This window comes from Lolium rigidum, chromosome 2 (genome assembly GCF_022539505.1).
Source record: "Lolium rigidum isolate FL_2022 chromosome 2, APGP_CSIRO_Lrig_0.1, whole genome shotgun sequence".
Classification (NCBI taxonomy): domain Eukaryota; kingdom Viridiplantae; phylum Streptophyta; class Magnoliopsida; order Poales; family Poaceae; genus Lolium; species Lolium rigidum.
The window spans coordinates 28,229,753-28,371,075 of NC_061509.1; the positions used below are offsets into that span (position 1 = coordinate 28,229,753).

A 141,323-nucleotide genomic window follows, 5' to 3' on the forward strand; every position below is an offset into this window, starting at 1 on the left:
GGGGACACAAGAGACTTCTTGTATCGTGATTGCAGGGTTGCTTGAGAGGGATATCTTTGACCTCTTCCTCCCTGAGTTCGATAAACCTTGGGTGATCCACTTAAGGGAAACTTGCTGCTGTTCTACAAACCTCTGCTCTTGGAGGCCCAACACTGTCTACATGAATAGAAGCGTGCGTAGACATCAAGCACCTCCCAACAATGGACCATATGGAAGCCCTTCTTGTGCGTCGCCCTGAACTTCTGCAAGGCGCGGGATACCTGCAATCATAGCCGCCAATGATGTACAATGACGCAAATTGACGCGATGACGCAAATTGTCTAAAATCATGATGGTTCTATCGTCTTTACCACTGTCATGACGCTAGTGCCGCTTACGGGGTTGTTAATAGCATGTTCGACCGCCGAGCGTAACTTGGCGGCCTCTTGTTTGATGTAGTTCCATCTTTTCCGGAGGGACTCTTCCGTCTCGAGGGCTCGTGATATGGTAGGGCGGGTGCATCCTGGTCTCGTTGTACCTGCTGCAAGACCTTGGCCCAATAGACCTTGCCCTTTTGCCGGGCGCCATTGATACAATCTTGGGTCGTTGCCAGCCACGCTTCACACAAACACTTGTCCTCGTCGTCGACGAAGCCTTGTGTTCTCGCGGCTCTCCCCTTCTTCTTGGTGGCAATGTCCGTGGGGATAGGCTGTGTTGGCGCGTCGTCGAAGTCGTCCACGCACACGGGTGTTGGCTGCGTCTCGCTGGGTGCCGAACAGCCGTGCGGTCTCGATGTCCTCCGCATCTTGCGTTGGTGGCCGGTCATCATGCGCGCCTGTCCCGGCCCGATCATCGCGAACGAAGCCGCCGCCGTAGATAATTTCCTGGATGTCCGAATCATGGCGGTCCTTCCAATAGTCCTACGAACGACCGGACATCAGACGCATGATACAGGGCACTCGCACACATTGACAGAGTTCACGTACCGGGTCGTCCATCGTCGGGGCAGGCGGCGCCATTTCGTCGAACAGGATGCGGGGCTGCGGCATGCTCTCCTCCGGCACCTGGCGCGTCTTCTGTGTCGCGCCCGGGCAGGAGTCGTCGCTTCTAGGCGTCCGGTTGAGGTCGGGAACCACCGCCCCGGTCAACTTCACCGGCGGCAGGCCGGAGGCGAACCGCGTGGCCCTGCAAGGGAGCGGGAGTTCCAGGGCGCAGCTGGGAACTTACCGAGCTGACCGAAGAGGCCGGAGGAGCGACGCCGGCGATCCTCTCTCTCTTGACGATCATGTAGCCCTCCGCTAAGGTCGGATGGAGGGCAACTTGCGCGACGCCGGCTTTGATCTACATCTGCCAGGCCTGCTGGTTGGCGGCCGCGGCAGTCTTCATCTTCAGGTTCTTGCGCCGCCCGCGACGCTTCGCGGCCTCCAGGACTTTCTCCTCCGCGGAGAGCACCTTCTTTGCCGCCTTCGGCTTTGCCTCCCGGCCGCCGCCGTCGGCGGCCCGCTTTGCTTCCGCCGGAGTTGCAGTCTCCATTCTGGCTATGGTCGTGGCTACGGGGGAGTGTGGGGCGGTGGCGGGTGCGAGGGTTTGCTCCGCATCCATGGCGGTAGCTGCGGCGGCGAGGGCGTCCATCGCTTCTGGGCTGCTCGCGCCGGTCTAGTTTCTAATTTGGCGCGGGGGAATGGCCAGTGGCGGGAATAATATCGCCCTCCAGCCACTGACGCGCGGGTCCTACGTCTTTTTCGGTGGACACTCGGAGCAACGCAAACCTGGCGCATATTTGGGTCAGGTTTGCGTCTCCGCGGATGGCCCGGTCACTTTGCGTCGCCCGCTGGAACAGGTCCCAGATGCATTTCCGGTCACGGCGGACATAAACGGTCGCTCATCGCGCCGCTGGAGATGCCCTGAGGACACCTATAGATGCAAACGGACGCACTCGGTCAGTTTTCGACCATGGTGCTGTGTGCCCGGTTGCATGCTGCCCCGTGCTTGGCAAGAATTTCCGAATCCGGACGGTGCGTTTGGTCTTGGGACCGGGCCGGGGGTGCTGCAAATGCAAGCGGTGCGGTGCGGTGCGTACGTAGGGAGCGCATAGATCTGGCGCGCGCGTGACTGCTATGATTGTGTGTGCGCGATGGATTGATTTTGCGGGCGGTGTCGTGCGTGAGGACAGACACAAGCTGCCTGCAGTGGACTTGACTCGGTGGTAGCATCACTCTCCCTCATCCTCCTGCTCTACTAATTTAATGGCCTGAGGGCATCTCCAACCGGGCGACCCATCCCGCGCCCGCGCGTCCGGATGGGTCGAAACGGACAAAAACGCGGCCCAGCGCGCGGACCCATCCCTAAAACGGATGGCCGCGGCGTCCGGGACGACCCAAACCCGGCCCAAATCTTGGCCGGGTTTGCGTGGCCGCGGACGCGAAAGGCTGGTCGCTCGCGTCCTCCCCTTGTCCGCCCGGCCCGCCCGTCTCGCCACCCAAAACACAAGGCCGCCGCACACATCTCCCCACCCGCTCCGCCGCCACCCACGGACCGGCGATTTCGGAGCGCGTGCCGACGCCGGCCATCGTCGTCGAGACGCCGGCAAGCGGGCGGAAGCATAGGTCGAGGTCCCGCGCTGCTTTCGCCGCGTCGTAGCGGAGTCGGAGGACGCCGGCGCCGGCGTTGTTGTCCTCTCACCGTCGCGACACCTCCCGCCGTTCGCAGCCGCGCCGTTTCCGCCGGAGGTGAGCCCTCCGCACCGTGTTTCCGGACCGCAAGTCGGCTGAGATGGCCATGGCCGCAGGTCCCTAGAGAAGCATTTGGATCGCCTCCGCTCGCGAGGTGTTCGTTCAAAAGCTCGAACTAATATGTGTCCCTTTTCGGATCATGGTGGACAGCGACGACGAGTACTACTTCAAGAACTTCATCGACACGTCGTCAGAAGAGGAGTCCGACGACGAATTTTTCACGGATGCTGCGGTGCTCATCCACGAGCACATTGTCTCGCAGATCCCCGTGTTCCGGGGTCCTTGCCGAGGCGCGCGGCCGCCTTGGACCGCAAAAGAGAACGCGGCCACGACCAGCTCTACAACGACTACTTCCAACCCAATCCATTGTTCGTGCCGCACTTGTTTCGCCGTCGTTTTCGGATGAACAGCCGCTGTTCCGCCGGATAATGGATGGCGTCAAGATCTACGACGACTACTTACGTGCGAAAGTGGATGCACTTGGCAAGGTAGGCCTCTCTTCGTACCGTAAATGCACGGCAGCGATTAGGATGCTCGCATATGGCGTTGCCGGTGATTTCGTAGATGAGTACACGCGCATGAGTGAGTCAACCGGCCTGGAATCGATGTACAGGTTTTGCGGAGCGGTGATCGGTTCGTTCGGAGAACAAGTACTCTCCGGCAACCAAATGCGAGAGGACACGGCTCGTCTCGTTGTCGATCAACGCTTCCAGGGGTTTCTGGGATGCTTGGCAGCATAGACCGCATGCATTGGGAGTGGAAGAACTGCCCCTTTGGTTGGCAGGGGTCATACAGCGGCCATTCGAGGGGTGCACAGTCATTCTTGAAGCTGTTGCTTCCCATGACACATGGATTTGGCACTCATTCTTCGGAATGGCTGGCTCGCACAATGACATCAATGTCGCTGCAGCGCTCTCCGGTGTTTGATAGGCTAGCGTACGGTCAGTCCCCCGATGTGGATTTTGAGATCAATGGCCACCACTACACCAAGGGGTACTACCTTGCTGATGGTATCTATCCACCTTGGGCTACACTCGTGAAGACAATCCGAAACCCCGGCTCGGAGCGAGGAGGCAAGGTTTGCCAAAGAGCAGGAGGCAGCCCGGAAAGATGTCGAGCGAGCGTTTGGCATCCTCCAAGCTCGTTGGGCTATCGTCGGACACCCCGCGCAGCCCGGGATGTGCAAACTCGTGGGAGGTGATGACCGCTTGTGTAATCATGCATAACATGATTGTTGAGGTAGAGCGGGATGATTCACTCTTTGATAATGACTGGGACGGCCAAGGAGAGTTGGTTACTCCTCAACGTGCTCCGGCATCATTCCAGGACATTCTTCATGCGCACCATGAAATTCGAGATCTAGCTGTACACAACCAGCTTCAGGCTGATTTGGTCGAGCACATGTGGCGGCATGTAGGCAACAATGCTGCAAACAACAATGATGAAGGAGATCCTTAAGCCTAGAGCATTTTGTATCGTTTCTTCATTTTATTTGAATAATACTTTATCCTTGATTACATGGACTATGTAATGTGTAATACATTTAGAGCATTTCAACTATTTTATATATTTTTTCTATAATTTATTTTGCGTTTTTCTAGTGAATTTACAAGAAAAACATACCATGGGGCGCCGCGACCCAAATCTGGCGCGTTGGGCGCAGCGCGCGACCCAAACGGACGCGCGGACGCGGGGCACCGTCCGCGCGTCCGCTCGGGCACGCAAACGACCCAAAACGGACGGCCCAGCGCGTCCGTTTGGGTCGCCCGGTTGGAGATGCCCTGACCTCACCAACGGGCTCCGCTCCTCGTCGTCTGTCTACAGTGCCATTCACTCACCTCGCTCCAAACCCAAACGGAGAACGCTCCTTCCCAATCTCAGCCCCTCTCCCTCTCCGGACGAACGCGGGCGGGACATGGCCGGAGCTGGGAATGGAGAAGGAGGAGCTCCATGGAAGAAGCTGAGCTGAACCGTTGAGAGGTATCTTCCTCTTCTCAACTCTAGCTATTTCCTTGTGCCGATTGCAATGGCTGCTGCTCTCCTCAATGTTTGGTTCATGCTCCTCGATTTTCTTCCCTCGTCGGATGCCGTCATTGCCTGCCTGTCGTTGCCCGTTCGTCCGCCGCCGCCCGCTTCGCCCCCAATCACCTCCGCCCTGCTGCCTTACTTGCGAATTTCAAAATGTACAAGCTGAATTCCCGTTTCTTGATTTGGTCAGTCTGAATTCGGGCAAGAAGATCGCCGCACTACCCCTCTCCGTTTCCGCTCGCATTATAGACTTCAAAACAAAAGGGGCCGGTTAAGGTCCCAACATGCCAACATGGGAGCCTGACTCTGACGGGAAGATGCCATCTTCTGAATCAAGTGGTGGTAGTAGTACTGTCCAAGCTACCTTGGCCTCCTCCCTCCTCCCCGCCCACACTGCGCATTGCAGAATGATTCCTCCTCCCTCGCCGCCCACTTGTTTTCTCCCTTCGAGGAAGAAAAGACGGTGGTGGTAGTAGCTTTTTCTTCTTCGTCTTGACCTTCCTGGACAGCCCACCTACCTGGGGAACGGTAAATTACCTCCTCCAAGGTGGCCTGCCCACATTTCCCTTTACCAATTTCTTGGTTGGGTCGATTGGCGAATTCTCCGCCTCCGATGCAATCCAGCTCCCATTGTCAATGGAATCGACCACATGGACCCAAGGTGCTGCAGAGAAACATAGGATTCTTCTGACAGTTTCCACCTTTGCTCGTGCTATCCGTTATTACAGTATTACCTGCTGTCAGGAGCACCACTAGTTTAATAGTCACTCTAGCCACCGATAACAGTCGCTCTAGACATCATTAGTCTATCACAGTAGTTACAGAAAGAGGAGAAAGAAGGGAAACGAGATGCATTGCACCCAAATTCACCCGAGGATCCCATGCCGGCCAGTCGGCGATCGGCGCGCCGTTGGTAGATGGCTTCATAGGGCTAGTTCTGGTCTGCGTGCGGTAGCCGGCCTGGAAACTCTTGAGAGCAAGTACAATAAGTTCTAGTTAGCTGGCTACAAGAATTAAAATAATATATTGTTGCCTAGTTGGAGGAGAGAGAGAAGGAGAGAGAAGAGGAGTGGGCTCTAATGCAAGAGCCAGCTCTAGCACGTGCTCCTAGTCACTTTGTGAGAGTGAATGGTGGGACATACGTTGATAAAGTAGTACAATTATATAGCTCACTATTGTACATGTTAGCTCTAGATTGACTATAGGTGACATGGCACTTGGCTTATAGCCAACAGTTGGCTCTACTATTAAACTTGCTCTGAAGGTGCCTGGCCTGAAACCCAGTGATGCCTATCAGGTAGCAGTAGTACTGACCAGCCGCTCTTTAAATCCTTTTCCTTCCTTTTCTTTTCAGCATTCTCCACCTTGGCCTACCCAGCTTAGCCGTCACGGATGCAATCATCGATTTGATTTTCATTTTTTGTTTTCTCGCGGGACCGCGTCAAGAAACATTTCAACAGCTATGTGGATCTGTTTATCTGAAGAACCGGCCCACACCGCTGATTGGTGTAGTACACCTTGTTTTCTCAGTGGTTCTCAAAGGGGAAAGATAAACCTGGCTCTCGATTGCTGGTCAACACCTAACATACTCAACAAAACGTTATTAATTAGCTTAATCCATTACAAATCTTACTGTTATTATTTATACAGTATAGAATCTACGTACAATGCCGCCGATGTGTATATCACAACCATTTTGGCAACGTAATCATTAGTATTTGGATGGAGCACACGGAACCACCAAATGAAATTTTAAAAACGCAAGCAAAGCTGCTGCCCACTACTACCAACATGGATGGAATAGTTTAAGCAGTGGTGGTTGCAGAAGGCACGTCCTTGAGCATGCAGCTAGAGTTGAGGTGTAACCATCAGAGTAAGCAATACATTGAACTGAAAATAAAAGTTTTGGCCTCTTCAAGAAGTTCCTGTATCATCCTTTGCCGACAGAATCCGATGGCCAAAATTGTGTTCATTACAAAAGTAGTGCCACTCGTTATAACTTTGAGAATTGCGGTGCTAAGTTGCTATTGATATCAGAGAAACATGTTCTGCTGTGATCAATTTCCTGTAAAAACTTGGTACGAATGAAGGCCCTGATTTTCTCTTCTTCAGCGGATACTTGAGAACATTGTGTTTCATAGTAGAACATTGTGGATTCTAGAAGCCTTGCCAAGCCTGAAATCTGCGACCACCGCCAAACTAAGCGTCCGTAACATCCCTTGTCTCAGGTCAGTTGTCCTTTCAACTCCTAAAATCTCCATCCAACATCACACCTAACTAAGCACATGCAATCCAGTCCCTTTGTAATTGGAAACAGGTGGCTCCTGGTCTAGTCGTTTTAGGCTTATTTACTTGCCTTTCCTACTGCAGTAGTGCTGTAGGTTGAGATGTCCCTTATCTTCTTTGTGCTGGTCCTGAAGTGAGTTTATGATTACAGTGATGGATGTGCAGTGCATTTAGATGACTTCTTGTTTTTGTTGTTGTTGCTGAAGTTGATAGCTTCCTGTCCCTTCATTGCTCGGGTTTTCTTCCCTGCATATAAGCTGACACCTTTGTTAATCAGTATTTAGAAGTTAGAACACTAGCTCTGTTTGGTTCTACTCTCAGATAAGGATACTGCATGAAGCAGTTCATTAGTTAGTCCTTCTATAGTCTTGTTGCTCTTTTGGCGGATTTCTACCTGCAAACTCTAAGAGAGATCATGTCAGTGTCATTCGTTCAGCAAGCTTCTTAGATCTATATAACAATTAATTAGCTGTAAGTATAATTTCTGTGGTGCCCATTTCTCCTCCTAGTTTATACTTGTTCATGATGAACTGAATGTGTGTGTGGTTATCTGTACTTGACTTTTTTGTTTTCTCTATTCTCCTTGGTATATATAGGCCTAATTTGATAGTACTAATAGATAGTCAACAATGTACTGTCTAGCAATATCAAAAGTGTACTTGTTCATAGTGCTACTCATGTATCGAATTGATGTTTTTTCCTCCCATTTTGGTCAATAAGCGGTGGTGATTTCAAACATCCGTTGTAATTTTACTGTCATATTTTCAGAGATTGCAGCTGGATGGGGCCTGTTTGATATTTTTTCCACTCTCTACCTGCACATTAGCTGATGATGGATCTTCACGTGAAGCTTCTCCTTGCCTCCTTCAGCTGTCTACTTCTGATTCAAAGAGCATCATCTGGTAAGTACTGCACACTCATTATTTGTTACGGAACGGCCGACGGAACGGAGTTTAACATCTGATCTTCACATTGACATACAGATAATACCACAGTGGGGCCCGGAGCAACAAACTGGACTTGCGTATGCGCCGCTCATCCACTAGGTGAACCAAACTCAAATAGCAGTGTGTCATCCAATTGCTCTTCCTCGTGCCATTGCCTACAAGGTACGAGCAATTAATCACAATTCATCCTTATTAGCAGTTATCAAGTCATTAGACAACAAGATACCTGAACTGGGGTCTTTGCCGTTGCAGATGACAACGGCGGAACAGGGTCATGGAACTGCTCGTGCCAGTCTGACAAGGCCCTTCAAAAACAAGAACATGTTGTGTTACACGACACGAGCTGCTTCACTTCCTGTAACTGCACATCCGGTATATGATATTCTTTTCTATTGATTCAGACATGCATGATATAAGCTTTGGATACAAAACGCTGAGATGGAAATCTGTATTGTGGTTACTGGTGATTAACTGAAGTTGCCTACTTCAACTCTCCAGGAAATTCTGAAGAAGGAAGGAAGCATTTCTCTAGCAAAACAGTTATCGCTACACTCCTAGTATGTGTGATACTCACCACTGTTGCTTTTGTCGTCACCACGGCGTACTACTTCCGCCGCAAGGACGCTCTCTCTCCGCATTCCCGGATGCACTCTGTTGATAAGTACGCAAGCTGGAGCAGCAGATCGAACCTCGTCAGCAACCGATCTTCTCCTCTTCCCCAAATGAAACCGAAACCGGGGTTCAGTGTCATCAAAGGTATGGTCGAACACTTACAAGACTGAATTGCTTCAAAATTTTATTCAGGACACAGTAGAGACAGACCCTGGTTCTTGCAGGGTTTCAGGACATAGTAGAGACTCATTTTACTATCACCTGCAGGGCTTTTGTGTAGCTGCCCACAAATTTTCCGGACCGAAGAAGGTCCGTTCCCTGGCGTTGTTCTCCGGTTCTCCTATGTGGAGTTGGAGCAAGCAACTGGAAATTTTTCCGACGAACATCTCATCGGTGTTGGTGGGACAAGCAAGGTGTACCGAGGCCAGCTCAGAGATGGCAAAGTCGTAGCCGTGAAGAAGCTTCGGCCCCTAGGAGGCGCGGATGAAGACTATGAGTTCCTGTCCGAGGTACGCAAATGCAAATTATGCTCTGTTACCACCATGATCGGACACCTAGCTTTCTCTGAACGCTGAAGAAGTACGCATCCATGACCATTTGCATCTTCTTCCTCCATGAACAAGCAGATCGAGCTGCTGTCACGGCTGAACCACTGCCACGTGGTGCCACTGCTGGGGTACTGCTCGGAGCGGCAGGGCCGGCAGCTGGAGAGGCTGCTTGTGTTCGAGTGCATGCCCAACGGCAACCTGAGGGAGTGCCTGGACCTCAAGAGCCAAGGGAGGAAGCCCATGGACTGGCCGACGCGTGTTGGCGTGGCGCTCGGCGCGGCGAGGGGCCTAGAGTACCTCCACGAGGCGGCGGCGCCGCGCATCCTCCACCGCGACATCAAATCCACCAACATCCTCCTCGACGACAAGTTCAGAGCCAAGGTCTGGTTTGGTTCGATTATCATTCTTAACTTGTCAGCGAAATTTCTGTTCAAGGTTCTGGAGAGATGATTGATACTTGATATATTTTGGTGCGTGCAGATCACTGATCTCGGCATGGCCAAGTGCCTGATGAACGACGGCGTGACGAGCTGCTCGAGCTCGCCAGCGCGGATGCTGGGCACATTCGGGTACTTCGCGCCGGAGTACGCGATCGTGGGCAAGGCGTCGCTCAAGTCAGACGTGTTCAGCTTCGGCGTGGTGGTGCTGGAGCTGATCACCGGCCGGCAGCCGGTGCACAGGAGGGGCGCAGGCGGTGACGAGAGCCTGGTGATGTGGGCGACGTCGCGGCTGCGTGACAGCAGGCTGGTGGTGGCGGAGCTGCCGGACCCGGCGCTGAAGGAGGGCGGGTTCCCACCGGAGGAGATGCAGATCATGGCGCACCTGGCCAGGGAGTGCCTGCAGTGGGACCCGGAGGCCAGACCCACCATGACCGAGGTCGTCCAGATCCTCTCCACCATCGCGCCCCACGCTGCAGACAAGCGCCGCCGCCACCACCTGCCCGCCGCAGGCTTCCATGCCGAGAGGCCGCGGGAATGCTCAGTGTCGCTAGAACGGTGGCAGGACGGTGACCGCGATCACTTGCACAGAGGGAACGGTAACGTTGCCGTGTCGGGGGAGGTTGCGGTTAACGTCGGCATGCCCGCGACGACGATAGGTCGGAGCTGGCGGTCCCCCGAACCGGAGGAGGTGGATCTGACAGAGCCGCGGCTGGAGACGTTCACGCAGCCGACGACGACGACGACCCTCTTCAGGTGAACGAATGAAGATGGATCAAACGTACTGTACGTCGGAGAATAGATAGGTAGACTACACTAGTCCGTTAGCAAGATTTTGTACAGAAAAGTAATTTTCAAAAAATGAATTTATTTGAGATATTTCTGTCTCATGGTATAAGAAAGAAGGAATGTAATCCGAGGCGAACTTTTGGCACATGGGTGCATAGCCCCCATAAACCCCAATATTCGTAGCAGGGCCGAGCCGGCAATATCCGGGGCCATATGCGAAATAGGCCCCTATTTCAATTAAAAAATTACATTAATAAACATAATGTGTTATAATATCTTATGTGTCAACGAAATACAATAATTACAGTACCTATTTTCTCCCAGTTTCATAATGTTCATTTGAAACAGTCAAAGATGAATACTGCTTGTTTTCTAGTAGTGATTAAGAATCGCTTAAGAATCATGCCTATGGAAAAGTCCAATACGAAGAATCTAAGCTAAAGGTAGATTTTTTTTAATATAAAAAAGGATGATCTGATTTTTTCTAGTATCCATATTAAGTTTGCGGTCATTACAGGTTGGTCTATGTTGATCCAGTTAAATTGAAACAGAATCAGCATAACCTAAGTAAGTATACTAGGAGCCCGACCTAGTTTTTGTAGACCAAGTCAGTCATTATTAAGTCTATGATTAAAAACTAATCTTACAGACAAGACTAGCCTACATCATAAGCAAGTTAAACTGAACCGACATCAGGATAACCTAATAGTATTAGTTCCCAGAAGAGAAGAGATCAACAGATGCAAAGTACAAAATTAGAGCAAATCATTTGTTGATCGATTGATTAAGCAGTTGTTTGCTCTAGTAGTACTACTGAACTTCATTCAAGACTTGATAAGGGAAACTGTGGGGGAAAGTAGAGACGGAGCAGCCTCGTCACAATTGAGGGCTCTGAAGTAGACAGAAGGAGCACGCACCTGAAAGCGAGCAGGCGGCGCTGTCGAAGATGATCTTGGGGCTACAGCAGTTCCCCAAGGGCCGGATCGACCAAACCCCCATCCCTCGAATCAAGTCGCGGGAGCTCAAGAACTGCGATACAGCAACCTAAATCAACCAAATCTTGGAGCAGTTTCTTAGGTATGATCGAGCCGAGGGGAGAGCTGACGTGGGGTGATATACACCGACCGCAGACCCTCGCCACCCTGTGGGCCAGCCCAGCAAATTTTATTTTTCATTTTTGGTGTTTCTTTTTTTCCTTTTCCTTTTTTTTCTTTTTATGTTTTTAAAATTGGATTTTTTTAATCTGAAACATTTTAAAATTTATTTTAAATATATTTTAAAATATGAACATTTTTCGAATATGAATACATTTCATATTTGAACAATTTTTTAAAAAATTCAAAAAATAAAATATGAACATTTTTTTAAATTTGAACATTTTCAAGATTAAATATTTTAAATATTTTCGAATTTGAACATTTTTAAATTTTGGGGAAATTTTCGCAAAATTTTAACATTTTGTAGTATGAAATTTTTCTGAATTTGAACAATTTTCAAGTTTGAACATTTTTAAAATTTAAACATTTTTTAAGATTGAACATTTTTTGAGATTTGAACGTTTTGAAAATTTGATTTTTTTTCTATATATTTTGTAAAAATGAACATCTATCTAATATGAACACTTTTCAAAATCTCAACAATTTTGAAATTGAACTATTTTTAGAAAATATTATAATTTTCGAATTTGAAAAAATAAATATAAACAGAAAAACAGAAAATAGAAAAGAAAACATAAAGAAAAAGGAAAAGGAAAGAGAAAATAAAAAAAAACTCAGAAAATTTTGCGTAGACCATTCTTTGTTTTGAGACCATTCTTTGAACATTTGTCCTTAGTTATTAAATCCGGAAGATGACATCAAGTGGAAGATTGCGCTAGAATGAAGGATGTACCTCTCTTACGATGTTGGGCACAGAGTGAACGGCCTATTGCCACCAATCCACGACCCTATAAACACAAGCGTGAGCTCTAATGTTATTTTAGTTCAATGTTTTACAAATATAATTCTAAGGGTTGGATTCCTTGAAACACAAGTGGTTCAGATCCATGAAAAGAGTCTCATGCTTCTAGGCCCCTCTATAAACACAAGTGTGAGCTCTAATGTTATTTTAGTTCAATGTTTTATAAATGTAATTCTAAGGGTTAGATTCCTTTAAAGGAAACGATTTTATTCCTTCTATATATACCACATTGGCATTTTTCACAAAAAAAAAGTTTAAATGTGATTTTCTTCTGAGTGCACTTGTTTTCAAAATGGCCTTGTGTGTTAACTGTGAAAGCTGGTCGAATCTTCACCTAGTGTTAAATATTGTAACGTTCCAGATAATACTTTCTTCTGCCTTTTGGAATCTCATCTCATTACCTTTTATTGCCTTCTCTATATGTTTGTTTAATTTTTTTATCTTGCACATGACAAATGGAAGAATTTGTCTACTTCATAACCTAGCGAGAACTTACATATACAAATATTGTTTTGTTTGTATAACAAAGCTGAGAACACAACTAACATGAAACCGTATGCATAATCTTATATTGCATACTGTCGACAAAGAAGAGAAAAGCACATCTCCAGGTCTCGACTGTAAAGAGCATCCCAAACCATAGCCAGAAACCAAACAAAATCCCAGCAACTACATAATAGTACATCCAATGGTCCTCCTCTTCACCATTTCTGTCATCGGGTGCAAGCAAAGTAGTTTTACACGGAATGTCAAGAGGAAACCCACAAAGCCCGGAATTGTTGGAGTAAATCGATGGGTCTATGAGGGTCTGAATCTGACTCCCGACAGGTATCTTTCCAGACAAAAGATTATTTGAGACATTCAATGTGCTGAGCCCCGATAAGCTGGAGATGCTCAGAGGAATGGCTCCTGAAAGTCCATTAGATGATAGATCTAGGGCCTCGAGAACACTCAAACTGCCAATGTCTTCAGGAATGCTGCATGATAGATAGTTTCTTGAAAGGTTCAGAAACCGGAGGCCTTGAAGGTTGGTTAACTCTTGAGGGATGCACCGAGACAGTAAGTTGCCGGACAAATCGATGCCAGTTAGTAACCAGATTGTTCTCTGGAAAATCAGCTCTTGGCCCTTCCAGATTACATCAATTCTATCCTCGTATAGGACGGACGGATCTGGAATCCACTGATTTATTGGAAGCATCATGGAGGTCAAGTTGCTGAAGTCAAAGGGGATTGAGCCGATCAAGCTATTGTTTGCCATGTCGAGTAGCTGAAGTTGCGAAAGTTGTGACAACTCCGGTGGAATTTCCCCAGTGAAATTGTTTGATTTGATGCTAAGTATTTTCAGCGATGGGAGACGACTCCCAATCCATGCAGGAATCTCACCGAAGAACCTGTTGTTTCCTCTGGTTAAAATAGCCGGCTATAGCCGATAGCCGCGAATTTTTTTGAAGCTATGAAAGGCTATAGCCGGGCTATAGCGGGCTATAACCATAGAGCCGATTTGCTAAATAATGAAAAAAATTAGGCAGCATATAGTCATATATATATATATATATATATATCAATAATTCACAAATTAATAACATAATAACATCTTCACATACGAGATACACATAATAGTTCACACGTACTTAAATATAGTTTTATCCAAATATTACAACATCATTACATAGTTTAGGACATAGTTATGCTTGCCACTCGGCTTGGTGACTATTTCGCCAAGCAAATGGGCCGGTCGACTGAAATTTTGGGTCCAAAATTTTGGATCCATTTAGCGGGAAGTTAGCGGCTATGCGGCTAAATTAAGGCTAAATAGCCTTAGCCGGGCTATTAGCGGCTATTTTTGTTTTAGCCTCTAAAGGCTCTAGCTATAGCCGCAGGCCTGGCGAAAGGCTATAGCCGGGCTATAGCCCAGCTATAGCCGGCTATTTTAAACAGAGGTTGTTTCCAATGTCCAGGGTCGCCAGGAAGTTGCAGCCCCTTAGGACCGTGGGGAAAGGACCGACAAAGCCATTTTTAGCAAGATAAAGCGACCTAAGAGAGCAATTTCGACGTGCCTTAGCCATGGGGACTTTACCTGAGAAGAAGTTGTTGGAGAGATCCATGAACATGAGAACCTGCATGTTCCACCAGCTATCTGGGAGCTTCCCAGTGAGCTGGTTGTTGGACAGGTCCATGAACAACACAGAAGAGAGGTTGCCCAAGCAGTGTGGGAGCTTTCCAGAGAGCATGTTGTTCGAGAGGTCCATGTACATCAGGGATCTGAGGTTGCACAAGCAGGCAGGGAGCTCCCCGGTGAACCGGTTGTTTGACAGGTCCATGTATAACACAAACTTGAGATCGCATAAGCAGGCTGGGAGCCTCCCGGTGAGCCAATTGTTTGATAAGTCAAACCTCTCGGTGGAGACAATCCTGCAGAGCTGGTGCGGGATGTCTCCGACAAGGCTGTTGTTGCGGAGATCGACTTTAACCAGGCTGTGCATGTCACCCAGCTGCGGCGGGATGGAGCTGTTGAAACTGTTGTTGCTGAGGTCAAGTGATTCGAGGGAATGCAGCCGCGAGATGTTTGCCGGGATGGCGCCTCCAAGGTTGTTCCCGCTGAGTTGCAGAATGGTGAGCCACTGGAGCGCCCCGGGGTCGAGCGTGCTGAGCCCCCCGGAGAGACCACGCTCCCCGAGCGCTAGCATCCAGAGTCCAGACATGGTTGGCGCCGGAGTGCGGATTTTCTGGCGGAACCGGTTCCTACCGGTCACCATCCGACCGGTAGGGTGCCTCGTGATTCGTGCTAATTTTTCTTCAATTTCTTACCTATTTTTTCATGATATGGTATATATCCGATATTTTTTAGATATAAATAAAAATGTAACAAAAAATTATTATTTTAACCATATTATACATAAATTACACACATATTTGAATCATTATAGTTAATTTTCATCTACAGTATTCTAAAACCTGGTTTATATGAAAAAATTACGAGATTTTACAAAAATTTCTTTTAGATTTCAGAGAAGTATCATATGGATATGATATACACTAGATATAGGAAAGGAACCTAGCACGAATCACGAAGTACTGAACGATGGATGTGTGTCCGGTAGGTACCGGTTGCGTTAGAAAAGACTTTCCCGTTGGCGCCGCAGAACACACCGACCCATTTGCAGAAGGTTCCGCCTTCTTTGTCCCAGTTGGACAACGAGGCTGCGCCGGTGAGGCTCTCCTTCCATGCCAGAAGCGCATCGGCATCGTACGAGACCAATGGACCAACCAAATTCGCTTGGATGGTGGCCGCCAGAAGGAAGAGCGTGGCAGTGCCGGCGAGCTGCGCGTGGGCTTGCCTCCTCATGTCCAGGACACCGGACGTGAGCGATAGCTGATACGAGTAGGGGAAAACTCCAGTCGGCATAACATCGCAAACTCGATCGCACAACATATATATGGACGGATCGGATTGGCAGCAAACGTCGGTTCTATCGCAAAAAAAAAAAAAAAACGTCGGTTTCGTCGTGTTTAGTATATGCAACTATGCATACGGCAGCGCACGTCAACAGGGTGACCAATGGCAGCATCAAACAGCACCAGTCGAGGACAAGTCAGGAAGATTCGTAATCGTTCCCGGCTCTAACTAACCAAGATGCCTGTCCATTCAAATGCGGCTTGGAAGCGTTGGCCCTAGGAAAAATCGCACACTCGCACATAGTACGCCGTTCGTGTGGAACTCGACATTTGGATGCATGGGCGACATGGCACCGAAATACAGGGAAGAAGAAAACGCCGAGTACTGGCCAAGTCCTCATCTGTGGCTGATGTGAACGTTCTACACTTTTGGCAGTGGATTAGAGAAGCAGGTTGGCTGGTTCAGTTTTGGTGAAATTGAATTGCTAGCTTGCTCTCGCAGAGTATTTTTTTGTCCTTTTGTCAGAATCCTGCTGCAAATTAAATGTTAGCAGTTTTTCTCTCCGTTGATAGAAGAAGAACTAACTTTAGATCAAAAGAGATCTTAATAGCATTGCTTATGACTGTGCACAACAGATGATCAGACAAGATCCGTCTTCGTCTATTTTCAGTTGTAACAATTGAGCTCACTTACAATTAGAAACATGTACAATTCCTCTCTTCAAAATTTCAATCCTTGGACATTGTACTCTATGATGTAAACTGTCTATGAGCTGAATAAATTTGGCACCCCCGGCACCTCCATTTGTGAAAAAAAAACCAACTTTAGATGCTACTAGAAAGTGCACGTCCGTGGTAACTACTTTGGAGTGTGTTTCTTGATGCACCGGCGACTAGTGCGTGTGAGGAGTAATTCTTGAGGTGTTTGGTACAACAGATTGAGAGTAAAAATTGATCTATGTGGGCAATATGCATTTGCCACTACAGGAATGGGCCGATATGCCGAGGGCCGGGAACCCTTGGCGTAGCCTGTTTTGGCCGTCGACGTAAGCTACGCCGAGGGCAGCTCTCGGCATAGCTCCTCAGCGACTACCTTCCTCGGCGTAGCCACTATTGCTGTCGGCGTAGCCCGACCCTCGACGTAGCACGCTACGGTAAAAGCGTTGGCATAAAAATTTTAAAAATTCAAATTTCATTTTTCCAAAAAAAATTCAGAAAAAACCATTATTTTGATATGCCGAGGGCTTTGAGTTTTAAACTTTTTCAAATTTTAATTTTTTTACACCTTTTTTATATTTTTTTACTTGTTTATCTTTCACCCAATGCACTTTTAACTCTAAGTACACTTAATCTTAGGTCAAATTACAATCATGGTTAAACTTCCCGGTCACCCATCCTCACACTACTCTAGACTCAGCACGTTTAACTTTTTTGGTTCCATTCGGATGAGCTTCCATTAAAGAATTGACACATTGCTTATAATAATAGCATATCAACCCTATTAACCCTTGGACCGTGATGTCACACCTCTTTATTTTTGAATTCCAAACAATTACTTAAGTAAACAACAATGAATATATGAGTAATAATAATATTGAATTCAAATAACAATGAAATGATTTTATTTTTTGGTCTTTTTCTATTTAATATGGAATAATTAATATGTTTAAATTGGAAAATCAAAATTCCACAAATAATATGTCTAAATCGATCAGAAAAATGAGAGGAATCTAAATATAATATCCATATCATAATTTGAACCTAAAAATTAGAGGAATCCAAATATGACGTCCAGTTTGTCATCTGGGCAAAACGGCCCCCTCGGGGGATACGAAATGGCCGTACCGGACACGCTGGTGCACCGTTCGCCAACACGCTAAATGGACAAAAATTAGCACATAAAGTGATGTGTTATAGACCTAAAATTATTTTTCGTGGAATTTATTGAGCAACGTCAAGTATATCCCTAGTTTAAATCCGATCAGTTTCTAGCGGATTCGGCGGGACACCGCAGGAAGCCGCAGGAATTTCCAAATAGCAAGCGCGCACATATGGCATATGATATGTGGTGCGGAAGCGGTGTCCTACCACTACATGGAGGTCTTGTGCAATACTAAAATGCGCCCCATGTAGCTGCTTCACACAAAAAAACCCGTTTTGCCACCACGAAAATGAAAAAACCATCGTACATGGGTCTGATTGGAAATCCGCTCCCGGGGACTTGCTTCCCATCCCAGGGACCACGCACGTGCCAAATATGGCCTCGTTCCGACAAACTATGCGGTGTCACGGACCGTTTCCTACTCATTTGCCCTAAAAGTCATTGAACTCCGAACGTGATAGCCCTGTTTGTGAAGGGTTTCAAAAATAATTGACGTATCCTAATTTCGACTTTTGGAGTGGTTACTATGACACATAAAATGACGGCATGCGGCTCCGCGGGATTTTCTGACTTCGTTTAAATTGTCATCTTGCCAAAACGGGCCCCCACAGAGATGCGGTATGGCCGTATCGGGCGTGCTGGTGCACCCATTCACCATTGCGCTGAACGGAAAATATTTAGCACATAAAGTGATGTGTCGTAGACATAAAAACATTTTTCCCAGAATTTATTGAGCGACAGAAAGTGTACCTCTAGTTCAAATCTGGTCATTTTGCAGCGGATTCGGCGGGATACCGTAGGAAGCCACATGGATTCCAAGATAGCTAGCGCGCACATATGACATGTGATATGTGGTGCGAAGGCGGTGTCCTACCACTACGCGGAGGTCTCGCACAATACTAAAATGCGCCCCATGTAGCTGCTTCACAAAAAAAAACCGTTTTGGCACCCCGAAAATGAAAAAACCATCACCCATGGGTCGGATTGGAAATTCGCTCCTGGGGCCTTGCTTCCCACCCAGGGACCACACACGTGTCAAATCTGGCCTCGGTCCGACAAACTATGCAGTGTCACAGACCGTTTCCTACTCATTTGCCCTAAAAGCCATAGAACTCCGGACGTGATAGCTCTGTTTGCGAAGGGTTTTCCAAAATAATTGTCGTATCCTAATTCCGACTTTTGGAGTGGTTACTAGTACACATAAAATGACGCCATGCGGCTCCACGAGATTTTCTGAGTTCGTTTAAATAGCCATCTGGCCAAAACGGGCCCCCACGAAGATGGGGTATGGCCGTACCGGGTGCGCTGGTACACCCGTTCACCATCGCGCTAAACGGAAAAAAATAGCAGATAAAGTGATGTGTCGTAGACCTAAATTTTTTTTTCCGGAATTTATTGAGCGACGGAAAGTGTAGCCCTTGTTCAAATCCGGCCACTTTCCAGCGGATTCGGTGGGACACCGCAGGAAGCCGCATGGATTCTTAGATAGCTAGCGCGCACATATGGCATGTGATATGTGGTGCGAAGACGGTGTCTTACCACTACGCGGAGGTCTCGGGGCAATACTAAAATGCGCCCCATGTAGCTGCTTCACAAAAAAAAACCTGTTTTGGCACCCCGAAAATGAAAAACCATCGCCCATGGGTCGGATTGGAAATCCGCTCCCGGGGCATTGCTTCCCATCCCAGGGACCATGCACGTGCCAAATATGGCCTCGTTCCGACAAACTATGCGGTGTCACGGGCCGTTTCCTACTCATTTCTCCTAAAAGCCATAGAACTCCGGATGTGATAGCCCTATTCGTGAAAGGTTTTCCAAAATAATTGCCGTATCCCAATTCCGTATTTGGAGTGGTTACTAGGACACATAAAATGATGTCATGCGGATCCGCGGGATTTTCTGACTTTGTTTAAATTGCCATCTGACTAAAACGGGAACCCGAGGACATATAAGAAAGTGTTTGAATTGTTACTATGTTAACATGGTACTATACATGATTCAAATATGCATGATTTTGACATAAACGGATAGAGGATGTATTTCTGAATATTTTGATACCTTATACGCATTTTTATAACATCATATGAATTAGTTATGATTTTTACAAATTTAGAAAAAAATTGAAAAATGGCCTACGCCGAGGGTGGCCGTCGGCGTAGCCCTGTCTACGCCTAGGGCCAAAGATATGCCGAGGGCTGCCCTCGGCGTAGACCTCGCTACGCCGACGGCAATGCTAAGCCAAGGGTCGGACGGGCAAGCCGGCCTGGCCGGGCCATACGCCGACGGCCCCGACTTTTGTCCGTCGGCGTATAAAAAGTCCTCGGCGTATCGCGCCATTCCTATAGTGTGTGGCCCACCTTTGTTCACTAAAAGTCGACCTAAGCACACAATAAAGAGAAAACAATGAGAGAATTATAGCGGTGCCATATTTATTTACACCGGAATATACATATGCAACAATTAGAGAAAAGGTTGTGAGTAGATAAAGTTGTTTAGAGAAAAAAAAACCAACAAAAAAATAAAAAAGCCACTTATGTAGGCTCAGTAGTCTCGCATGTTGGCCCAGCAATGGATATATTCGGCTAGTTTGTCCATGGGACTGGGTAAATGGGGAGCTCCTATTCCCCGCTTTAAGCGGCGCGAGCTGGAATCGCCGCTGAACGGTTCGCTTTGATGGGCCGGCCCAATAATTCGCTCGCTTCTCACGCGACGATCGTGTGACGTTTTCTCTTTACTTTTTCTACTATCGTGCATGACCTAATCAAATGTTGCGCACTCCAAAAACCAATCGATGGATCAGCTCATATACAATACGTGTGACAGTACATGTCTATGAGTTCAAGAAAAACACGTGACTTCAAGGAAAAGTAAAACAACCATGCCTAGCATTTTTTTTTATGTTGAGTTCCCCTAGTAGAGTGTGTGTAGATGCTACATTATTAATTTCATTTTTTTAGTTTGTATATTTTCGGTACCATGAATATGTTTTGAGCCCATACATAATTTTCTGAATACATGTTATTATATATTTCGTATATTTATATGATTTTATTTTAAGTAGATTTGAACAAGTTCTCAAATTTACATTAACTTTAAAAATATGTATTTCATTGGTGTGGAAAATCCGAACCGTCATGGATTCTTTTTTGAAAAGCACATGTACATTTTTAAAAAATTGGTGATTTTTTACCTCATTTTGAACATTTACGTTGTTTGAACGATTTTTCGATATGTACATTTACGTTGTTTGAACGATTTTTCGATATGAACATTTACATTTTTTGAACGATTTTTCGATATGTACATTAACGTTGTTTGAACGATTTTCCGATATGAACATTTATGTTTTATGAACGATTTTTTGATATGAACATTTACGTTTTGTGAACGATTTTCCGATATGTACATTTATGTTTTTTGAATGATTTTTCGATATGTATATTTACGTTGTTTGAACGATTTTTCGATATGAACATTTACGTTGTTTGAACGATTTTTCAATATGAACATTTAAGTTTTTTGAAAAGATCGATATGAACATTTACGTTGTTTGAACGACTTTTCGATATGAACATTTACGTTTTCTGAATGTTTTTTCAATATCGATATTTACGTATTTTGAACAATTTTTCGATATGAACATTTACGTTATTTGAACGATTTTTCGATATCAACATTTACTTTTTTTGAATGACTTTTCTGAATATGAATAGTAAAAAAATTATGTCTTCCGTTCGGAAATAAGTGACTTAAATTGATATTCAAATGTATCTACACACTATATCACGGTTACTACGTACAAATATCGACAAAATCAAAGTCACATATCTTCATACAGGGGAAGTATTAATATATTTTCATTGAGCTAAACATTTTTTAATATATACTCGCAAGCGCCCGTCAAGCACAAAAAGTGGAACTAAAATTGCAAAAATGAAAAGAAACAGAAAAAAGATAAAAAACAAAGAAGAAAGATAATATAAATAAAGATGAAAGTAGCAAAAAAAGTACTAATAGAAAATTTAAATAATGAAAAAGAAAAGGTAAAGAAAATTAGAACGTACCAGGAAAATTTAAAAACAGTAAAAAAAACCCGGAACCGAAATGTACAAAGGAAGAGAAAGAATGCAGAACGAAGTCCCAGCGACGCGAAGGGAGCAGCAATGTTCGGGAATGATTAGGCCCAGTATGAACGGAGGGTGTGCGGCGACCCAGATAGCGCAGCGAGGAAAGTTCAAAAGAAGTTAACGGGCCAGGCCCATAAGGCGCGCGAAGGAGCGGGGGGTATGCGGAGCGTCCGTTCGCTCCCTCAATGAGCGATGTATAGGGATCGCCGGGTAAATGGCAGCACCAACGGCCCGGTCCTTCACAAAAACACATCTGGATATCTGACTTAGATGGGTCCTCCTCCATGCGCTCGCGCGACCCCTTGCTTCCACATGGGAGGTGCTATGCACCGAGCTGGTCGGCACTGATTCGGTGCCGCACACCCCTCTGGTCGTATGTGGGCTTGGCCCAGTTACGGTGAACCGTTCGGTGTTTATTCAGTTTGCATTTCTGATCATTCCACACGGCTTGCTTGATGTTTCCGTGCGTTTCCATGTTCCTGTATGTACTGTGTTTAGTCGATGCATTTCCCCTAATGATTTTCGTACTGTTTCGGACTGTTCCGTTGAAAACATTTTTTTTTGCATTAACCAGAAGCTAAAAAGTGAACTGTACTGTTCAACGAAACATTTTATTTTTTGCATCAGATATACATGATAAAAATGAACTGTACTGATTCTTCCCCGTTTGTATAGCACGTAATACACATCAATGAGAAAATTGTCAAAATGTTGTGAAAAATAGGGACAATACATTTTTTTGTCTGGGTACACAGAATTCATGTTTATCACTTGGAAACTCATTTTCAATGCTTTCCTTCCAAATGATCTGTGAATCTCCTTGCCTTGTAGGAGAAGCATTTCCATGCTTGTGTTGTGTTCCTTTCCTTGATGAAATATCTGGGAAAATGAAATAGAGAAAATAAGAAAAATCTAGATTAATGTTTTTTGAAATGCAAAAGAAATTATATTAATTTCTTTGTACTGCTCAAAAAAAATAAGAAACTTACTTTTATGATATATCATCTTTTCATGCTCGGAGGATGTGAACTTTGGTCAACGAAGAAGGTGTGGAACCTGCGAAAGAGTGAGAAAATTCATTTTACTGTTTACCACAAGCTGGATTGACAATGCATTTCAGAGTCTTCATGTTTCCCATGACGTTCTGGCTGAAGAAGCTCAGGGATTTTCAAGGATGAAAATATAAAGTTCAGAGTTACCGAATATACTCTTTTCTATAACTTATGTTTCTATATGTTCATATTCTTCTTGTGAAGATGGGATGAAAAGTTTCTGAAGATGACACAATTCGACAAAACTGGACTATTTGGGGAACGAAAACACAGGATGAAAAGTGCCATGAACACCAGACCCACGGATAACTATAGTGCTCATAAGAATCAATGGACCAGTGCTATAAACTGTTAGAAAGTGGAATAATATTTCCATCAAATGGACAAGACAGTGTAGGCTAGTACCAACGAAAAGAAGGTTTATGGTGTGACATGATGGAAGGGCACACCTCTACAAGACTGAAAACAAACCGAACCTTTCAACATAACCCGTCGCCCCACCATGGACAATGACCCGTGCTTCCTCTCAAATAATCGTTGTGTGGCGAGCACTGTACGAGAATTGTTTAATGTGCTAATTGTTTATAGAACCTTGACACCATCCAGGTGGAGCTTCAGCTAAGAAGCTAGAACGAAATGTACAACTTGTTCGATAAACTGAGGGAGTAGAAAGCGGCTTGGAGGAGAGAACACAAGAAGGTTTAGTCCATTCCTGAAGACATGAAGGCAGACCTAGACCATGCGAAGAAGTACCGGAGGCAAGTAAAGACAATTAACTTGAAGCTTGTTCATGAGGTGTGCAACATACTGTTAATGGAGGTTAAGGAATACAACTCTGAGATTGAACTCATTAAGTGACACTCTAAGAAATTGCGGGAGGATGTAGAAGAGGACTAAAAATTGCTACAGTATGAAACTTGTAGTTAAGCAAACTACAACAATATTCCTAGGTTTTTGTTGCCTCTTTCGATTGTAGTAGTGGAGATAGCACTATAGTACGAGAAACAGAGAAAATTATAAAGGAAAATGAGTTGTAATTGTGTACTTTGGGAGTTTGGGTACAAAATGATTGTGGAAAAAACTATTAGAGTATCCAGGTACACATTATAGATTTATGTGCCGACTGTTTAGAGAAGCATAATGAAAACAGGTAAAAAAGTACTTATATGTTTAGCAATGAATTGTCTTGACAATGGTATCTGATGCTCATTATACTTGCTTATCACAAGTTGAGTAGAGATTTTTCATGTATGGCTTGAACGTCAACCTTTTTTTAACATACATGTATATGAAATGAAAAAATGTCAGATATCAAATGTCAAAGAGTGTACAAATTCCATACACGAAAGAAAAAGTCAAATATTGAAGAATTAAAAGAATATGAAGCTAACATTGGAGAATGATTATACTTCAATTCTGTTGTACCATCTAATGAACTGAATGACAAAAATCTCAGAATCATATTTGCATTAATTGGAAGAATAGATAAATCCATAATAAGCATAAAAAAATAGGAGACAGAATAGAAAGGATTCTTGGCATGAGCAGTTCTACCTTCAACATAAATTAAAGCATGAACGGATTCTGGGAATGAACGGTATTCTACATTGAGCGAAAGATAAAAGCATGACTGGATTCTTCGAATGAACGGTTTCTACCTTGAACAAAAACAAATTCTTGGAATGAACGGTTTCGAACCTTGAAAAAAATGTAAGCATGAAGGGATTCTTGGCATGAGTGGTTTCGTACCTTGAACATAAATGCAAGCATGAACGGATTCTTGGAATGAACTGTTTCTACCTTGAACATAAATAAAAGCATGAACGGATTTTTGGCATGAACGGTTTTCTACCTTAAACAAAAATAAAAGCATGAACAGATTATTGGCATGAACAGTTTTCTATCTTGAAGAAAAAATAAAAGCATGATCGGATTCTTGGAATGAACGGTTTCATACCTTGGAAAAGAAGCATTAACTGATTCTTGGCATGAGCGGTGCTTTGAACATAAATAAAAGCTTGCACAGATTTTTTCGGAATGAACGGTTTTCTACCTTGACCATAAAATATAAGCATGAACGGATTCTTCTCATTAATGATTTCCTACCTTGACCTGGCATGAATAGTTTTGATAGCTTCAACATTAAATAATGCATGAACAAATTCTTGGCATGAACGGTTTTCTACCTTGACCATAAATACGAGCATGAACAGATCGTTGGCATGAACTATTTTCTACCTTGAACAGAAATAAAAGTATGAACGTATTCTTGAATGAATGGTTTCGAAATGTGAACATAAATGCAAGCATGAACGGCTTTGGTAGCTTGACCATAAAATACGAGCATGAACGATTTTCAACCTTGAACAAAAAACTAAACCATGAACATATTCTTGGAATGAAAGGTTTTCTACCTTGAACATAAATAAAAAGCATGAACAGATTCTTGGCATGAGCGGTTTTCTTCCTTGAACAAAAATAAAAGCATGAACGAATTCTTGGAATGAACGGTTTTGTACCTTGAACAAAAATAAAATTATGAATGGATTCTTGGAATGAACGGTTTCGTACCTTGAACAAAAATGCAAGCATGAACGGATTCTTGGCATGAACAATTTCGTACAAGGAACAAAAATAAAAGCATGAACGGATTCTTGGCATATTAGCGGTTTTCTACCTTGAACATAAATAAAAGCATGTGGATTCTTGGAATGAACGGTTACCTACCTTGAACAAAATTAAAAGCATGACAGGATTCTTGGAATGAACGGTTTACCTACCTTGAACAAAAATAGAAGCATGAACGATTCTTGGAATGAACGGTTTCGTACCTTGAATAAAAATACAAAGCCTGAATGGATTCTTGGAATTGACGGTTTTCTACCTTGAACATAAATAAACGGATGAACGAAGCTTTTATTTCAATATCCTTTGTCAAGATGAACGGTTTTCTACCTTGAACATAAATAAACGCATGAACGGGGCTTTTATTTCAATATCCGTGCAAGCATGAATGATTCTTGGCATGAATGGTTTTTTTTTTACCTTGAACAAAAATAAAAGCATGAATGGTTTTCTACCTTAAACAATATATCAGGACATGTGAAATGTTTGTGAGATTATTTTTTAATAACCAAAACTGTGATACATGATATAGGAAACAGGGCCACAGAGTTGTACCCAGTACTCAAATCCGGAATCTGTATCAAGATGTAGCAGTTTGAACAAAACACACACTAACCTATCCACCATAACACAATGAAGTAAAAATCAATAGGCTACACATTGAGCCCTTACTTGCAGCACCTCCTACAGTATCAAACATGGAGATCAAGATGCTAATTTCGCTATGGCATTATATCAGGAGTAACAAAAGTGAACCAACCAATCTTGCATCTATACATTCTGTTTTATTCTACCACAGCTGCAGAAAATATCAAATCTGTACCGTACTACACCTACAGAATTGCAATGCTCACACCGAACCAAATCTGATTGGAAGGGCTGAAAGCCTGAGATGTTACTCCTCTCCAGTAGCACTGCAGTAGTGCCCCTATTACAGTGCGATGGGGCTGTCGTGGAATACTTAACTATGCATTTCTATGCTCTCATCCGTGTATGCTAGTGCAAATTAAATGCTGGACTAACCAATCACGCCGCTACTACCGTCCTAACTATATCACAGCAACAACATCCATTTACCAGGTAAACACCAGAATCGCGTTCAGGCTACCGGATCGAACATCTCCGGCACAAACCCTAGCTCTGATTTTCTCAACACACGTACGAAAAAGCCACACAGGGTACCCAAAAGTCGCTGGGAAGATGCCCTCGTTTCGGCCGGAGATGCATCGGGGCCGAATTAGATCAAAGCACACAGCGGTAAACTAACAAACAACTGAACAACTAGTCCAGTAAAGAGACGAAATCGCCTCACAAGAAACACGAATAGACCCCGAGAATTCAGTGCGGGGAGCGAACCGAACCTGAGGCTCCGAACGAAGTGGGGTGGAGTGGGGCGAGGGGTACGCGATTCGGCGATCTGATCCGTGCTCCGAGCTTGCAATTTGGGAAGTTGGGGAAGCAAAGCGGGCGAGAGGCGCTGGCCACGGAGACACCTAAGAACGAAGAAGAACGACAAGGAAAGAAGGGGAAAGAAACAGAACGGCGAAGCGGAATATGGGCCGGCCCAAACGATGCCGGGGGTGTGCGGCAAGTCGTATACACCGACCTGGTCGGTGTATAGGATCCGCCCTTCCACATCGCACAGGTAGTTGATTTTACGGGCGGCCCAATGTGGGATGGTTCGTTCATTTTGCTCACTGGTCATTTCTTCGTTCAGCGGCCCATGAACGTCTACGACCCACACAACAACTGCTTGACCTGTAGTTGACCCGCGGGGTATTTAAACTGGTCAATCTCCTCTTAAACTTTTGAGGTGGGACTAAAATAACATGCATACTGCACGTTTGTGCGGGGATCGTGCGGATGGGCCGGCCCAACTTACTGGCGAGAGGAGCGGCGCTGGTTCACTTGGTAGTGCGTTGGACGTGGGGCCCAAACATGAGTTGGACTTGGGTAGGCACTACGATCCCCTAAAAAAAGGTACGCAGTACGCTGCTGACTGTACATGCATGGTTTTCATGGCTAGATGTACGTGCATGGTTTTCACGGCAAGATGTACGATATATTTGCATGATATTTCACGGCACAACACACGGGTCAAAACGCTCACCAATGGCTAGCTAGCTAATGTGACCATGCATGTAGCAATCTGTATAAATAATTCAATTGGCCTGCTTCTACACTTGGGATCGAACCATAGAAAAAGAAAAAAATAAGAACATCCAAAAATACGACACAAAAAAAAGTTTCTGCGGACAAATCACGATTGAGGGAACAACTCACGATTGCAAGGGGAACAACAAAAAAGATGGAGGGGAACAAACAACATAGACAGAGGGAAACAACAAAATAGACGGAGGGGGTACAACAACGTAAATGGAGGGGAACAATAGATTACATGGTGAGGAACAACAACCTTGATAGAGAGGAACAACATCCTATACGGAGCGGAACAAGACACTAGACGGAAGGGAACAACAAAAATAGACGGACAGGAACAAAACACTACATAGATGGGAATAACAACCTAGACGGATGGGAACAATGAAATAGACGGGGGGAACAACACACTAGAAAGATGGGAACAACAACCTAGACGGGTGCGTGGGAACAACAAAATAGACGGAGGGGAACAACACACTAGACAGATGGGAACAACAAATTAAACGGAGGGGAATAAATAGATTACATGGTGGAGAACAAACAGTCTAGACGGATAGGAACAAGAGACTAGACAGATGGAAACAACGACCTAGACGGAGGGGAACAACGACCGACACGGAGGAGAACAATGACCTAGAAAAAGGGAAATAACATCCTACACGGAGCGGAACAATGACCTACACGGAAGAAAACAACGGCCTAGATGGAGGGGAACAACGACCGACATGGAGGGGAACAATGACCTTGAAAAAGGGAAACAACAACCTACACGGAGCGGAACAACGACCTACACTGAGCGGAATAACAACCTACACGGAAGGGGACAAAGGCCTAGACGGAGGGGAACAACGGCCTAGATGGAAAAAATAAATGAAACCAAAAAATTGGAAAAGAAAAAATAAGAAAAAATGTAGGAAAGAAGAAATAAAATAACAAGAGGTCGTACCGAGAAATTTCCACTTAGATGATTAAAAACGAGGAACGAAAGAACCATATTAGGAAAAAAAACTCTACTCTCTTCTTGCGTCAACACTAGTAGAAAACATGGCTTATTTGAAGCTGCCCGAAGTTTTAGCACCGATTGGGCTACGAATCCAGACTAAAGGGTGCTTTAGCATCGGTTCGAGCGGCCATGACTTTAACACTGGTTCGTGCTGGACCTTTAGCACCGGTTCTTGGCACGAACTGGTGTAAAAGATTTTTTTGCTCCCCACGCACTCCAACCCCCGTGGATCGCTTTTTTTTAATCTCTGTAAAATACAAAAGAAAATGATAGAAAATTCAAAAAAAAAATCTTTTGAGATTCATGTGTCTTACGCAACCGGGAAATTAACAAATTTGAATTTTGACTTTTCTGCAAAGAATGTTTAGAAAAAGGTTAAACGGCTTTTCTGGTTGCATAGGACGTCAAAAAAATGTATAATATATCAAAATGATCGTGGAAAAAAGTTACATCTGAATTCACCCAAATATACCCGGTTAGCCAATTTTTAGATTCTCTAAATTCCAAATGGAAATATGAAAGCAGGAAGATTTTTAGTTTTTGCGAGAAATTTAGGATTTTATTTTTTTATTGTTAAAAAAATTAAATTAATAATTCCTTCCTGCATATAGATTACTATTACTTAACCATAAATGTTAGCCAATTTTTAGATTTCATATTTTCAGGTTTTTTATTTTAATTAAAAAGAAATTTAATTTTTTTTAAAATTTTATTGTTTATTTACTTATTCGATATTATTATTACATCATTACTTTTGTTTATTAAAAGAATTAGTTGGAATTCAAACAATAAAAAAGTGTGATATCGTGACCAACATGTTAATACGATTTATATGATACTACTATCAATAACATATGCGCGAAGCACTTGGAACCAGATGGGAAGAAACTCGAAAGTTAAACGTGCTAGTGCTGGAGTAGTGGGAGGATGGGTGACCGGTCAGGAAGTATGACCACGAGTAAGTAATTTGAGTAGAGATTAAATGTAGTTGGAGACTAAACTTGTCAAATAACTAAAATACTAGAAATTTTGAAAAAATAAAAAAAGAGTGAAAAATAATTTGAAAAAAATGGATAAAAAAAAGGCACCATTAGTGGGTTCTGCCGCGGCAACCTTTTGGAGCATTTTCTTGCCGCGGCAGACCTTTTAGCACCGGTTTGTAACACACGAACCGGTGCTAAAGGTCCTCCCGCCCAGGAGCTTGGCAGCCGCCACGTGGATTTAACACTGGTTGGACAACCGGTGCTAAAACCCCGTTTTCCACTAGTGCAAGTCACCGATTGGCTTGCTATCGATCCTCATCGATCTTGTCGCCGGCGAGTTCCGGATTTTTCTGCAAGAGATACACGGTTTGGCGCTTGGCGCCCCTTGAAGGCTGCATCAGATGGATATTGTGCAGATCCATATTGTAAGCCCATGCGGATTCAAGAGGGAGCGACGTGAAGGTCCACTTTTGGTCGACATTAGCGAACATGTCTACGTCTAGATTTACATGGTGTTGACAGACGTAGAATGTCATGATGGCTGACATTTTGTGGCACATGTTGAGTTCGAGATCGCTAAGTAATGTCGGAGGGGGTGGGGGGGGGGGGGGGGTTGTATGCGATGAAGAGAGCCTGTTGTTTGGGTGACTTGCGGGGCGACAACATTAGACAACTTCATTTTTTGTGTGCTCTTCGTGCAGGGTGAAAAACCTAAATTCAGACTTTAATTCGTTGTAGTACCTGACAATTGTTTTGTTGAAGACACTGTTTTGGAACCTCGAACATTATCTTAGGTGAAAACGTGAAACTTGTTGATCTAACCGGTGCTTGAATAGAACAAAACTAATTAATGTGGCAACTACTTCGTAATCTTACATTGTATGCCGTCAACAATGAAGAGAAAAGCATATCTCCATGTCTTAAATGTAAAGAGCATCCCAAACCATAGCCAGAAACCAAACACAATCCCAGCAATCCCACAATAGTACATCCAGTAGTCTTCCTCTTCACCATTTCTCTCATCCGGTGGCAGCAAAGTATTTGCACATGGAATGTCCAGAGGAAATCCACAAAGCCCAGAATTGTTGGCGTAGATCGATGGGTTTGTCAAGGTCTGGATCTGCCTCCCAGCAGGTATTTTGCCTGTCAAATGATTGTTAGAGACATTCAATATGCTGAGCCACGATAAGCTAGAGATGCTGGGAGGAATGTATCAAGTTCATTAGATGATAGGTCCAGGGCCTCGAGAAAACTCAACCTACCAATGTCTTCAGGAATACTGCACGACAGATGGTTTCTTGATAGGTTTAGAAACCGGAGGCCACGAAGGTTGAGTAGCTCTTCAGGGATGCACTGTGATAACAAATTACCGGATAAGTCGATACCGGCTAGTAACTCGAGCCCTCTTTGGAAAACAATATCTCGCCCCTTCCAGATTATGTCAATCCTGTCCGGGTATTTTGACCGTTGAGGGCTCTTGGGTCTCCGGGGCCATATACGTTTTGGATTTCTCATGGAGCTCAAGTTGCCGAAGGCTGCTGGAATTGACCCGGTCAAGATATTATTTGCCACATCGAGCAGCTGAAGTTTCCGAAGGAGTGATAATTCTGGAGGAACTTCTCCGGTCAAGATATTATTTGCCACATCGAGCAGCTGAAGTTTCCGAAGGAGTGATAATTCTGGAGGAACTTCTCCGGTGAAACTGTTTGATCTGAGACTAAGCATTGTCAATGATGGAACCCTACTCCCAATCCATGTTGGGATATCACCAAAGAACCTATTGTTCCCGATATCCAGGGTGGCCAGTTTGTTGCAGCCCTCTAGAACTGTTGGGAAGGCACCGGTGAAGCTATTATGTGCTAGGTAAAGTGACGACAGAGAGCAACTGTGGCTTGTGTTAGCAGCGGAGATTTCACCTGAGAAGGAATTGTTGGATAGGTCCATGAACTGCAGCGACTGTAGGTTCCACCAGCAGTCCGGGAGGTACCCGGTGAGCTGGTTTTGGACTTTTGGGACAGGTCGATGAACAGCAGAGCTTGGAGGTTGCACCAGCAGGCTGGGAGCTCCCCACTGAGCCGATTGTTCGACAGGTCCAGTCCCTTGATGGAGAGGAGCCTGCATAGCTGGTGCGGGATGTCGCCGGCGAGGTTGTTGTGGGAGAGTTGGACGTGGAAGAGTCTGCTGAGGTCACCGAGCTCTGGCGGGATGGAGCCGCTGAACCTGTTGTTGCCGAGGTCGAGTACTTGGAGGGAGCGCAGCCGCGAGATGCTAGCCGGGATATCACCGACAAGGTTATTCCCGTTGAGGTCCAGCAAAGCGAGCGCCGGGAGTGCCGGCATGTCGAGAGTCGCAAGCCCGCCGGATAGACCAAGTCCTGGGAGCGCTAGTTCTACGACGCTAATGGCATCGCAGACCACGCCGACCCAGCTGCAGATCGTGACGTTCCGGGACCAGCCGGACAGCGTGGCTGGGGCGACGAGGCTGGCCTTCCATGCCAGAAGGGCATCGACCTCCGTGGAAGGCACCTCGGCAGCCGCCATCCCTGGGATGGTGGCCAGCAGCACGAAAAAGGCGGCAATGCCGGCGAGGTGCGATTGGCCTGGTCTCGTCATGTCCAGACGGATACAGGGTGACATGTGGCTGAGTAGGGAGACTCCAGTGTGCAGATTATCACACTCGATCGCATCATATATATAGTGGCTGGATTGGCGTCAAACGTCTGTACTCTGGCATACACCAATGTTTGCTCTCTTCGTCTGTACGCATTTGGACATGGCTTCGTCAATACCGCGACAGCTGACACGGCCACAAATGGCGGCATATGAAACAGCACCGAACATAGACAAGTGAGAAGATCACCAAACGCACCCCGCCCTGCCCTATCCAAGATTTCAGGTCTAAGGGCATCTCCAACCGGGCGACCCATCCCGCGCCCGCGCGTTCGGATGGGTCGAAACGGACAAAACCGCGGCCCAGTGCGCGGACCCATCCCTAAAACGGATGGCCGCGGCGTCCGGGACGACCCAAACCCGGCCCAAATCTTGGACGAGTTTGCGTGGCCGCGGACGCGAAAGGCTGGTCGCTTGCGTCCTCCCTTGTCCGCCCCTGGCCCGCCTGTCTGCCTCCCAAAACAGAAAACACTCCACCGTACTCCCAAAACCTAGAGATGGCCGACGAAGCGACGGCCGCCGCCACCGCCACCATCGGAGAGGAGGCACCCGCGGCCGTTGCCGCTCCTGCCGTGGAGGCGGCTCCCGAACCGGGCGGAGGCCGAGCTCCCCCCGGGCCGCCGACGAAGAAGGCGAAGGCCGACCTCACCCCGGAGCGAGAGGAAGCTCGAGAGCAAGAAGAGGGCCGACCGCCGCGGAGGCGCTCGACCAACGGAAGAGGGAAACCGCTGCCGCGGAGGAGCGGCAGCGGGCGGCGGAGCAGCCTTCTCCAACTCAAGACGGAGGCGAAGAGCACCGTCCTTCAAGAGCAGCAGGCGCAGCCATGCTCTTTACGGCCACCCGGCGCTCGGCCAGCACATGATCATCCCCGGCACCGGCGCGGCCTCGGGGGGGAGCTCGGCCTCCTCCGTGACCCGGCCCCTTCCTCCAAGGTCAACCGCCCCACCGACTGCCCCGTTTGGGCACGAAATGGGGGCGCATGGGCGGCACGCGTACCGCTCACGGGATGGGTCACCGGAGGTGGGCGAGTCCATGACGGGGCCGTCACCTTCGTCCATTGACCTGAACCATGCGCCGACGAACTCCAAAGGCCCCAAGAACCTGGGAGCAGCTGCGACGTCCGGTGCACGCAACCTGTTCGACGATCTGTCGGCCGCGCGCGCAGTCACCGTCCACCGTGCAGGCCCCTCCGTCTTTCGCGTAGACAATGCCGACGACCCTGCCATATACTTCGACACAGCAGGCTCCCCAGCCACCTCCCATTGACACACAGGAGGGCACAACTTCCTGTCCAGGCAGCATAAACATCGAGGAGGAGCCGTTGTATGGCACTTTGAAGGAGATGCATGCGGACAGAGAGGTGTCCACGGACAAGAGGGATGAGAGGAGGCGCCGGGAGAAAGAAGAGGACAGGAAGAAATTCTTTGATGTCCAGCAGAAGAAGCTTGAGATTGAAGAGGTCAAGGCCAAGACCAAAGCTAAAGAACTTGAGCTGAAAGAGAGAGAACTTGAGCTCATAGCAATGGCAAGGGCCAAAGAGGTGGAGCTGAAGGCGAAGGAAGTTGAGCTCAAACGCCAAGCCGAGGACAACCTCATCATGAACGCCGACTTGACCAACATGAGCGAGGTGAAGAGAGCTTGGTTCGAGAAGAGACGAAGGAGATCCTCGAGCGCCCAAATTGAGTTAGACAATCTCAATTGTAATTTTTATATTTTTCTCAAACTATGGCACATTTTATTTGATTTATCATGGTACATTTGATAATATTTTATGGTATTTGATAATATTTTATGTTTATTATATATTATTCTATGTTTACGAGATATTATTGCCAAATGGGTGGCCGCTGCGTTGGGCGCAGCGTGCGACCCAAACGGACGCGCGGACGGAGGGCTCCGTCCGCGCGTCCGCTCGGGCACGCAAACGGCCCAAAACGGACGGCCCAGCGCGTCCGTTTGGGTCGCTCGGTTGGAGATGCCCTAATCACAACCGCCTTTGGGAGCGTCGAGGTCTAGGAAAAAAAATGTAGGTGGACAACAGATGTGACGGTATGGACGTTAAGGATGGGTTATTTCACAAAGGTCTATTTCTGGTGACTGTAAAACAATCTATTTCTGGGAAGATATTTGGCTAGGATTTTCACCATTAGCTCCGCAGTACGCTGCATTATTCAATATTGCGCAACATAAGCATGTTACTATTGCAAGTGTTTTGTCATCTGTCCCCATAAATATGAGGTTTACAAGCCAACTGACAGGTAATAAGTGGATTCTTGGATTCACTTATGTAGACATTTGATCAGGGTGTCTTTAAATAATGAACGAGACTCTTTTATATGGAAATTAACTTCCTCTGGGGTGTTTACTATCAAATCATTGTACGCTGATTTAATGAATGATTATACATGTTTCTTAAAAACTATTCCTAGAAGTTGAAAATCCCACTAAAGTTAAAGATTTTCATGTGGTTCCTAAATAAAAAAGTTGTACTCACACGTGGTATTTAGCTAAAAGAATTGGAATGGGAGTAAGAAATGTTGCTTTTGCCATTCAGAGGAGACCGTGAATTATCTTTTTTATTTTCTGTCCTTTTGCTAGACTAGTATAGAGAATTGTTTATGCCACTTACGATATTCCACCACCATTCAATATCATAAATATGTTTGAAAATTGGCTAAATGGTATCGACAAGAAGACTAAAGCTAAATTTTGCATTGGTGTTTCAGCTATATGTTGATCGATTTGGAATTGTAGAATTGATATTGTGTTTAACAGCCTCGGGCGATCGGCGAAAATGCATGGTTATAGGGTGATCAGGATCCTACAATTTGTCTTCTGTATATTCGATCTTACAAAGTTGTTTGCCGTATGCATCTATTTGATGCAGAGGCCGGGGGTCTCAGCCTCCTTTTCGATTTAGACGTCAATTTTAGTTCTCAAATTTGCGAGTTTGTTTATATAGACAAGTTTTTCTTATAATACACACGTCAAAATAGGTAAACGAGGTTGTCATACAAATGGATGTATCAACCAATTAGTTAAAAATTATTGGATCACATCAAATATCATTCTTTATAACTAGACATATCAAGATGTTGATAGTCTTCTCAGTGAATAAAATCAAATTATCGATGTACTTATTTTTTTAGCGCAACTTTGAGAGGAACGTCGACCGGTTCCCTATTGTGATCGCGGGCCCTTCCCTAGGGACATGGCTAACCTTAGGATCTGGGATGGCCCGACCAAGCTGAAGAATACTAGAGGCAGGAGTGCAGGAGGTACTACGGGTTGCCCTGGAATATCCACACATTGGAGACTGCAATGGTGCCTGGCATGATATGCTCATGTCCGGCGGGGCAGACATGGCCCACAAGTGATTTGTGGCCGTGGTCACCATGATCTTCTCCACCGATGTCCTGTCTCATCGTCAGTGGATGTATTGAGGGTGGAGGAGCTGTCCGAATGCTAGTTTCGGATATCCAGAGGAGCGGAGACGTACTAAAGAAAGCAAGACGAAAGCTCGAGGGCCACCGCCATGGCAGAGGCCTGAGAGGCAGATGACACATAGCTGCTGTAGGGCCTAGCTACAACGAACTAGGTTGCGCATCGGCTTACGGCTATGTGGGTGAGGGTGTGTGTTAACGCATCGGTGCAAAGGTAGAGAAGACACATGGCCATGATATCAGAGGTGGAGTCTTGAGTGTCATTTGGTTACGGTGGGAGGCACGCCATTGTATTCTGTTTAATATTTTTCTTTCAGTTTTAAACAAATTTAACAAGAGGTGTTATATTTTTCCAGCTAGCTGCAAGCTTATAAACAAAGTTTCGATTGAGTTATTTTTGGTTCGGCTTAATTTAGTTATGCTTAGCACAACCTAACAGACTCGACTTGATACCTCCTTTTGGTTGTGAGGCTTCCCGCTCTGATGCACATCAGCCTCTTCTCGTTGATCTAGATAATTTTTCTTATAGCTCTCGCTAGTTACCCTTGTAAGACAGAAGCTGCTAGATCTTTCTTGTTTCCTATATATACATTAACATCATCATTGGTATCGGGAATGGTATACTACTTACTTATATTATTTTGTATTATCAACATCAATCGATACATATACCAATCTTGGGTTATTTGGACTCAACCAATTTGTCTTGTATAATTTTGCATATTAATCCATTTTGGATATAGGTTGTTGCCTATTCTATGAGTGTGCATGGTTCATGTATTTTACGTAATATACGACTATTTTTTACTCTAATGAAATCTATATTTCATACCATTTGTAACCTACATTCTCCGTGTATGTATTATATCTGATATTTTCTATCCAAATATTATATTTAGAAAATTATGTGAAAATAAATACTCCCTCCTTGCCACAATGTAGTTCAAATAAGATTTTTTTAAAGTCAAGCGGTATTAACTTTGACCATGTTTTTTGACAAAATCATCTACATTTACGATACCAAATATATACCATATGAAAATTTACATAACGAGGAATCTAATGGTATAAATTTGGTATTCTGGATGTTGATATTTTTTCCTAGATACTTGATCAAACTTTATGTCATTTGTTTTTTTATTCTTACATGCACTACATTTTGGCAAGGAGGGAGTGTGATCTATGCGATATCCAATCGTATTCATGCTTGTGTTGTGTCCCTAATTATTGATGTATAATTTAGTTTCTATCCCCCTCAATACCCACCTGCAAGCTCAGCCGTTCTTTTAATTTTGTATTCTCCATGTTGCCTCATATCCTTAGTAATGCTATTTTATGGAATCCTCTAGATCCTTATCTCCAAGGTTCTAGCATTCTCTTCTCCTTTCCAGAAGCCGTGTTATCTTATTTCTGTATTTAAAAAAAAAATTCTCGGTTTGGATTCTTTCAATGGAAATAAATATCTTGTAACCCGAGAATTCAATTCGGCTCCCGGTCCATAGTATATGTGCGTTCGTCAAGTTTCACGAAAAACCAATATTTTTTTATGAACTATGTAAAAAAGATAAAATATATCTAGTAAAAAGCACTATTTTTAGTACTGAATTTTGTCTTTTTTACAAACGTCACATGACACATTGATTTTTTGCGAAACGACTTTGTGAGCGCGTAGCACGTGAAGATGTATGTGCGAATTTTTTATTTTAACTTTTTTGAAATTCAAAATTCATGTAAGATGTATTTTAAAATAGAGAAAGATATGCTTCCATGTTCCAAAACACCACTCCCCTTGTAACCTATGAAATGAATAAAAAGCCATGCATATTATACTGAGGCCAAAATGAACCATTCGTTTTATTAGAGTAACCATTCCCTGTTTTCGTCAACTTGAACTATAAAGTCGTTTGGTATCCATCATTTGGGCCTGGAATCTTGGAATTCATTTTGGAATTCCATAGGTGGGCTGTTTGGTTGCCACAGAATTGGGCTGTCATTTCATTTAGGAAATCCAGCAAAATGACACCATGGGTAAACACAATTTCAAGCTGAAACCTGTCATTTGCGTTTCTCTATGGAAGGCATTTACAAATTCAATATTAAATTCTGCTATCATTTGCAATTTCTGTGACAACCAAACAAGTGTCTATTTCTAAATTACAATGTAAATAAAATAAATACATGTATTCATTTCAAAATGCTACAAATGAAATGAAAGCCTGGCTTGCAAACGACTAGTTTTGATTTGCGCAATTGGAAATTGAACTGTTTTCAGATGAGATTGAACTTGAACTGAAATTCAAAGGCCAGAAAAATTCTGGAAATGGTTATATGGGGCCATGTACGACAGCCCATCAAGGGCCCAGTTAAACCAGCCCACTGTCACCCAGCTTAGGCCACTTTCCACACTAGACTCCGTTCGGAACTTCCGTAAACCCTCGACCTCACCACTCCAAACCTCCCGCAGCCATGGCGCGCCGCCACCTCCGCATCCCGCTCCTCCCGCTCCTCTCCCGCAACCCCCACGCCCCCACCCCGCTCCACCTCCGCCATGCCCTCTGCTCCTCCACCACCGCCACCGTCGACGCCGCCGCCCCGGCCATCGACCAACCAACCCCCACCGCCTCCACCGGCGACACCCCTGCCGCCGCCGCGGCGGCGGCCGAGGTCGAGCCGGCGGTTGATTCGCCCCCGCCCCGCGCGCCCCGGGAGGAGGAGCCCCTGCAAGACACGATCTTCACCATGATCCGGCGCCGCAAGTGGACGACCCGGATGGAGAACTCGATCCGCCTGCTGTCCCCCACGCTCACGGCCCCGCTCGTGCACGGCGTGATCTCCGCCGCCGCCGCCAACAACCGCGCCGACCTCGCGCTGCAGTTCTTCCGCTTCGCGTACCGCCGGGCGGGGTTCCGGCCGGAGCCGGCCACCTTCGCGCTGCTGGTCCCGATCCTGGCCTCCAACCGCATGCTCAACCACGCGCGCTGCATCCTGCTCGAGACCATGCCGGCCTTCTCCGTCGCGCCCGGCGAGGCCACGGTGGCCGCGCTCGTCGCGGCCTACGGCAAGGCCGGGATCCCGCAGGAGGCCGTCAAGCTCTTCCGCCTCATGCCCGAGCTCGGGATCACCCGCACCGCGCTGTCGTACAACGCGGTCCTCAAGGCCATCCTCTGCCGCGGCCGCGAGGCCATGGCCCGGCGGATCTACAACGCCATGGTCGCCGACGGCGTCGCCCCGACCCTGGCCACCTACAACACGCTCATCTGGGGGTTCGGCCTGTGCAAGAAGATGGAGTCCGCCGTGAGGGTGTTTGGGGACATGAAGACTCACGGGGTCACACCTGACGTGACCACCTATAACACCCTGCTCAATGCGTGGGTGCGGACAGGCGATCTGGAGAGTGCGCGGAAGGTGTTCGATGAAATGGCTGAAGCTGGCTTTGAACGGAACTCGGTCTCGTACAATGTCATGATCAAGGGGTATGTTGAGGCGAACAAGGTTGAGGAGGCGGTGGGGCTGTTCACGGAGATGGGGGAGAAGGGGCTGAGGTTGAGCGAGAAGACGTTTGCTGCATTGATGCCAGGGCTTTGCGACAACGAGGCGAAGGCTGCTGAGGCCAGGAAGGCAGTGGAGGACATGGCGGAGCGACGGCTCACGCCCAAGGACAAATCAGTGTTTCTGAGGCTTGTGACGACGTTGTGCAAAGCTGGGGATTTGGATGGCGCGTTGGAGGTGCACAAGAAGAGCGGGCAGTTCAAGCATGTTCTGGTGGATCCGAGGCAGTATGGTGTGCTGATGGAGGGCTTGTGTGCAGGTGGAAAGTGTGACGGTGCTGTCGAGGTGCTCGATGATCTTCTTGAGAAGGGCACTCTGCTTAGCCCAAAGAGCCCGGTGTTGGAGGCACCGGCTTATAATGCAGTTATCGAGTACTTGTGCAACAATGGGAATACCAGCAAGGCTGAGACGTTCTTCAGGCAGCTGATGAAGAAAGGCGTGGATGACAAGTCTGCGTTTAACAGTCTTATCCGTGGTCATGCAAAGGAAGGTGCTCTGGAGGCCGCACAGGAGATCCTCGCCATTATGACACGGCGCGGTGTCCCTACTGACCCCCATTCGCATGCTGTGCTTATTGATGGCTTCCTTAAGAAGAATGAGCCTGCTGATGCAAAGACAGCGCTGGACAGCATGATGGAACAGGGGCACTTGCCGAGGCCGGCTCTGTTCCAGTCTGTCATGGCAGCTCTTTTCAATGATGGTCGTGTTCAGACTGCTAGCAGGGTCATGAAGACTATGATCGAGAAGGGGGTTACCGAGAACATGGACATGGCGCACAAGATTGTGGAAGCACTCTTCATGAGGGGCCATGTGGACGAGGCCATTGGTCGTGTCAATCTGATGGTGGAAAATGTCTGTATGCCTGATCTAGACAAGTTGCTAGTTGCCCTTTGCCAGAAGGACAAAGTGGTGGAGGCACATAAGCTAGCTGATTTTGCATTAGACCGGGACTTTGAAGTTAGCTTCTCCACCTATGACAGAATCTTGGAAGCCCTGTACACTGAGGAGAAGACATTGCCAGCATACTCCATGCTCTGCAAGATCAAGCACAAAGGAGGCGTTGTGGACCAAAAGGGCTGCGATGCTTTGATGAGTAGCTTAAAATCTGGAGGATACTCAAAGCAAGCTGACATTTTGTCTAGGATCTTGGCGGAGAGTGGATCATCAACATCCAAGAAGGGCAAAAAGTTTGCCATGGGTGCTTAGCGAGTTTTCTGGATTCATGGAAAGATCCTATTTTCAGTTTGAAGTGAACAAAACAGCAACTTGTTTCTTTTGTTAATGCTTGTTAAGTCATCTTTCAAATGAGGATTTTCATCCTAGTCCTAGGTGACAAGAAGGATAGGTAATTTTACCTTTTCTCTCTAAATCCCTGATTTAATCATGTACCATGTCTTAGAAAAAACACATGTTCAATAACTGAGGCAGATGTACTTGTCAATTTTGTTGAGAAATTACAACTACAACTTGCTGTTACTCCATTTGTGAGTGGGTGTACTAAGGACAATCCCAGAATTATGGTTTTGTTTTGGCATGATACCAAAAGAAGATTTCGATCCATGTTATTTTGATGATTTCATTATGTCAGTTTGTTAATCGGATAGATACTGATAACAGATGGTGTGCTATTCATAACCTTTTGGTTTGTTATATCATGTATTTATGGTTTGCTGGATTGGTGAAGCATCATGTTAAAATTGCCCAGTGTCTTTGATGTTCTTGTGTAAGAATGTTATCTTTGGTTCTATATCTGGCTTCAGATTTACTTATGAATTTAGTTGAGAAATCACAACTATAACATGCTGTTACATCATGAGTTATAAGTGGCTGTAGTAAAGACAAGCCCAGAATTTGTTTTGTTTTGGCATGACTCCAAAGTAAGAATTTGATCCATGTTATTTTACTGATTTCATTAGTTCAGTTCGTTAATTGCATAGATACTGATAACAGATAGTGTGATATTCACATCCTGTTAATTTGCTGTATCTTGTATCTACTGTTTGCTGCATTGTTGAATTGTCATGTTAAAAATTGCCCAGTTTCATGTATTTACTGTTTGCTGCATTGGTGAAGTGTCATGTAGTGCCCAGTATCATGTATTTATTGTTTGCTGGATTGGTGAGGTGTCATGTTAAAATTGGCCTGTATATATACTCTGATGCATTCATGTAAGAATGTTAATATTTGGTTCTTGATTTGGCTACAGATTCCATAGTCATAATTTGGTGTGGTCTGATTTCATTTTTTGACACACTTGTGCTCCAGTCTAGCAGCTTTGATTTGACCATTTAAACTCATTTTTTGACGCACTTGTGCTCCAGTCTAGCAGCTTTTATTTGACCATTTAAACTCATTTTTTGGCGCACTTGTGCTTCATGGTGTATATACGAAGTAAGGCGGAAACAACTACTCACTTTTTGCCATTTTAAACCCTGGTTGCATCCCTATTTCAGGCTGTGCCGGGTGGACTTCCTTTGTGGCTGGAAAATAATAACTGGAGAAATAACCCTGCTCAAACTGTCCTTGAACCTTGTGTTTGTAAGTCTAATTAGGTATACGCTCGCGAGCTGAGATTTGAGGATGCTGCATCTCTGGCTATTAAATAATACAATAAGATGCATCTTTTTCCGTTGATATTTCTGTTGCTCTGCACCAATTGTTCGTCTGTTCTTTTTTCTCCTGTCTGAAATGGTCCGTGTTCTCTCCGGCTATCAGGCCATGGAGGAGTTAGAGTTGAATAGCGCCCATAATTTGAAATATCTGCAGACTACATGTTTGATTTATTGCTACTTTTCCTGTGTTTTCCCTGTCAATCTTTGCATGCGATTATTCCAGTAGTGCTGTTTCATGATCTGTTCTTCCTTGCTTCTATATCCTCCCATTTTCCTCTGCAATACCAAGCCGCCAATTTCTGTTTTTTTTTTCTCGGTGCTGTACTGGTACTTATAGCATCAGCTTCCAATCTTTGGAAGTTTGGATTGTTTTTGCCGTCGGTGCCATGAACCGTCCGCCGCACCCGCACTGATATCTTTTCCCTGTTGCGCCGCTTCATGATATGACCGTATTTTCATTCTGCTCCTCTCATTTTCTCACGTAATAGATCAGCAAAAGCAATCAATTTGTTTGCTTGCCAATTTTCCCTGCTGTGCAATCAATTTGAATCGTCAACAGCTTTCAAGATTTGGATTGTTGTTTGGTTTTTTGTCGTGTGTGCCATGCCAGCATTGGTTGGTTTCAGCTCTGATTGGTTGTCTTGTCCATTCACATGTGATGTGCCTTGTGCACTAGTTAGATGGAGTTTCTGGACCTTGCAATCGCGTTACCTGATCTGAATCGAGCACACCATCACAGGATATTTGTACAGGTCGTAATTCCATCAAGAGCTTTTCCGTTTTATTTTTTTCCAGCTAAAATACCACATGTCGTCGTTGTTCATCTGCTGTCCCCATGCAAAGCGTGTGGTCTTGTCACTGTCAGTACAAGAGGCAACGCAGTACGATACAATCAACTCGTGTTTCTTGCTTCACCCTTGTCCCCTGCCTCCTAGAGAAACTAGTCTGTACACTAGATAAAATGGGAGTGTCTATACACTAGATAAAATGGAACTGGACAAGTCAAGGCCGAGCTACATATAGCCCTCAAAATTTGTATTTTGAGTTTTGATAAATCTGAAAAAACCGTTCATATAGCCTATAATATATACTACAAACCAGTAAAATCTCAATATGAACAACTTTATATCCTAGGATACACAAGACAAATTATATTTTTTGATAAAGCGAATATATTAATATCAAAAGATACCAATGACACCTAGCCTCTGCAACAACGCATCACCTAATGGCAATACGGATGCACACAGCTAAAAAAGAGAAAAAAACTTAAGAAATAAAAGTCACGCCACAACATTCTAGGTCTAGCAACATCAATACATCCACCACCAAGACAACACCTAAAATACAGATTCTCCAAAAGCGACGCTTTCAAGAAGGGAACAATGCACCAACGCCATCGTCGCCCGATCAAAGATCTTAGGTTTTCACCCTGAAGATAGTCCTCGCTCTCAAAACAATGTCTCCAACAAGGTCATTGCTAGGCACAACCAGTTAAGGTCAGACTTTGGGTTTTCACCCTGAAAGGCAGGACTCTCAACTTCTCATCACCCCCACTTTCATACCACTGATGCGAAACCTAGAACACAAAGCAAGTTCCTCAACATCGCGAAGACTTGACCTTCTTTAGCTAATCCCCCAATCCTGCCTTCATGATATTCTGTGCTTCTGACTTCACCATGGACCAAAATTCTCTTGATGTCAACACATAACAAAGCTTCACGCCGCTCCCTCCGGAACAAAATGGTCGGAATAAAAGCATGAGTGCGCACGACCGAATACCACCCGAACATGTGAACTCTAGGCGAAAGACGCACTGTTCCATTCGCTATCGGAGCCTTCCGGAACTCATCACTCCGGCTAGATAAAGAAAGATCGGCATCCGGAACGTCTTCATCTTCGCGAAAGAAGAACCCTAGGACTACCACCATGAAAGCCGGAATGGACGGCCCCCACACCGCCGCCATGACTGGGAACCACGTTCCATCTTCCTCCCCCAACCCGACCGTTGGAGGCCGGCAGCCGTCGGGATAGCGGCTACGCACGCCCACGACACGGAGACGGCCGACTGCTGCCCGCCAGGATAGCCTGGCCGAGCCTCATTGCCGCCGCCTCGCGACCATGTACCTTGCCACCGCCGCCCGGTCCCGTTGCCGCCCTTCTGCCCCGCCAAATTCCGCCACACCACCGCGTCCCCCGCCATGATCCACGTGATGTAGCCGAAGGCCACCACCACCAGACCCGCCGTCCACCATCGCCGCCCCTGAAAGACCCCGCCTCCACGCGAAGGGGAGTCCATAGGCGCGCCACCACCGCCCCTGCCTTTGGAAGACGGGCACGGCCGCCACCGCCGACCCTGATGGCGGCAGCGGCCGGGAAGAGGAATATCAGCTGCCTTTTTCTAGGGTTTGGGTCGTCGCTCGAAGCCGCCTCGCGCGAGACGACCCGGGGTGAAGATCGGGTGGGGAGGGAGGAGAGGGGGAGGGAGGGGATGGTGGTGGAGGAGGGAGGGGCGGCGGTGTAGGGAGGAGTCAGGTGGGGTGGAAGGGGGTGGCACATGGGAGGGAGGCGGCAGCGCAGGGGCGTGTTACTGCAGATGAACCGTAAGTTTTTCGAGCCGGATAGCGGAACACGAAGGGGAACAAGTGAATCAGAATGTTTTCTGACAAATTATATAGTGTAATAAGATGCAGTATTCACTATGAAATATGACAGATCTAATCATTTTTCTTTTTGCGAAAAGTTTAATCCGATCTATTCATAATCCTCAACAACATTACAGGGAATCTCCAAAGTAATGAAAATTACAAACATAACCTTAGACCACCTAGCGACGATTACAAGCAATCGAATGAATAGAAGAGGCGCCGGTGCGCCACCATCCTTGCCCCTTTCTCATTGGAGTCGGGGAAATCTTGTTGTAGTAGAACTTACTGGAGTATACAGAAGAGAAGTCATTATACTAAAGCCCCAAAGGACCAGCACATGAGAGATGCAACCATCGCCGATAAAGAGAAGCGTAGATCGGAAGGAACATCGACCAAATTCAACGAGAGCCGCTGGAGACAAACCCTCCACACGCCCACCGGCGATGATAGACAAACCACCGAGACGGGCGCTAGACGGGGAGGACCTTATTCATCTTTGGGGAGTCTCCACCGCCACACCTTTCTAAGTAGGATACAAACCCAAAAAAAACAATGAAAGACATCAAACGGAGCCCTCGCGCTGACAAATACAGGAATCACCCTACTTCCATGGCCCTAAGGCCACACAAGGCGAGGCAGATTCGTGCCGCCGCAGGAAGCCCTAGTCGTCTAGGTCTCTCTCGCGAGCCTTATTAGAGCATGTCTAATGGAACCCTTAAATCTGTATACAACCGTTTTTTTACGGATTTAAGGGTCCAAATGCCATTTAGTGGAACCCCTAAACCCCTAAATCTGTAAAAAAATTAGAGGTCGAGGCCCCAACCCGTGCTCCGACTCGTACGTGTAAGGGTTGGAGGGGCCAACCCCTACCACAACTCGCACACGTTCCGCGCGAGGGCGCGAAAAACTTCCCCATCTCCCACCTCCTCCTCCGGCCCGCGCCCTCCCCACCGCGCCGCCGCCGCCACCCGCCACCCGCGCGACCCGCGCCGCCCGCGCCCTCCCTCACCGCCGGCGGCCGTCGCGGCCTCCTCGAGCTCCCCGCCCGCCCCCACCCCCGCGGCCACCCCTCGACCTCCCCCGCCCCCGCCCCACCTCCGCCGCCATGGAGCCCGGCCCGCGTCGGCCCCCACCTCCGCGGCGTCCGGCGGCTCCCTCGCCGCCACGTCAAGCGCGGCCACCTCCGCGCCCGCCCCTCCTCCCGCTCCACCTCGAGCTCCCCGCCCCGCTCCCGCGGCCATCCCGAGCTCGGCGCGGGTGGCGGCCACGGTGGCGGCCACCCACGTCGGCGTGAAGCGGAAGCGCGCGGGCAGCACCTCGTCGCTCCCACCCCCGCCGTCGTCGCTCCCTCACCCGCGCCCGTCGCCGCACCTGGCCCGGCCCCCGTCGCGGCGCCCCGTGGTCGCTCTAAGAAGCCGGTGGGCGGGCCGAAGAACGCCACGGCCGCGAAGCGCGCGTTGGCTCCACCCACGTCCGGGAAGAAGGCGGTCTCCCGGAAGAAGGCCGCGCCGACACCTCCAACCTCCGAGCCCGTCGTGCACGACGTGTTTGAGAAAATCCTCGAAGGGACGTTATACATGGATCTTCTCAAAGATGCCGAGGTAGACATTGGGGCTCCTCCTCTCGACCCCTTTGAGTTTGGTGATGACTTGCATGGTGAGGAGGAGGAGGTGGGAGAAGGAGAAGAAGAGGAGGACGAGTTGACCGAGATTGGTGTGGAGGCCTTCGCCGCCGCCGGCCGTCGCAAGGCATCAAACTATACTGAGGCCGAGGATATCATCTTGGTTCGGGCTTGGGCCTCGGTGGGGATGGATGCTTGCACCGGTACCGACCAAACCGGCAAAAGGTATTGGCAACGTATAGAGGACGCCTATTGCAAGATGAAGCCGAAGACCGGTGGGTTCGCACCTCGTACATTCCGGTCGCTTCAAGGCCGGTGGGAGTTGATGAAGCCCTCATGTGCTCGTTGGAGTGCGGCAATGTCAAATGTGATTGATGCACCCCCTAGTGGTACCGTGGAGAGTGACTACATGAGTACATATGCATGTTTTTACATCTACTTTGCCATGCACCTACAATGCTATATGTGTGTTTATTATGCCATTTGTGTCTTTGTAGGAGGACATTGCCGAGAAGAGGTACATGCAAATGGCCGGTTCCAAGGGCAAGCAATTTCCTTGGAAGCATGTTTGGAAGCATCTTAAGGATTTTGATAAGTGGAAGTTGAGGGATCAAGAGACCGCACCCAAAAAGGCGGCAATGGAGAGTATGGATGATAGTGCCGAGGAAGAAAGGAACGCCGACAAGCCCGAGGGAACCAAGAAGGCAAAGCTTAGGAAGAAGATGGAAGGAGATGTGTCAAGCATTAGGGAGAAGATGGAGACTATGATGAAGGCAAGGGAGACATTGACATTGAAGACATTGGAGACAAAGCTTCTTATCACCGACAAGAAGAAAGAGGTGAAGCTTGCACAAGTTGAAGCAAGGCGTGAAGAAGCCAAGCGCAAGGCCGAAGAAAGGGCTCGCAAGGCCGACTTGGAGGAGAGGATGCTTGCAATGAAAGAAGCAAAGGCATGGAAAGAACTCATGTTGGAAGAGAAGGAGCACATGATGATGTCCAAAAAGGACATGGATGAAGACCAATTGAGGTGGTGGAAGGACTACAAGGAGGACATCGCGGCGAGGAAGAGGATGTTCCGTAGTGCCTCCTATTCTCTTCGAGGTGACACTCCGATGAGTGGTTGTGGTGATGGCGGTGTGGAGGTCTCCACCACCGGCGCCTATGAAGGTGCTTGATGGCGCCATGGTGGAAGAGGAGGAGGAGATGGCGCCGTGTTGCATTTTTTTGGTGATGGTGCCGATGAGAGGGGGGAGATGATGATTTTGTGATGTAAACTATTAAACCATGCATCTATAATCTTCATTTCCTAGTTTGTTTGGAAGACAATTGTGATGAATTGTGATGATATTTGTGTTTATGTGCAATGATATTGTGATGAGAGTTTGAGGGTTTTAGGGTTGAGGCAAATAGTGGAACCCTCAAACCCTTAAATTATAAGGGTTTGAGGGTTCCACTATTTGCCTCAACCCTCAAAATTTAAGGGTTTAAGGGTTCCACTAAATGCCTCCTGTTTTTCACACCTCCAACCCCTCCAATTTTACCAATTCTTGACCCTTATAGCTATAAGGGTTTAAGGGTTCCATTAGACATGCTCTTAGCATGTACAGTTTCTTCTGTTGTTATTGGGATTAGAACGTCTATAGTATACAGTACATCATTAGCTGCTCTAGATTTTTGTTTTATCTTTTTGAACTTGAAATATGAATTCTGAGAGTTTTAAAAATAAAAAGCTAGGTGTAACTTGAACTTCCTTTTGAGTTTCCGCGGATAAAATACATTACATGTATACTTCGGTAGTACAGTTCCTGTGGAGCGCTGCCACTGATAAGTAAATCAATTACGGAGTACTCCGTATTTACCACCAGAATGGACTGAATCCTTACAGATACATGGAGAGAGATTTATTTTCTTATTTACCAAGCTCACCTGATAGACCTATTGCTGGGAGAAGTCGAGCGAAAACAAAAAAAAAATGGAGCTAGTCATTTCCTACTAGATGCAGCTGACGTGGACGTACTGATGAACTCCATCAGTAGTTCAGCTGGGCTGCCGCTTATGGAGCTTGGTGAAGGATGTGCCTTCGCACTGGAAGTCGTCGTAGCGGCGGAAGAGCTCGGCGACGAGCATGCAGGCGGTGGCAATGACGGCGTCCTTGGCGGCGCACTGCTTGTTGCCCAGCGCGGGGTCCTCCGTCTCGGGGCCATTGGACCAGTACACGTAGCTCAGCAGCTTCTCCCCTTCCTCCCCGACGAACCTGTCCGCCACGAACTCCTCCGGCCGGTCGAACACCGCCGGGTCGCGCATCGCCAGCGGCTGGTACCCGCACAGCATCTCGCCCCGCGCCACCGCGAACCCTTCGCCGCCGTGGGAGCGCAGCACGAAGTCCTGCCGCGCGCGCCCGAACTGCAGCGGCACGGGCGGCCGCGTCCGGAGCACCTCGTACACCGTCGACCGCACCAGCGGCATCCTCCCCTTGGCCACCGCCGCGAACCCGACCTCTCCGCCGGTCTCCTCCAGCGCGGCGCGGACCTCGTCCCGGAGCCGGGTCCGGAGCGCGCCCGCGTCGGCCTTGCCGATCTCGAGCACGAGGAAGGGGAGGAAGACGGAGAAGCCGCCGAAGGCGTTGAAGCCGAGCACGAAGAGGATGTTGTTGACGGCGTCCTTGACGGTGAGCCCGTGACTGTCCACCCCGACGGCGACGGCCTCCGCGCCGTGCTTCTCGATGAAGCGGTAGAGTATGTCGTAGCCTGGCTTGACGATGATGGAGGGGAACGGGAAGGAGTGCAGGAGGAGCTCCTCCAGCGGCTGCGGGATGGCGCCGACCTTCTGCGTCGGCACCAGCTGGAGGCCCAGCCACACGTCCAGGATGTAGAACCCGAAGCGGTCGACGAGGCTCTCCGCCGCCGGGTCCGCGCCGGTCACCGCCTTGCACAGGAACCGGAAGATGCACTGCTGCAGCGGGACCAGGTAGCTGGCGCCGCCTTCCTTGCCGGCGGCGAGGTCCGACTCGACGGCGGTGAGCATGGTGTCGACGCCGGCGAGGAACTCGGGGGCCCAGACGCGGGAGCTGCGGCGGAGGAGTTCCATGGAGTATGCCTTGGTGCGGGCGTGCTCGGGCTCCTCCGTGTCCAGGTACACGCCCACGCGGGTGCCGCCGGTGAAGGAGTCGGATGGGTTGTAGGGCCCGATGAGGCAGTCGCGCTTGTCGACGAGGGTGTTGTCGAAGAGCGCCGTGAAGGCGGCGGTGTCGACGATGGCGACCACGCGCGGGTCGACGCCGAGGAAGAAGGGGAACGTGGGCGGGATGTTGGCCCGGAACACCGTGCTCCGGTGCTGGGCGGCGCGGCGGCGGAAGAACTCCTCGGGCCCCTGGAACCAGAAGTAGTCCAGGCGGTCGCGGAGCGGGCCGAGCACGGGGATACCGTAGCCGCCCGGGATGGGGCGAGGGGGCGTCGCCGCCGCGGTGGCCGCCGGGGAGAAGGACGGCAGCATTGCTTGGATGTATGTACAGACGTGCCTGGCTGTGGTAGTTTGCGAGAGCTATCTGCTGTGCGTGTGTGGTGTTGAGCTCACTGCAGCTCAGTGGTAGAGTAGAGTGAGGTGGCCGAGTTGCACGTGGAGGAAGCGCGAGAGGTTGCCGATGCCGCGATGGAGACGCCAGCACAGTGAGAGGATCATGTGGGTCCCTTTTGACAGTGCTCTCTCAATCAGTGGAATTTTGGCTTACCAATTTCAACTGAGCAGCTGCACATTTCCTCAAATTTCAAGCCTAGAAATGCACGACTCGCAAACAAACAAAAATGCCTAGAAATGCACATAAAGCTTTTGTAAAATTTTGGTTGAGAAACGTGCAACTGAGTACAAGGTAAACACGTAAAATAAATAAATATATCAGATCTAGATCTAGAGAGATCTTCATCAAGACACCACATTGTAACATCATACTCTCTCCGAGAGATATCAATACGTACCACTCCAAGGAAGAACGTAGGGGTTTTACCTCACTACGAGGGTCCTAAACCTGGGTACACATGCAAAATCTATTTTGTACAGTTTGTGATTTTATGCAACCAGAAGGACTCTTGCACTACCTTCTAGCCTGACATCATGGCGCTGGTTATGTGCAAACATACTACATAATTGTGATCGGTGTTCCAAGATTGGCTTTATCTATGGTCAAAATGAAACCATCAAAAAATGAGAAAAAGTGTTGAAAACAGTTAATCATAGTTTTCATAATTACATTTCACCAAATAACTGTAGATAAATCAGAAAAAATCATAGATCAAGAAAATAAGAGCCAAATTTGTTTAACCTTGTAGAGCATGTTATACCTTATTAACTTGTGTGTTGGTGTAAAATTTAGGATATTAAATATCTCGATTGTAGGTTCTATGGTCTATAGTTTTGAGAAATACATCACAAAGAAAATCCAATGTCGCGGTTTTAAATCCTTTACTATAAACTGCATTATGACATATAGTTCAATAGAAACTACTTTGCCGATCAAGGATATTCATGATCAACCTAGGCCATAACTGATGTATTCAAATTAATAATATATGTGTGACGGGAAAATCAGGTACTCTATCTATTTCATAAGATAGAAATAAATAAAACATGTAATGACTAAAGAGAAATTATGTAACAATTTCACACAAAAAAAGTACCAGTGGTGTTCTTACAGAGATAAAACAACCTAATGCACCTTTAATTCTATTAAAAAATTCCATTTCAGCCAAGTTGCGAATCAATATTCTGTAATTTGTAAAGATTAATTATATGTTTAAGAAATAGTTGTGAATGGGTAAAGTTCTATCTAGGTATTATATTGTAGGGACCATGTCGGTATTCAAAAAACATCTCCTTGGAAACTCGAGGGATTAATAACGCATGCACCCAAATGCTTTCAGTGTTAGCTAGTCTTGTCTAAAAGAAGAAGATAATTCAAGATTTTAATTACTTTCCAACTAAACTTAAAAAGGTACTGCAAAATGTGGAAGGATAGGGACAATTGTTAATGTATTACAAGTAATAACAATAATCCCATTAAATGCTATTTATGTTAGAGGCTAAGTTTATAGGGGATTAGTCCATGGATTCCTCTTGTCTTTACCTTTTTCATGTATACATATATATATATGGACGTTACTGAACATGTCATGTATTGGTGTTGATAATATAATACATAATCAATCGCTCGTAGACGAGAACAGGGTGTGTTGGATTGCTGTTTGCATGGAAAAGTACATGAATCGTGCCCGTTCACCAGCTGTGCTCTCACTTCTCCTCATTTTGTTCGCTATCCAGACACAATGTAAGTAGCAGATAAATCAATCAAGCTATTGCTATACAGTGTAAACCAAGAAACTTGTTGCAATACTTTTTACTCATTTGTCTACCCTATCCTAGTCTTGAAATTAAGCTAGGGCATTCGGTGCAGATAATGTTCATGACTTTTCTTCTTCGTTAGAAATGTGTACTTGCTAAACGATCACGGTTTTGGTTCTAGTTGGTTCTATTATCTGCTTGTTCATAAATCATCGGAGACTTCCATCGATACTTAATATTTACTTTTGATTCCATAGGCAGAACCATGGATGACATGAACAGCGAGAAGATAAATTTACCATACGGACTATGTGGCCATCAATCAGATATTCCAGCATGCAAGAAACGGTCCTTTTGCTATTGTTGTTTGGTTAAATACATCTGCTATCGAACAATGGAAGACTGCACGAACCATTGTGGAAAAATTTCATCATCTTCTTTTCCGCCAGCCCAACCTCCCTTGCCCTCCCATCAGATCTGATTATATGTTTTTAGAACAGATCAAATACATGTGATGTGTTGTTGAATAATTTGAAATAAGAACTAATTGCTGGTCGCGAGGTGCAAGAATTTGTGTACTGTTGGTTAAGTTCAGTAATTGCTATCGAGTCGCCCTGAGGAAGAGATGGAGGCTGCCCTCCCCATGTTAACAAAAAATATTACTTAGGTTTGACATAATAGAAATATGGTAACTCGGTTGAAACGACAAATGCTAATGCCAAATTAGGAACATAAGAGCATACATCTGGAGTTTAGTTATTTCTTCGTCAAATAGTATACAACACAACAAAGAACGGCAAGTGACAGTAGGGGCAAAAGATACTTGGTTAACTAATGGCTTGTGTTTTCATAGACCCCAAATCTTAAAACAGTGTAACCCTCGAACATGTATCGCGGTATTATTTAATGTTAGCTATCCTACCCCTAACCCTGCAAACATGTATCGTTTAATCTCAATCGTTTTTGTGTTTCACTCAGGAAGATAGCTCTTCGGTGATTTATACTGTTTTAAGATTTGGGGGCCTATGGAAGCACAAGCCAACTAATAATCCAAATTAGAGCTAGTAAAATTCACCACACAAACTTTTCTTCATGTATTTGATCACTTTTGCTTCGGTGTTCCCCTCCTTCAAACTTTGGTGAACTGAAACACATGAACGACCAGGACCTCTTCATACATCTTCGTAACTAGGGGCGCAATGATTAAAAATGAGTAAAAAGACATAAGTATACGCCCTAGAATAGCCCGTACGGTCCGTTTAAGTCTATATTGTTCAGTAGTCAGACGCGTAGACAACAGTATACGCTGAAAACCGAAACGTCCATGGATAAAATATTCCATCGAAAACATCAGCTGGTACGAACATTGAGTACACCTAGTATATCTATACGAGGGTACATAAGGCTTGATATGGGTTTTTCAGGCTAAAAAAAGAAGGCACCGGAAAAAATTTACTCCTTCAAGTTTTGGTGAGGGGGAAGCAAGCCTCGTATTTGATATAAATATGTTTTCGCCCCAAGTTGATTTAGAGACCAGGTGAGAATAGTATCTCCTAGATATTTATATATTCTCTTTGTTAAAAGAAAAGAAAAAGTTTTTGTCCCAAGTTGTTTTACAGTGGCATTGGTATGATGGTGGCGATCCTTTGACTCCCATTAGTCTCTCACATAGGCGTTAAAAGGCCCAACGCCCTCGACAGCTTCTTGTCGTTATTACTTGCTAGATCGTTCGCATTTTAAAAAAGCTCTCCTTTTTTTATAATTGGCATTTTATTACTCATAAAAAGCAATTACATTCGACCTCTGCATAGCTAAGATGCACACAGCTGTTCAAAGAGTCTCAAAAGTCTGGAATGCTAAAAATGGCGAATTACATATCAGACAAGAGCAAATGTAAAACGCCTAAGGTGAAGGCGGAGGTCCAATCCGTAGATTATACTGTCACATATGTAGGGAAAAAGTATCCCTCGTTGTGTCCTCCAACCGTGTACAGACCTCCGTAAATAGGCCGCGGTTCTCCACCTTACGAACTGTGAGAGTAGCGGTACATCTGCAGATAACCTGCAAGAGAGAATAATTCTTATCATTAAAAACTTTATCATTTCTACACAGCCATAGCGACAATATAATCACAAGCGTCCCCACCCTAATAAACAAGCTCTCCTTATTCGATGGATTTTTTTGGATGACACAAAACCTTAGTCGTCTGCATTTTTGGCTGGCGAGTGTGCATTTCTGTCGGCAAGGGTGGCGCATAGATTTTCATTGTGGTAGAACTCATACCGGTGGATAAATAAGCCATGAAAGGTGGGAGGCAAGCTTGGAACTTGGTATGCCTCTGTATATTAAGGGAGGCATTTAGCGTTGTATCGTCCATTGTAAGCGACGTTAAAAATTGGGGCCAAACTAGAAAATGGTTAAACATGCCACGCTGACTTGTCAACAACATCTCGTTGACAAGTGCGGCCCACCTATACCGAGCCATGCATTGTCTTTATATGGGCAGTTTGTGTAACCGGTTCAAATAGCTGCCACACTTGTTCTGGAGCCCATACACAAATCATTACCCCACTTTCCAGCCCTATTTGCTATAAAGTACATGGAACATTCAGCGCTTACTTTCCACTCCGTATGTTGCCGAAAAAAGTAGATCGAAAGAAAAGTAAAACCCTATATATGAGAAAAAATAGATCTCATCAACTCGTACTGAACGCCCTTCCCACAACGCGGCGAATTTACCGGCGCCGGTAGGTAAAGGAGTCCAATCCACCATCCACTCTCTGCTTTAAGATTGGTGAGGCTTTTAATATTTGTCTAATATAAAACTAACAATTGAAACACAAGTGAAATTTTTATGAAACCATAGTGATACATGGAAAACATTGTGAAACAGTCTGATAAAAAGTAAAACTAATGACATCATTACTAACGTCACTACGGTTCGTTTCACAAAAATATTAGTGTTTCAGTTATATTTCAATTATGTTTCACATTTGTTTCACAATTTTGTGTAAAAGTTGGTCAGCACATGACTGCCGTCATTTCTGACGTCACTCCGGTAGGTACCGGAACCTGTAAAAACAAGTTTTCGGCCCTTCCCACTCTTGTTGTGGCAAGGAGATAAAGAGCAAGTTAAAGATCTGAAGGCTATCCATGCCGGGTACTATCCTCCGATCTGGCGCAGCCTCCGCTTCACATTCCTACACCTTTGTGCACCATTCCACTGTGTGATATTCTCTATACCATCTTGCATCTTGTTTTTTCACCTTCACCACCACGTCAGCGCCAGAATCATGGTTCCCACAACAGTGAACAAGCAATTGGGCACAACACCGTTAAATTTCGTGCATTTTGATTGGATTTTATTTTAATCATTCTTCTTAGTGTGTTCAACATATTGCTATGATCGCAAAACAAATAGCAAAACTGCTTCAAAATATTTGTTGCATGACACAAAATTGCTAAAGCGCGGTGGTGCATATCAGTAGAGTTCGACTCTGTGACGTCAGGAGCCGAGCATGAGCGAGGTGAGCAAACGACCACGATTTCTATGTTCGAATCTGAAGAACAAAAATTGCGCGGCTGCGAGCGGCCGGACGCTACACCTGATCTATCATAATTCGTCCCGTACGTTATATAAATATACTAGTTGAATACCCGTGCGTTGCTACGGCCCATCATTTTTTCTTTACATATGCAAATTAATGCATATACGAATTCAAGTGTATAAAACAATCCCACGTCGCTACGAGATAAAGAACAATTGAATATGTTTCACACTATGCACCTTTGTTCCACAACTACAAGTCTACAATAGAGAGAGAAACCTTTCCAAAAGCATCTTTATGTTCATCATGATGAATTATCTTCAGTTCTTCTAGTTATCATGATGGTTAGAAAATTTGTGGTGATGCATAACTGGTCAAGTAAATTTAGTGATCTTACATTGTCCATCTAGTTCAGCTATCATGTACTTTTTTTGAAGATTATCATGTACTTCTATGCAATGACCTATAACCAGAACTTGTCCTGGGCTGGTGGATCTCGCTGAGTCGTTGTAATGTATATATGTTGCCATCCGTGTGTAGGTGTTGCAATGCAACACACATATGGCATCCCTCAACTTTTTTAGGTGTAGAGCAACAGCTATGAACCCTTCATAATCATAATCTATGGTGGTACGGTTGCAAATATCAGTCTGAACAATCAAGTCAATGAAAAATGTTTCACCACACATTTGGCAAAAACCACTTGCAAAGAAAATAAGTATTGCAATCATTCAGGTCTTTCTTTTTGGAAATAATCACATCTCAAACAGAGAAATAAAGTGTGTTCTGCGTGTGTGGGGGTGGGGGGATGAAGCCACCCTTTTACCATAAATGCAAGACCTGGAAACATTACTATTTTTACTTGATCTGAATGTGATTTGCCATTACATGAATAGAGTACCGACTATTGAATTAGATTGAAGATGAAATATAACTAAAACCAGTGCTCACTCTCAATGTCATCTTCATCAGCCACGACACAGCAACTTGTCTGGTACCTTGCCGCTCAGCTGCATCCACCGTTTGCCTGCCCAAATGAGTGTATTCACAAAGGAATAATCCACGAGATAGATTAAAAATATAGCATGTCGGGCATCACCTGTTAGAAGTCTCCAATATCCCATGCTCTATTTCTGTATTCCGTGGAGTCTTAAGAAGCCAACATGTGTGGCTAGTATTTATATACCTGCCCAAAACTAAGGCGTGTCATAGAGCAGGATGTATATCAATATACCATGACAACATCGTTGTTTTCTTCTCAAGTCTCTTCTCATACACGATGGCACGGGAAAGAAACAATCACCAGTTAGTTCATGAAAAGAATTTCTTATTATGGTACTGTATTCCACCAGTCTCCAGTATCACATCCTATGTTTTTGTATCCGAAATATCCCTGGATGTAGTAGCAAGTTGAAGAACATCTCTTGCATTTTGTCGCGTCTACTATTATTTAATTTGGAATGTTAAGGAAGACAGTGTACAAAGATAAAGAAGCAGACAACATAAGTCCCTCCTTTGCAACATGGTGAAAGAAAAGACTCTCTTCATTAAACATGAAATCTAGAACTGATATTTGTCTAGTAAATAACTGCTTGAATATATACCAACATTTTAATCATGTAAATGATTATATAGTACTACTATTTACAGCTAGTAGCTATTTTCTTAGCAAAGTGATAGTACCTCAAAAACTGAATTCAGCTCAACTAAAAGGGTGAGGGGATGAAACCACCCTTTTACCATGAATGCAAGACCTGGAAACATAACTAATTTTGCTTCAGCTGAATTTTCTTTGCCATTACATGAATAGAGTACTGACTATTGAATTAGATTGCAGATGAAATATATGGCCACTAAAACCAGTGCTCACTCTCAATGTCATCTTCTACAGCCGCAACAGGGCCGCCAAGTCCAGCAGCTTGTCTCGTACCTTGCCGCTCAGCTGCAGCCACGGTTGGCCTGCCCAAATGACTGTTTTCACACAGGAAATATCCATGAGGCGATTGAAAATATAGCATGTCGGGCATCACCTGCTAGAAGTCTCCAATATCCCATGCTCTGTTTCTGTATTCCAAAGAATGTTATGTTGCTACTTCAAAACCAGACATATGTGGACCGTGGAGCTTTAAGAAGCAAACATGTGTGGCTAGTATTTATATACCTGCACAAAACTGAGGCGCGTCATAGAGCAGGATGTATATCAATATACCATGACAACAGCGTTGTTTGCTTCTCAAGTCTCTCCTCATACACGTCTGCAGGGAAAGAAACGATCACCGGTCAGTTAATGAAAATAATTTCTTATTATGGTACTATATTCCACCAGTCTCCAATATCTCATGCTCTGTTTCTGTATTCAAAATATCCCCGGATGTAGTAGAAAGTTGAAGAGCATCTCTTGCATTTCATCGTGTCTACTATTATTTCATTTGGAAAGTTAAGGAAGACAGTGTGCAAAGATAACGAAGCAGACAACATAAGTCCCTCCTTTGCAACATGGAGAAAGAAAAGACTCTGTTCAATAAACATGAAATCCTTTTTTAGATAAATAAACATGAAATCTGGAACTGATATTTGTCTAGTTTATAACTGCTTGAATATATACCTACATTTTAATCATGTAAATGATCATATAGCACTACTATTTACAGCTAGGAGCTTTTTTCTTAGCAAAGTGATACTACCTCAAAAACTGAATGATCGGTGTAGAGCTTGTTTCTCACATATGGTTATTATAGGGCGGAGAAACTGGGAATGATAGAGAACATAATTCAGTTTGATCACGTTTTGAGTAACCAGATCCTGAGAAAAACTCTGCTGTCACGATAACATTGTACCAACAAGAACGCATTTGTATACTACCTACGAACAGAACTGTAGAATGTTTTCCAAGTTACTAAATAGCAACACATGCATTGTCTCGAACTAAGACTGACAATAACACAAAAGAAAGACCTCACCAAGGTATGTCAACAGTATGCTCTTTGTGCCACACAATTCTTTGAGCAAAAATTTCAACTAACATGTATATTAGTTGTGGCTATTTTTCTGTCTGCCAATAACTTAATTGACATGCATAGAGCCCGTCAAATGAAGATTAATTAATTATCATTGCAATGTTCACTTAGATTAATGATTTGATAGCTTATGGTTCTCTACAGTGAACTTAAAATTAGAATAAACACATGCTGATAACAATAGATTGAAGAGCTCCAGATATTCATATCAATGTACGGTAAGAAAACATTCTCTTGTATTTCAGCATTAACTACAGAGTATTAAACATTTTGCATCCTTACCATTACGAATTTTATCTCCTGCATAACAATTTTCAAAGCCAACTTTGCAACCAATCAGGCTGAATCTATGTGAATAGAAAATAAAGAAACTTAAACTCAGAGGCCATCAATTCGCTCATAATTCACTCCTTTTGCTTGCTTCAGAGCATCTCTGATTCACTACTCAAGTGTTCACTTCGGATTCTAAAACTAAGTTTGAACAAATCTCAACAAGAACCATCAACTGTTGGCTCCACTTATTTATGTAACAATTAACAAACGCTGTAGCACCTAGAGGGTTATCAAGCAGCATGATTTATTTTTTGTTTCAAGAATCAAGCAGCATGATATATTTTTTCTAATGATCAAGCAGCATGATTTTGATTGATTGACCTATACTTACAGTGTCGATATGCTATCCCTATTCTGGGACATAGCCTTCCATCTCCACGCGGAGCTACATGACCCATCGTGCTATGGGAGAGGCGTGAGGTAGACTCCCAGTGCCGGCGCACAGTGAACTGCTGGTCTTGCGGTGGACTCGAGGCAGTTGACGGCGCCGCGCTTCCTCAGCTCGTCCATCTCGTGGCCGCGCGCAGATGTGACGTACCCGAACGTCCCAGCGAGATAGTCCTTGAGCGGCCGGAGGTCTGGGATCCGATTCCACCCAAGCCAATAACCTGATTAATCTCCAAAACGGCAGAGAAAAATTGAACAAATAAACCTTCAGATTTATTATGATTTTCCAAGAAATCGAAAGAAGAATTTGCAAGATCCGGCCCTCGCTCGGATACCGGCTCACCACGATCTGATCGCCTCCACGGCCGGATCGAGGTTCTCCTCGACACCGCCTATCACGGGACGCATCGGCTTCGCTCCCCGCCGCATCTTTTCCTTCCGGCGGCTTCGCTCGAGATCGAGGCGCAGAGGCCCACGGACGATCTCACATTGGAGCATCGAGGAGAGGAGCTGGCCGGTTGGGTCGTGAACAGAAGAACAAGGCGGTGCGCCGAAGAAGTAGCAGGCGTGTGCGGCGTGTGGGAGGAACGTGGTATGCATGCGGTTGCTACGATGCCGGATGTGGGGATGTGGATGATTTCTTTACAACCGGGGAGAGGGGCCGACGTACCAACCATCTCACCACCTCTAGACATCTCTACTATATTATAAATGGCTAGAGGTGGTGAGATGGTTGGTACGCCCGTATCCCATCTCTTCCTTCCAGGCCCAGGCCCATGGAGTTGCTCTCACCCCACGCACGGGATCAACTCCCACTCCAACACACGATCTCTGCCTCCTCCCAAAAACAGCACACGATCTCTGCCTCCTCTGAAAAACAGCACACGATCTCTGCCCCCTCTCAAAAACAGCACACGATCTCTGTCCGTTCATGATTCCAGTTCCCCGGCCGATCTTCCGTCACCGTCGCTTCTTCCCTCCCTCATCCCAGGTCGCGCCGTAGTCAGCTATCCACCGTTGGGAAAGGAGACCGCTTCCACCTCGATGCCTTCGACCCGTTGCAAATCCCGGCGCTGCGATTCACTCGCAGCCGGCCCGACCCCCCGTCCCGCCATGCCTTCCTCACGCACGGCCCCCGTGCTCCACACCAGCGGTGGCCGCCGGACTTACCCTCCAGAGGCGGCCTTTGCTCCTTACCCACCCTGTGCTACCCATTCCCCAATAAGGACAGGGTCGTTGTCTTCCGCCTCGTGTCCGACGCAAAGTGGCGTCATCCTCGCCTTTTGACAACGAGCGGCACTGGTGGACGGGCACTGTGTATGATGCGGTGAGCGCGCACACATCACCGCAGTGGTGGGTGGTGCAGAAGGTGCGGGACTATGCAGACCACGCAGATGCATTTTGATTTACAATAATTCATGAATATTCTTGATTTAGCTCAGAAGTGCATTTGATTGATATTTATACTTTATAAATGCAGATGCATTATATTTGCTTCAGTCCTAGATGGACGAAGATGAAACCATTGGAAGGTGAGAATTTACAATCTATCCCCATTTGCTATATTTTTTCCTGATTCAAATATCTCAGTGGTTGTACTTCCTTTTCGTACCAATTTATACCATGGTACTCTGTATCAATTCATAAGTGCAAAAGGGTATTTTTGTGTATTTGTCTTTTGCCACAACTCACCAGAGGTATATGCTCTGGATCTAGCTAATAGGAAGACATGGAAGAAGATGACCAATCTCGCTCAGAGGATGTGTAGAAGGAATGCTTCGACGAAGGATCGGTCACTGATATGGCTCAGACCATTGACAAATTGGTGCTATATGAGGAGAGAGCCCATAGAACTTCCTCCCATGTGTGGTCATGATGATGACCCGATGCTGATACCTGGTAGGAATGTTCTCATGAAAGCATGCATAACTCATCCCAATAGTAAAAGCTTTCTTTCCTTATTTTCCTGAAAGATTGTTACTGAATGTCACTGTCTATTGTACCGTCTCTTGTTTCCTTGTAATGTTTTGCTTCAAATACACTCCACCTTGGCAAAAGTTCACACATGTTAGAGGAGACCATGGGTCGAAGACATTGGCCGTAATCCATTGTAGAATTGGTTAACCAATAATTCGTACACCTTATCACCCACTAATTGGATGAAACCACTTATTTATGTTCTATCATTTGCCACAGAAAAAAATCACATGTTGGCCTAGCATGCACGTACCCTGATGTTGTAATGCTGTTTTATTTACCAAGAGTTAACAAGGTTAAAGGAAGTGAACTGCTTCCGTTACAACAGAGGCTCACAGCACCACCCCCTCGTCAGGAAGACATTGGAATTAGTTCAAAGATTATTTCTGAAGACAATATGATTATCAATGACTGACTTTGAGTTATGAACCTGCACCTTTATAGATCATAATTTTATGTGTCTAACCTTGGACTGCTATTTGCAGGTAACTTTGGCTTTCTAGAGTTGTTTTGTATTGGAAACTTATGAAATCTGAGGTAAGGAAGCATTCCCTTCGAAATTTTATGGACATGGATCCGAACCTTGGTAGATTTGTAGCATCAATGCGGAAAAAAGACTTCTGGGTAGTGAATGTAGTCCCTTTCATGGAATCTGGAAACTGAAAATCATGTATGACCATGGTTTGCTAGGGACAATCTATAATTGGTAAGATGTTCGTGCAATACCTTCGTACTTTCTGTCTATACATTTCATAGTCAACCTTCTTTGACGATTATGCATACTTAAATTCTTAGAATTCTTTTTTTGGTCAAGGGATGATTTTATATTTGTATCGATGGTTTTAATTGCATAGGCAAGTATTGATACATGAAACTTGTTAATAGTGGTTATCCATATGAGTGACACATTTTGTTATAAAGAATACCCTGCCCTTAACTTTGGTTAACTGATGGAGGCATGATAAGTTGTACTGTCAAAATGCCCAAAGATATTTTTAAAAAGCCAGAAGCTTGTCTCCACATCAGGTGCTCCTTGCCTAACAGTTCAGATTCTTGACTAACGTCTTCCATACTTTATGCATCCTATACTACTCCTACTCCATGTCTCCATACAACTGACAGCTGCTTAATATTTTTATTTACTTGCCTTTTGCATTGAAGCTGCGAGTCATTCTTGACATACCTTGTACTTACGACCTGCTTCATGTTTGACTCCTGTTCTCTGAGAAGGAAAATCAGGGATGTAGCCTGGAGGATCTGCTGACCTCAAATAGTGATATTGCGACAGGAAACTCAAGTGCCGATGAGACTTGCTGCGGTGGCGGGCGGCCGCGCTGAGGCCAGCATGCCGGGCGAGGTGGTCAGGTGGACTAGGTCACTAGGAAGATGCTCAAATCACTGTTTGACTACATCTGCCAGGTATGATTTTAAAAGGAAGTTTTTGGTTACAGTTACGAGCATTCGTTGCTCTGTTTGATCATATAGTTTAAGTTCAAACCTGGAATAATTCCCCATATGACCCGTATGCTTTCTACGTTGTCAAATCCAGTAATCGCATGTTTGTTCATGTAGGCCACTTTACCCGAAGATGATGCTTCCATGTGTACCTTGTCAGATGTCATAATTAATATTGACAATTGAAGCACTGAGTAGGACAGCGGGAAGCTCCCCTATACAAGTTTCAGAATTTGTAAAATATAAATTATACAGTTGTAGGAAATATCAGCTATTGAGACACCCATACTTTTCTTAGTCTAGATGCTGATACAACCTCGTACTTGTATATTGTAATGCACTGGAAGTGATTCGCATACCCAAGAAAGTTGCAGAACACAAACTTTTTTGGGCTTCTGCAGCTGAAACGTCTGAAGCTTATGCAGACAACATGCCATTTTTTTTAGTTAGATTCAAATTGTTGGTATAACACAAACTTTTTTGGGCTTCTACAGCTGAAACTTCTGTATGAAATTAAACGAGCTTCTATTGTTGGTATTTTGTTACAATGGGTGACCAATGTAGACAAAAGTTACTTCAAATTTTCAAAGTTAATTGTAAGAAATGACTGTAGTTCTGTGACAATGTGTGGCTAATATAGACAAAAGTTGCTTCAAACTTTCAAAATTTATTGTAACAAATGATTGCAGTTCGCATCACAGCAATGAGCCAATACTCTAAAGAAAACAATAGAGGAAATGTCTTAGACCGCAGTTGTGCAACCTACAGTTTTGTATATGCTTGGAGAAATGATTTATCCCATGTGACTTTATTTTCCTCACATTTCCAATTTTATTTTTTTATTTATTTTTTCAGGTGCCTATCTTAATTTGGTGACATTTCCTGTTATGTGTTAAGCTAGCTTGTAGCTAGCTTGGTTCGGAGTTGCATTTCTTTACATTTTATTTGGTGCAGTTTTGTCAGCATTCAGGTAGGTGAGAGAATACTGTCACATATATTTGGAGGATATCTATAATATTATCCGATTTGGGTTTACTATAAGGTGCAAAATTTACCAAAATGAACCATATGAAAACAGATTGGTCCCTTTATCGATTAATTTTTAAAAAACAGCTCCACAATATCCATATCAATTCTGATGTGTTCATCTGTCAAATTGCTACAATTGTGAAATAAAAACTTAGCTAAATCTTTTTTAGAAATTTAAGGATCTGACATTTCTTTACAAAACAATAGATGCTCTTGTTTGATTGGAAATCGGAGCATACATATCTTGCTAGATTATAATTTTATATATGTGTTAACTGTATCAATTGAAATGGTTTGGCAGGGTAGACATTCCAGGGAGCAAAATAGAAAATTCCATAAAAAGAAACGGTGTCCCTAAGTTTTCTAGACCATTCATACAATATGCATATTACTTATTGTATAGTAGACCCATAGCTTTTCAGTTTATGTTTTTTCTGTAATAGTTATTATTAACTATATCAAAGCTGAACCCTTTTATTATTCTAAAGTCTGAGGTTTTGCAAAGTTCTCATACCTATCCTATGTTAAACAACAAGAAGCAATGATATCGGTTTATCTTTATAGGACTCCCTACATGCCATGAAACATGTCTTAGATTTTTTTAATGTGAAAGTATCTAGACACTTAAATTTTCTAGATACATTAAAATTTAGACAAAGTAAGATTATGGGACGAATGGAGTAATACCAATTTTACCACACATTGTCCGGTAAATCATGGGAATGTGCATTTTTATGTTATAAGGGTAACATATGCGATAACAAAAATACATAATCGAACGTGGCAACGCACGGGCATTCAACTAGTTTAATATAGTAGAGATAACCACACACGGTCAGCTAAAACTCCTAACTGCACATGTACAACGACTCTTTCGATAGTTTGACTTCCAATCTGGCAATCTATGCCTTCCTCTTCCCCATCTGGCCTCGGCCCTCTTGCCTCTGGTCTTGATGGCATGCTGCTCCTTGGCGCGCGACGCCAACGTCTAGTTTCACCTACCTGGCTACGCCTGAGCATGGAATCAAGTTCCCGATCAGTTCAATGTTACTCTACTTATTCATGTTCTTAGTCCTTGCTCCATGTCGACGTCTCACCATGTCGCTCCCTAGGGCGGCGCTAGGGGAGAAACCCTAGCCGCCACCAAACTTCAATCCCCATGGCGGATTTCCCTCCGTCGCTGCCGCGGGCGTTTGGCCGCGGTGGCGGCGGGCCTGGCGTCAAAGATGCCTGGGCTGGAGGCGCGCGGCCACGGCTCTCGGGGGCTGTTGGGGCGGATCCCATGGAGGTGTGGTGCTCAGCGGTCGAGGCGGAGCACCTCGTCCGTGCGGCGGCGGTCCTCCCCATTGCTGGCGGTTCTGCTGTCCTGCGATGCTGGTGGTGGCAGCCGCGGATCTGACTCCCGCTCAGATCCGTTGTTGACTTGTCCTTGGTGGTCGACGACACGAGGAGGCCCGGTGAGGGGTTGTTGGAGCCTCGTCGGAGATCCGGTGTTTGTGTGTGCCTTTGCGGCGCGGCACTGCACGGATCAAGCTGGCACCGAGTTGGAAGGCATGGCTGCCGGTGAAATCCGAGCTACGACTCCGGTCATGGCGGGCGATGGCGGCATACGCCGTTAACTTGTTGAAGAAATCGTCGTCGCAGTCATCGTCTTCTTGCTTGGGTTGCTTCGGGGGAAACCTTAGATCTGGGTCTCCCGGATCGGGCGATGGCGGCGTACGACGTTGTTCTCCCTCCTGGGGCCATCGTCTATGAAGCAGATGCAAGCTGGAGGGTCCTGAGGTGTAGCGGCGTTTTCTTTCGTGTTGAAGATGGCGAATCTCGGCGGCGTGGTGCAGCGGGGTAGCATCGTCGGATACATCATGTTCGACGTGCGCAGGATGGTGGAGCTGTCTAGCGTCGTGGTAGAGTTGGTGGCAAGCCTCACAAGGTCATTGCATTGATCTCTCCTGAAGATAGGTATGCGGAAGATGGTGGCGGCGAGAACTTCTGGAGCGTGTATGATGGTACGCGCCGATGGTTTGTCGGACCGGTTGTGCCACGTGCTCGTCATTGGGTGACTTGTCGAGGCCTTCGGTTTTTTGATGATGCGCATTGGTGTGATGTCAGGGTGTTGGCTCTGTTCATTGACCCCCCTTCATCCGTGATGTAGGACTAGCGAGTTGTCGTTAGTTTGGTGGCTTCGATTCGATCTTTGTAATTCTCTTTGTAAGGTGTTATGAATAATCTAATAAAAAAGTCATGTGCATCCCTTTGATGTAGAAGCTGGGGTGATATTTCCCTCATTTCGAAAAAAATGTCTCCATCGGCTAACTGAATCACGCCAGTTAATTCATCGGATCCAATGCCCCGAGCATGATGCTCGTTCAGCTATTATTAAGTCTTTTTTTCTTGAACACCCCCAAACGCGGCACGAACAAATTAAACACGTCCCCCAAACGCTCAATCCGGCGCGGTTTGGGGGACGCTTTGGGGGATACGGCTGGAGATGCTCTAAGGTCGGGTGCAGGAGCACCACCTGCGATGGCGGTCGGATAAGGGGCTCGGGCCAAACACCAAACGGGGTTCCGCCGGTTGATGATGTTGGTGCAAACATCGCGACGAGATCGATAGCGAACTCGGGGATCGGAGCCTTCAACTTCAGAAAGCATCGCGTCGAAAGTATTCACGTGTAGCGTGCGAGTTGTGCTCGATCGGTCGTGCATTCATCATGTCGCACAATAGCTCACCTCCAACTTCCTCAAAACATCTCAAGTGCATCAAAAAAACTGGAAAAAAAATCCTGCATCTAAGAATCAAATGAACCGTTTGTAACATAGTTCAAATTTCATCATTTTGTAAATGATGAACTAAATGCATCCACCTAAGAGTTGATGTCCTTTACTTAAAGGAGTTGATGCCAAGGTTGATACGGCTCCATTGACGAGAGTGATCTGACTAGTATTTGGGATGTTAGGTGGAGGATTAGAGCATATGAGAAAACTTGCACTGACACTCTCACATGTGTGGGCAACAAAGAGTATCGTCTGCAATTACAAGAATTAATCTGGATCCTGTAGTTGATAGGATTGCATGGCATACCCAGTTTAATCAAGCATAATTGTTAAGAGTTTCAATCTCAACATTTACAGGTAGCTAATAAAAGGAAGACCTACTATCGCATCATGGCTCCTTTTATGACGCTTGGGTTTTAGTCCTTGGTGTAGCATGTTTTGCTTTCAAATAGTTTTATACCCGGAAGCAAGCCCCGGTGTGACAACTATATGAAAGAGAAACATGCTAGAGGAGACTCGAACCCACATGGCTTCGGCGGAACCATCGCCCACTAGCCATTGTTCTAGTAGGTCTTTCCCCAAGCAACTATCTAAAAGTGAACCATGCTAGAGAGAGCGCTCATCACCATCCTCCGCTACAACAACACCCCCATCATTGTTCATAGGAGCTTTGAAGCTCTGACAGGCCTAGCAAAACAGATAATTGTAGAAAGTGTGTGAACCTTCGCAGCAATAATGCTACTATAAATTGCTCAAAATAGTTTGCTATCTTTCATGAGAAATAAAGCTAAATAAATCAAAAAAAGACACAGGTAACAATTTTGTCAACCGACCAAAGAAGAAAAGGATAACTGAGCTGTTATGGAACTCTTCAAAGCACAACAAAGTATATTCTAGCTACCATATATATGAAAAATAAACGGATCAGAGCTACTTAGGGAATGCCAAGATAAGCAGACGGTTTATCTTGACCCATACTTACAAAATTGGTATAGACAACATTACACAAGAACACAAGATTAAAGTTCTATTTAGAATACTTCTAAAAAAAAGTTCTATTTAGAATAATGAAACGCCACTATGCTAGCGCACAAACACAGTTATTAATTAATTTCATCAAGTAGCCAAAGTAAAAAAGAATAACTAAGCCATTAGTAAACACTCCAAAGCACACTAAACATATCGTAGCAAACGAACCACCCAGAATAAGAGGATTCATGCCACTCACTCCTGCAATGTAAAGAAAAGCACAATGTAAAGAAAAGCACTTACGGCTGACCTATATAGAAATTTGCGAACGGATGATACGAGCTCTCGAAGAAGCTTCCATTGATTTTCCTGTGCTTCATTGACTCGAGCTGTACTATATGTACAGAGCGTTCCTTACTCCGTGATGAGCCGACATAACAATGGCAGCGGCATCCTCGGCGTACCCCCTAATGTATGTACCAGTACTGTCCGCCATCCAAGCCGGTAAACCAAGGATCTTGTCCATGTGGAGCGTCTTCCGCGGCACCCACATGAGAGCACCATGAGAACCAACCTCGCGGTCATAGATTTGCAAGGTAGGGTAAGAGAACACGGCGAGGCCCAGCTGAGTGCCATCCTTTCCCCGGATGATCCTGCTGCAGCCGATGTTGATGTTGGCGATGGGAGGCTTGTCGATGATGGTTAGGTTCTGGGTACCAAAATCGAACTGGAGTATGGAGCCCAGAGGCTCGGCCAGCCACCAGTAGAGGCCATTGCCGACGAGGGTGCACGGGAGACGGCCAACGAGGCATGGTTCCGGGCGGTCAGGCGCCGCAACGAGGTCACCCCACTCGCCGGTCTCGGAGGAGTAGACGCGGGCGGCAACCTTTCCCTCGCCCCCATCGCCCCGAAGCCGACCAGCACCACCCGAAATTTACTCGAGTGTCCTGCTCCTTCGTCCTCCCAGCACCGCGGCTCCGTTGGCAGTGCAGATGTTGTTGAGAAAATCCAGCGGGAAGGCGATGACGCGGCGGTCGCCCGAGACGGGGTCGAAGACGAGGAGCTCGCGCCGGGTGAGGTTGATGACGAGGACGCGGCCGTGGCGGCACCCAAGCACGTCCCAGTGGTCCACAGTGGCACTGCCGTCGGCGCCGACCTTGAGCGAGAATCTCCTGGGAGGGATGCGGTCTGGAGCGTCGAGGGAGGGGATGAACCGGAGCGTCCTGGCGTACTTCTCGTAGACGCCGAAGATCGGGGCGTGGCGGTGGTGGTCGAGGACGCGGCAGCGGAACGCGGCGGAGTTGATGAGGCGGCCCCAGAGCTTGCAGGTGAGGGATGCGTGCATGAACGAGGATGGCAGGGGTGGCAGGCGGTAGAGTATCTCGGTGAGGACGTCCTCGTCGTCGAGCGGTGGCGGCGGCCAAATCTGTCCGGCGTCGCTCATATGGGACGGCGACTTTGTTTTTTTGGAAGGGAACCCCGGGAAGAGGTGGTATCGGGTGGTTACATCGTCTGCCACCGGCTTTGGCACGGCGGGGCGGCCGGGGCGGGCGTGGAGCAGGTCGGCGAAGTTACCCATTAGGCCGCCGGCGTCGCTCATATCGGAGTGTGGTCAGTGGTTTGCCGGTTTGGAGGTTTTGAATCGGAATATTGGGGAGGCCGGCTGGGAAGTGATAGGTACAGCAATATATCGCCAGCCGGCCTCCCGATTCTCCTGCCAATCGTCCGCTAGAACAAAAACCTTGTGGCGATCATGATCGGTCCCGGTCTCCCGATCCGATGCCCAAAAGTCTCCTTTTCCCCGTAGGCGACCCTTATAATTACATACTGTACTATACCAAGTAAAATACGAAACCGAGTCATGTACGTACAAGGCACTAAGCATGCTTTCTATCGGTTTTGCCTATTTGCATGTGACTTTCTTCCGTTCATTATTTGCTTGCAGTAACACAAGCTGTTATATTGGGAAACGGAATTGCTAGAAATCAGGCGCCTGAGATTTATTAAATCTCAGTCACCTCATCCTCCATTAGATTAAGTACATCAAGATTTGTGCAAGCTTCCTGTTTTACCGTCATACTTTTTCTACATGGGCTGTACGCTGACATTTTTGGCCATGGGCTGCCGCAACTTTGCGTTGTTGCTTTTGTAATGTGCTCCTTTCCTCTGCTTCTTTACCATGCATCTGTACTGTGTAATTTAGCATATTTTTTTTCTTTTCTTTTTGTGTGCTTTGATGTTGTTCTTTTTTAAAAAAAAGCGACACATGTGTTGTAGCTAAGAAAAAAATTCGGACTATTGAATTACGTAATTATTCGAGATTTTTCCGAGTTGTAGAGTTTTTTTTCAGTTGCATATAGGTCGCAACAGTTACATGTGGCTCCCAATTAAGATTTTTCACTTTGCATTGGGGTTGTAACTGAGATTTTCCAGCTGCACAGGGTGTAATAGATAATTTTGCAGTTGCATGTGGGTTGTAACTGAGATTTTTTTTGTTGTTGCAAGAGTGTAATGGACATTTTTTCTAGTTGCATGTGGGTCGCAATTGAGATTTTCTTCGTTGCATGTGGGTCGCAATTGGGAATTTTTCTGTTACATGTGGGTCGTAACTGAGATTTTCTTGTTGCAGAGTGTAATGGATTTTTTTTCAGTTGCATGTGGGTCGCAATTGAGATTTTCTTAGTTGCATGTGGGTTGTAACTGAGAATTTTTCACTTGCATGTGGGTCGCAACTGAGATTTTCTTGTTGCAAAGAGTGTAATGGATATTTTTTTCAGTTGCATGTGGGTTGTAATTGAGATTTTCTTAGTTGCATGTAGGTCGCAACTGAGAATTTTAAGTTGCATGTTGGTCGCAACTGATATATTCTCGTTGCACAAGGGTCTAATTGATTTTTTTTCTGTTGCATGTAGTTTGCTATTGGATTTTTTGTAGTTTCATGTGGGTGGCAGCTGTTCGGGTTGCAGTTTCTAGTTTCACACGGGGTGTAAACTTGTAATTGAGTATTTTTCTAGTTTTTTTACATTGAAAAAGATGCAAGTACGGAGATTTATTCCTTTTTCTCTTATTTACTTTATGTAAGGTGTAACAAGAAAAATCATGGTCCTCACTTCTAAAAAATAATTGTGCCAGCTTCCATGATCTTCTGGTTTGTAGTATGTCAAAGAGCCCTAGTCAATTCGCTACAAACAGCAAACTGAGCACGTCCGTAAGACCTGCCTTAAAGTGACGTCAGCGACTGAGATTTATAAAATCTCAGTCGACTGAGCTGCAGTCTCTCCCATTGGGAAAATGCATATTGTTAGAGTTATACGTACAGTTTAGGTAATCTAAGATAGAGATAGATCTCGTGTATTGTCTTTCACTCCAAGGTGATCCTTATACGTCTGTGTATACTCGTTGAGGCTCAATAATACAAGCATCATATTCCACCAATCTCTCTCCCTCTCTATCGTTCTACGTGGTATCAGAGCGGCACAGATCTTTGACTGAGCCACCTACAAGCATCCGCGTCGCTCCTGGGGAGGTCGATCTTCATGACCTACTCCGGGAGCCGCACAACCTATACGAGGGTTCGTCCGTCGATCGGTTGGTGGGCTGCCCTTAGTCTTTTTTTCTGATCTGTAGATTGGTTTTCTTTTTTGTCCGCCGGTTGCTCAACCGACATGTTCTTTTTTGGTTTACCGATTATAGATCGGATTGAGTCGTTCACCGCCACCGTCGCCACGCGCCTCTACTCCGACATCGGCATCGACAATCTACACCGCACCCGCGTGCATGTCTCTGTCGTAGCCGCGCTTGCCTCAGCAGGCAGCCTCTGCCTCTACACGGCAGACAGCAGCAGCGCGTCTCGACGCGTCTCTCGGAGGTGCTCACAGGGGTAGAGTGTCTGTGCGTTCATAGGGATGAGTGTATGTGCGTATGTACGACCGTCTGCGTGTATACTGTGTTTCGCAAAAAAAAAGTCCAACACATACATGCACACGGTAAAATAAGAAAGCGAACCATGTACGTATCACGCCCTAGCTCTTCTTACCCGCCCGCGACCCTTATACCCATATACCAAGTAAAATATATGAAACCGAGTCACATACGGAACGCGCCCTATCATGTTTTCTATCGGTTTTGCCTATATATGCATGTGACATTCTTCCCTATATATGGCTTGGTGTTATATTGGCAATATGGATGAAAATCCACCTAGGGACTTTCCCCATTCCTCCCTCTCTATCGTCTACAGTACCTTGAGAGAACTCCTTCTCCTCCGGGAGCTCCTCCGACTCAAATTCGGCGGCACCACCGTCTGGAGAAGAGAAGGAGGGGCTGCCCGTTTTGTACATAGTAGTAGTCTTGGCGGTCTGCCAGTAGTGGGCTCTATGCCCATTAGATGGGGCGGATCTTGGGATTTCTCCAGCCAGATCCTGAGATTTCTAGGGTTCTTCGTCCTACTTTGCTTGCTCCTCTGGTTGGAGCACGGATGGATTGAGCACCGCTCCCCCAAATAAATCAGAGGCTGATGGTCACCTTGTGGTGAGAAAGTATAGCGCTGTGAAGCTTCTCCTGGCCGGCCATGGAGGCGAAGGGGGGAGGTGGTGCGGCGTGGTTCTCTGTGTGCTGAAGCTTGACCCGGCCGGCCGTGGAGGCGAGGGGGAGAAGCAAAGCACCTTATCTCTTTCTTCACCGACAAGGTGGTGGTTCGTGGCTGTGCTGCCCCTGGTTGTGGCCTTTCCCCTTCTTCTTGGTAGCCATGGTGGTGACCAAGGACTGGGCGGGGCTGGATCTGGAGGCAGCGGAGAAGACGGCGAAGCTCCTCTCGCGGAAGCTCCAAAGCGACGGCAATCGATGCTGCCGCTATTCCTGGCCGATGGGGCCGCTTCGCACCTGCCGAGTTGCTACTCAGAGGTTTTCTCTTCCTCGAGAGTCGGAGGATTACCTGGCCTCAGCACGACACAGATCACCACATCCTCTCCAAGTGGTTTCGTCCCCGGAGTGGAGAAGGTGGCCGTCGCTGCAAGGTCAACAATGGCATCGGCAGCGAAGGACTTGATCGCGTTTTCAGATTTCCTGCGAGGTCCATCTTGCAAAAAGCAAGGATTGCATTGTAATTTTTATTTTCTTTTGAGTCCTGCTTGTAACTGTAGCCTGCCGAGTTAATGAAGCTTCCGGGTCCTCTGGACCCTTCTCCTGTTCAAAAAAATATTGGCAATATGCACAGCAGGTCGAAGCTATGGCATGTACAATTGTCCCATCTTATCAATGTCATTTAGGATAAATAGATAATTGCTCAGTTTAAGGAGAAAAATGGAAACAAGAGGATTGTCTTCTCTTAGGCCTTCGTTCGGTTTGAGCCAAATTCCCTCGGTTTGAGGTGTATTGAGGATTTCAGGGGTATTATATCGTACCTAAGTCAAATCCACCTTTGTACCGATGAGGCGCTAACTGATTTTTTTTGTTGTTGCAAAATCCAACTAGTCCACATTCTAATTCTTGCAACAAGCACTCCTCGGTCACTTTAACTTTTTTTACGGTGTTGCTGACAAGGAAGGCCCACGCTAAGGTATCAAGTGTGTAACAGTTTACGGAGACACATGTGTCATTCCATGCTTGTGGCATGACAGTGCTCTATCAAAAGATTAAATATTTCTTCCTTGTTTCTTTTTTGTAGAACATGCATGATTAAATTTTAAAAGGAAATGTCACATTGGTTTTAGGTTCAAAGTAACTCACACCAATTGTAATGTGGGGGTATCACACTAATAGTGAGGTAAAATGTGCAACATAACTCCACATGTATCTCTCCCTCTATATATATGTGAGGTTCTTTCCTCAATCATTACATCTCTCTCCCAGTTATGTATTTACATCTTCATATTATTTAAAGTACACTAATAAGATCAAGGAGGAAACCAAAAGCATCAGGCCCGTGGTTGTTTTACAGGTCATGTAGCAACTCGAAGTTCTACTCCGGGTGCACCAAGTCAAACTATATCTTGAGGATGTTGAGCCGGGCCATGGTGATAGTAGGCAAATAGTACTAGAGCAACAACGCAACCTTCCATGCACGATGTATTAGGATTGTTCACTCCGACTCTCCGAGGCAAACAAACAACACCTAATTGGAATGAATGAAGTCGCCGGGCTTAAGGGATAGCTGTAATGTTAGGGTATTTGTTGGCACACGAGTATTGTATGTTACTAGATAATATCTTGCGCGTTGCTGCAGGAAATTATTGAAATAAATTTATCAAGAAAAATGGATGTACTATAAGTATCATAATTGGGTGTAAAAAGCTTGTCCATGAGGTGATCCTAACACATCCATGAAAATATAATTACCATGACAAATAAGAAAGGAGAACGATTCCAACTTTGGCTCTTAGTGCAATGTCCGTGAGAAAACTTCAGGATCTTGTTTTTCAGAGAGCATTCAAAATTGAAGTTGATTTACTGCCTGCAACATGTGCTATAACAGCTGGAACATCTAGTTGAAGTTGATGCTTGCCTTAGATATGTAAGAAACACTTTATTTTGTCTTCTTCCATGTTGGCGAACAACGATAAGGTAAAGACGGTAATTCAAACTCATTTAGCAGTTGGCCATGCCAAATAGAAATAGGAAAGGAATTTGCATATTTGAACAGAAAATACACAAATAGCGAAAAATTACAAAACTTACTATAGTGATACACATAGGAGAAATATATTCATTTTCCGAAACATGGCAGAAGAGCGAACCACCAGCTTAAATCGTTATACCAAGAAATAACTACTGCCCATACATCAGGTGTAGAGCAATCATATGATAATCGTCTGAGTCCAATGGTGCATTTGACCTCGCCTAGATTTCAGAGATCTTCAGAAAACCTTCTGGAAGTATACTCCTGAAAACAGCATAACCTTACTTTATTGTTTGATACTTTTTGGAGAAGTGTATAAAAATGTTGATCTAGACTTATAACAATTTAAGTCGGTAAAATAAAAGCATTGGAAAAGAAATGTGTGACATAATTCATAATCTCACTTTGTACCAATTAACAAAAAACATATGCACCAACATGGCACGGCAACTTCGTCGGAATGCAGAACACGGCGACTCGGTCCGCAGGGGTGCCAACGATGCCTGACAAATAGCATGTCGGCTCATCATGGGTGTATCTTTCACATGGGAGACAACATTGCGGGACCGCATTGCTCGTCAGCTCGTCGCGCCGTGCGGCGTTCCCTTTGCAGGGGAGCCATTGGTACTGTTCTGCCTATAAGGAAACCTGCGACAAATTACAGCTCCTCGCAGACCATGGAGATCAGGAGATCCTATAGAAAGATGACAGAGTTGTGGTGGTGAATTGGTGATGATACGTAGATGGGCCAAAGTCCTTCGGCCCTCTACTTCAATCCTAATTACCTCGTTCGTTCACGGTGGTCGAGCAAGCTGCCGTACAGCGCCCCCACGCCTGCTTCCAGGTGGCGTTTGGTGATGTCCACCGTTATCTTGGAAGCAAGGGTTGCTGATGCCACGAATCGCAATCCCCCCGAGCCGCCACCCCAACAAGGTCACGCACAATCTTCGCGCCACCATCTTGATCCACTGCTATTCAACTGCTCAGGATTATCTTATAAACCTACAAGAGGTATATGTAGACTATGGCAACGGTCCATGGCGTGGGGAGGGGGGCACCCCCCCCCGGCACACCGAGGCGTCTGATAACATTGGGACTCGAAGTGCAGAGTATGTAGTTAGGAAGAGATTTTTCCCACAAGGATGACTCGAGGGTTATATCGAACTCTCGGGGAATTGGCCAAAAAGCTGTCTCTCCTCCTCTTCTTCTAGCAATTCTGCAAAGTAAAATAAAACCTTGTGTCCCCAACTTCACCGTGTGGTTATCAAGCACAAAGTTTCGTATTAGTAATTGTAAATAAAATAGTAAGTAAAGTAAACAAAATAAATAAAATAAACTAAGTAAAGGCTGATTATTTTTGGGGTTTTATGTGCAAATGAGATAAGTAAATATTTTTGGTATTTTTGAATTAAAATAATACAGTAAATAGAAAGTAAGATAAATACAATGGAAATGTGTTGCTTATGATAAAAATTTGACCGGAGTTCGTGGATCCACTTGACTATTCTTTCTTTTAAGTTGTAGTGAACAATAATAATTCAGCAATGAGATATTTAGAGTTTTATGATTCCGAATTTAGAGGGTAGTTACTGGACAGTGTTTAATGTAGTACTACCTCTGTTCATAAATAGATGCTAAAAGTTTGTCTAAATTTGAATGTATCTAGTCATGATTTAGTGTATAGATACATCCAAATTTGAATAAATCTTTGGCATCTATTTATATTTATGGACGGAGGGAGTAACAGAATCACAACCATAGAAACTGTGATTTCAACATGTATTGTTCTTAATCACAAATCTTAATATGGGTAATCAAAAAACGAGGGAGGGATCTGAGTTTTGTTTAAATTTGAATGTATCTGCAGTAGTGCGGTGCCACCGTGTAAATCACAAAATCCCCCGAATTCAACACATGACACGATAAACCTCCGAGAACCTCCTGCGCCGCCGCACCCGCGATTCTCCCCGGCCGCCGGCGCCGCCACCGTCTCCGGCGATTCCTCCGGCAGGATGCCGTCTTCTTCCCTCCTCCTCCCGCTCCACCTCCCGCCACTCCCCCCGCGCTTCGCCTCCTCCCGATACCCACCCCCCTTGCTCAGAGCCCCACCACGGCTGACCCCGACGCCTCGCCTCGCCCTCCCCCCACTGCGCCTACGCGCCGTGGCGGCGCGCGCCAGCGGCGAAAGGGAAATCCGAGTCGCGGAGGGAAACGGCCGGCGCGCCATCCCTATCGCGCGGTGCTACGAGGCGGGCCTCGCGCGGCTCGAGGTCGCCGGCGCCGCGCGGCGGGAGCAGGCGGTCGCGGCCGCGGCGGCGGCCGACGGCGGGGTGGCGGCGGCCGCGCACCTCGGCGCTGGATCCGAGGCCATGGTTATGGAGGCCTTCCTCCCTGGCCCTGGCGGCGCCGCGTCCACTCGAGTGGTGAGCGCTTCCGGTTCCACCTCCACCTCCACCTAGCTTAGTTTGTTTATTTACGCTTTGCAGTGCTAAATTGTAGTACCAGTTAGGATTGATTTTGTTGGATATGGTTATGCTTCACTAAATATAGGAATCACTGGTTTGAATATAAACAACATTCCAGTACTTAATCATAGAAAACATGCTCACACATCGTGAAACAATTGGAGAAACTAAATTACGCATGTAGATTCCGCAACTGGGCAAGCATTCACGATGCAATAGAGATAAGTGTGCAATCAAGGATTGGTGCTTGCACCGTTTTATTGTGTTTATCAAAGAAGAAACTCGCTAGTTTGTCTGTACGCGCCAAAGATGATAAGATTCTTTACTTTGGCCCGATTTTCTTTCTTCATTTTTTCTTGAGCAAATTTTGCTAATTTGTAGATTTTGCAAGCCAAGGAAGTTCAAGAGAAGGCCAGTAAGATAAAGAAAGACTATGGTGATGATTTCTTCTCGGAAAACGAACCCGATTCCGAGAGTATTTTGGCCATGGCCCTTAAGCAAGTTGTAATGGAGAAGCTCGCGAACTTTCGTCTAGAAGTCTTCTCTCCAGGTTCAGAGAGAGATTTCGAAGATTGGAGCAAACCCCGAAAGGTGTACATTGGGTCTTGAATTCTTAACACTGGATTCTTTTTGGTTGTTATCCTGTCGCTAATTTGTGATTCCATACCAGGTTCCTGTGGATTTTAGCATTAGTTCATCAGATGGAAAACTTCTATCTGCTCTTGCTGAAGCCATTTTCTCATGTGTCATTGAGGATACCGAAAAGAATTACTTCGGGGGAACTGGTGGTTTGTTTCAAATCCGGAAGCCAAACTGCTCATCCGATTCCACTGTTTGTATACACCGAATTGCCGAGGCAGAAGTAGCGAATAATGCTAGGAGATGCTTGGAGAGATTTGATCTTGCTAAGTCTTCTCATGAAGTGGGGAAACCAAAGAATGCATGGTGGCCAGCCCCAAAATATGGAAGCTTGGAGGAGATTGGGGGTCCTGATTTTGTTCTTTGGGCTCATGAGTTCATCCCTTCTTATAAACTGCAAATTAATGCCGCAGCATTCAAGAATACAGAGCTTAAAGGCTGTCATGAGTTAACAAATAATAGGCGGGAAGTTCTTGTATCCCACTTCCAACTGGTACATGGCTACTCTCTACTCATGCTTTCTGTATGCATATTTTCTTTGATCATTCTAATTCATTTAAGTTTTCTCTTACTGTAGGCGGAACTAGGGAATGTTCTTGACATGTATTTTGAAGATCAATTCACATTACCTGGCAAAACTTTTCATTCTCACTGGAATGCAGAACCATCAAAGATTAGAAAGAACAATGTATGCTGGTACTTTATATTAGTAGAAGCTTCCCCACAAAAATATTTGTTATTTCTCTTTGCCAACATTGTTTCTTTGAGTGCAGGGTTATCTGAACAACCTCTTTGCTTTCTTGGCTGGTAGCTCTGTTATTCTTATTGTTGGTGTCCTTGCTCAGTTATTCTGGCCTCAGTCTCTTAAAGACAAAAGTTTGTTCATGGGTAGTTCATGCTCCTCCTCCTCATCACAAAGATATTGTTCTGATGTCCATTCTCTGGATAATAGTGAGGTATGCTTATTCCTTGTAACTGTCTTGCTTTTCCTAGGGAGAAATTTGTTTTAGGCCTAATTTTCTTTGTGTCTGCTTTTGTTTTTTGGGGTTTATGCATGATATGCCGACAACACTTTCACAGACATTGAGTCATCAGGATTTCCCTATAGTATTTCAAACGACTAATATTCTAAAATGAAATGTTTCAAACCTTCAGATAGTTTAATTTTTATTTTCTTTCTAATTGCTTGATAGGGGACATTTATTTGCTCCAACTTGCATATAATAACTAATAACCACTCACTACAAAAACAGGGAGTCTAAATTGAAAGTGCTAAAGTGAGTCTACATGATTCATTGAAAAGTATCTCTTAAGATGTTGTGGCTTCGTGATGGGTGTTCTGTTTTGTTCTCGTTGGTAATGTCATGTAGCTTGTATACTTTTGGAACTACTACCCTTTTGCAATGTCCATCAGAACTACTTAGTGTGCATAATTAAGGGCATATCTTATGATGAAATCATTACACTCCAAGCAGTATTCAGCTCTCTAGAATTCAGCGTTCTGTGTCTGGCTCTGAAACCACTGATAGTATGTCTACAATAGTTTTATAAAAAAAAAATGCCTACAATAGTGGGCCCACTTGTCACAATATTTTAATGTTAAATATGTTTGCAACAAGGAAAAAAATAGTTGTACTTTTAAAGATACTGTAGCCTGTACAAACTTCACACCAAGTTCTGTATTGCAAGTGCTCACTCCGAAAGTACTCCTTTCACTGCTCTTTTTTCAAATAAATATCGAACAAGTTGAACTAGCATATTTGTATTGCCATGTGTTTCCTAGTAAGACCGAATTACTGTTTATGCTTCATAACTGGATACCAAAATAGTGCACTTTTTTTCTATATCAGGTGTTCTGTAATACTTGCTCTTCTAATGTGCTCCTCCTGGGCAGGTACGAGGTTATTGCGTATCTGTTGTCAAGATAATAAAAGATTCATTTTGTTGCCCTGGAGATATAGTGATTGATGAAAATATTGGAGCTTGGGTTGGAGAACTGCCTGACTGCTTCAAGGCCATCAATCTTGGCGAGTATGCAGCTTCTGATGATGCTCGGGATTCCCGTACTGTTAGCCAAGAAACTGAGAACTTACCGGTGTCAACTCCCACTGAGACGACTTCTCATCTGGAACAAAAGGATAATACCCGGGAAAGTCTGCTGAATATTGCTAGTTTTCAGGTAATTCCCTGATTCATAAAATGTATGTCGGTAGCAGATGAAGAATTTTGATTTTTTTTGTTATGATGGTGTATGATACGATATCTGCAACTGAAGTTTGATATTTATTTAACAATATATAGAAAATTTCCTTTGGAAATTTGAATAATATCCATATGATTTCAGTCATGAATTGATATCACGCCATTTCTTAATCTGATGTTTGTCAATTGATTGTTTGGCATGCTTGCTGAAGCAGAATACATTTGTTTTGCTGTCTCAAGTACTATACTAATGCAATTATTAATTTAGTTCCTGTTATTCTTCAGAGTTCAGACCAGTTCTCCACTTATCTCACGCTAGCAGCGTATGCATGAATGTAACTTACTAGTATGATTTAGAGTAGACCTGTTGTAATACCTCATCTTTCATGTATCTAGTTGGTTATTTGATCCTAACTCACGAGAAAGAGACTACATTTCTTTACTGTTTTGTTAGCTGTTGTATGCTTATTGATACTTCAATGCAATTGGATTTCATCCTTTACTTGAGTTATAAGATATCATAAAACAAAATGTAAACTACTCTCTAAAATCTCTTAAACAAGTTGTACTTGCAGTGTTTATTAACTTTTCACGTGTAATCTGTTCCATGAGACCCCTAAATTTGTTTTTTTTTGCATTACTTTTAAAATTATAGCATTTTGAAAGTTCCCTCCGTTAAAATCAAAGATATGTTTTCATTCTCTTGGATAAATTTGCTAAAACTTACAGTGTCACTTTATTCATCTATTTGTAGGTGGTGATGTCAGAAGGTAAACTAGTGGGTTTTCAGCCAACCAGCCGCTTAGCTGTGAGCCATTGGGCAAATAACCCGCTAGCAGCACTGCTGTATGAGGGGCGGAAGCTTTCTCCAGGTATTACGATTGTCCCAAGGACTTATTCTCACTGGTGTATTTATAATTGCATTTATGCTAGTATATATTTTGTCCTGTCTAATACTTTCAAATGGACATTGTCAGCCTTTCTGGAGCCTAGGCTTAAAATATTCCGTCCTGCTAAGGTTGTCCCAATTGAATTACTGATGTCGGTAAATTCAGAAACTTTTTTTGCTTTGGCGAGGCCTGTTCAAGACCGGTGCTAACGGAGGTACCTTATCTATTTTATTTATCCTACTATTCTTTTTGGCATAGCAATTTTATTTCCTGCACATAGAGTAAAATTGATAGTACTCTATTTACACAAAATGCTGTAGTTGCTGGCTTCTTATACATAATCACTATTGCATAGATAACAGTTCAGGCACCGCTGGGTGTTGAAAACAACTATCACTCAGAGTTCTATAGGTCTTTGATGTTCTAAGCATGGCTCTACTTCTACCGATCCACGTACAGAAGTTAAGCTATAACTGAGAAAAGACATATTGTCAGGGACATATTTTGTTATGCCTCTGCAAACAGTTCCATTTCTGACAAGTTACCAACTGTAATATTTGGCCATCTTAAATAAAAATGGTGCAAAGTCTCGCAGTCACACACTGACAATCATGGAATAAGGAATATACTAGAAAATGATATGGCCAACCTGTTCTATTAAACTGCAATGGAATATGCATTACAATAAATAAAATGCTAGACTCAATTTCTGCGGGATGTAGACTCGAATTCACAATCTTGATCTACGCATAAATTTCTCCAATTGAATTCATAATCACTTGATCTGTGATAATTTGGTTCATTCTCTCTGTTTGGTGGACTGCATCCCAGTACATGTACTTGCTGGGATCTGTGCATGTTAATCGGCCTCTGCATGTTTGCCCAACTTCAATTACCCCTGTTCCACAGCAGCCTCTTGATGTGTCTGTCAACCCTGGTGTTCATAAGAAAACATTGTCATAGGATGCAACCACCGCACACATTTTTTTCTCTGCGCAATTAAAAGAGACTGAATTGTATCACAACTTACCATAGGTAACAGGGTCTATGGTCGCCATGCTTACGATTGGATAAACATCAATAAAGGTAGCTCTGGTATCTCGTTGGTTCTTCAGAACGCGTACCACTTCGTCTAGCCTTCTGTTAAACGAAGCTGCCATTGAGTTCATGTTTTCGTGGCATTTTTCTGCACCGGTGCCTAGCAAAGTTCTAACAAGTGGTAAACACCCAACTGGGGGCACTCCAACAAATACAAATCTTCTTCCTCCAAGTGCTCTCATTACCTGTGTAATATATCAGGCGGTTAAGTCGCAGCACTGAGTTAGCATACAGAATGTAGCATCGCTATTATCTGACAAATGCCTACCTGGGTATAGTTAGCGACACGTGTTATCAATAGGTTCTCATATGACGGCCAACTATCTGATCGTGAACGGTTTGTGGCAAGGTAGTGAGAGAACACATCAGTTGTTCCAGCACTTATGACGAATGTAGCCCTCCTGACAAGTTGTTCTGCTCTTCTTGGTCCTACTAGTCGTTGGAGATTTCTCTTGTAACGCCACAGGTCCTCGACTTGGTTGGAAAATGATAGTGTATTCTATCATGAAAAATAAATAAAACACAGTTGCTAGTCAGTACCTAGTACCAACCCTCAATAATTGAAATAGCTTGCATTAGTAACTAGCAATAACCAACTTGTTTTGTTAGCATATTTTAACCACTACTTTTTGGTTGATATTTTTATCATGCTTTCTTTTGACAAGGTGAATGAAACTTTGCCCACATCTCAAATACAGAATGCAATAGACTTGCCTGACTAAGTTCTCTGATGGGGAAAAAAATGTTGCAGGTTATATTGCTGACATACCGATATCCTGGCAGTCGCATCGTCATATCCGGAGCCTGCTGATGCAAAACTCACACCCCTTCTGAGTTGCCTTGGCCTCAACCTTGGCTCACGGAAACCTGGAATGGTCATCCCTATACCTAGCTTCTCCGCTGCACAGCCACAAAGCTGCACCGTAAATATATCATACCGAACAACAGTGAACATCACTAACCTTCTGACCAAAAACACCACCCATTTAGCTGCACAGAGTCTCCACCATCATTTGCTTGCAACTCAAACCTTGTGCATGCCTGATTTTACCCGTGCAGTGAAGATGCAAGGAAAAGCAGAGTGTGTGTCTGTACCGAGTATGTCGGTGATGAGCCGGCCATTGCTGAACCGACCAGTGGGCCTTCCGCCGAGGAAGCTGGCGCCGTACGGCAGGAAGTTGGCCCTCATCACCGTCTGCAGCCGGTTGTTGTTCCCGGGGTCCACCGTCGAGTCCCCGAACACCAGCATGGTCGTCCAGCCGGTGGCACTGTAGTTGAGTGCCCTTCCAGGAGCCGGCGTTGGTGGCAGCGGCAGCGGCACCGCGGCCCACCCCGGTTCCTGCGGTGGCACCACTGTCCTTGGCGGCGTCGGCTCCTTCGGAGGCAATGGCGCCGGCCTCTGGTGAGGCGGTTCCGGCGTTTCAGGCTCCACTGGATCGTCGTGCCTTGGCGGCAGGTGTGCACGCCTGGGGCGAGGCGGTGGTGGCGCTGCTGGTGCTGGCATCTCAGGTTCCGGCGGTGGTGGCTGGGAACTTGGCAGCGGAGCCACCGGAGCATCGGATTCCTCCGGCGGAGGTGGCGACGGCAACAGTGGAAGCCCAGGCCAGGACGGGTTGTCCTCCTGCTCATCCGGTGGTGACGGCTGGCTGTACCTCGGTGCGTCGTCGTCCTGCTCGTCTGGTGGCGGCAGCGCCGTGGACTGTGTGGCTACCGCCTTCCCCAGCGATGGCTGCCATGCGATGAGGAGCAGTGCCACCGCGAGCACCGCCGCCAGCCTCCTCATGGATCGACCTTGTGCCAGCCTGGTATATATGTAGTGTGCTAGCTTGGCAAGGAGCAAGTGTGCGCAGCCATTGATGCGTGTGCATATATATGCTCCGTGACTGGGAGCTCTGCTCAGCTGAGCAGAGCAGATCAGAGTGTGGTTTCCAAGACAGCTTGGTGCTATGTAGGTGAGAAGTTGCATAGTTTAATTTGCGGCTGCTTTGTGTGACATGATTAGTTTTCAAAAGCATCGCCTGAATGTAACTTGTGTGAACTTAAACCAGTGAGATGGCTCACTTGTCAGTGTCGCAGAAACTTCTGTAGATGATGTACTGGGATGAGTGCACTGTTCACCTTATAATTCCTAATCGGTTTTTTTTTTACACGCAGCAGAGCGCGGGCACTTAGCTAGTAAGTTTATACCATGCAGATTGAGCACCAGTTATTTTATTTATTTAGTCATGATGAATAATGCACATGAAAACTGAGAAGTTTCTTTACTCGAGAGAAATGATACACGTGAAGAGGGTGCATTTGTGTGTCCGGATAACAAGAAGGGGGGGAAAAGAATTTGTAGACAAAATTGTTATCTAGAAGCCCTTAAATTTTAAGGGCGTGACTATTTCTCCTAACTTTGTTTTTAGCCAGATAATGTTATCAAATATCAGTTGTAACTCATGACTACGAATCACAGAGCAAATCTAACAACATTTTTCTTAGTAGCATCTCCACTTTCAAATGAAAATTTCTCTGCAACTTCACTTGCAACTGAAAATAATAATTTAGTTGTAACCCAACTTGCAACTCATATGCATGAATTTCTTAAATTATTTTAGAAAAAGGTAAAAACATGAAATAAGAAAGCGCATCTACCGTGAGCTTGCAAGATGCACAAAACACCTCTTAAATCCTCGACCTGTTCACCTATTTGTATTTTCCAGGACAAAAGATGAAATAAACAAGTCTTTCTACATAATCCTCTGTTATATATATGCTATAATTAAGAAAAACTAGACCATAAAAGCGCGCGTTGCCGCGCCCGTCCAGATTGAAAGAAACTGAACTATCGAATAGCAAATAGAACAAATGATTTCACATGGCAACATCAAGCTTTTCAGCCCACATAAAGTTAAGTTTCTAATATATGGCAAAAATGGTTTAGTTACTGGATTTACTGAATCCAACATTGTATTCCGCGAACTAAAACAGGAGAACGTACACACACTAAGAGTGATTACACAAATTTATATTACACACTAATGCATCATACATCATTTAAACTAAATTAAATTGATTTCTATTTAGGCTAAAGCCCGATATATATCAGTGTAATCATGCCATGGTGAAAATTAGATATCTAGCAATTCAAAGAATTTGTTTGCCGACAAACCTTGCCACAAATAACTGGAAGTAATGTTAATGTTGTGTGTTAGGACAGATTATACAAACACCAGAATCTGGCATGTCCGTGTTATATGACTTGCCATCAAGCGACTTGGGACTTTACAACAGATGCTGAGGACATCATCTAAAGGGGCAGAGTCAGCCATGCACTCATTTGTCATTGCATATAACAGTTTGTCCCCTTTGAAGTCTGGACACAATATTCCACCCTAAGAACGTTAGAAAACAAACAAGGAGTAATATGGATCAACATTTCAAAATCATGCCCTAAGTTCAAATAGTGGTAACAGAGGCAGTTCAGTATGGGTAAATGGCCCAATCTGCTAAAGGACAACTCTGCCTATCATCTAGGGTAGCTTCTAACATACAGTCCTGCATCACCTCCTCCTTGAGAGAACCAAACCAAGAAAAATTATTTTTACCTTCAAGGAGATGTGCTAAACTAAAGTACTTAGGACGATTTCCAAATATTATTTTCATGACAAAAAACTACACCTTAAAAATGTCTACTACAAACTGATGCTTATCGTGGTCTAGCAGATTCGGCGTGATACCTCCAGGAGTGTTTGCCTATTATTAATATATGTTCTAGAGCTTCCCTTGACTTCTTGAGGCAGAGAAAAGTTTTATGAGCATCATATGAGGCATTGATATTTTTTTATAGGTTTCGGTGATGTGTTTTTTCCCACAAGAATACCATTATAGACTGAAAAATTTATGTTGATTCTAAGCACAGTCAAATGCATGAATAAATTTACAAAGATGTGTGCGTCATGATTATGCACTTGCACACAGAATGAAATATGTAACTTGTCTAAAAGTGAAAGTTACAGGAATTTTCGATACAGTGCATCATCCAGCATCATGTATTCATGTCAAGTTATCAACAGATAACTAATCGTTTTCAAGGAGCATGTAAGATTGCGTAAACCTGTACATCATAAAGAACACACAAAGCCTAAGTGATATGACAAGTGCCACTCTAAGGAAAAAATAGACCTTACTTCAAGAGGATTGTGTGTTCCCTGTTTGCAAAATAAAACATGTTGTTCTACCTATCTTCCAATTCAAAGCAATATTCTGAAAGTCCAATCTTCAATTGCATGGAAATCCCATGGTATTATATCTTTCAGTTTTGATCAGTGGATCATTATACCTTTCCTCTTGCCTTGTGAGCTCCTTCTACAACTTATTTACCTTCTCAAAACCAAACTGAAAATCGGAACCAAAATTTGAATAACCTGTAAAAAAATGAAAATATAATATGTATAATGTAAATGCCAATTAGCCAACTTACCGATCATCCAAGAAAAGAAGCTGACCATACGAAAAAAGAAATGGTAAGTCGCATTTTATGAAAAAAATCAATACATTTCAGGAATAGGTCAGGAGAAATTCAAAACGGTACTCACTTTGTGAATAAGCACCCTCCTACCATCCTGCCCTTACCGCACGATGCACACATTACCAATAATTTTGTTCTCAATCTCCAGTGTTAATTTGCTGCAATTAACTGTACAAAATTGAATTGAATCAAAAAGAATGTCATTAGCAATTGGTTTAACTGGACTTACGCCAGAACACAGAAATCAAAATGATGGCTAGAAAATGCTGTCAACCTTCAATAGATTAAATTGACTGTTTATATGTTGCCAGATATGACAGTACAAATTTTGGCTGGAGCAAATGAAATACCTATTTTCCAGTAAAATCAAGCCATATCGAAATACTCCTACCATAAGTATATCAGTGAAAGTTACTTTGATTGGAAACCAAGCTCCGCTGCCAGCAGATAACGCTAGATCAAGTGAACATATTAGATAATAAAACCAATCCATATACATATGTAAGCTCCACTTGCTCCAAACTAAACCCAAACTCCAAATTTACCTTGATGAAGGCGAGCGGGGAAAATTGGATTTGGCGCTTCACTTGTGCGGATTGAATTTGCCGTTTATACATGTGTAAGCTCCGATGGAGTGACATCAGGCTGATTCCACACGGCGGCTGCGCGTTCCCTTGTGACGCATCATGCGACGCTGCTCGAACCTAGGTCACGAGGGTCGAGGTGCTGATGCGGGCGGTGGCCGAGGGCGGCAGGAGGACCTGCGATCGATCCGGGGAAGCCAAGGTTGTTGGCAGAGCAGCGGTCCTTTCACCCGACAAGCACTCGGCGGCGAGAGAGGCACACGGAGGACGGAGACTCTCGATGAGGGACAGTGAAGCTCAAAAGGGGGGAGGACGGGGAGTGGCTGATGGAGGAGAGGTATTCCACAGCGAGCGCGCCCATGGTCGTGGGCGAGAGCGGAGGAGGTGAGGTGAGGCGACGAGATCCCAATAAGGGTTTCCATGATGTTGCGGGGAGGTGAGCGACAGACGACGTTTGGTTTCTCCTCACGGGGAAGGAGAAGGGGAGCAGAAATAAAACGTATGAGGTCAATTTCCTCCCATACATATTTACTCGGCCCAATTTTCTGATTCGGCCCGATTGACGACAAGGCGGATGGGTCGGTTTCGGGAGTAGCTACCCAGACACGTTGGGCCGGCAGTGACGTACCAGGTGGCTGGCCAAAAATGGATCTCGGACGCGAGCGGATGGACCTAGCAATTTTGACCGTTCAATCACTCGATCGGACGGCTTAGGTCGCCAAAACGCTGAGACGAGGCCTAGCTAGGTGAGTTTTACTGTTAACTAATAAATCAAAACATAAGAGATGCAATGATACCAGAAAAGAAGAAGAGAGGAAGGCGTGGGATAGATGTGCTTGGGTTGTTTATGGTATCATAATATACCTAGAGTAGTGGCGTCATTGGTATTACTGCACTTGTGAAGCTGCAGCTACAGCCCTAATTTGCAATAGACCATCTTTATCTTAAAAACCTTATTCTCCTGATGAGAGTGGTAGCAAGGTAACATAGACACATTTGATCTCTGAATATATGTTTCACACTGGATAGTCCATATTCTGTTCAATTATTCACTGTCAAGATCAAATACCACCCGAGTGAACCCAAATATAAATGACATAACTAGACATATTTTCTCTTCTATGATCTTTTCATATAAAGGGATGTAGTAACACGCTGGTAACAAAACGTAGAATGAACAAAAAACATTCTTAAAACCGATTTCACACATAGATCACGAGTAAGTACAAAGCTGTAAGCAATAATGCACCACTGAAAACATATGACTTCGTCACGATCTAAGACTTCGCAGATCTATAGCTTTTTTTCCCTTGTCATGAACAAAGCCGTGCTATATCATGATTGTATTTCACTATACAAATCGATCTCTTTTGTGGTTAAATAACATGATTTACTTAAATCTGCTGCTTATCCTGAGGGTATTTTATCAAGCTACGTGTTGCTTGAAAATTCTCTTGTCCGACAATGGTGTGTATGGAAAAGACAAGTATATGTGGTCTTGAGTTTCAGTGGGTAAGAAACCCAAGTCTTCAATCTTGGAGCTATCGAAATAGTAGGCCACTACCCTTTTGAGTGGTGTATGAAAGAAGATAGTCTCTTCGTTTGGATGAAATCCAAGTAGAGAGTATCTGCCATGGCTCTGTTTCAACCTATCTTCAGTACCGGTGTCATTGCTTCTATCATCTTCCCCACAGTTAGGACATTGCACGCCAGATGGACTATCACTGTGTTCCTTGGAGAAATTTGCTAGAAGAGGATGAAGATTGACGTCACACTTCAACATCCAGCTTGTCTGATCACACGTTTCGTCAAGGTACCAAATCTGAAGTTTCAGCCCATCATGATCCCTAAACACTGCACAATACACCCCATTCTTTGATTTTCCTAAACGGCACGCAAACCAATTTCGACCAAGACTTTCCGACATCTCTATTACTTGGTATGTACGACTTGACAATGTTATTCTGCAAAAAGCCAAACCATTAGTAAAGTTAGACTAATAACTCGATATATCGAAACATACCCAAAATAAGGAGGTATCCAAAATGCGAGTATCACATACCTCATGACAAAGTCATACTGCCGAATGTAAAGCGCCCCTTGCCAATACACTGCATAGGGGTGCTCGGATGGGAAAGCCTCTATCATGTTTTCAATGACCCGTGCGGGTTCTCCTTCAAGGACAAAAGCCCTCTCCTCCCACCGATTTGTCCTCGACGAGAGAACAAGCAAGACGAATGTTGACGGTGGCCATTCTCTGACTTTTATGTAAGAGGCAACCAAAGTCCATGGAATATAGGGAACATGTTTTATCAAGAAGACCTCGTAGTCTGATGACACGGTGGGATCAAACACGAGGTACTGGTCATGGCAGCCCATGTAAGTATTGGCTCGAAAGACGTCCTCCAAGCCTGGCGTGAACATGGGAGGGGGCGAGGTAAGGTCGCCCACTGTCGCGTGGCCGGATTAAGCACCCTCACTTCTTCGTCTCCCAGCAGGAGGAGGCCATTGCAGTGTTGCCTGATCGTCGAGCATTCGGCGTCCTGGGTATCCCCAAGTAGTCGAAGGCGGCGCGCCATTTCGGTTGGCGCGCGGCACGAGCGAGAAGTGCTTTGGAGGAGTTCCCTGGCCGACGCGCGTGCACGAACATGCCGGCCGGCCAGCGGGTGCGGCAAGAGGTCCGTGAGCAGCCGGTGGGCATCGACGACGGCGCACCACGCCTTGGAGACGCAGCGGGACGCCGCGAGGCTGCGCGGCGATGGATGGAGGCGGCCGAGGACGTCGGCGAGGAGGTCGTGAGGTAGCCTCTGCGTCAGGTCCATGGAAGTCTCCGTCGTTCGAGACTTTGAGTCGTACGTGGTACCGCCGGGCACCGGCCGGCGTGGGATATTATATATGTGGGCGTCGTGGTTAATTGCTGATCGCTTTGTTGCTTGAGAACTTGTCCTAGCTATTCGATATATTGATCCCTCGGAGGACCAACAAGGATCCATGTTTGTCTTACTAGATGCTATGGAATCGGACGCCACTTCGACTTGCAGCCAGTTTCGGATTCTGAATCCTGAGTTGTGTAGTACACGCACGTCGTCCCGGAGTCGGAATCGGATTCAGGCTGCATGCTTAAATCGCACGTACATGCTGCAGATGGGAGTCAGATTGGACTTCACGCGATGACTACACATGAAAATCATTAGTACAATAATTTATATGCTGTGATTAATGTGCAAGCATATATAGTATGAGATACTATCCTGACCTCCGTTCAAATATAGATGTCGCAACTTTCCTTTTTAATTTGCTGCAGATTAAATTATATTTATTATGTTTCTGTAAGCAGGCCATCTCTAAATTAATTTGCTGCCTTTTATTTTTTTTGGAGGGTGTATAGAAGAGGACAACCTCTTTCCTAGAATGAAACCAAGCACGACATATAAATAAATAGTAGCATGTCTACTAGGGATATATCCGACACAATGTGGCTTCCTTTTTTCCTAGAATAGTAGTAGCTTTTATCTCAAAATCCAATCAAATTCCTCTAACACCGGTGCATCGTCTCTCATGTGTCTTCGTGATTTCCTGGTCAACTAGTTGATAGCATCATTCTAATCCTTTGAGATGATCATAAGAAGTACCCCGTACTTCGATCTACTCTTATTGTCACTACATTTTTGGGTACAAGAAATAAAATATCACGGGGATGGCAAATTGCTTAGTTATTGGTATCCACGGACTCCAACTCGAGTTTGCCGTCAGCCTCGGCATCAATCCTAACATTCAGGAAGTCGACGGTGCGCTCTCCTACCGCAAATGCATCCCAGTAGCCATCGGCCAAGGTCTGGACCAAGCACTTCTTGAACATCGCCGGACGCTTCTCGTGAACCAGTGCCCCAGGTGGCCCTATGATCCTCTGCGGCTCTGGCTGGTAGAACGTCGCTAGTGACACCCTCTCCTTGTCGACGCTCGTCACCACGCGGTGCCAAGGTGCCTTGAACACCGCATTGCTAACGATCTGCATGTACAGAAATGTGAGAGCCTCATTCATGATCTACGCAAACAATTGCACATTTGTTATGTGTATGCATACCTCCATCCCCTCACCAACAACGACCAACAGGTCATGACCTAGCACGGGAACATCAACCCAGTGTCCATCCTTGAGCACTTGGAGGCCGCCCACGTCCTTGTCCATGAGGAGCAGTGTGATGACGGAGTTGTCAGTGTGGGGTTTCAGCCCGTTGACGAGGTCAGGCCGTGGACAGGGAGGGTAGTAAGTGAACCTCGTGTATGACTTAAACCTCTCACCCACCATATCGATGAAGAAGTCCTCCTTTTGATCTAGAAGCTTTGCCATGGCCTTCAGCACATCCATGGTCACTTGCCCAATCTGTATGGTATACTCGTGTAGAAGCTCCCTGCAAATGCCCAGTGAGACGGTTAATGAAAATTATCCTCTCCAAAATACAATAAAAGTAAAAAAAAAAATTGAGAGATATATTGTGTAGATCGAGTGCCTTAGAGATTGTGGCCAGAATTCAAGCCGCCTCTCATCCTCCGGTTGGAGTTGGAGCCATAGTCGGTCACACCAGTCGAGGATCTGCTCATCAGAGTCGATGCGGTCGATGCCGTATCCTTCATTCTGGAACACGGCACCGCCGATCACGTTGCTACACCTTTGCTTCTCCTCCAGCGGCAAGTGAAAGAACTTCCTCGTTGCGCCGAGGATCTCATCTAGGAACTCCTTCGGCATGCCATGGCCAGTCACCACGAAAAGTCCCCACGACTGAAGTGCAGATCGAAGCTTGGCAGCCTCCTCAACCCCATTGGGCTTGGCCAGAAGGCTCAAGTCCACGATGGGGATAGTCAGCTTAGCTGGATCTGCACCAGCGGCCGGGCGGTTCTCCTCCCTTAGTACATACCTGCTCGGCGGCGTGAGAAGTTCATCTTCTGCCGCCACCACCTGCACCAGCCTCCCCTGATCCTCATGAACCATCTTGACACTAGGATATATCTTCTAACCCACTGACTGACTTACGTGCACTGATTGCGTATTCTAGACTTTACCAGTGGAGTAACTTTTGTTGGTCCGTGAAGAATATATATATATGAAGTATCTATCATATATATGTATATATAATATCCCATTTTTAATTGAAAGGATCTTCTAATACGTATCAATATCAATTGTAAATATATGGTCTTTTTATATTACAATATATATTCATATCTATACAGATCCTATGTGTAAATAGTGTATCTCTTTTAAAAGAAATTAATTTAGAGGGGTGACTATTGAACAGCTAGTTGTTTCCTAATTGAGGAACAAACAGATTTTCAAAGCCAATAAATACATGACAGCTGTGACACTAAAAACTGTAGTATGTAATAAAAATTAGTACAGTATCTTTTAATCATACAAAAGACACATTTTCAGCAAATCTCTTTCCGCCCAACTGCTCATTCTTTTAGTCCAAAGTTGTGAGTCCACCAACTTCCCAGGCTTGTATCTAGAAAGATCAATTATCAAAACCCCAGAATTGTCAAACAGGCCCATATTTCTTTACTCCACCGCTAGTCAATCTGCCTAGGGAATATATGTTGGTGGATGCTATGCTATATATATATACTAGTAAGCTTCACGTGCTTTGCACGATAATAGATATTTTCTGCTTTTCCGCGCCACAACAACATACCTTATTATGGTATAATACAACCGGACTTAGAAATAATTAATTATCGGGTACTTATAAGTCGCAACGACTTAGATTTGGTTTCGCATGACAATCGACCTTATTAATTTTATATTTTTAGTAATCACTTTTTATCACTAAAGGTAGACAATTCAAACACTTGATCAATTTTATATTTTAAGTATTCATTTTTGTCGCTAAAGGTGGATAATTCAAACGCACCTCTTTATATGTGTAGTTTTGCCGCTAAACAACCATCATATAAAGTTGTGCATTAGAATGGCCAGAAAAGCACTCGTTACAAATTAAGATTCAGTTTTACCTAGATCTAAAACACATCTACGTATCTAAATCTAAATAGAGTTGAATCAATTAATTTAAAAAGACGTTAGTATCTAAAAATGGTTTGGTCGCATGTTTATAATTAATGCTTTTTATCATTTCACGGAATATTTGGTATGACAAAAGATGTTTTTACTGGAATAATTTTTTTCCATCACGCGATTAGACAATCTCTTCGAGACTTCCACGGCAAAATTATATGGGATAACAAATGGTTTTATCACGTAGGGTAGTAACTCTGGAGTAGGTAAAATGCTAAGAGCAATTCCAATAGTATAGCCAACTGTTGGCTATAACAAGATGTCATATCATTTGTAGTCATCATATAGCTAACATGTACAATAGTTGGCTATAATAATGTAGTACTTTACTAATATATGGCCCACCTTTCACTCTTACAAGGTGCCTAGGAGCACGTGCAAGAGCTGGCTATTGCGTAGTAGCCCACCTCCCTTCTCTCTCCTCTTCTCTCTCCTCCAACTCATCTAAAATATATTATTTAATGTCTTATAGTCAGCTGACTGGACTCTATTGTACTTGCTCTAATGGCATCAGCCGTGTGCTTTGAAGTCATGAAGTGACCATGCTGATAAAATAGACATGCACCACATGGGGCCTGCAACTCCAGACTGACCAAGCAGAGAAGGTGGAGGCGTGGAGCCTTTTTCTTGCGCGGTCAACTTCCTCGATGGTTCCAGCAGCTTCAGCAGCCAACACGGCAACACCCCTGAGCGCGGGAAAGCAAGAGGCGAATCCAAGCTTTCCTAGCCGTTAGATCAGATAAGTTCAAGTCTGATGAACGGCACATAGCAGCTTAAACATGTAAATCAACGGTCCAGATAACTTCAAAGGTCCACAGACAGGAAGGTTGTAGAACTGGCCGGATGTAAATTCAAATTCAAAAACTCGTGTACTATATAGTGGTATAGATATACACCGATCAGGTCAGTGTATACCAACCACTGCACACCCCCATCGCTTATCTGGGCCTAGCCCATTTATTCCGTTATGGCGTTGTGCCTTGACTCTTGTCTCACTCGAAACCTTCACTGGTTCTTCTTCTTTAGATCGTGGTGTCTTTCTATGTGTTCTATTTTATTGTGGTTTTCTTTTCTGGGAGGATTTTAGTTAACATGTATTCTCTTATTCCCGCTAGTTTTCTAGTTATCCAATGTATCTGTTCCGTATCGATGCAGCCAAGCAGGTACAAGGAGTTACATTAATGAAGAATCTGAACCAATTTCGTGGGGATTTGGTGATAAGTAATGTTGACATGCTAAGTAAGGATCATCCAGCGGAAACCCGACTAAAGAATAAGAAGTATCTTTACAAGTTGACGCTTGAGTGGACTTGAGGTCTCAGCAAGTCTCAAATCATGAAGCACAATGCGTTAGAAGTGCTTCAAATTTGCAACCTCAAGAATTATCCACGTGTCTCTCTTCTAACCAACCTCAAGAATTCTTGTGCTTGAGTTTGCAAATTTGAAGCAAGTCTCAAATCATTGAAACTCAAAACTTCAATGATCCGCCAACTGAAAGGTTTAGGGATTTGAGTTTCCTTGAAAAACTGAGCGTACGCGGTTGGCAGCTCTCATCCACAATAGGAATATGACCGTTACACCACGCTCATGCGACCAGGACGGCATGCCGCCGGCGGTGGAGGCTAAGGCGCAGAGGCGCCCCTCCTCCCTGCTGCCAGAGTTTACAGGGGGTAGAGGCTCGCGGTTCTGGGCGTTGGTGGGGGAGAGCTCCGACGAGGAGGACCTGGCGGAGGATCCCAGGTTTTGATTGTCCTTCCATTACCATCGGCCCAGGATAACTCATCATAGCAGCACAGGAGGCCCAAGTGAAGCCTTCCATTACTTTGGTGCATATCAGGAACAAGAAAAATTCAATAGCAGACCCAGAACTGGGCTAGCTCTGAAAACTAAATCAAGAATTTTCTCAAGTAAACACTCTTTACTATTGAAGGCATAGCGCATGACATTGCAGACGTGCAGAGGGTAAGCAAGAGATGCGGAGAGACCATCACAGGTTTTGAAACTCCAGAAACCATCCCAGGGGTACCGTGTGATAGATAAGTATGTACTCCAAGTAGCAAAGCAATGCAAAACACACAGGTAGATTATCCCATTCTCATCAACCAGTCACCAGCACAACCAAACAACACTGTATATTACTTATCCAGATACAACAACAAGAGAAGATACAGTTAAACTAACTGTGAAAACAAACACAAACAAAAGAACTTCCAGGGAAAATACTTCCGGTGACAAATAATGCACAGCTGCAGCACATGCCAAACAAACGGCGAACGAACACAAATCATCTCGGTCTTCCTACTCTACCAACAACACATTTTCTTTACTTACACGTGGGCTCTCCTTCTTTTTTTCCCCCCCTTTCTCTCCTTATGTTACAGAGGCCATCAGCACCAGCACCAGGTGAGGCACTTGACGCAATGGTGTTTCTCCTCAGCTCCTGAACCCGAAGTTGGACCACCGCCGCCCTCCGGAGGAGTCCTTCTTGGCCCCGCGCTGCGTGCTGTTTCCAAACAGGTTGTCCAGCGACTTCTGCTTCCGGTTCCGGGACCGCCCCGCCTCCTTCAGCAGCTCTGCCAACCGCCGCTTCTCGTCCTCCACGTCCGGGTTAGCTGTGCCAAGCTTCTCCTCACGCACCTTCAGCACATGCTCCAGGATCTCGATCGCGTCCTCCACCCTGATAAGATCATGGCAAAGGCAATCATGTGTCAGCTAACAATCAAGTGATTGAAGTTGGGAAGGTGGTTGATCTTGTTTTGCTCTGCCTGATATTTTTCTGGCACCGGTTGGTAAATGGTAGGCATGTAGCTGTTGGTTGGATAGTTGTTTGTTTATGATCAGTTGTTCGTTTTTTGGCCATCTACTCATCTTTAGAGGAGGAAAACAGTGGCTATTATGTTGTAGTCCCCAATGGCATGTTACTTCGCATGGAAAAAAAATCAAGCGACAGAAACATGCAATCTAATATGAATAACAAAGCAAAAAGTTGCAGATGATATATTTTTATGATTAGACTCAGCAGGAACAGGCATGTTAGTATCCCGAGAACAACAAATTGTCTCAGGGTACTTATCATAGATTAAGATCATTTGGTATACACAACTTGCTGGCATGCAGCAACATGTGGGCAACTAGATGATGGGCCACCAAAATAGAAGATGCCTTCACATGGCAGGAATGATCAAACCAACAATTCATCAAGCAATCTCTTGGTTGTTTGCTATTAAAACTAAGTAACCAGCCCCACCAAACAGCCTGTTGAACATTTAACAAAGCATCATAACTAAGAAGTGGAACCCCACGTGTAAATCCCTTCAGACAGCACAGTAGAATCATAAGCAGCATACTATTTACTTCTACAGAAACAAGGAGAGCCAGATGCCGCAACAAACAGAGTATATGGTAATAACCATCTAGATATCCTAAATGCATTATGCACACCATCAATGTTTGAAATTCACCACATAACTGTTCTGCAGAGATATATATATGATCAGAAAAGAAATTACCTTCCCATGGCATCATAGATGGCAGCAAGGTTGCTGTACACGCCAAGTGTATCAGGATGAGAGGCGCCACACTCCTGCTCTAGGACTGCCCTGGCTTCTTCAAAGAGCTGCGCGGCCTCATCGATCTTGAACAGCTGCACGCAAGCTAGCCCCATCTGGTTGAGCAGGACACCGAAAAACGCAGACTTCCTCTCCCCGCTGGCCCTCAGTTTGGAGACGGCGCTCTCGAACGAGTTCCTCGAATCGGCATACCTCCCTATCATGTAGTACAACACGCCCATCTGCGCTTCTATCCCCGCGACGGTGCTCCACTGCCCCGGCGAGTCCTCGAGCAGCTTCAGCGCCCTCTGAAGCAGCTTCAGGGCCTCATCAAGCTCCCCAAGCGCCTCGTAGATGGCCGCGATCTCCATCAGGCCTCCACCGACCTCGTCGGGGGCAGCGCCCGGCGCGGGCTTGGCGTAGACACGGAGGGCGTTCTCGCAGTAGGACTTGGACTCGCGGAGCTTGCCCGTGCGGTGGTAGAGGTCCGCGAGGCGCACGAAGACGGACGCCACCGACGGGTGGTCGTCGCCGCGGGCGGACTTGAGCACCGTCAGCGCCTTCTGGTAGGAGAAGACGGACTCGTCGAAGCGCGCGAGGGCCAGGTACGTGTTGCCGATGGCGACGTCGATGGTGGCGACCTCGACGTCGCGCCCGTTGGCCACCATGGTCATGGAGGCCAGCACGAGGTGCTCGAGCGCGCCGTCGTAGTCGCCCTTGGCGTCGAGGATGAGCGCCATCAGGCGGCGGTCGGACGCCTCCTCGAGCGACGCCGGCGCGCTGTGCTCCCGGTGGATCTCCAGCGCTTTCCGGCACAGCTTCTCCGCCTCGTCGAACTGCAGAGCCTGCACGTGCGCTTCCGCCAAGTACCTGCTCATTGCACAAAGGCAGCACATTTGATCAGTTGTTGATTTTTGCTTGCGTTTGCTGTGATCGTAGTGTCGTTTGTTTCTGCCGAGATCCGCAGCATCGTACAAAGCTAAAAGCAGCAAAAAAAATCTGCTTTTTTTACAGTAAATGAACTTGGAAGGAATGGCGGTGAGTGAGATCTGGATCGAGAAACGGCGGAGGTAGGTACCTGCAGGTCTCTGCGACGCGGGGGTCGCGGTCGCCGAGCGCGGCCATCTGGATCTGGAAGCCCTTGCCGTAGCAGGCGATGGACTCGTCCATGCGGCCGAGCATGGCGTGGGTGTCGCCGAGCTGCATCCAGCCGGAGAAGGCGGCGAGCGCCCACTCCTCCCCCTTCCTCACCTCCTCCTCAGCCTGCGGCACAGCCTCCTCCGCCTCCCCCTCCGCGGCGGGCACGGGGGCGGGCGGGGTGACGACGGCGACGGCGCGCTCGAGGACGGGGACGGCGTCGGCGTGGCGGCCGAGGCCGCAGTGGATGGCGGCGGCGACGTGGAGGCTCATGGCGAGCTCGAGCTCGGCGCCGTCGCCGCGGCGCTCGAGCGCGCGCGCCGCCCGCTCCGCGAACTCGAGCGCGCGCGCGGCGCCGCCGCCCTCGCCGGACACCATGGCGTCCCGCGCCTGCTTGAGCAGGAACGGGCCCAGATCCGGGTTGTCGAGCGCCGCCTCGTCCGTGGTGTCCGGGCCGAGGGACTTGCGGGAGGGCTTGCCGACGGCGCGGGACGCGGAGGAGGGGGAGGGGGACGGCGGCGCGCGGCGCGGGAGCGGGGAGGAGAGCCGGCGCGGGGCCGGCGCCGCGGCGGGCGGCGGCGAGGCGGCGTCGGCGGCCGCGAGGCCCGGCATGGCGCGCGCGAGGTGGTAGGTGGGTGGTGGTGGAGGGGAGTAGAGGGCTAGAGGCGAGCTACCATTTGCGGGTGGGATCTCTGCTATGGTTCTTGCTTGGAAGACTTGAAGAGGCCGCGTCGTGCTCGTGCTTGGTGAGCGTGACGATGGCAACGGGATGCTTGCCTGCCTGGCGTGATGATGGCGGCTCCTCGCCGTTGGATCCTTTCTTAAGCAACGGTAGATCGTTCTGATGATCCTCAGGTACCGCGGCCACCGCATGCCGTCGGCCTATATAAAGGGGGCGCGCGGTCTTCTTCCTCATCCACTCCTCCAAAGAAACCCTAGCCGCCACAAAGCTCGACCGAAGCGCCGCCTAGGTGTTCCTGTGACGCAGCCAGGCCCGCGAGGAAGTCCATGGCCGGTCCTGGTGGCCGGCGAGGCGGTCGAGGCCGCGGCCCTGGGCGCCCCCGTGGCCGGGGCAGGGGCCGCCGTGGTGGAGCAGCTACGGCCCCACGCTCGCCGTCGCCTACGCTCTCCTCGTCCTCGCAGGAGGAGTCCTGCTTCGAGTTCCTCCTCCGCATCGACGACGACCCACTCGGCATCAAGCGGCTCCCGGACAAGTTCGCCGAGTTCGTCGACGGCGTCGAGCCGGCGCAGTTGCAGCTATGGAAGACCAGCTGCAACTTCTGCTGCTGGACCGTGGAGGTCTTGTTCGACGTTGGATCCTTTGCTAAGCAACGGCCGATGGTTCTGATGATCGTCAGGTACTCATGTGAGCTAGCTCAAAGTTGCCACTTGCCATGTGGTGTCTGTGTTCTAGCCTGCTAATTTCATCTAAAATTTTAAATATTCGACAAACTATTCTAGCAGCTACTTTTCATCACATGATATATATATACAACAAAAAGTTTGATGTGTCCTTGAGAGTGAACATAACATTCTTTCGGCGCCCCCCATCACCACCTCTATGGCATTTCCACCCTAATGGATTTAAGAATGTGAGGGGATTTGGTATTCGCTCAATCCATTTTCATTCTCTCAAATATTGTTCCTAAAAGATTCACTAGTCTGATTGAGAATTTTGAATATAGCAAAAAAATGAGAATTTGCGGTGATGTTTTAGGATTGTCTCGTCGGAGCTCAGTGAAGTAAACTGATTATTAAGATTTTTTTCGAGATTCACAAAAGTCTCTTTCAACCCAAATAAAGCCCCAGTTAGATACATATCCTTGTATATCCAGATGTGTATCTTCTGTAGTTATGTATATCCAGATGTGTATCCAGATGGGCCCGCCTCATTCCTTGTATAGTCAAGGACGTGGCCTATATATGTAACGCCATATGCACCCAATCAATACATTGTGAGTTGCATCCCTCTCTACAGCAGGGGACAGTGGAGTAAGGAGAGGCGGGAAGAGCGGGTGGCTTGCCTCAGTAGCGACTGGTAAGACGACTACGATAGCTCCAATAGTTAACATCAGTAAGAAAACTCTGATGAGGCTAGTTTATATGAGAGATTGTTTGAGTAAACAACAAACTATTTGTACAAGTTGTCTAGCAACATGAAGGGCAATAAACATGGTTTCTGAGTCGCGACTCAAAAGTGAGTTGCCTGAGGCTGCGACTCATGTATAGTCGACCAATAAAGTTGTATAGTCGCCATAAGTTGATATATAGTCGCGAGTCGCCGTGATTTTTGGAAAACGACCCGGTGACTATACAATGACTAAAAAACCATGGCCATTAACCAATAAGAAAAGAGTGGGAAATAGAGAAAGGAGATACCGTAGGAAAAAAAAGGGGGGGGAATTCCGAGACCACCAATATTTAGAATTTTTTTCGAAATTATACCTTTGTTCTTCTTTAATTGACGTGCGCTACAAGCTAGCTAGTAAATCATGTTTGCATGTCCGGGTGTTAATTAAATACGAACGAAGGGAGTATTTCGTATTTCTGTCGTTCCTATTCCGTCAAAGTTAAACAAAATTCACAACTTTAGTTTGAATTTGAACCGAATATAATCCATTGTTTTGCTAATATTTCAGTACCCTCGCAGGGGAAAAGGCACGCAACGGCTCTGCATCATTAGGCAGGCACTGTGATACATCGTCATAACGAGCTGTTTATTTGTGCTCCCTGTCCGCCGCGTGCGCGTAATTGATTGTTCTCCTCGAGTACCGGCCGTTCTATCCATCAAGATTAGCTACCAGCAGCAGCCTGATAATTTTGTCTAATTTTGTCCTTTGCCGTGCTTTTGACGAATTAGCCCACAACCATTTTTCTTTACTCGCACTCACTGTACAGAATTGTCGGTACCGATGTTTGTTAGAAACCTGAAATCGATCAAGCACAAACATTCTTATATTTTGTGAGATGCGACCACGATCCATTGTCCATGGTGCCACCAACAAACAGGCCATTCCAGCTTGACTAACAGTTCAGTGTGTCGGCACACCTTTTTTTCAGGTAAAAAAGGAGCTTCATTACTCAACAAGGGTCACAAGGGTCACAAGACGATTTTTTTTTCCGATATGGGAGCATAGCCCCGGCCTCTGCATCAATCGATGCACACAACCCTTTTATTTATTTAAAGATGTTCAAAATGCGTGTTTATTACAATCATGCCGTATCTAAAATCGAGACAAGGACCAACCAAACAAAGATGAAAAGTATACAAAAACTATCCATCTTCTATTCTTCTAATATGCCGCTATCCAGTAGCCTGGAAATAACAGTTTCGAGTGACCGTCACTAGATGGTTGCATCCAGTAGCCATAATATCCTGCTGGTCCTCCGGAAATAAGTATGCCCATACATGTATTCAATGCACCGCACGAAGAATAACCTGCAAAAAAATTGGTTCCCTTCGGTTTATTAAACACAATATCATTTCTACTAGTCCATATCGACCAACAAATTGCAGAAACACCAATACAAATACGTTCCTTATCTTTTTTAGGCACTCCATTCAACCAATTACCGAACATATTAGTAATGTTGGATGGAGGAGGTATGTTATAAGAAAAGAAAACCATCCTCCAAATTAGTTTTGCGAACGGGCAGAAAATAAATAGATGGTCAATGTTCTCATTCTCATCACAGAAACAACATTTTTGACAACCTGTCCACTTTCTCTTTAGCAAATTATCCTTAGTTAGCATCACCTTACTACTAAGGAACCACATAATGTTTTTAATCTTGAGCGGAATTTTGATCTTCCAAAGGTACTTGCGCAAAAATCTAGTATGTCCACTCATAAGATCCAAGTACATAGATTTATAAGAGAACACACCCGACTCTGTTAAGTTCCAAATAAACTTCTCATTTTCATTAGTAAGATGCATAGACATTAAACGCTCACATAGATGCAACCACCGATTCCACTTATGTTCATTTAGAGATCTCCTAAAACCAATGTTAATAGGCACTTGCCTCAAAACCGTAGATACCAACACATTTTTTCTTTGGACAATATTATACAAAGACGGATATTGTTGCGCTAACGACACATCACCCAACCATATATCTTCCTAAAACCGAATCCTCGACCCATCTCCTACCTTGAATTTGCCCCTCTTAAAAAACTCAGTCTTAACCCGCATTAATCCCTTCCAAAATGGGGAATCAGTGGGTTTCTCCTCAAACTGGGCTAAAGTCTTATGCTTGAGATACTTATTGTGTAGCAATTGTTGCCACACTCCTTCCTCAGTTAATAATTTGAAAAACCATTTACTTAGCAAACATTTGTTTTTCAGTTCAAGGACTTCAATACCTAAACCCCCTTGATCCTTGGGTCTACAAATTATATTCCAACGAGACAATCTATATTTCTTCTTATGCTCATCTGATTGCCAAAAGAAGAGAGACCGATAAAAATCAAGTCTCTTTCTTACTCCTACCGGAATCTTCAAAAAGGATAACATAAACATGGGTAAACTAGTAAGAACCGCGTTGATAAGGGTAAGGCGATCTCCATACGAAAGCAACTTTCCCCTCCAACAACCTAACTTTGCGGCAAATCTATTTTCCACCGGGTTCCATTCCGAATTACGGAGCACACGGTGGTGAACTGGGATTCCCAGATATCTAATCGGCAGAGAACCAGATGCACACCCAAATATTTCTTTATATTGGTGTTCCATTTCTGATACTTTACCAAAACAGAATAATTCGCTCTTATGGAAATTTATATTTAACCCCGATAGTTGCTCAAAGATGCAAAATATAAGTTTCATATTAACCGCTTTATGTAAGTCATGCTCCATAAAAATAATAGTATCATCTGCATACTGCAATACCGACCCCCCCCCCCCCCCTCAACTAAATGGGGAATAATACCACCCACATGACCAACTTCCTTGGGTCGATGTAAGAATGTAGATAACACGGTGCTTTGAGTTGCTCCGTGGCCGATAGGTAAGGCGTGCGAAGACGACTCTTGATCGGCTGCATGTTGTGGCATCCTCGCTCATACTGTCGGGGGCGAGTCGCGATTTACTCTTCTTCTTCACGGCGTGAATCCCTTCGTTTTTCCCTTTGCTCCTCTATAGCGCCGAAGCTGCTTCGGCTGCCTTCTCCCGCACTCCTGGATAGGGCTGCCAAGGCTGTTGTTGGCACGATACCTTCTGGAGCCGAAGTTCTTGGGCTTGATGCACTTGAACTAGGGAGGCGAAGAAATCCTCTGGAATCGATGATGAAGTGTACACCACCAAAAGTAGTATCCTTGTTGCCGCGCGATTCTGTGGAGATCGGATGCGATGCCTCAGTGTGCGGTACGAACTCGAAGGACCTGCAGCGAACTGAATCTCTCGGGTCTGATGGCGTTGGTGATTCCAGCACGAACGCTGCAGACGTGACCGGTACTGCCGATGACATGCCTTGCGCCAACAGGTTTCCCACAGACGGCGCCAATTGTCGAGGGTACTCCTCGGCAATGCCCTCAGTTTGGGGCTTAGGGTAGATGGAATCATGTAGGCTGACACGAGATATCGGTTATCAAACAAGCGGGGAGAGCAGTTTACCCAGGTTCGGGGCCCTCGATGAGGTAAAACCCTTACGTCATGCCTCTCTGATCTTGATTATGCAAATATTGGGTTACAATGGGGTGCCAAAGGTTTCGGCTATGATCTCGTCGGGAGGCTAAGTGCTATGAAACCCTAGCTCTATACTTCTGGTGGCTAAAGTTGCTAAGATTGAGTCCGTCCCCCGGCAGCCCCTCTCCTGGCCCTTATATAGGGAGCCAGGTCTCAAGAGTTCTGTCCGGGTACGACTAGGTTACAAAAGATCCTAGTCCTAAACTTTCCTTGCTTTGATTCGTTCCTTTGTCTTGTTCTTCAATGAACCTTCTTCGACACCGACGTAGTGGCCCTCCTTGCCATCGGGTGTCTTCATGGGCCTCCAGTTGGGCCGCACAGGATAGGGCAACAACAGTTACCCGAAGGGTAATGCCCACGTCATAGGGGTAGAGTATTGGGGATTGAAAAAATTACACTAAATTTGGGGAAAAGTGGGGTTAAACTCGCTCATACTCTAGCACCAAACATATATTGGGGATAAATGGGGATTTGAATTTTAGAGCGGATTATCCCCGCTAATCCCCACCAAAACTCTAGTACCAAACAAGCCCTACAGGGAAAGAGGAGGGAGTGCGCCTTCACCTAGTGGCGGAAGGACCACTGGGCCGTGTTGGGACTCCACGAAGGTCAAGAATTCTTATTAGGATGGAAGCGACTATCGTTATTTGGTATGTTTAGCTATGTACAAACAATAATGTTTTTAATACTAAAACTAATTAATAAAGCATCTTTCGGAAAAAATGCCAGCTAGTCTATATACACCCGGCCATCGACAGCTCTGGATAAGAGCATCTCCAGCCGTTGGTGCTCTCCAGGCCGTAATCCGGCGTAGCGCTGGATTGACGAAAGTTTGGCCCGGGGAGCGCCGAAGTTCCAGCCATCTTCCCGGTAGACACGGGAGGGAAGGGGGATTTGCGACGACAAAGTGGTGGGGTTCGTGTGTTCTCTCGCCGATAGAGCGGGTCCGTTCCCGCTTTTCTCTCGTCCGGAGTCCCCGAGCGCACCCCGGTGGGCCGGGGATGTCTTGGGCTCTCCAGACGGATGAAAGGCCAAATCCGGGGGAAAACGAGTAGCCGGAGAAGCGGCTAAGCCGAATAACACCGTTCGAATGTAAAAACGGCTGCCGGGAGCCTCGTCGGGGAGACGGCTGAAGATGCTCTAAGCCACAGTACGGAAAATTCGGAGACGTCAGACGTCGTGAGCCGTTAGATCTTTTTTCAAGGATACGTCATGGAAAGACGTATCGGTTTCATAGAAGGGGTGGCCAAGAGGCCAAAAGATACAACACGCCTCTGGCACAGAAGCCACGAGCGCACCCACACTAACCCTAAAGGCTAGCACACACACCTAAGCAACTACTCGCGACATCTCCACTTTTCCACCGGCACAAGCGTGCCTCTAAACAAGTTAGCAGCTCGCCAAAGCTCAGCCTCCTCTGAGATCTTGTGAATTACCACGGCCCTGGAAGGGGCCAGACCTTCAAAAACTACATCGTTGCGGTGACGCCAGAGGGTCCAGCACACGAGCACCACCGTTGTCCAGAGGTCCCTGTCCCCTCCCGGGCCCCCCTTCTTATCCTGTAGCCAGTGGACGAGGGTGGAGTCTGGCTGTGGCATCCAGTGGAGCTTGCCCCAGAGGCGTAGAAACACAGCTCAAACCTCACGCGCTAGGACGCAACCCATGAGAAGGTGGTCCAGGGTCTCGTCTCCCTGATCGCAAAAAGGGCAAGATCCCGGGTGTGGAAGTCCACGCCGACTAAGCCTGTCAGCCGTCCAGCACCTGTTGCGCGCTGCCAGCCACATGAACACTTTGCAGTTTGGGGGTGCGCGCGATTTCCAAACCTGCAGAGCACCGGCCATGTCCACTCTGGCGCCGAACATCCCCTCATAGCAAGATCCGGCGGAGTAAGAATTGTTACTCTCTATAAGGAGCCATCTGCCACCTGAACCTTCTTAACACTTTGACAGTAATTAACTCTGACGAGTGGCACTGACACGACCTGAACAAACCTCAAGGAGCAGACGAGACGCCTCCTACGTACGTATATGTTCGGCCTCCGAGTCCACACAAAAAAAAAGAGTCCGACCCCGACTCCAACATGTACAGTACGTACATACTATATGCATCCTGGATCCGACCGAGACGATCACGTACACGGTACACTGCACAATCGATCGGGAGGACGTACTAGCCCCGAACCGAATCGGATTCCATGATCCATCACATGCACATCCCTAGTCAATAAATAGAATCCCCTTTGTTGGCCCTTCGAGGAAGAGATAGATCGAAGAACACAAGTCGAGAAGCAACACGTACGATCGATCTAGCTAGCTAGCCACGACGTCCATGGAGGATCTGATGCAGAGGCTACCACAAGAAGTCCTCGACGCCGTCCTCCGTCGGCTGGACACACCGCGTGTGCTCGCCACGTCGCGCTGCGTCTGCAAGACATGGCGCGCCCTCATCGACGCCCGCGGCCTGCCGATCGCCCTGTCAGGCATATTCACCCACCCCAGCAACCACGATATGCTCCCGGACTACTTCGCTCTCCCGCACCAGCCATCATCCACGCATGTACCCGCCGGCGCCTTCGATACCGAGGAAGACGACGATCCTCTCAGGGTCGTGCAGCACTGCAATGGGCTGCTCTTGCTCGGCAATGGCGTAGGGAGCTCGACGGTGCTCAATCCTGCCACCGGACAATGGGCGCGCCTGCCCTCTCCACCACCCTTCCGCTTACTGGGCATCGATGATTTCTACGGATACGAGGAGGAACCGGAATACGAGGACGAGGACGGCTTCCTGGTGTTCGACCCGACCATATCGCCGCACTACCAGGTGCTGCTGATCAACTCCATCCCCTTCATGCCATGGCCTGATTGCCAAGAGGTGAGGCCTTCCACAAAGGCGCGAGAATGGCCTCCTGCCTCCTACACAATCCGCGTCTTCTCGTCCGAGACGAGGCTGTGGGAGAAGAAGCAGTTCAGGCGCCAAGGGGAGGCCCGAGGGACAGTCCAGGACATGCTATGGTGCCCAACTCCCAACCACAGCTACGCCGCCTACTGGCGGGGAGCGCTATACGTGCACCAGCGCAACTTCGTTATGAGGATAAACTTGGTAGATCACACGTACCAGGTAATAAACCTGCCAGATGGTGGTGACGACATGGAAGTGTTTTGGACCGATTGGTACCTTGGAAAATCCGATGGCGGGGTTTACTGTGCGCTGCTCAAAAGTCAAGACGGCTTCGGACTCCAGGTTTGGTTCCTCGACGAGACATGTGCGCAGATGAAGTGGGTCCTGAGGCGCGACGTCGACATTCGTTCTCTGCTGCCCAATTTCCCTTCGGAACACGGTGATGGTTCCTCGGCCACACAATGCGCTCACCATGATGATGGGGATGATGACACGAGCAATCGTATTAGTGGTCATCTATCTATATTTGGGTTTCATCCCAACAAGGAGGTTGTCTTCATCCATACACCCTCCAAAAGAGTAATGGCATATCAGTTCAGTTGCTCCGAGGCTCAAGACATGGGCTACTTACCAATGGATAAGGTCCCTCGATGCCGCATACACCGTTCTTTTCCGTACACGCCATGTCGGATGGGAGAGTTATCAAGCAACATGTAGCTTATAGATAGCATCCGGATTACCAACTTCTTATTCTTTACACATGTAATGGTCAATTCAAGAGGGTTAGTAATTTTTCAAGTCTATACCTAAAGACTTTTCGATGGTCCTTCAATTTGAGATTTCTATGTTCGTGTCCCTCCTTACTTAGTTGTAGTCATTTTTCTCCGAGCATTTTGTCTTTACGTTTTCTCAAAATTTTGTCTCAAATTGTTCCAAACGCTCGGATGGAGGGTTGCCATCGGGTCAAAGTCCTTGACTGTCACTTGTGACCGTTACGTGCTAGCGAGTGGGGCCGCTTTGGGCCGGGTCTTGTAATGGCGCCTCCGACCCACAATCTCTCTCACCTGAAGCATTTGATCGTTATCCACTTACTAGTAGGTCGCTTTATAAAGGGAATGTAGCCAATAACAAGTGCCAATGGTGCATGGGCACTAGGGAATCTTGAGAAAGAGATCCAAAGCGATTGCATGAACAATTAGACTGTGCCGAGACGAGCGACTACCACGAAGCACCATAGGAAGTCAGGCTGGATGCGTTAGATATAAACTACCTCCATTTAGAAGAATAAGGTTTATATTAATTTTTTCTAAAAGTCAAACTACTAAAGTTTGACCAAATATTTAGGACACATTTTTAATATGCACTCCCTCCGTGCACTAATATAAGATGTTTTAGACACTTTTATAGTAGACTAGATAAAAAACCAAAACAAGTGAACCTACACTTTAAAAGTAGACTAAGTAGACTAGATACAAACTAAAGTGAATGAATCTATAATCTTTCCCAAATTAGGATGAAGTCAAAATTTTAAAGTTTGATAAAATATATACCAAAAATATCAACATCTACAATTTTAAATGCACATAATATGAAAATATATTTCATGATGGTTCTAAAAAAATTAATTTGGGATTATAGATATTGACACTTTTTCTATATAGTTGGTCAAACTTTGAAAATTTTGACTTTATCTAATTATTATAGGCGTCGAAGAAGAATGCGAGCAATGGAGAGAGATAGTATTTATGGGCCTCCGATCAAAGACTAAGAAATCCTAGAGCGCAGCATCACGCAACGCAAACCCTAGCCTAGGTAGACCGTAGCCAATCTCAGCGACATTGTAATCTGGTCATCAATACAAACTACAAGCAAACTACCACCGAAGACAACACCCGAAGTCCACATTCTCCAAAAGTGATGCTCATTACATATGACAACTCTTTTACTGCTAACGATGACTTTATTCAACATCATGTATCTTCATGCGCCACACACAACATGCATATGATGATTCATGCATGCACACACACTAGCACATCATCCAGTAAAAAGCACTATTCAGGCTGATAGTACGAGAGCTAGTCGCACACACTGCCTAATCCGACAGGGATGCTCTGCTTGCAGACCGCCGGGAGGCTCGCCACAGCGCGGTCCATCACCTCCCTCTGGCACCTCGGGAACACCTCCATGGCCACCGTCCCCTCGACATCGGCGATTCCCAGCTCCTTGTACATGCCAAGCCGCATCCAGTTGAGCGTCGGGCATGTGCACCAGCTGTTGCCGACGGCGGCGAGCTGCCGACAACAGTCCTCCTTGAGGCTCTCGGTGACCAGGGCGCCGATGCACTGCCGCTTGACCAGCGCCCGGCAGCGTGGGAACGGGTACACCGGGTAACCCATCCCCGGCTAGCACCATTGTCCGGGCGTGTTTGAGACCGTTCCAACATCAGCTGCCATGGATGATGTTGCCGCTAGCATGGGTAGGACGAGGAGCACCGTGAAGATGACCACCTTAAATGCCATGTTTTCTGCAGCTATGTAATTGTCTATCCATCATATACAGGTTATATAGCTAGAGAAATACTTCATTCGTCTAAAAATAGGTGTCTCAACTTCATCTAGATATGGATGTATCTCTAACTAAAATACTTCTAGATATATCCATATACATACAAAAGTGAGACATCTATTTTAGACGGAGAAGGTATAAAAGGTCAAATTAGTTAAGGAACAGACATAAAAACGTAGCTTGAGTGGCCGATGCTGTTGTGCTTTCACGTCACAAAGCTACATGTGACAAAACTTGTTAAACCAGGGGTCGTGCACCATACACTTGATCTTTGGACATGGAAATTTTGGAGTAATTCGCACCAGAAAATGAGTAACAACACATGTTTTTATCTTGGCTTGGTGCGTCCACTTCTTTCTCTTGTAATAAAAAGGAGAGCAAGACGATAAATATTGTTAAAGAAGTTCTCACTAATTCTAGAAGAGTTCTTTTGTGGTACCCTCAAATGAATTATGGCCATTAATTTTCGTCCATCCAATGGACCAAATCAATTCATACCACGGTTCAAAACTGGAGTGGTATGTTACATACCTCTGCAAATTTTCTCACCTCAGAAAAAAAATACTAGATACGGGCCCGGCCCAATAGACAGGACCAGCCCGATAGATTTGTCCAGCCCCAGATCTGCCAGTACTAGATCCGGGCGTCATTCTACTGCCATGCTGGGGAGCTCTCGCCACCGCCGCCGCTCTCCCAACTCCGGCGCCACCGTCTCCTCGCCCCCGTCTTCTTTTCCAACACCAGCGCTCATCCTCGACACGCAACCACCCCAGCGCATTTCCGACTACGTCCTGGACGTCCGTGCGTGTCACCGCGCCAGCCAACGCGCATCCTCTCCTCTCCGGCATCTCATCTCCCTTGCCGGTCTTCTCCGCTCGCGCGTCAACGACGCTGACCTGCTTCCCGTCGGTGTCCCCTAACCCCTCCCCCCTCCCTCCGCCATCCCCACAATACTGTCTCGGCGGCGGCGGCCTCGGCCCTTGGCCTCGCGTGGATCCAAGATCGACGGTGCCGTCCTCGCCGCTCGCCAAGGCGGCCAAGCCGACCTCGCGATTCCGAGAGCGGTGCCTGGCTATCACTGCGGCGCGCCGCCTGTCTCGTGGTAGGAGCCGATGGGAGGCGTCGCCTTCATCATGTCTATGGCTTCCATTGCAAGCTGCAGGTGCGTTTGATTCTTGCTTCATGTATTTTTTTCGATCTAAATTAGGTGCTCGTTACATGCATCGTCCTCTGTACATTTAGACTTTTGATGAGTTTGATCTGCATACAGACATGCCGGTGAGAGATGAGGTATCTAAGCAACTGGCTCAACATGATTGTTTATATACAAATATTGTTCTGTTCCATGAGAATTCAGTAGAATGTGAAGTCACAATTTTATGAAGAACAAATCAGAAAAGTATTCAACGAGAATTACAATTGATTAGCTTTGTCACACAAAGATTGACAACACTATTTCAATTTTTTCTCCAAAGACAGCTACTAATTGAATTAGTTCAGAAGCATCTCTCCAAAAGAGTATGACTTTATGACACAATTAAGTTAACCGAACAAATTGTGGAATTCAGGGATATCGGACTTCTCCAACCCATTTAGAAGTACCCCAGATTGTATCTCTTTCATTCATTCAGGTTAGTCGCTAGCAGATCCATGACATCTTGCTTTCCTTTCAAATTTTGAAGCACTTGGTTAGCCATAGACAAAAACTTCCCAACAACACATAATTGACAGTGTAAGTGTAGCACCTGGAGAATATCAATGTAGGACATGATATAAATTTGTGTAGTTGGTATATTCGTTTGGAGTTCCAGGAACAAGTAACAATGCTTGAGTGCCATATACATTAGTATATATACTGTAAAATTTGAACTCCTCAAATTAAGTACCTGAAACCCATTTGGAAATAAGCAGGCACAAAGGACATGGCTATATAAATGCCTCGAAATTTAAATAGCTTACAAGCACAGTACATCACATGCCCCTTGGTTGAACGAGATAGTCCTTCATATAAAATATGCAGAAGATTGCCAAAAAATAAAGTACTTCCAAAAATAATAAAAGCAAAACATCTCAATCTCCATAATAGCATCAAAAGACGAATAGCTCAAGAAATAGGTGCGCCCAACTCAATATGAACTATTCATTTAAAAAAGTGACAGTTATCAGGTTATCAATTGTATGAAATGATATCATTCAAGTACACTGGACATATATCTGCAACCCTACTGAAGTCACCAGAGGCCTGCCGTCATATCGATATCATATCATGCATGTCTTCCGTCTTGTAGCCTTTTTGTACATTTCCTTATAAAGCTCATGTCTTTTGGTCGGAGCTGCTATTTTACCCACAGAACAAAGTGCTACATTTTTACTTAAGATGGTTTTTGTTGAACAGTTGAAGAAGCAGGGCAGAACTGTTCAGGAGCTGAAAAGGAGGGTTCTGAAGCTTGAATTCTGCCTCGAAGAATCATGGTCTCGTGTCCGAAAACTTCATAGAATAGCGACTTTTATTAACCTCATTTGTGAGACCCAGAACAGCTCTATGTCGTTCTGTTACGCAGAGGCTGAAGCATTTTTTGTGTGGAAAATGTGCTCAGGGAATAGCAAAGCAACTGGTTAGGGTGGCGATATCTATAGCTGCCGGGAAGAGAGATAAAGAAGCCACCGACATGCTCCATAAGAAGGCCTTGCATGAGATAATCACATAGATTATTTCTCCTTTTCAAGCTATATGCCCATTTCCCATCTCCAGAGGACATCGAATCATCGCTGGCTCCACGCTCCCCTACAGAGAAGGCGCACGCATGAGTACAATCTTCTTCTACATGTGAAAGAGGTGATCGACCGTGGCCCTTTGATGATGGATGGCACTGATTTCTACCTTGACGAGGAGGAAAACCTGAGTTGCAAGCACAAGTTTGAGACCTGGCGGGCAAGATCGACGGCACAGGTCCTGGTCTTTATGGCGAGGCATGATTGGAGTTTGCTATGATCATCTTATATCCAGTGTTTAATTCAGTTTCTTAGGTTTGGTACTAGTTGTTTTTAATCCAGTTTGGTACTACGTGTATTTAATTCAGATTGTCATTTGGTTTGATTCAGATATTTGGCAGCTACGCTAGTTATCTTGTTTGATTCAGAATTTTTGTTATTCAGTAAAGCAATTTTGTTATTGTGCTTATTGCCAGCAGCAACATCTGTATTTAGCCTCGTAGGTTAAAGAAAAGCAAGACTGCACATTTTCATTTGCTAGTGATAGCCAACCTGACACTTCAAACTATATATCCACTTCATTTGCTAGTGATAGCCAACCTGACAATTCAAACTATATATCCACGCGAGAGGATTTCCAAAAGAAAAAGAAGATACCTGAGTATCTCGAATAGCCAACCCCAGCTTTCGTCTCAACTCTGATGCTCATGTGCCCAGTAGAGATAAAGTGACAAGGGTGATGGCCGGCGTTATTTACATTGTTCCCAAACAAATGGAAGAATCCACCTCTCAAAAGTAGTGAATTCGAAATATATACATACATTCATCTAATCATGAATCATTGAGATGTGCAGTCCATTCGATCAACGACCAAAGCTGACAGTGACGCTTTCAGTGTGTACACACGCAGCTACTGAACTGAAGAACATATTCATTTGGTTGACAAAACTGAGTAACAAAAACTAGTTCATGTAATAAAAGCATCTAATGGTCGCACTGACGGGGTTGCGGTCAACACCAACGTCCCTGCAATCACCTTCTGTCAGCATCCAGCGGTGCACCACCAGAAGTGGTATCTTCTGCTCCTACAAATCAGGAGAATGTTTCAGATTTCAGTTTCATATGTTTATAGATTATGTACCATCGATATGCTGCAAATTATCAAATAAACTGCACATGTGCAAATGTGACTCTTGCGCCGTTATCCTCCCTGACCTGGTGTTCAATTAGTGAGTACTGTACTTACAACATATAAAGTATTTCAGAACATAAAACTATTTTTAAGGTACCTCTTCAAATTTTAAGCACACGCCATCACCTTCAGATTTATTTAGACAACTCAGATGCTATTTAGACATAACAAACCGATCTGGCAACGTGCAAATCCATGTCACAGCCCCCCTAATGAGGAACAAATGATCTATCAGTAAACCGCAAGGAGGCTATGACAGGTAAAAAGGTGTACCAAAAAGCAACTTTGTGTTCCATTCTGATAACGTGCACCAAATGGGTGCAAATCTACAATATACATATATCTCTGAGAAGGTCTTTTCTCTAAAAGGGAAATTGGAGCATTCATGCACACCATTTGCCTGATAATTGTCACACCCAAATGAGGAACAGATGCAAATTTTCTCGAAAAAGGAACAGATGCAAGCAATGGATAAGACTGTACTCAGGAACAGGTAGCTCAAACCATTTTCATATGTACTTTGGGATGATCGCTGGATAATTTGAGCTGATTTTTTTTCTTACGTATTTGCTCTTAAACTGTTTCCAGGAAGCTATTTCGGGATTGTTGCAGCTATCATTAATTAGCGGCACTAAATTTGGCAAGGGGAGAAGTTGATTCCTCTGTTTTGAAAGATGGCAAGTCCAAGTTCCATGTTGACATAGCTGCTGAACTTCTTATGTTACCTTTATTCGTTCATGTTCTCTACTCTATGCTTGCTCGAATGACTATCGACACGTACTATATGTAAAATGTGATCCTAGAACCTTGACATATTCTCTCTGTAATTGTGTCATGTTAACATCTTGAGTTTAACAAAAAAATATTTAATGCTACCCAAAAAAAACGAGATGCTAGCCTATGGTATTACCAAGTATTAATAAGAAATAAGGCTTTACACAATAATAATAATAATCAAATTATGTGATGACAACGAATCAACTGCATGAATCTTGTGATAATTTACCGTTTCTCTGCAAGTTATCTAAACGCACTTGCTATTCTGGTTTGTTCTTCACATCACCAAAGGAGAAAAATTCAGGAAAAAAGAAGAATGGATGATATCCCACGTCAATTTGAAAGATGGATGATAGCCAGTTTATATTAGCAGTTAGCAAAGGAACTTCAGAATATGCTCATAGTGGTTCATCACTCCAGCAAATGAAAATAACAAAAATCAGAAAGAAGAAAGTAGAACCATATTCATTGGGATAGCGGATTAGAGCAGAGAGTATGGATTATTTGCTTCAGATCAACAAGAAATAGAGTAATATGTTATCTAGACTCGGTGTTCATCGATGTTGCGGCGGCATCGACCTGGTGCCGGCGATGCAGGACCGGGCTGACCTGGTGGTGGCGGTGGGCGAGTCCATGGCGGCGGCGGTCGCCCTCAATGCAGGACGACGGCGAGTCCATGGCGGCAGCGGCGGTCGCCATCGATGCACGACGACGGGGAGTCTACGGAGGCTGTCGCCCTCGATGCAGGACGCTGGTGAGTCGATGGCGGCGCCAGCGGTCGCCCTCCATGCAGGAGGCCGGGGTATCGATGGCGGCGGCGGTCGCCCTCTATGCAGGACGAGGGAATGTCAATGTCGACGGCGGCGATTGTCACGTACGGCGCCGTGTGCTGGGCCAATTGTTGGGCCAGACCGTATACTACTAGTTTAATTTTTTTTCAAACCTATTGCTGGGCTGCCGGATCTAATCTAAATTGGTTAATCGTGACCGTTGCTGAAATCATACCTCTCCCCTCCCTAGCAGTGGTAAAAGGTACCGTAAAAGAAGCCTTCTAGAAAGTGTTGGATAAGGAAGGTGTTTACACTTTACAGCACATTGCGAAGAAAAACATGCATAGCCTTTGTCTCGAATGATGCGGCTTTGTAACAAAGCAGTTAGCTAAAATACGCATGGCTTGTATGCCTTATTTATTTGCTTATAACAAAATCAACATCACAAGTTTTATAGTGGTTGGTATTTTAGAAACCGTCCATCCATCCGATCTGATGTTGTTAAATAAACGAAACCAAACAAATGTAACTGGAAAAAAAATATGGGATCAAAACCAGTATCACGCAGAACCGGTAACTCTAAGATATTTTACGAAAATCTTACAAAACAAGTCATGTACTTTTACATTGATAGAAAGGAAATACGAAAATACGTGATACTGGCTTAATCTACATACTCAATTAAATTCCGGTGCAAGTCGCGGGCTCGTCGTCATGCTAACTGCCTTCTCCATCTTAGAGTCATGGACATGGCCAGCTCGCCTAAGCTTCCGTGTGGTTATCATGGTGAACGAATCTAGGCAGAGGGCACCGGTGGCAGTGGTGCGACACCACGGACACGCAGACCGGGCCGAGGGGCTGCATCCTCACCGCTTATGGCTCTGCGACATTCTAGACCTCTTGAATAGAATATAACATTTTCCTTGTTAAAGTAGCAAAACTTTGTTTTTGGCATTTTAGTTATTTCTCTACTTGTGATCAAGTTATGTACGGTGATCGCCATAATTGGATCCAAACAAAGTTTAACTTCGGTGAAGCAGTATATATGGGTTCCAGCTTAAAATAAGAAGAGGAGGAAATCAAACAGTTCCCACCATTTATTTTATATATAGCGCTGAACCATGCATCACCATCGATACATGCGATAACATTCAACATATTATTTGAGTACACCAGCTTGAGCTAATTAACTGATGCCACCACGGAAGAGCACGCAGTCCATCCCTGGCCCAACTGGATTCTGCAGATTGCACTCCCTGTATGCCGTGAGGCTGGACGCCATGAAAGGGATCCTCTCCCTGTCACAACCCGGCACCGCCTGCATCCCGCTGACCGTAACGCCCTCCTCCGTGATCACCCCGTGCGCCAGGATGCTCAGCGCGTCGCACCGGCAGTTCTGCGGTAGGTTGCTCAGCTCCCGACAACACCGCTGCTTGAGCTGATCCGACACCAATTGCCCGCCCCTGGCGCCGCACCGGCGCGTGATGTATTCTCGACAACCCGGGAGAGGGTTGTAAGGGATCGACTTTCCCACGCGACAGTACTCGTCGTAGTCTGCTTCCACCGCAACGGAGATGACGGCAAGGACGATGAGCAACACGGCCGTTAGGATGAGCTGCTTAGAAGCCATGTTGAGCTTGTGATGTTTTTCATCGACGATGAGTACACTTTTATAGAAATGAGAAAAGACATCCTGACAAAAGCAGTTTTTGCCAAAGTAGGCATAATTTCTAGAATGTTTTACTAGATGCCATGTTGTCTGCAGCTATGTCAATATCCACCATAAACAGGTTATACTCCGTGTAGCTAGAGAATAAGGCTCAAATTAGTTGAGGAACCGGCATAAAAGCTTAGCTTCAGAGGCTGTTGCTATTGTGCTTTCACGTTACAAAGCTATAGCTGACAAAACTTGTTGAACCGGGGGGGACGTGCACCATACACTTGATCTCTGGACATTGAACTTTTGGAGTAATCCGCACCAGAAAATAAGTAACAGCACATGTTTCATCTTGCTTGGTACGTCCACTTTTTTCTCTTGTGATAAAAATAAGAGAGCAAGATGATAAATATTGTTAAAGAAGTTCCCATTAATTTTAGGAAGTGCTAGACAACACCACATCCTGGAGAGAAAAATACATGACGTTTTTAGTGTGGTTTCAATTCTTTTTCTCGAAAGATGCGGCTATGTAACAAAGCAATTAGCTTAACTATGTATGTCGTATGCCTTGTTTATTTGCTTACTACAAAATTAACATGTATATGCAAGATTGAAACATGTATGCCTGTGTTGATGGGGGTAGCGGTGCCACCCATGTATTGCACGCCCGGAATTGATTTTTGTGAGGGCATCTCCAGCGGCCCGACGGAAATAGATGCAAAGTGACGTATACGACCGTGCGGTAAAAAATTTGGTCTGCCCCAAGCCCAGCGGCCCGACACATACTAACTGGATTATCCGCTCGGACGCATTACTAACCCAAATTTGGGCCGCGAATGCGTCCACACAGGCACGACACGATCATCACGTGTGTCCGCATGCGTCTCCCTCCGGCCCGCCTCGCAGCGACCTTCCCCACTTCGTCTTCTGTGCGCCACTGCAGGCGTCGTCGCTTCGGCAGTCTATGCCGCGTTAATGGCGCTGACTCGCCTTCCGTTTGCCACCGCTCTTGAAGGCTGCGTGCTAGGAATTGAAGACGAGGCCACACCATTGCCATTTTTCCAAATTATCCTTCCCATCTCACACCGAATACATGGGCAAGGGGTGGCCGTTCCGGAGGTCGATGAACAACCATGAAGCCGCTTGTCTCGTGGCGGTAAGAAGAATGCGTGCCAGCGGCACTACGTGTCAGTCAACGTCGAGTGGCAGCTGTTCGAGGAGGACTAGACGGCGCCGATTTTTTATGGAGCTTCACTTAATTTGTTTAGAAGTTCACTACTTTTTAGGAAGTTCACTTCATTTTTTTAAGTTCATTTCATTTTTTAAGAACTTCAATTCCTTTTTCGAAAGTTCACTTCATTTTTCGAACTTCACTTATTTTGTTTTTGCATGTTCACTTCGTATTTTCTGGGAAGTTCATTTCCTTTTTTCACAAGTTCACTTCATTTTTATGGAAGTTCACTTTATTTTTGTGAAGTTCACTTCATTTTTTTAAAGCTCATTTCATTTTTTTACAAGTTCACTTCCTTTTTAAAAATTTCAATTTATTTCACGTATTTCACTTAATTTGTTTTTGCATGCTTGCTTCATTTTTCGGAATTTCGTTTCATTTTTTGGAGGTTTACATTTTTTGTGATTCACATCATTTTTTTCGGAAGTTTACCTCAATGTAAGGAAGTTCACAACCCCAAAATCAAAACTTAATACCCAAAACTACATCTCAATTGGAAGTTTTCTAACACATACCAGGGAGTTCACATGCATGTATTGGGAAGTTCATAAGTGGATGAAAAATATTTATTCAACAACTGCTATTAATAAAAGTTTAATACCCAAAACTAAACCGCGATCAGAAGATCACAAACACATATCTGGAAGTTCAGAAGTGTGCATGGTTGAACCTAGGTAGCAGCGGTAGCAATGTAGCACGCAGCAGTTTTTGACAAGGCGACATCAATCTGCCATGTCGCCCTGCCTGTCTAGCGGAGTGTGCTGTCCTCCTTGCTCATCAACAGAACCAAACCCATAACGCAGGAAATGATCCAGTCAACCAGACAACCAGATCTAGCCCGACCTAGACCTAGAACCAAACCCAAACGCAAAAAAATTGGAAAAAGGAAAACACCTCACTACCGTCCCGTGCCCAGGTCAGCGCCGGCGGCTGCCCTATGCCGCCGCCTTCTGCTCCGACTGACGTTGCACCTCCATCTTGCCGCCGCGCCTGCATCCGATCTCGTCCCTAGCTCCGGCGCCGCGCCGTTCCCGCTTTCTTGGCTTCGAGCTAAACTCGGATGAGCCGGTGGTGCTGGTCGTGGTACGGATCTTGGCTTCGAGCAGCCTAGCTAGCGTCAGGAGAGAATAAAACGCCAGCCCAGCCGAGCTCGGATGAGCCGCCGGCTTTCCACGCCGGGCCCGCTGGACGACGACGATCTCCTCGGGGAGATCCTGCTCCGCCTCCCACCGCAGCCTTCCTCTCTCCCGCGCGCGTCCCTCGTCTGCGCGCGATGGCGCAGCGTCTTCTCCGACCCCCAGTTCCTCGGCCGCTTCCGCAAGCGCCACGGGAAGCCTCCGCTGCTGGGCTTTTTCACGGGAGACGTTGGCAGACGACACGTGTTCACCCCTGCACTGGGCTCGCCCGATCGCATCCCCGCCGCTCGGTTCTCCGTGCCGTGGAGCCGCAAAGGCTACGACTGCTGGGACTTCCGCGGCTGCCGCCACGGCCTCGCCGTCCTCGTCAACGACCGCGGGCGCGGTATGACGAGGACTCAAATGAGATTGTTCTGAGTACATATGTTGGTGTGTTCATCCTCCAAATCGAGTCCAAGCTCTTCAGAACTGTCAGTAAAAGTCTCTCGTTGGATGACAAGATGTTTTATCCCTACAAAAATTTCTATACTGCAGGTAATTCCTTGTATGATTATTATTTTTGCAATATTTTCCATGTGATTAAGCGTCAGGACGTCAAGTGGATATATAAGAATAAGTTTAGTTGTTTGTTTTCTTATCAGTCTGGCGACCTTCTAGTAATCAAGCAATGTAGTTCCTTATATTATTACTAAGCTAAATTAAATCTAGAACAAAAATATAGCTATAGCTCTTGCTTCCTGGCCATTTGTAAACTATGTTGATGTGCATGTATTGATCTTCTCGGCATTTATTTTCTATCATTTGGTTCAACAACCGCATTAAAAGAATGTTGTGAAATCATCTGATTTTTTTTAAATGATATGTGAAATATTAGTCAATTGATTGCAACATTTGGAAGTTTAAAACTTCCATTCGATACTTTTCCCTGCAAGAGACTGTTTGTTTTGATTGATCTTGATACCAATCATCAATTCTTAACAACATAGATTCTATGTTCGTATAAAAAATTAGTACTAGTTTCTTAAATTCGAATGGTACTGAGTAGTGCTCATTTTTTCACCAAGGTGTCTTAGTTTGCATATTTTGTTTGGACACATTAGAACGACCTGGTACATATTCCCTCCTTAGCAATTTTGGTTGATTGCATTTTCTCTGAATATCTAAACAGTCTTAATATGTCTTGCTAAGGATTATTATTGTTCTCTCTTGCGCCTGAGAGTAGATTTGATTTCATTTAGTGTACATGTCACGAGAGCTTACCATGCAATCTCATTATGCCACTTGTCCTTGTTTTTTCATTGGTTTTGGTGGGCTTCTTTTGCTCGTAGCAGGCAGGGAAGTTGGGTGGAAATGGGTCAATCCGGAATTGTGAACAATGATTGATAATGTGCCATGTTGGTTGAATAAGGTATTTTGATTTTTTTTCCCCTATGTGTTGTATCTCTTTTGCTTGGTTACTCAATTTATAAGATGATGTATGAACTGTAGTTTCAGGTTTCTAGTGCATGAAGTTGATTAAGTTCTGCATTGCCTAGTTCTTACATTTCAAAAAGCACGCCTTTGAGTTACATGACATATTTCTGTTTTGTATTCCGCAAGCTTCTCATATAAGCACCTGATATACAAACTGAATCTCGAATTACTTTAACTATCAAGGATGTTTAGTTTTTGCCTCTGATGGAGGTGTTGAGTGACTGATCTTTTATTAGGTTTCAGCCTTGCAGTGCCATCACAAAATAGTTATTCTTCTATTGCTGTTCTCGGTCTGCAATGTTAGTTTTGTCTGATAGTGCTGGGATCTAGATCCAGCTCTGATATTATCGTATAATTTGCACAACTCTAAAGTCAATGCTTACTGCTGGAGTCATACAAACATTGGCACTTCTGTGAGAGTAGTAGAAATTGGTCTGACCGAGATGGCATGAATTGTTCTGCAGGTTTCTAGAGTTGCATCCGGTCTACTGCAAGTCTGAGTCACAGAGCTGGCTGTTCGGTGTAGGCTATTCCATTTTAGACGCTGTGTGGCATGTGACACGGACGACGCTGAAATTGTACTCCTCTATGCACTATGCAGTATATGTAGGTTCATTAGTGAACTTGCTTCAGTTAATAGTTGGCTCTGCGATGTGAGGTGCTAAACACATTCTCTTCGTGAAGTCCCTGTCTACAGTTGATATTTTGCCTAGTTGTTCATGAGCACGCTACTTGATTAAGTTACTTTGTTTTTTCTAAGTGCAATGGAGGAGATAGACAATGCATGCTTGTGCAATGCTTTACTTGAAGAAACAACATATACCTCTTTTTGCCTCAGTGTGTGTATATATAGGCCCAAGGTCTTCTCGTTCCATGATGTATCTGATGGGTGCCATGATCTCTTAGCAGTCATGTCCTACTGATCCATTTCTTCTATGGAGTACCTATAATTGTTTCCACTGATTCACTACTTTGCGACCAGTTCCAGAGGTTAGCAACGGGAATTAGAGCGAACCAAATCGAAACCCTAGAGCAAAGCTCTGCTCAAATCTAACCCTGCACGAAAGTTCAATATCTTGACTGTATGCGGCATAGTCCTCCTCCTCGAATTGGAACGGGATCTCCTAGCAGTCCGATCGAGGTGATCATGAGGGCGAGGTTCTCGCGACTCAGGGGCGACTCCGTCCCGAACCCGACCCGAGGTCCTGTTCATGGCGGGATCACCTCGATCCGCGTCCATGGCGGGCCAGGGCTGTGGAGGGCGCCTCTACACGCGTCACGCGAGCATCTGCCCTTGCCACTTGCCTCCACAACATCACCAGTCTCTTCCACTTCGAGCTCACCGCCGATAGCTAGATTCCTACCAAAATCCAGGGCAAATCGAAGGCTGACGCTGGCGATCTGCGCGGATGAGGGGGGAGAGGAGGCGGGGGAGCAGCCGTGGTGGTGGGAGAGTGGTGTCGGAGGCAGGGAAGAGGAGGTGGGATCTCGCGAGGGCGCTGCGGGTGCGCAAGCTAGATCGACAATGGCGAGGCAGAGGTCGCCGTGCGGATTGCAAGGTGAGGATGGAGTTCAATCGCCTCGGCGCGGGGGCTTCAGCTTCTGCGTGGGCTCGTTTGGGCCAATCGCCGTTGATTCCGACCTCACCTTCCTCGGGACAACGGCGAGGTCCGGAGCTCCAAGCGGCGCAGGTAGCATCAGACGTCGCGGATGTGGTTCTGGCGCTGCAGGCGCCATTGCAGGGGCAGAAGCCTGGTCCGAGGTTCGTGGTGATTCAGGAAGCGATGCAGAGGGATCTGGAGTTCAAGGACATGACACAGAGCGTGCCGGGGAACAAGCGGCGCTCGGAGGAGAGGATTTTGCCTGCGAAGCAACTGTCCCCCTTCGAATTAGCAGTCCAGCGAGCTCAATCACAGCTTCCCCTGCACTGGAACAAGAGGCCTCGGCCGCTGGGGCTGGCTGTATCAGAGGTGAAGGCGGCGCATGCACTGCTGATTCTCAATCACCATGCGCAGCTGTTGAGTCTGCTAGAAGAAGATTGCGAGGCGTCCGAAGCTTGATAGGGACTGCCGCTCTGAGTTTTGGTGGGAAAGGGGAGAAAGAGGATATGGTGGTGGGTTCCAGAAGCTTGTCCATGGCGCGGTGGACCGGGTCAAAAAGCATGGACATGGAGGAAAAAGAGATCGAGCTGCTTTTTGAGCAACTCTGGAATATGCCACAGCATCTGGCCAAGTCACAAAAGAGGGGAGAGGCATATATAAATCCCTCTCTTTGCTCTAGGGTTCGCAGCTCTCCCTCCCCGCCGCCATTGCCACCAGAGAGGCCAGCTCTATGCTATTTGGGGGCTGAAGAGTGTGAGGTTGTAGATCTAGAGGTGGAGGAGAGAGCCATGGCTGATCGTGGCCGTGGTGGGAGAAACAGGGGAAGGGGTCCTGGTGGAGGAAGAGGTGACAACTGGAATCGGCAGCAGCAGGGCAACCAGTTCAACCAGAATTCCCAACAACAGCAGCAACAACCTTTCCAGGATTTCCAGAACCAAGGTGGCTTCCCTTTCCCTCCTCAACCATATGGGTTTGTGCCTGGAGGGATGCCTCCTCCTTGGGCTTTCCAGGGTGCATACCCTCAATTCCCTCCACAGCAGTTTGGGTATCCATCCAATCAATGGATTGCTCCAAATCCAGAAGATTTCTCTCAGAACAATCAGAGTGCAGAGGGAGTGAATGCTGCTAAGGGGAAAAGTGGAGAACCCGAAAAGTGGAGGGAGTGGGGAATCTGCTCAAGTGATTCCAAATCAAATGTCCTATGTGGACACCATCTGCCTTGGCTGTGGAGAGCCTGGACATTTCAAGCAGTCATGTGATAAGAAGGCCTTTTGTTTTATCTGTAAGGCAACTAATCATGCTGTTGAGGGTTGTCCAGTGGTCAAGAGGCCTCCTCAGGTAGCTAAGTATATTGGAAGTGCAGCAAATGGCCTGGGATTCTTCCACATTGAGATCCCCGAGGTTGTGATGAATCCCGTTGCTACTACCAAAAACTCGTGGTTTGGTGTTGATAGAGGAGGGGAACATAACCAAAGCAGAGCTAGCTAAAGAGTTTGCTGGGATCTATAGAACAAATTGGCCTTGGTAGATCAGGGAACTTACCCAATGGTCCTATCTGGTCAAGTTTCCACCACATCTCCCAGTGGATCAGGTGATTGGGTATCCCAGATTTGGCTTGACAAAACCTGGTGTTTGGGTGAAAGTGGAGGCTTGGGATGATGATCCTGATCCTGTGGCTGTGATGCAAGAGACATGGATGAAAATCCATGGGTTACAACCTCCTTGGTGTGAATGGAACTGTATTGCTCAAGCTGTTTCTGTATGTGGCATCTTGGAGGAGATAGACTGGATGAGTGTGTTTAGAGATTGTGATGAGGTGGTTAGGGTCAGGATAAAATGCAGAGATGCAACTAGGATTCCTGCTGGCAGGCTTTTTCATTTTCAAGGGAAGTTTCATCAGTTGCTGTTTGAAGCAGAAGGAAAACATGCAGTTGGGGTAGCTGAGGATCCTCCTCATCCACCTCCTCCTCCTTCAGATGGAAATGATGAACATGGAAATGAAGGACAAACTGATGAAAGGCAGGATGGCATGGAGACTGATAGGTCTAATGCAACAGGGAATGCAAATGCTAATTCTACTGTGATGACTCCTGGTGCCTCTAGTTCTGGGTCAGTGGTGAGAAGACTTGTTGCTGATGGGGAAGAGATCAAGGAATATGTCAGTGGTGCAGAAGTATATGACTCGCCGATCAAGAATGGGTGTGTTGGTGATGATGGTAGATTCATCCGGAAAAGTGGTGGTAGCCGTTCTCGGGATGAAGTGGGAGAAGAAGCTCGAATTTCCTTCTGGAGGAACAGGGGACCTTTGCTGATCAACATGAAGGGGCCTTGGAGACAGTTGAGATGAAGGTGGATGACCTTGAAGCTGATCTACCAGAGGAATTTCTTCCCACTCTGGAGAAACCTGACAAGGAAGTGACTCTGGATAAAGTGAACAAGGATAAAGGAAGGAGGAAGAAGGTTTGGGGGCCTGTGCAAGCTACTAGGCAGAGCTCCAGGGTGGACACTTCCATTAATGTCATGAAGAAAGCAATTGAGTACAAGAAGAGGAGCAATCTGGAGGAGCCTAATAAGAAGATGAAAGGTATAATGCAATCTAATGCTTTTCAATCTCTTGATGTAGATTATCTTGAATCTTTGGCTAGAAATGTGGGTGTTGATATTTCTGCTATTAGTGCTAATGACAGAGTAGGGTGTAAAAATCATAGTTCCAAATCACCTAGGAGTGATTTAGTAGATACTGAGATTCCTAGTGAGAGCTTGCCTCTTGAATCTCAGAAGACAGCTTTTGTTACTGATAGTGATGCTCTAGATGTTACTCCTGAGAAAAGCAATAGGGAATATGATGAGAATTATGAGGATGAAGGTGATAAATGGATAGAAGTCATTAGGAAATCTCGGGGCAAGCACCCCAAGAAGAGATTACAATGTTAGTGTCCTTTTTTAACATTAGAGGGATTACTCGCTCCTGGTAGGAAAAAATGCCTAGAGGACACTGTTATCCCTTTAAAAGTGGATTATATTGGTTTTCAGGAGACAAAAAAAGAGAATTTCTCTAGATCTTTTTTAAAATCTATTCTAGGAAATAGAGATTTTGAGTGGAATTATATGCCTGCAACTTGGGACTGCTGGAGGTATCCTAGTTGGCCTAAATAAGGATGTTTTTGAGGTGATGTCTTGGGACATTAAGTCTTTCTCTGTTAGCACAGTTGTTAGGATTAAAAGTTCTGGTGTGGTGGTTAGGTTAACTACAGTGTATGGCTCACCTTATGAGGAGGGTAAAGATTCTTTTATTTCAGAATTACATGAACTATTTTTAAATTGGGATGGCCCTGCTATTATTGGAGGTGATTTTAATTTGGTTAGGTTTCAGAGTGATAAAAGTAATGGAGTCATGATACGTCTCCGACGTATCGATAATTTCTTATGTTCTATGCCATATTATTGATGATACCTACATGTTTTATGCACACTTTATGTCATATTCGTGCATTTTCTGGAACTAACCTATTAACAAGATGCCGAAGTGCCAGTTGATGTTTTCTGCTGTTTTTGGTTTCAGAAATCCTAGTAACGAAATATTCTTGGAATTGGACGAAACAAAGACCCAGGGGCCTATTTCGCCACGAACCTTCCAGAAGACCGAAGTGTTGGATAACGTTGCATAGAAAACAAAAAATTTCCTACCGCGAACACGCTATCCAAGCCAAGATGCAATCTAGAAGACGGTAGCAACGAGGGGGTATCGAGTCTCACCCTTGAAGAGATTCCAAAGCCTACAAGATGAGGTTCTTGTTGCTGCGGTAGACGTTCACTTGCCGCTTGCAAAAGCGCGTAGAAGATCTTGATCACGATCGGTTCCGGCGCCACGAACGGGCAAGCACCTCCGTACTCGGTCACACGTTCGGTTGTTGATGAAGACGACGTCCACCTCCCCGTTCCAGCGGGCAGCGGAAGTAGTAGCTCCTCTTGAATCCGACGAGCACGACGGCGTGATGTCGGTGGTGGTGGAGAAATCCGGCGGAGCTTCGCTTAAGCGTGCGGGATGTGGTGGAGGAGAGAGACCGCTAGGGTTTGGGGAGAGAGGGGGTTGGGCGCCGGCCCTCTAAGGGGTGCGGCCAAGGCTGAGGCTTCAAGTGGTCAGCCCCCTCTCCTATGCCCCTCATTATATAGGTGGAAGCACCAAGAGTTCTAGTCCAAGTCTTCGAATAAGACCCCAACACTAAAACCTCCCATATGTGGGAAACCTACTCAAGGAGGGAGTCCTACCCAAGGTGGGACTCCCACCTTTCCTTGAGGTGGGTTGGCCGGCCACCCTAGGGGAGTCCACCTTGGACTCCTCCCCTTTAGGGTTGGCTGGTCATGCAAGGTGGAGTCCCTCCGGGACTCTACTTTCCATGGTGATTTCTTCCGGACTTTTCTAGAACCTTCTAGAACCTCGCCATAAATGCACCGGATCATTTCCAAACTTGGAATATGACTTCCTATATATGAATCTTATTCTCCGGACCATTCCGAACTCCTCGTGATGTCCGGGATCTCATCCGGGACTCCGAACAAATATTCGAACTCCATTCCATATTCAAGTTCTACCATTTCAACATCCAACTTTAAGTGTGTCACCCTACGGTTCGTGAACTATGCGGACATGGTTGAGTACTCACTCCGACCAATAACCAATAGCGGGATCTGGAGATCCATAATGGCTCCCACATATTCAACGATGACTTTAGTGATCGAATGAACCATTCACATACGATACCAATTCCCTTTGTCACGCGATATATTACTTGTCCGAGGTTTGATCTTCGGTATTACTCTATACCTTGTTCAACCTCGTCTCCTGACAAGTACTCTTTACTCGTACCGTGGTATGTGGTCTCTTATGAACTTATTCATATGCTTGCAAGACATTAGACGACATTCCACCGAGAGGGCCCGGAGTATATCTATCCGTCATCGGGATGGACAAATCCCACCGTTGATCCATATGCCTCAACTCATACTTTCCGGATACTTAATCCCACCTTTATAACCACCCATTTACGCAAAGGGCGTTTGATGTAATCAAAGTACCTTTCCGGTATAAGTGATTTACATGATCTCATGGTCATAAGGACTAGGTAACTATGTATCGAAAGCTTATAGCAAATAACTTAATGACGAGATCTTATGCTACGCTTAATTGGGTGTGTCCATTACATCATTCATACAATGATATAACCTTGTTATTAATAACATCCAATGTTCATGATTATGAAACTAATCATCCATTAATCAACAAGCTAGTTAAGAGGCATACTAGGGACTCTTTGTTTGTCTACATATCACACATGTACTAATGTTTCGGTTAATACAATTATAGCATGATATATAAACATTTATCATAAACATAAAGATATAAATAATAACCACTTTATTATTGCCTCTAGGGCATATCTCCTTCAGCTCTCCCACTTGCACTAGAGTCAATAATCTAGTTTACATTTGTAAAGATATAACACCTTGGCCTTATGGTGCTTTATCATGTATTGCTCACGGGAGAGGTTTTTAGTCAACGGATTCGACACGCTCGTAAACGTATGTATTTTGTAATTCATTTGCGTCTCAACGCATCACTCATTTCCAAATGAGTCGGCATTAAATATGTTTGATCTTCTCGGTGGAACCTTAATTCCGATGTTCGAAATATGTCACTAATATTGTCACACACAATATAGCTTCAAAGTTCTGACTTTGTCGAACCGCACCAAGTTCTCAAAGAACCTCTTGACTTAACATCCTTTGTCATTGTCAAAATAATGACATACTCTGCCTTCTTTTGTAGAATCCGTCACAATATTTAGAACTCTTCTAAATCTAACATAGACAACTTCTAGCTCATTGTGCTACCTTTTAAACAACACTTAGTCTAATTTGAGATTGAAATTATATTTTATATGTGACAAAACCAATATCGGTGTAACACCTTACAGCGGATTTGTTTGTCATTTCTTCATACAAAAATATATATATATATCCTTAGTTCTTCTAAAGTACTCAAGGATATTCTTACTCGTCGTCCAATGATCATCATATGAATCATTCTGGTATATGCTCATAACACTTTATAGCACATGATATCTGATTGTGTACATATTATTCGTGATCTATAATCACTCATGTGTTTTTACTCATTGAGTGTCGATACACTCAAGTCTTGTTAAACCTTCACATGACAAGAACATTTTCTTAATATTTCTATATTGAACTACTTCAATATCCATCATATGTACTTTGACTTAAACTTATTTATGTGTTTCAATCTATCTTCATAGATCTTGACACTAAATTTGTTTCAGTCCATATCCTTTCATTGAAGTTAATTCTCAATGAAACCTTCTTAATCAAGTATATAATTACATCATTTATAACCAACTATATGTCACCTACATAAAGTATTATAAATGTGTCTTAGCGCTCCCACTTAATTTCTTGCAAATGCAAGCCTCTTCATCGTCTCTGATGAAATCAAAAACTCTTTGACTATTTCATCTCGGTGAAGATTCCAACTCCGCAATACTTACTTCATCCAATTGAAGTTCGTATACCTATCTAGTATTCCACGGACCAAGCAAAACTCTTGGTTGTATCTTGTATACACCTTTAATACATACTTCCGATAAGTAATGTATTTTGCCATCCTACTAGCATATCTCATAAAATAAATATGTAGTGATTACTAGAATAATCCACATAGACTATAAGCATTGCTACGGAAGATCTAATCTTATCGTAGTCAACTCTTTGAATTTTGTCGTAAACAATTTTTCAACAAGTCGAGCTTCTTCAAAGATATTTCATCTAAGTCTATAGATCCATTTACTTTCAAAAAGTATTCCTCTATTATGGATTTCATGGTGCATGGCCATTTTAACGGAGTCGTGGCCCATCATAACTTCTTTGCTTGTAGTTGGTTTATCATTGTTCAAAATCAATCCTTTGTCCACAAATCATTTATTTGATCACAAAGTAAACCATACCTACAAGGTTCAATATGTACTTCGATCTCCATGGCTAAAACACTTTGTAGTCATAGGAGCCATGATCGTCGTGGCCGCTTCCGAACCAATTCCGATGCTGCGCTACTCGATCATTATGCTCGTGTTCATAAACCTTATCAAGTTCTATTGTCCTCCCACTCAAAAACTTCGCTAGAAACAATTTCTTGGAAATAAGAAACATTGACAAACACTTTTGTCTTTGTCTCCATTGTGGGAAGAATTCCCAATCAATTCTCTCGGGATAACCAACAAAGACATTCATCCGATTTTGGTTGTAAACTTATTTACTTATGCTATGCATACCAAAATTTAAGAAAAGACTATTAGGGTTTATACCCATGTCATAACTCGTATGATATCATTTCAACGGATCATGATGATGCTCTATTCAAGTGTAAAGCGGTAGTCTCTAAAGCATAATTCACAAAAATATAATGGCATTAATATTTTATCTCATCATTGACCCAACTAGGTATGGATACATCTCTCGGATACTTCATCATCACTATGATACTGCAAGAAATGTGAGTTGTAGAACAATTTCATAACTCTCTTAGATGTTCGCTAAAATTAGTAATTCAAATATTTCCACTATGATCCAATCATAGATATTTGACTTTTCTATTACGATGATTTCTACTTCATGCTGAAATTTATTTGAATCCATTCAAATGTTTCAAACTTCTTCCTTATCGAATATATCCACATATATATACTCAATTCATTGTTTGAAGTTTTCATGAAGTATAAGAATCTTCCGCACACAACTATGCCCAGTGATCCATATACATCATCATGTATGTTTCCACTAAGTTAGTTGCCCGTTCAAAACTTGGCCTATGAACGGTATTTTAGTCATTCTCTTTTTAGAAAAGATTTGCAAGCACCAAACGATTCAAAAAATCAAATGACTCCAAAAATCCATTTGCATGGAGTTTCTTCATGCGTTCCTTTCCAACATGACCTAAATGGCGGTCCCACAAATAAGTGGAATTCAAATCATTTGCCTTATAGCATTTTAGGGTCAGTGTTATGTATGTGTGTTTCACCATTAAGATTTATAATAACTTATCCATCGTACATGGAGTAATGTCATAATTTAAACAACTCATTGTTTTCATTTGACCAGAGCAAAATAACAATTATTAAGTTCTTTATTATAAATTCTAAGGGTTAGATAGAATGCCAACGATGAACATAATAACACTTTATTTTTGTTCCAGGCGTGCATTCCTATCATATTCCTTGTCAGCCACTTAGGCCATTGTATTCTTGTATTGCGTTGTTTTGTATGACACTTCATACCAACCAATATAGTACTAATACCCAAGAATTTCTTAGTGTGACTTAACTAGGAATACAACCATAACATGTATATCATTTATATACACCCGAGCTAGACTTTCTAGTCTTTTCTTTTCTTTTTGCCAAAATATCTTTTGCAGTTTCTCTTTTAGCTTTCCTCATTATTCGAAAAACACTTCAACATCAATAACTTCTAGGTTTGTTGGTCTAATACCAATAACCTTGAGGTTCTTATTTTGAAGTTAATCATCATATGACAAGTGTTCCGCATTTCACTATTAGTAACTTTGTAATACGATGAACAATTTCACTCATAATTTTATCCATTAATTCATGACAACTTTCCGAGACCATGTCTGTACATGCTAGGCTCATAAAGTTTAAACCTTGGTATTTGCATGTGCAAATCTAGCTTGCACCCGTTGTATGCACACGTAGAATCTATCACACCCGATCATCACGTGATGCTTCGAAACGACGAGCCTTAGCAACGGTGCATATTAAGGATGGTCACTTCATGGATATGCGAATATCGTTAGTGCCCCAATAGTTGGAGGATTGTGACGCCTTGCGTCTTCAACCTTCGTACATTCCCATAAAACTTATGAGTTCATGTAGTCTCACCAAATTATATTCTATCATCTTGCAATAAGGTCTTAGATATCACATATATCTCATACCTTGATTATTTCTGAAAACTAAATTTTCAGCTCCTTACTTTTCAAACAGATTTGAACTTCAAGTTTCACGGAGACAAGATAACTTTAGGTACTAATTGAAACCATAGCTCTTTGAATCAACAATGTGAGGTTTACTAAAAGTTTGCAATAGGACTTAATCAATTCTTGATTCTTTAACAATACGGTACCAATCCGTAAAGTTTCTTGTCGATTTTAACAAGTATTTCTATCTCAATTACAAGACTAGCGCATGGTAGAAAAACGGATGCCAATACTACAATATTAATTCAAAATACTACTCAGACTATGTTTATGATAATTAGTTCATGTTTTAATCTAATTACTAATGAAATCCCACTTAATACAACATCCCCCATAGTTGTTAAGTGGTACACGATCCAAATCCACTACACCAAAACCGATCATCACGTGAGATGATGTAGCTTCAATAGTGAACATCAAAATGTTGATCATATCATCCATATGACTCGTGTTCAACCTTTCGGTTTCCGTTGTCCCGAGGCCATGTCCGTACATGCTAGGCTCGTCAAGCAAACCCAAGTATTCCGCGTGTGCAACATGGCTTACACCCGTTGTATGTGAACGTTGAGTCTATCACATCCGATCATCACGAGATGCTTCGAAACGACGAACCGTACAACGGTGCATACTTAGGGGAGAACACTTTATTATCTTGATATTAATGTGAGGGATCATCTTATAATGCTACCGTCGCGATCTAAGCAAAATAAGATGCATAAAAGGATTAACATCACATGCAGTTCATATGTGATATGATATGGCCCTTTTGTCTTTGCGCCTTCGATCTTCATCTCTAAAGCACGAACATGATCTCCATCATCAACGGGCATGATCTCCATCATTATCGGCGTAGCGTCAAGGTTCATGGCGCCGTCTTCATGGTTGTTCACCTCATGTAGCAACTATTACAACTACTTTGAAATACTACTCAACATGAAATTTAAAGACAACCATAAGTCTCCCGCCGGTTGCCACAATACAATAATGATCATCTCATACATATTCATCATCACATCATGGCCATATCACATCACCAAACCCCGCAAAAACAAGTTAGACGTCTCTAATTTGGTTTGCATATTTTACGTGGTTTAGGGTTTTCGAGTAAGATCTAATCTACCTACGAACATGAACCACAACGGTGATACTAGTGTTGTCAATAGAAGAGTAAATTGAATCTTCACTATAGTAGGAGAGACAGACACCCGCAAAGCCTCTTATGCAATACAAGTTGCATGTCGAACGAGGAGCAAGTCTCATGAACGCGGTCATGTAAAGTTAGCCCAAGCCGCTTCATCCCACTATGCCACAAAGATGCAAAGTACTCAAACTAAAGATAACAAGAGAATCAACGCCCACAAAACCATTGTGTTCTACTCGTGCAACCATCTATGCATAGACACGGCTCTGTTACCACTGTTGGATAACGTTGCATAGAAAACAAAAAATTTCCTACCGCGAACACGCTATTCAAGCCAAGATGCAATCTAGAAGACGGTAGCAACGAGGGGGTATCGAGTCTCACCCTTGAAGAGATTCCAAAGCCTACAAGATGAGGTTCTTGTTGCTGCGGTAGACGTTCACTTGCCGCTTGCAAAAGCGCGTAGAAGATCTTGATCACGATCGGTTCCGGCGCCACGAACGGGCAGCACCTCCGTACTCGGTCACACGTTCGGTTGTTGATGAAGACGACGTCCACCTCCCCGTTCCAGCGGGCAGCGGAAGTAGTAGCTCCTCTTGAATCCGGCAGCACGACGGCGTGATGTCGGTGGTGGTGGAGAAATCCGGCGGAGCTTCGCTTAAGCGTGCGGGATGTGGTGGAGGAGAGAGACCGCTAGGGTTTGGGGAGAGAGGGGGGTTGGGCGCCGGCCCTCTAAGGGGTGCGGCCAAGGCTGAGGCTTCAAGTGGTCAGCCCCCTCTCCTATGCCCCTCATTATATAGGTGGAAGCACCAAGAGTTCTAGTCCAAGTCTTCGAATAAGACCCCAACACTAAAACCTCCCATATGTGGGAAACCTACTCAAGGAGGGAGTCCTACCCAAGGTGGGACTCCCACCTTTCCTTGAGGTGGGTTGGCCGGCCACCCTAGGGGAGTCCACCTTGGACTCCTCCCCTTTAGGGTTGGCTGGTCATGCAAGGTGGAGTCCCTCCGGGACTCTACTTTCCATGGTGATTTCTTCCGGACTTTTCTAGAACCTTCTAGAACCTCGCCATAAATGCACCGGATCATTTCCAAACTTGGAATATGACTTCCTATATATGAATCTTATTCTCCGACCATTCCGAACTCCTCGTGATGTCCGGGATCTCATCCGGGACTCCGAACAAATATTCGAACTCCATTCCATATTCAAGTTCTACCATTTCAACATCCAACTTTAAGTGTGTCACCCTACGGTTCGTGAACTATGCGGACATGGTTGAGTACTCACTCCGACCAATAACCAATAGCGGGATCTGGAGATCCATAATGGCTCCCACATATTCAACGATGACTTTAGTGATCGAATGAACCATTCACATACGATACCAATTCCCTTTGTCACGCGATATATTACTTGTCCGAGGTTTGATCTTCGGTATTACTCTATACCTTGTTCAACCTCGTCTCCTGACAAGTACTCTTTACTCGTACCGTGGTATGTGGTCTCTTATGAACTTATTTATATGCTTGCAAGACATTAGACGACATTCCACCGAGAGGGCCCAGAGTATATCTATCCGTCATCGGGATGGACAAATCCCACCGTTGATCCATATGCCTCAACTCATACTTTCCGGATACTTAATCCCACCTTTATAACCACCCATTTACGCAAAGTGGCGTTTGATGTAATCAAAGTACCTTTCCGGTATAAGTGATTTACATGATCTCATGGTCATAAGGACTAGGTAACTATGTATCGAAAGCTTATAGCAAATAACTTAATGACGAGATCTTATGCTACGCTTAATTGGGTGTGTCCATTACATCATTCATACAATGATATAACCTTGTTATTAATAACATCCAATGTTCATGATTATGAAACTAATCATCCATTAATCAACAAGCTAGTTAAGAGGCATACTAGGGACTCTTTGTTTGTCTACATATCACACATGTACTAATGTTTCTGTTAATACAATTATAGCATGATATATAAACATTTATCATAAACATAAAGATATAAATAATAACCACTTTATTATTGCCTCTAGGGCATATCTCCTTCACGAAGAGCATACGAAGTGGGGCCACGAGGTGGCCAGACCATAGGGCCGCGCGGCCAAGGAGGGGCCCGCGCCGCCCTGTGGTGTGGGCCCCTCGTCGCCCCCGACTCGCCCTTCCGCCTACTTAAAGCCTCCGTCGCGAAACCCCCGATGCGAAAAACCACGATACGGAAAACCTTACCGAGACGCCACCGCCGATCCCATCTCGGGGATTCGGAGATCTCCTCCGGCACCCCGCCGGAGAGGGATTCATCTCCCGGAGGACCGTACACCGCCATGGTCGCCTCCGGAGTGATTAGTGAGTAGTTCACCCCCGGACTATGGGTCCATAGCAGTAGCTAGATGGTTGTCTTCTCCTCATTGTGCTTCATTGTTGGATCTTGTGAGCTGCCTAACATGATCAAGATCATCTATCCGTAATACTCTATGTTGTGTTTGTCGGGATCCGATGGATAGAGAATACCATGTTATGTTAATTATCAAGTTATTACATATGTGTTGTTTATGATCTTGCATGCTCTCCGTTACTAGTAGAGGCTCTGGCCAAGTTTTTGCTTTTAACTCCAAGAGGGAGTATTTATGCTCGATAGTGGGTTCATGCCCGCATTGACACCGGGACAAGTGACGTAAAGTTCTAAGGTTGTGTTGTGCTCGTTGCCACTAGGGATAAAACATTGGCGCTATGTCCGAGGATGTAGTTGTTGATTACATTACACACCATACTTAATGCAATTGTCTGTTGCTTTGCAACTTAATACTGGAAGGGGTTCGGACGATAACCTGAAGGTGGACTTTTTAGGCATAGATTGTAACATCCCAAAAATTCAGAACAAAACAAATGAATTTCCCTTGTTCCAAATTTTGGAACCAACAAAAACTTTTATTAAATGAAGTATGATACCTAGTGATCTTGTTTAATTGTTGTGCTAATTGCCATGATTGATTGTTATAGTAGTTTGAAATAACCTTAAACCCTAACCCCCCCCCCCCCTCTTTTCATCATCCTAGCTAAAATAAAATAAAAGGAAATTAAATAAGAAAAAGGCATATGTGCCTATGGTTATTGGTACAAATCTTTACCCTAGACCTTTATACTTTGTTTAGAGGTTTGGAAAACCTTCATACACTCTACCTAGCACTTATCAAACCAAATCCAAAGTGAAACCAAAGAAATTAAAAAAGAAACTAAAAATGCCATAGAGGCATATGAGAGTAAAATGCAAATTTATGAATTTGGGAACCTTGACCCTAATATTTGTTATGAATGGTGGGATCACTCCTATATACCATTTCAACACTCAACCACACCATTTGGGTCAAACCAAGTCAAACTAAAACTAAAATACAACATATGCATAAAGGCATATGTGACACATAGCCATAATACTCAATTTTTGCCCTATGACTTTAAACCTTGACCAAAGGATGTGAGACCATCTCTAAACCTAATATAACACTAAATGGACCCTAACCCATGTCTAAGTGAAGCAAGATCAACCACTTACAAGTTTAGTAAAATTTTGACACCTCATCTCTTATGTATTAAGGCCAAATTTGCAAATCTTTGAACAAGACCCTTTGAATTGGTTTCAATGCTCTTAAAATGTTTCTAAACTAATAAGAATCACATTAGAGTCAACAAAGGTCAAATCAAATGGAGAGAATTCAAATGGTGAGAAAATTCCATATTTTCACTTACATACACCATCTGCCAATTTGCAATTCCTTAACCTAGGCCACAATTGCTTGCCCCATTGCTTCTAAAATACTTTAAAGTGATAAACTAACACAAATGCATCCTTGGATCAAGAATCAAACCCAAAGAAATCAAGATTTCTTCATACATATGATAATGGTCATATGGACCAAAAATATTTTCTTCACCACTTCACCCCCCTGTATTTCTCAATTCCTAAACTAAAATTAGTCAAACAAAGCCAGGTCATCCAAGACCATGTCAAGGTCAACAACTTTCATGTTGACCACACATGCTAACTTTGACTAGGTTGACCAGTATGATTTTGACAAGTGGTGATGTTGAAACTATGTGAAGATCCTACCAAATTTGAAATCTCACAAACCTTAACCAAATCCACCACCACCACCACCAATCTTTCACATTATTTATATGTTTGAGATGTACCAAAAAGAATTTCGAAATTTAAATAAATTTCTCTTGCGGCCATTTCAACAAACACTTGGCAGGCATTAATCCAACTTTGAGCTACACTCTTTTACCCTCTGGTTTCTTCCCTAAACCACTTTAATCTTGTGATCATTAGCTATTTCTAGGACCCCTGCATCATCCCAGTACCTCCTTGATCGATTAAAGTGAGAGAGAGTGAGAAGAAAATCCTAAAACTATGCATACCGTGGCCATGCCGGCCACCTTTGTGCACTCCTCTCCCTGGCCTCTCCCTCGTCGTTTCTTCATGTCTGCGAGCATCTCTGAGGCATAAGGACTCAGCCTGTACCGTTCACTCGATCGCCAACGCACGGCATGAGCTGGAACGCGCGTGCCAAAATGTTGCCAGGACACGCCCGTGCACGCGGTGAGCGCGCACTGGCCGCGCCAGTACGTCGCCCACTCGATCGCTGCCGTCCTCGCCCTGCATCCCTACCACCGCGTTGAGTAGCTACTCCATGCCCTCTACCACCTAGGCACACTCAAACACCTGCGGCTGCCTCGTCACCGTCGTCCTCGCCGGATTTATACCGCGCACGCCGTGGCAGAACTCGCATGCGCCCGAGCCACTCCATCACGCCCGGACGCGCTAGCGGTACCTAGAGCATCGCCGTGATGTCGCCTACCCGTAGCCGTCCTTACCTTGCCCTTTGGCACGCCGGAAACGCCGCGCCATGCTCGACCCCTTCGGCACCCGCGGCACCTCACCTCCGCTATAAATAGAGGCGCCCCGAGCACGAATCCTTCACAGCACCACCCTCTCCTCCCATCACTGCTTCCACTCGACCAAGCCACTCACTCAATTGACGCCGGAGCCGCCCCAATTTGACGATCGGAGTCGCCGGAGCCCGCAGATCATCGCCACCGATTGACGCCTCCCCACGCCTCGCCACTGCTACCAGGAGCTCCAGCATCGTCGACAACCTCGCCTCGCCACCAGCAGAACCCCGCGGGAACGCCGGTAAGGCCGCCGACCCCCTAGGCTCGCCGCCAGTGAGCCCGTCGCTCGTCGGAGACGACGACGATCCCTGGCCGCTGGATCTCTTTCTAATCCTACGGCCTAACGAGCGCGTACCGCTTCGGCGTTTAAAGAGCCACTGACGGGTGGCCCCCACCTCGTCAGGGCAGCCCACACGCACCCGTTGCTAGATGGGCTGCGCAGTGTATTTCAAATTTGTTTCGGCCCAGTAACGTTCCCGCCAAGCCCAACAATTCAAAACTCGAATTTCTGTTTAATTCCAAATTCAATACTGATGCACACTTTAAAATTGAATAGTTTAAAATCTACTACACCAAATTCAGCAAACTTTATATATTCAGAAAGCTTATGAAATTATCTAGCTCACCTCACTGGATTCAACCCCATATGTTGTGTAGTTTTTGAATAGCAAAAATAACAAAACAGATACTTCTCTGTATTCAAATAAATCTTAAAAATCAACCATTGTGAATTTTGAAGTTAATCCAATTGCAATAATTCACATTTAACAAACCCTAATTTACTATGTAAAAATATGATCTGGGTTCTGTACATGATCATGGGCTAGAAGCAAAATATGGGCTATGTAGTCAATACTAGCCCATTTAAACTATTTCAAATTTTAGGAATTTAAATCTATGAGGTGTAGCACCTCATTTAAATCATTCTCACAAGTAATATGAAGTAATGTGATGACCCTTGTTGCTTGGTCTCATATTTGCTCACTTAAGAATATTAAATGATTGCCATAGTAGCATTTAAATTGTTCCAACTAATTATTAAAATCATATGAGAGGTATCCCTCTCATTTAAACCTTTGTCTCAAGTAATTCTACATGAGGTAGAGACCATGGTCTATTAACTCTCATATGGAATTATTTGATGATATTAAATCATTACTATGTTGGTATTAAATTGCATGAGGTGTATTCCCTCATTTAAATCATGTTTCTCAAATAATAAGTGTGAAGTGTTGACCTTAGTCAACATGTGCTCATACCTTAGTATTTGAGGAAATTAAATCTTAACAATATTTAATGAGAGGAGATTAGTTCTCCAAATAAATAAATAGAAACATTAATTAATATTGTAATGAGAGGAAACTATTTCCTCCAAAGCATTAAAGAGTTATACTAATAAATAATTATAATGAGAGGAAATTATTGTTTTCTTTAAAATAAAGCAAAGTAAATCACCATGCTAATAAGATGTGATGCTAGCATAGGCTTGTGTGAATCTTTGGTGTGTTTAGTCTAGCATGCAAGTTTTGTGTGATGATTGTATCCTCGTATTCGTTCATAGACGCTAGTACCGAAGGCTACGAAGGGGACGACGAGCACATCTACGGAAAAGAAGGAGGAACATTTTGATCCATACACCAACCAAGGCAAGCTAATATTCTTGCAAGACACCCTAAGGCAAAGCTCTACAAGAGCAAGGCCTCATCCCCATTTAATTTATGCTTAATGATCCTATCCCAAGTTTTTACCTTACAAGTTTTTGACTTTGGTTTATCAAAGCTTTACTTGAGTTTATTTATCAAAGTTACTTTTTGATTCATGATTCATTTTTGTTAGTTATGGAGTAGTGCAAGAGTATCAAACTTAGCCTCGAGCAATCCAGGTTACTTAGCACCCCTCATAACTAGTTGCTAGTGCTAAAGATTAAAATTGACTATTAGAGATGGGAACTTGTGAAAACCAATGACTTTGAAAACCTTGGAATGATAAGTCATTCTATTGAAAGATTTTGAAGGTGAATATGACCGGTGAAAGGCTTGGTGAATTTTACGAAAACTGATGGTTGGGTTCGGATGCGATACCATTCCAATTTACAAGTACCCCCACAATACCTGATTATGGGTAGGGCTTAACTGGAAGTTTATGTGTCTTAGTATGGGTTCCCTCTAAACAAGCGTCATCGGGGTTATGCCCAAAGCTGCCTCCACAACACCAAAGAAACGACGTTAAAGAAGAGGTGAATGTCCGGCCCAAGCCCTGTGCAGTTCCCGGGTTGATCGCGGTTTTCACCGGGAGGCCAAGCTCATGGGGAGAGGTGCTCATACTAGCATATATAAGTGAAAGGTTATGGTTGATGATCCGCGTACGGAGTTACGATTATTCAGGGTTACCCCTGACGGATGTAATCAAAAGTTGTGGCACAAGTGTACAACCTCTCGCAGAGTGTAAACCTATTCGAATAGCCGCGTCCACGGTTAAGGACGGTTGGAAAGGCCATACTGTTCCGTCATCAGACCATTTTCAAAAATGTGACATATGACTTGTGTTTTAAATTTTGAAAGGTGAAGGGTGGATTTGCATTAAAATCACAACCAAGTTGTGGGAATGACACTAATGTTCCCACTTGAGTTAGTCTAGTGATTCAAGCATCTTTACTAAATGTTTATGAAATAAACTTGGCTTTATGCAAATAAACCTAGAGCTTAGTATCCCCTTACTAGAATTGATAGTTCTTACACTAGTATTAGTTTGCGAGTACTTTAAAGTACTCATGGCTTTGTCCTTGGCTATTCAAATGGCCAGACTTTGAAGGAGAACAACCGTACGAGGAAGATGGACAACAGGACGTCTACGACAACTAGGACCGCTCCTGACGTCAAGCGTTGGCCTGTGGATTAGATAGCCACTACTACTTCGCTTCCGCTATTTGTGATGTTCGTTGATCTAGAGATCAACTACTATTGTAATATTGGATCATGTGATCTACCCTTGTAAGACGATTATGTGTTGTAATAAATGATGACTCTATGATATTCAACTATTATGTCTCGCAACAACAATATTCCTGGGATTGCGATGTATGGCATAATAGGCATCTGGACTTAAAAATCCGGGTGTTGACAAGTTGGTATCAGAGCCATTGTTTGACCTTAGGAGACCCTAGTTAGAATGGACGTTCTGAAAAACCTAAGTTCAAAAAAAAACAAATGAAGTGAATATTTTTGAAAAACTTAGCCACTTTCGTCCCTTTGAGATCTTGTTGAAAATCAGAAGTCATGCTCTTCCTTATAAACCTACATAAAAATTTGACACACTTGTTCACTCTCTAAACTTACTCATCTAATTCCCTTTCAGATGAAGCCAACCAACGTCAAGTTTTACCAGCTTGGGAATGGCGGAGACTTGAGCTTCGAGAGGGACCTTGATGCCCTGTCGAACTTTCTTGGACGCCCCCACCCCGAGTTCCACGGAGTTGAGGTCAACGACCAGCACGGCGGGGAGCTTCGGTGGGTGATCACCGCTGATCCGAGAGGCAAGATGGAGCCTCCTACTTCGAGAGGATCCTCTTCTCTTTCAGGGAAGGCAACCGGCTGGACGGACCGACACGTGCTCTTCGAGAAGCACTTGCCCGTCTATGCGGGCAGAATGAGGCCGCCATCCGTGGAGAGCGCTTGCGCATCTCGCAAGGCGTGACTCCGATGGAGAACCCATGGACCTCGCCGCTCCACCCCGAGCTGAGGCACCATGTGGATCACCCGGACTTCATGCCGTTCCACACCCGAAGGAGCCGGACAACTCGCGTGCCTACGCCAACCAGACCCACATGGCATTGGCTCATCATGCCGATGCTATCAAGCTGCTCGCCAAGGACCGCAAGTCACTCCGTCTGCAGCGTGCCAAGAATGATGTTACCATCGAGCGCCTTCGCGCCCGGATAGTATCCTTGGAGGCCACTGTCAAAGCTCAAGAAGATCAGCTGAACGGGATGGATGAAGACGGTGAAGACATTCAGGGAGGAGAAGCCTTCCTGAGTAATGACGAGGACTTCGAGGAGGATGAGTTCACTGATGAAGAGGACTATGAGTTTCGGAGGCCGGAGAGGATGGAATCATCCCGATCGATGTGGATGATGAGGATGAGTAGTTGCACTAGTTCACATGTGTAGGTGTGGGTATGTATCAGGATCCCCTTGTATCATAGAGCGGTGAATGGTTCTTAAAACCAACGGTGTGTTAGCTTTGTAATGTTTGATGTTTGGTATGAATGAAAAAGTGTTGTTGGTTGTACCCCCTCAACACTACTCAAGTTTTGAAACTTTTCAAGTTTATCTCAAACAAACCATAGAAATTTCCCGCTTATCTTATGATCCACCTTATTATTCAGATGGCCCCTCCTACCCGCAACAACCCCCGTGCCCAAGCCAACCAGATGCACATTGAGCACGCCAAGATGACTGACACCATCAACATCCTTGCAATGGAGCGCAAGGCACTTCGCCATCAACACGCCAAGAAGGACTACCTCATTGCTCGCCTCCGCGTCAGAATAGCGTCACTGGAGCAGCTCATCCCAATATCCAACCATGCCCCCAGAGGCAAGTCCACTGTGACTTGCTATGAATGTGGTGTTACTGGTCATTACTCTAGGAAGTGCCCGATAAAAGCCGCCAACAATGCCCCAAGGACTGGAAGCAATGCTGTACCCATTACCCAAAAGGACAAGTCAACGGTAACCTGCTATGAATGTGGAACTGTGGGTCATTACTCCAATGAATGCCCCAAGAAGCTTGCTAGGACTGCCCTCAATACCGCTACAACTGCCCAGCAGCAGTGCTGTACCACAACTGGAAGGAAGTTCGCCCCAAACTACCCAAACAACCGCAACGGTCGTTACTACCGCTTGAATGCCACGGAAGCTCAGGAAGCACCACCGACCATGCCAAGTATGTCTTCCTGTTAATAACATGCTCAATCTCTCTTAGGAACCTAACTTTTCTTAAAATCTCGGGACGAGATTTGTTTAAGGGGGAAGGGTTTGCAACATCCCAAAAATTCAGAACAAAACAAATGAATTTCCCTTGTTCCAAATTTTGGAACCAACAAAAACTTTTATTAAATGAAGTATGATACCTAGTGATCTTGTTTAATTGTTGTGCTAATTGCCATGATTGATTGTTATATTAGTTTGAAATAACCTTAAACCCTAAACCCCCCCCCCCCCTCTTTTCATCATCCTAGCTAAAATAAAATAAAAGGAAATTAAATAAGAAAAAGGCATATGTGCCTATGGTTATTGGTACAAATCTTTACCCTAGACCTTTCTACTTTGTTTAGAGGTTTGGAAAACCTTCATACACTCTACCTAGCACTTATCAAACCAAATCCAAAGTGAAACCAAAGAAATTAAAAAGAAACTAAAAATGCCATAGAGGCATATGAGAGTAAAATGCAAATTTATGAATTTGGGAACCTTGACCCTAATATTTGTTATGAATGGTGGGATCACTCCTATATACCATTTCAACACTCAACCACACCATTTGGGTCAAACCAAGTCAAACTAAAACTAAAATACAACATATGCATAAAGGCATATGTGACACATAGCCATAATACTCAATTTTTGCCCTATGACTTTAAACCTTGACCAAAGGATGTGAGACCATCTCTAAACCTAATATAACACTAAATGGACCCTAACCCATGTCCAAGTGAAGCAAGATCAACCACTTACAAGTTTAGTAAAATTTTGACACCTCATCTC

The 141,323-nt window shown here is 45.1% G+C and overlaps 8 protein-coding genes, 3 long non-coding RNA genes and 3 pseudogenes across 11 annotated transcripts; 6 read left to right on the plus strand and 8 right to left on the minus strand.

The window, feature by feature from the left end:
- The first annotated feature begins 4,578 nt into the window (after nucleotides 1-4,578).
- On the plus strand, nucleotides 4,579-10,407 carry LOC124686155 (receptor-like serine/threonine-protein kinase NCRK). The gene is made up of 8 exons (XM_047220143.1): nucleotides 4,579-4,691; nucleotides 7,794-7,927; nucleotides 8,009-8,134; nucleotides 8,225-8,344; nucleotides 8,471-8,728; nucleotides 8,852-9,093; nucleotides 9,211-9,513; nucleotides 9,613-10,407. Exons 2-8 carry the CDS (start codon nucleotides 7,855-7,857, stop codon nucleotides 10,327-10,329), a joined length of 1,839 nt encoding a protein of 612 aa, XP_047076099.1. The 5' UTR covers nucleotides 4,579-4,691; nucleotides 7,794-7,854; the 3' UTR covers nucleotides 10,330-10,407.
- A 2,451-nt stretch (nucleotides 10,408-12,858) lies between these two features.
- LOC124689416 lies at nucleotides 12,859-15,663 on the minus strand (annotated as a pseudogene).
- Nucleotides 15,664-30,407: 14,744 nt separating this feature from the next.
- Nucleotides 30,408-32,160, minus strand: LOC124689417 (annotated as a pseudogene).
- A 5,966-nt stretch (nucleotides 32,161-38,126) lies between these two features.
- On the plus strand, nucleotides 38,127-40,748 carry LOC124686156 (pentatricopeptide repeat-containing protein At2g37230-like). The gene has a single exon (XM_047220144.1). The coding sequence runs from the start codon at nucleotides 38,127-38,129 to the stop codon at nucleotides 40,413-40,415; it is 2,289 nt and encodes a 762-aa protein (XP_047076100.1). The 3' UTR covers nucleotides 40,416-40,748.
- Nucleotides 40,749-47,943: 7,195 nt separating this feature from the next.
- LOC124686157 (linolenate hydroperoxide lyase, chloroplastic-like) lies at nucleotides 47,944-49,601 on the minus strand. Its single transcript, XM_047220145.1, has one exon. The coding sequence runs from the start codon at nucleotides 49,580-49,582 to the stop codon at nucleotides 48,128-48,130; it is 1,455 nt and encodes a 484-aa protein (XP_047076101.1). The 5' UTR covers nucleotides 49,583-49,601; the 3' UTR covers nucleotides 47,944-48,127.
- A 9,951-nt stretch (nucleotides 49,602-59,552) lies between these two features.
- Nucleotides 59,553-62,651, plus strand: LOC124686159. The gene is made up of 5 exons (XR_006997740.1): nucleotides 59,553-60,075; nucleotides 60,187-60,238; nucleotides 60,423-60,605; nucleotides 61,169-62,102; nucleotides 62,256-62,651. It is a non-coding gene; the product is annotated as an uncharacterized LOC124686159 (long non-coding RNA).
- Nucleotides 62,652-71,657: 9,006 nt separating this feature from the next.
- LOC124689418 lies at nucleotides 71,658-78,054 on the plus strand. Its single transcript, XM_047222954.1, has 8 exons — nucleotides 71,658-71,812; nucleotides 75,394-75,949; nucleotides 76,373-76,582; nucleotides 76,662-76,745; nucleotides 76,968-77,123; nucleotides 77,208-77,318; nucleotides 77,404-77,586; nucleotides 78,001-78,054. Exons 1-8 carry the CDS (start codon nucleotides 71,658-71,660, stop codon nucleotides 78,052-78,054), a joined length of 1,509 nt encoding a protein of 502 aa, XP_047078910.1.
- A 550-nt stretch (nucleotides 78,055-78,604) lies between these two features.
- LOC124686161 lies at nucleotides 78,605-82,159 on the plus strand. The gene is made up of 4 exons (XR_006997741.1): nucleotides 78,605-78,809; nucleotides 79,587-79,704; nucleotides 79,810-79,936; nucleotides 81,572-82,159. It is a non-coding gene; the product is annotated as an uncharacterized LOC124686161 (long non-coding RNA).
- On the minus strand, nucleotides 80,466-82,603 carry LOC124686160 (GDSL esterase/lipase At5g45950-like). The gene is made up of 5 exons (XM_047220147.1): nucleotides 81,916-82,603; nucleotides 81,590-81,720; nucleotides 81,089-81,319; nucleotides 80,753-81,005; nucleotides 80,466-80,656 (listed from the first exon to the last, which is right to left on the minus strand). Exons 1-5 carry the CDS (start codon nucleotides 82,601-82,603, stop codon nucleotides 80,466-80,468), a joined length of 1,494 nt encoding a protein of 497 aa, XP_047076103.1.
- Nucleotides 82,604-89,626: 7,023 nt separating this feature from the next.
- On the minus strand, nucleotides 89,627-90,907 carry LOC124686162 (protein SRG1-like). Its single transcript, XM_047220148.1, has 3 exons — nucleotides 90,429-90,907; nucleotides 90,002-90,329; nucleotides 89,627-89,926 (listed from the first exon to the last, which is right to left on the minus strand). The coding sequence occupies exons 1-3, from the start codon at nucleotides 90,905-90,907 to the stop codon at nucleotides 89,627-89,629; spliced, it is 1,107 nt and encodes a 368-aa protein (XP_047076104.1).
- A 3,191-nt stretch (nucleotides 90,908-94,098) lies between these two features.
- Nucleotides 94,099-97,349, minus strand: LOC124691493 (protein KINESIN LIGHT CHAIN-RELATED 1-like). Its single transcript, XM_047224771.1, has 3 exons — nucleotides 96,613-97,349; nucleotides 95,496-96,404; nucleotides 94,099-94,663 (listed from the first exon to the last, which is right to left on the minus strand). The coding sequence occupies exons 1-3, from the start codon at nucleotides 97,281-97,283 to the stop codon at nucleotides 94,420-94,422; spliced, it is 1,824 nt and encodes a 607-aa protein (XP_047080727.1). The 5' UTR covers nucleotides 97,284-97,349; the 3' UTR covers nucleotides 94,099-94,419.
- Nucleotides 97,350-107,334: 9,985 nt separating this feature from the next.
- Nucleotides 107,335-107,778, minus strand: LOC124689419 (annotated as a pseudogene).
- Nucleotides 107,779-108,900: 1,122 nt separating this feature from the next.
- On the plus strand, nucleotides 108,901-110,936 carry LOC124686163. Its single transcript, XR_006997742.1, has 2 exons — nucleotides 108,901-108,986; nucleotides 110,220-110,936. It is a non-coding gene; the product is annotated as an uncharacterized LOC124686163 (long non-coding RNA).
- A 3,525-nt stretch (nucleotides 110,937-114,461) lies between these two features.
- LOC124689420 (17kDa alpha-amylase/trypsin inhibitor 1-like) lies at nucleotides 114,462-114,905 on the minus strand. Its single transcript, XM_047222955.1, has one exon. The coding sequence runs from the start codon at nucleotides 114,903-114,905 to the stop codon at nucleotides 114,462-114,464; it is 444 nt and encodes a 147-aa protein (XP_047078911.1).
- Between the last annotated feature and the right edge of the window lie 26,418 nt (nucleotides 114,906-141,323).

Excerpts from the sequence above, each read along its gene's own strand:
- LOC124686160 (XM_047220147.1), bottom strand. The coding sequence starts at position 82,603 with ATGAGGAGGCTGGCGGCGGTGCTCGCGGTGGCACTGCTCCTCATCGCA. Across the intron at positions 81,320-81,589 it reads ATGCGACTGCCAGGATATCG|AATACACTATCATTTTCCAA; the intron begins GTATGTCAGCAA and ends TTTTCATGATAG. Across the intron at positions 80,657-80,752 it reads CATAGACCCTGTTACCTATG|GGTTGACAGACACATCAAGA; the intron begins GTAAGTTGTGAT and ends TATGAACACCAG.
- LOC124691493 (XM_047224771.1), bottom strand. The coding sequence starts at position 97,283 with ATGCCGGGCCTCGCGGCCGCCGACGCCGCCTCGCCGCCGCCCGCCGCG. Across the intron at positions 96,405-96,612 it reads CGCGTCGCAGAGACCTGCAG|GTACTTGGCGGAAGCGCACG; the intron begins GTACCTACCTCC and ends TGCAATGAGCAG. Across the intron at positions 94,664-95,495 it reads ATCTATGATGCCATGGGAAG|GGTGGAGGACGCGATCGAGA; the intron begins GTAATTTCTTTT and ends TGATCTTATCAG.
- LOC124689418 (XM_047222954.1), top strand. The coding sequence starts at position 71,658 with ATGGTGGTGACCAAGGACTGGGCGGGGCTGGATCTGGAGGCAGCGGAG. Across the intron at positions 77,124-77,207 it reads TTGTATCCCACTTCCAACTG|GCGGAACTAGGGAATGTTCT; the intron begins GTACATGGCTAC and ends CTCTTACTGTAG. Across the intron at positions 77,319-77,403 it reads CAAAGATTAGAAAGAACAAT|GGTTATCTGAACAACCTCTT; the intron begins GTATGCTGGTAC and ends CTTTGAGTGCAG.
- LOC124689420 (XM_047222955.1), bottom strand. The coding sequence starts at position 114,905 with ATGGCTTCTAAGCAGCTCATCCTAACGGCCGTGTTGCTCATCGTCCTT.
- LOC124686157 (XM_047220145.1), bottom strand. The coding sequence starts at position 49,582 with ATGCTGCCGTCCTTCTCCCCGGCGGCCACCGCGGCGGCGACGCCCCCT.
- LOC124686155 (XM_047220143.1), top strand. The coding sequence starts at position 7,855 with ATGATGGATCTTCACGTGAAGCTTCTCCTTGCCTCCTTCAGCTGTCTA. Across the intron at positions 8,729-8,851 it reads GGGGTTCAGTGTCATCAAAG|GGCTTTTGTGTAGCTGCCCA; the intron begins GTATGGTCGAAC and ends TATCACCTGCAG. Across the intron at positions 9,514-9,612 it reads ACGACAAGTTCAGAGCCAAG|ATCACTGATCTCGGCATGGC; the intron begins GTCTGGTTTGGT and ends TGGTGCGTGCAG.
- LOC124686156 (XM_047220144.1), top strand. The coding sequence starts at position 38,127 with ATGGCGCGCCGCCACCTCCGCATCCCGCTCCTCCCGCTCCTCTCCCGC.
- LOC124686162 (XM_047220148.1), bottom strand. The coding sequence starts at position 90,907 with ATGGTTCATGAGGATCAGGGGAGGCTGGTGCAGGTGGTGGCGGCAGAA. Across the intron at positions 90,330-90,428 it reads TTCTGGCCACAATCTCTAAG|GGAGCTTCTACACGAGTATA; the intron begins GCACTCGATCTA and ends GGGCATTTGCAG. Across the intron at positions 89,927-90,001 it reads TTGTTGGTGAGGGGATGGAG|ATCGTTAGCAATGCGGTGTT; the intron begins GTATGCATACAC and ends CTGTACATGCAG.